At 42.8% G+C, this 123,186-nt stretch overlaps 1 protein-coding gene across 1 annotated transcript; it reads right to left on the reverse strand.

Annotated features, from left to right (window-relative positions):
• Positions 1-31,078: 31,078 nt before the first annotated feature.
• Positions 31,079-108,588, reverse strand: LOC115476756 (phospholipase A2 inhibitor and Ly6/PLAUR domain-containing protein-like). The gene is made up of 5 exons (XM_030213331.1): positions 108,461-108,588; positions 79,192-79,308; positions 78,828-78,980; positions 33,428-33,574; positions 31,079-31,456 (listed from the first exon to the last, which is right to left on the reverse strand). Exons 1-5 carry the CDS (start codon positions 108,510-108,512, stop codon positions 31,338-31,340), a joined length of 588 nt encoding a protein of 195 aa, XP_030069191.1. The 5' UTR covers positions 108,513-108,588; the 3' UTR covers positions 31,079-31,337.
• Between the last annotated feature and the right edge of the window lie 14,598 nt (positions 108,589-123,186).

Below are 123,186 nucleotides of genomic sequence, written 5' to 3' on the forward strand. Positions count from 1 at the left end.
TTTGAATAAAGTACTTCTCTGCTGTGAATAAAGCTTAGTACCTAGTTGTTTCACTAGTGTGAAGTCCAGCTGAACTATTTTGCTGGAGAGCGTCCCTCTGCTCAGTCTCCCTTTGCATTTACTGACCTGCTGTAGAGCACCTCCTCTCTGACCCCACAGGGAACTAAGCTCCAAGAGAAGATCATTCAGCACACACAGATAAGGCAGCAGAGAGACTCCACCTAACTTCCTCTCTCTCTCTGCAAGAAGAGCTTTATATTTTAGTGGAAGTGGCACACCATTCACAATGGCAAAAAGAATGTCAGGAAACATGACAAAGTCTGCTGTTTATGAACACTTTACAATATCAACAGATGGGAAACATTATGTATGTCAATGTATTATAGAAGATGATGATGGTGAAAAAGCATGTGATGCAAAAATTAGCAGTTTCAGTGGTTATGAAAAAAATGCACCTACAAGAGCATCAAATTTAAAAAGACACTTGCAGTGTTTCCATCCTAAAGTGTTAGAAGCTGTGAATGAGAAAGATATCAATGAAAACATTCCATCTACAGTGGGGGAAATAAGTATTTGATCCCTTGCTGATTTTGTAAGTTTGCCCACTGACAAAGACATGAGCAGCCCATAATTGAAGGGTAGGTTATTGGTAACAGTGAGAGATAGCACATCACAAATTAAATCCGGAAAATCACATTGTGGAAAGTATATGAATTTATTTGCATTCTGCAGAGGGAAATAAGTATTTGATCCCCCACCAACCAGTAAGAGATCTGGCCCCTACAGACCAGGTAGATGCTCCAAATCAACTCGTTACCTGCATGACAGACAGCTGTCGGCAATGGTCACCTGTATGAAAGACACCTGTCCACAGACTCAGTGAATCAGTCAGACTCTAACCTCTACAAAATGGCCAAGAGCAAGGAGCTGTCTAAGGATGTCAGGGACAAGATCATACACCTGCACAAGGCTGGAATGGGCTACAAAACCATCAGTAAGATGCTGGGCGAGAAGGAGACAACTGTTGGTGCCATAGTAAGAAAATGGAAGAAGTACAAAATGACTGTCAATCGACAAAGATCTGGGGCTCCACGCAAAATCTCACCTCGTGGGGTATCCTTGATCATGAGGAAGGTTAGAAATCAGCCTACAACTACAAGGGGGGAACTTGTCAATGATCTCAAGGCAGCTGGGACCACTGTCACCACGAAAACCATTGGTAACACATTACGACATAACGGATTGCAATCCTGCAGTGCCCGCAAGGTCCCCCTGCTCCGGAAGGCACATGTGACGGCCCATCTGAAGTTTGCCAGTGAACACCTGGATGATGCCGAGAGTGATTGGGAGAAGGTGCTGTGGTCAGATGAGACAAAAATTGAGCTCTTTGGCATGAACTCAACTCGCCGTGTTTGGAGGAAGAGAAATGCTGCCTATGACCCAAAGAACACCGTCCCCACTGTCAAGCATGGAGGTGGAAATGTTATGTTTTGGGGGTGTTTCTCTGCTAAGGGCACAGGACTACTTCACCGCATCAATGGGAGAATGGATGGGGCCATGTACCGTACAATTCTGAGTGACAACCTCCTTCCCTCCGCCAGGGCCTTAAAAATGGGTCGTGGCTGGGTCTTCCAGCACGACAATGACCCAAAACATACAGCCAAGGCAACAAAGGAGTGGCTCAGGAAGAAGCACATTAGGGTCATGGAGTGGCCTAGCCAGTCACCAGACCTTAATCCCATTGAAAACTTATGGAGGGAGCTGAAGCTGTGAGTTGCCAAGCGACAGCCCAGAACTCTTAATGATTTAGAGATGATCTGCAAAGAGGAGTGGACCAAAATTCCTCCTGACATGTGTGCAAACCTCATCATCAACTACAGAAGACGTCTGACCGCTGTGCTTGCCAACAAGGGTTTTGCCACCAAGTATTAGGTCTTGTTTGCCAGAGGGATTAAATACTTATTTCCCTCTGCAGAATGCAAATAAATTCATATACTTTCCACAATGTGATTTTCCGGATTTAATTTGTGATGTGCTATCTCTCACTGTTACCAATAACCTACCCTTCAATTATGGGCTGCTCATGTCTTTGTCAGTGGGCAAACTTACAAAATCAGCAAGGGATCAAATACTTATTTCCCCCACTGTACTTCAGGGTCAATAAAAGATCAGAAATCTACTGGAGGCCAGACACAACTATCAAGATTTTTTACAGCTGACAAAGTTACTATAACAATGACACCAGAAAAATTCAAAAACCACATCATTGAAATGGCAGTAAAGAATAGTATACCACTATCTTTTTTTTTTCACAACCAGCCTTTTTAGGCTTAAATGGAGAAATGGCTAAAAAGCTTGGAGTTTCTCTGGAACGAGAAAGTATAAGGAAACTTATACTTGAAGAGGCCAAATGTAAGAAGGAAGAACTAAGAAAAAGTCTGAAGGGACGTTTTGTCTTTATTAAAATGGATGCATGCACATGTCACAGAGTCAATTATTTTGCAATTAATGTTAGATTTGCTGATGAAAACAAAAAACAATAACCTGGACATTAGGAGTAAAGGACACTCAGGCACATCATACCAGTGAGTATCTGCAGAAGTTAGTGGAAGGTGTTTTAGAAGATTTTGAAATTAAAAAGGAACACATTCTATGTATTGTAACTGACAATGCTTCAAATATGTTAAGCACAATTGAAAAAATGAAGGAAGTTGATGAAGAAAGCAGCATACAAATATCAGAAGATGACAGTTCTGCAATTCAAGAAAGCTGTGAAAGTTTGGATGATATTGCTGAAGAAGCATCTAAGCTTATTACCATTCAACATATGCGTTGTGCTGTTCATACTCTGCAACTAGCAATAAGAGATGGATTGAAGGATCGTCATGTGGCTACACTAATTAGCAAGTTGAGGCAAGTAGCTGTTGCAGCCAGGATCCCTAAAACAGATGCTATTCTGAAGAGACGTGCTGGAAAAGGAGCCATTTTGGATCAAGCAACGCGCTGGGAAAGCACTTACTTGATGATAAAGCGTTTGCTTGAACTAAAAGACTTTCTTGAAAAACTGGACAATGTAAATGTTTCATTAAAAGAAAACCAGTGGGCTCAAGTTACAGAATTAGAAAGGCTACTTTCTTACCCTTTTGCTGTTACCAAGAAGCTGCAATATAAGATTTAACACAGGTAAATTCTTCTTGGAATGGAAGGGCTTGATATATAACCTTAACAAAAGTGGGGGGTTAATTGCTGATGGCATTGTATCTTCAATGAGGAAAAGAGAGGAGCTCTTGCTGGATAATCAAATTCTCTTAGCTGCTATTTATGTTGATCCAATGAGCCGAATTTTGTTGAGCAGTGACCAAATTGCTACAGGAAAACAGGCACTCTATGACATAGCAGTTCGCATGAAAGGGTTGCTACCTGAAACTCATAACCCACTGGATGAAGCTAAAGCTATAAATACTGGTGGTAATGGTAACTCAGGTTCATCCTCCTCAAATGAAGAAGAGAATTTTCAAGCCTATTTGGACAAAATGGAAGCTTCAAAAGCAAAGCGATGTCGGTTAAGCATGGAAAAGCAACCTGTAAATGTCCATATAAAGAAATTCATGCAAGAGTTTTTTAAAGGATTAAAAGAAGTGGAAAAGTTTGACCGCTCATCAAAACTGACTATAGAAGAAGCCATCATTGTTTATCCAGAGATTGTCAGTGATGCAGCTAGAACCGTAACAGCAATGCCACCCACCCAAGTCAGTGTTGAAAGACTGTTTTCAGCACTGAAAATAATCAAATTAGATTTAAGGGCTTCTATGAAGGAGGATCTGGCAGAAGCAATTCTGTTTCTAAGAACAATATATTAGTTAAATTTGGATTATGTTTAACAGCTATTCTACAGCTATATATGCCAAGTTTAAATAATATATAAGTTGTTTTAGGTTTTCCAAATGTTTTTGGTTTATGTAGGTTAACTTTTATTTTGTTCTAATTTCCAAAGGATGTTCTAGAATTTCCAAAGGATGTGGTTGTTCCAGATTTTTATACTTGCTAATGCTATGATGACTTTATACTTGATAAAAAAAAACAATAAACATAACCTTGTTTTTTATGTGTGTTTTTTTGTTTAAACTTTAGGATTAATGAATATTTATAGTTTCTTTAATAAATAAAATAAAAAGTCACAATGACATAGATTTTAAACCCAAACATTAACATGCAGCCTTGCATGCTGCACTCTTTCAGTCAACATGCAAAAAAAATACATATTAAAAACTGAGGAGTCAGAGTTGGAGGTACCATAAACTGAGGAGTCAGAGTCGGAGTCGAAGGATTTTTGTACCGACTCCACAGCCCTGGAAAAAATGCACTGTATACAAGTAAAACAGAACAAGTGGTACTACTACAGATCTCAACACAGAAACTATATGTAAGCAAATATCACACCTCAGACACATTCAAAACAGAGGCAGACCTGTAGGAATATGTGAAAGACAAGTGCTGCATGCATTAACTGTCAACAATTCTATGAGCTATGATGTCATTGGATATAGTGTAATGTCTTGTGGGTGTGTCTGAGTCACTCTAGTTGCTCTGTGAGTGAGTCAGTCTGTGTCAGCATAAGATGGTGTTAGCAATCTCTCTTCAAGCTGTATGATAACCAACTGACAGAATTTTGTATTCAGTAGTTTTACCATGTCTACTGCAAGTATGATGTAAATAGTTATCTGAAGAAACTGTAAGTAAACATCATTTTTGTTTGGAAGTTAAAGAAGAGAGAGTAATTGAATTTTTTTTTTATTCAAGAGTCTGTGAGAGAGAGAGAGAGAGAGAGAGAGAGAGAGAAAAAATGGGAGTTAACACTTCTAAAGCTCTGCTGCGTATGGGCTAAATCTGCTGAAGTAAAAGTCTATTTTTTCATTTCTTCCCATCATATTGGGTTATGGGCCCAGACCACTAAAATAAAAAAAAAACATTAAGAATTTTTTTTTATCTCTCCACACAAAAGACAAGATGGCAGCTGCACCATTACTATGTTCTCTCAAAGTGCCCCAACTGAATGAATATAACTATATTCAGTGGGAGATGAGATTTAAATGTATTATTGAAGCAAAGAAGCTAAATATATGTTTGGATCAAGTAAGAAATGCTGACAATTTTGAAGAATGGAATACTGCAGACTGTTATGTCAGAAGTATGCTATATGAAGCTCTGACAGAGAAACAGGCAATATTGATTGATGGAACAGACACCTCAAAAGAAATATTGCAAAAATTGAAAACCATGTATGGTACTTCATATACAAAACAACAGCCTATATGGTTATCAGAAATGATTCAATTGAAGTTGAATGACAAGAAAAAATGTAATGATCATATAACACATTTAATGTCATTATTTAAGAAGCTAGAATTATCGGGTATACCTATCTGCGATGCTTTAAAGAGAGCTTTTATGTTTACATCTCTGTCTAAAAGTTTTGAAGTATTCAGGACAGTGAATGAAGCAATTGAGGGACAATCTTTTGAACAAGCTGTCTCTAAGCTTAGATAAGAATGTATTATAACAGGAGATCTGTTCACCAAGAGAGATTAACCAGAATGAAACATTTTTCTCAGCAATGCATAGTAGGAGGCGGAGCTATAATGAAAAAAGCCTGCCCAGAAACAAGCTGATTTGCTATTCATGTGGTAAAGAGGGACATGTATCAAAATACTGTAACAAGAAAAACCACACCCCTTCTAGCTCATTTAAGCCAATGGAGAATAAGCATGGTCAAAGAAAAAATTATGACCATGACAACAATAAGAATAAGATCTGTATAATGACAGAAAAATCTTTTAATATAATGAAGAACACTTCAGATAAAAATAGCTGGATATTAGATTCTGGCAGCACAAAACATATAACCAATAATAAAGAATTTTTCACAGATATGAGACCAGAAGATGGTAGTCTTCACACAGCAAATGCTGGCTCAACAATGATCAAAGCAAAAGGAAATGGACTTTTAAAATGCATAGTATCAGATGGAGTCAAAAAACCAAAGATTCTACAGACTGACAACGGTGGTGAGTTTACTTCACATACCATACAAACATTTCTAGAACAAGAAGGTATTCAGTACATAAAGACAGTTGCATATACACCAGAACAAAATTCTGTAGCTGAAAGAAAGTTCAGATCGCTTGTAGAAATGACAAGATGTATGCTATCTGATAGTAATCTTCCAAAGAGATTATGGGGAGAAGCAATTCTCACAGCAGTATACCTACAGAACAGACTACCTACAAAAGGGACTGATCGCACCCCACATGAAATGTGGCATAGTAAAAAGCCAAATCTGTCACATATAAGAATATTTGGAAGTACAGCATATGCTCATGTGCCGAAACAGAAGAGACATAAGCTGGATTCCACAACAGAAAAAGGAATGCTAGTGGGCTATGATTCAGGTCACAAAGGTTATAGAATTCTGAATCTAAACACTGGATTTGTTGGTGTAAAACACATCACATATTTTGATGAAAATAAAAAAATTGATAAAGACTGGAAAATTCCAAATGAACCTTATCATCCAGAATATGAAAAGAAACCAATAATCAATATCCCGGTGATTATAAACACTAACATACCAGAATTGTCTGATAATAATTTTTCTGATTCTAATGAGGAACAGGAAAATGAAATAGATACAGAAAGTGTTTATACTGAAGACAGTACCACTGATGAAGGGGAAATGATTGGAGATAAAATCTCGATCTCAGATGACACGGAGAGGTCAGACCAACAAAATGTCAGACGCTCATCCAGAGAAAATCGAGGTAATCCACCCCAAAGACTATCTTATTTAACAACTTCTGATGATGCACAAGAACCTTTAACTTGGGATGAAATTGATCAAATGTCTGAAAAAGAAGCAGAAGAATGGAAAAAAGCTGCACAAGATGAAATCGACGCGTTGCATAAAAACAAAACATGGAACTTAACTGAATTACCCCATGGCAAAAAGGCCATAGGATGCAAGTGGGTATTTAAGTTGAAAAGAAATGCACAAGGACAAGTAGAAAGATATAAAGCCAGACTGGTAGCAAAAGGTTATCTTCAAAAATATGGTGAAGTTTATGATGAAGTATTTGCACCAGTAGTGAAACACACAACAATCAGAACTCTCCTAAGCATAGCTGCATCAAAGAAAATGCAAGTGAAACACATAGATGTTAAAACAGCATTTCTTCATGGAGATATATCTGAAGACTTGTATATGAAACAACCAGAAGGTTTCATAGATACAAATAACAGTCATTTAGTGTGTAAACTGAACAAAGGTTTATATGGTTTAAAGCAAAGTGCAAAATGCTGGAATGAGAAAATGCATGAAATGTTAACTGATTTAGATTTTAAGCAAGGAGAAGCAGATAAATGCTTGTATACTAGACAAAAAGAAGGTCATTGTGTGTACATTTTAGCATTTGTAGATGATTTGCTTATAGCAAGTGAAAGTGAAAAAGAGTATAAAGACATTGTAAAGTGTTTAAATCAGAATGTTGAAATAACTGAACTTGGAAATGTGTCATACTATTTAGGTATGAATATTGAAAAACAGAAAGATGGTTCTTATTTAATAAGTCAGAAACAAAAGATTAATGATCTTATTGAAAGTATGGGTATGCAGGAAGCACACTCAGTAGGTTCACCTATGACCACAGATTTTCAGAGGGATGAAACTGAAAGGGAACCATTACCAGATAACATTCTATACAGATCTGCAATAGGAAAACTTTTGTATCTAACTACCACTTACAGAGTTGATATGGCTAATGCTGTAGGAATTTTAAGTAGAAGAGTGAACAAGCCTACTAAGACTGACTGGACTGCTGTAAAAAGAGTGGTAAGATATTTGAAAGGTACAATTGACTGTAAATTGGTGATTCCGGTAAATAGTAATCAGAAATTGATTTGTTACTGTGATTCTGATTGGGCTGGAGATCATTCAGATTACAAATCCACAAGTGGGTATGTGTTTATGTATGGAAAAACATCTATTTCATGGGCAAGTCATAAACAAACCATTGTAAGTTTATCATCCACAGAAGCAGAATATGTTGCTGTGTCTGAAGCATGTCGTGAACTAATGTGGATAGAAAAACTGTGTATAGATTTTGGTATAGAACAGCAGAGACCGATACAGATTTTTGAAGACAATCAAAGCTGTATAAGGTTGTCAATAAATGACAGGGTACAGTTTAGAACAAAACATATTGCAACAAAATTCCATAATGTCAGAGAATTGTCAAGGCAAGGAGTAATAAGTTTGCAATATAAACAAACTGACCAAATGATTGCTGATATCTTGACGAAACCGCTAGCTGTAAGAAATTTTGAAAATCTACGAGAAAAGCTAGGACTGTATGTATATAAATAAATATATAAGAATTGAATTGTTGGACAATAATGCATGTGAAGGGGTATGTAGGAATATGTGAAAGACAAGTGCTGCATGCATTAACTGTCAACAATTCTATGAGCTATGATGTCATTGGATATAGTGTAATGTCTTGTGGTGTGTCTGAGTCACTCTAGTTGCTCTGTGAGTGAGTCAGTCTGTGTCAGCATAAGATGGTGTTAGCAAACTCTCTTCAAGCTTTATGATAACCAACTGACAGAATTTTGTATTCAGTAGTTTTACCATGTCTACTGCAAGTATGATGTAAATAGTTATCTGAAGAAACTAAGTAAACATCATTTTTGTTTGGAAGTTAAAGAAGAGAGAGTAATTGAATTTTTTTTATTCAAGAGTCTGTGAGAGAGAGAGAGAGAGAGAAAAAATGGGAGTTAACACTTCTAAAGCTCTGCTGCGTATGGGCTAAATCTGCTGAAGTAAAAGTCTATTTTTTCATTTCTCCCCATCAAGACCTTCACCAAATACAGAACAAGGGATCCCAAATTAGAAATAGAAATATGAAGACAAAAATTGAACTTGGAACCCCAAGAAGTTAAGCCCAGCATATACTGCAACACTGGAGAAACAAAAACAAATACATTTCCTCTTGTACTGAACAAATATATAAACATCCGCGATGCACATTTCCCAAAGCTAACATATTCCAGTCTGACATTTCCCTCTTCCTTCCACCCTGCTGACATCTCTCCTTCCCTCCGTTCTGTCTCCCTGAGTCTGACATGTCTTCTTTTCTTCCCTTCCCTGAAATCTCATTCCCCCCCCCCTTCTGCCCCCTGACTGACATCTTTCTCTCTCGATCTCTATTTATTTCCCCCTTCCACTCCGTCCATACCCCTCTACCTTCCCCTGTCCATCTCTTTTTCCCCTCCTCTGTTCTCCCTGAGTCCATCTCTCCCTTTGCCCCTCCCTCTGCTCTTCCTATCTTTCACTCTGCCCCTCCTGTTCTCTCCCTGAGTCCATTTCTCCCTCTGCCCCAACCTATCTTTCCCTTTCCCATTTTGCCCCACCCCGTCTATCTCTTCCTCTCCCCATTTTGATCCCTTCCCCCTCTTCCCATTTTGTCCTTTGCCCTGAGTCCATCTCTCCCTCTTCTCATTTTGCCCCTCAACCCTCCCCTGAGTCCAACCTCTCTCCCTTCCACCCCAGCATCACTCACACTCTCTCTCCACCCAGCAGGCTGACATCTACTCCCTCCTTCCTCAAACCCCATTACCTAAGTCTACCTTACATTAGTTCCAAAAGTTGCTGGGCGGCGGCAGCAATTTTCACACGGTGCCCTGCCACTGGCTCATCTTCTCTGTATTGCAGCCTGCCCCAGCAGAAACAGGAAGTTGCATCACAGAGGGTGGGTTGCAGTACAAAGAAGATGTTGGGCTGGCAGCAGGACAGTGTGTGTGACAACCTTTGGAATAAATTAGAGGTAGACTTGGGGAAAGGGGGTTGCGGCATGAAGGGGGGAGAGGCCGGCCTGGGGAAGGGGAACATTGGCACAGAATGGAAGGAAAGATGCTGGGGAAGAAGTGTGACAGAGATAGCTAACCAGCAGGTAGACTGGCTAGGGTCAAGATGCAGCTCCCTGTACAGTGCTGCCTGAGTCTGCCACCTCAGTTCACTTCATTATGGAACTGCCCCTGACAGAAGTATTCCAAGTGAAAATTCAGTGTGTGATATCCTTCCTGTCTATAGATTATTGCTTCCTCCAATAGCATGAAAACAGACTGCCTGTAGCCAGCCCCAGGATCTTCCCGCTGCCATGTCCCACCTCCACTGAATGCAATTTACTCTTCTCGGGATGTGGCAGAGGGAAGATCCAAGGGCTAGCTAGAGGTTGTCTGTTTCCAATTCTGTTGCCAGCAACCCACAGCAAGTTTGTAGGACTGCAGGATGTGGGTAAGGATGAGGGGGAGAGGGAGTGATGCTGGACCCATGGGGAGAGAGGGAAGCGGACGGGAAAGAGAGATGGGCTAGAGCAACTGGGAGGGAAGAAAAGAGAGATGATGGACCTGAAAGGAGGGGGAGGGGAGAAAACACTTAACGTACTAGTACTTTGGAAGGGAAGCATCACCAGACTAAAAGAATTTCACTCGTGGCTAAATAGCCTTAATCAACATCTGAAATTTTCTATGAACTTCGATAAAGATGAAATACCTTTTCTTGACATTCTTATAAGAAAGGATACATACCATTTCACAACCACAATATATAGAAAGCCAACTGATAAGAATCACTTTCTGCACTTTCAAAGTTTTCACAACAGAAGTCTGAAACAAAACTTACCATACTCACAATTTCTTCGGTTGAGGAAACTTTGTAGTAATTACACTGATTTTGAGGACCAAGCAATACCAATGGCAGCAAGGTTTCTATCAAGAGGCTAGCCCAAAGAGAATGTCACTAATGGACTCAACAAGGCAAGAATGGCAAATAGAGATGCAGTGCTACAAGGCCAAATGCAAAGAAAGAAACCTGACATAGTATGCAGCCTCAGATTTTCTAACTTATCATCTGATATACAAAAAATACTAAGAAGACATTGGTACATTTTGGAGAATCTTGACTGCTTTAAAAATAAACATCTTACTGTTGCTCACATGAGGAATAGAAACATTAAGGAAATAGTTGCTTCATCTGCTTTACCCCCAATAAGACCATCACTACAGTCTCCAACTGGACACAGGCCTTGTGGGTCATGCTCGGTGTTTGCATCCTCTATGTGCACCAGTACCTTTATACACCCAATTACAATGAAACACCATCCATTGAATCACTCATCAGACTGTAATACAGAGGGTGTCCTTTACTTGATTATATGTCCTTGCCATCTAATTTATATAGGAAAGACCATTCACAAAGTCAAAACTAGAATGATAGAACATAGAAGCAGCATTAGACGCGAGGACTTTTCTGCACCATTGGTAAACCATTGTATAGAGCATTCTCATAGCTTCGGAGAACTTCGCTTCTGTGTGTTCAAAAGTCTCGAGACCATGGAGAGGTGGAAATCTGGACTCAATTTTATTAAAACATGAACAAAGAACAATTTTAGAGCTTAATACATTTCATCCAGCAGGACTCAATGCAGAATTGGACCTAGCTGTTTTTTCTTCATTTTTAATTTTTCATATTCAAGTAAGGAGTATTTTAACCACTTTTTATTTTTTGTTTTTTTAATTATTTATTTTTTGCCTTTTTAATACATTTTTCTCCAGGAAGCACTTTTTTGAATCAAAAATATAGTATTTATTAGGATTTAATGTAAGATTTTCAGTCAACTCTTATATATAATTATCATTTTATTAATTTACTACTATATTAAGAAGTTCTAATTTTATTTATTATTTTTATGATGGAGTTATCTCTCATTAAATCATGCAGTAATTAATTTCAAATATGCAACAACACATCTAATAACAGTTGGATTTAATAACCTTTTTTTTTTTTTTTTAAATGTCTGATTTTAAAATGTGTCATATTATAACACAGCATTATGAAAGAATCAACGTTTATTTTAAATTTATTTTGAAACACCTACATTATATTACATATTATTATGATGCAAATTATCAGTGTGTGCTATGTTTAAACGAGCAAATTAATATACCACCCAAAACATTTTACATCATCACGTGTCTGTGTTCATACGTCGTCCCCCCAATTTTTTTTTTAAATTATTCAAGATAGTAAGTATAAATGAGCGAGCAATTCATTAATTTTAGAAGTTATTATATACATATACATCAATGTGATTAACTTAAATTATTAAAAGATTCTGTCAAAGTATTTAAATATGACCACGTCATTACGTTAGTGCTTCCTTTTCTACATCACCGCCGTTTGGCGCCTTTTCTCATGCTGTAAAAGAAACCGGCTTGGATGCCCGATCGCTTTAACTGGCTATCTGTGTACAGGAGGAGGCTTCTGCTACAGCCCGTTTTTTTTCACGTTGCAGTGCATATCTTGAACAATAACACTTTAATGTGTTGAGGTAAGAAGATTTACTTCACTACGGCCTTTAATTTGGGCTCGTTTTATACTATCGTTGTAGGATCATGGCTCACATAGCTTGTCTATATAATTAAACGTTGGAGTGGTTAATGACTGAGTGAGCTCGCTACTAGTAATCTAAAACCTTTGTTAATGTTCTACATAAAAGCTATTTATAATAATATTATGGAACAACATAATCGCTGTTTTCTTTAGGCTACTTCGATGTAATGCCCCCCCTTTTTTAGTCTTTTTTCTCTTAGCTTCCGTTTTTCTTCCTCTTTCACTTTATAGGCATTTGACCTACATAATTTATACATTGCAGAATCAAATTCTGGTGAGAATCCTATTCTTCTTTATTATAGAAATTAATGATATTTCAAAACCTATTTTTCCAAATAAAGCTAACTATTGTATAAAAATGCTACAGCTATGAGCCTTGGTCCCCTGCCTAGACTTTGGTTCAGGCTTTAAAATGAGGGAAAAGCTTACAGGCCTGAGTGACTCTTGCTTGAACTCCCAATGTTGGAGCTCTAAAGAGAACAACAGGAAACACAAAGGTGGGGGTCCAAAGGACAGAGTGACATTGTGGTCAGCCATGGTGTGAGAAAGGAAAGGTGTAGCTGGATGCAGGGTCTTGCTTAAGATTTGTGGTCAAGCGAGCTAAAGACAAAACCATGTTAGCAAGATAGAAGCTACTCATTAGCATGAGCCAATCAGTGGTAACCATGACATTAGCATAGATCCAATCAGGTATATCTACTGTCATATTATCCATATCCTGAGGGCACCTATAAAAATCAGGGTATTTCCTGGTTTAAGCTAGAGAGAAGGGTTGGCACTCTCTCTCTCCAAGGGAAACCAATGTGACCAGCAGAATTGACAAATTACCTAATTGCTTTCCCTTGTAAAACCTTTAATTGGTAAAAGAAATGATAAAAGATTAGGAACTAATTAATACCTGTTTGCAGCTGGATTATTATATTCCTATAATTAATTGATTGTACATGCCTGTTGTCAATCACTGATTTGACTTGTATCTTGGCAAATAAACTCCTCATCCCAAATGATGATCTGTGGGCTTCACTTAATGATGAAAGGCTGTAAGTATAGATGCTTCTGCTCTATCAGGCTCTCTCACTGCATTGTATAACCTGTAACCTAAATCCAGTTTGTCATAAGGCTGGTATCTTTTCCTTAGACCTAACGTCTCTCTTAGTGGCAATTCCTTTTAGAACTTCACAACTTCTTGATTACCCCAGTACTAGTGCTATTTAGAGATGGAGTCAGATTTGAGGTCTCTGAACCCTATATTAAAACAGATTCTGTCTAAGATAGAAATTTGAACTAGTCTCTGCTAATAGGAGATGAGTTCAATTTTTCTTTTTCATTTTTCCTCTGTTTTAAACTATATTTGATTTGCCTGTGTCTGTAATCTCCTGATTATAGGGGTTTTTAAGATATATTATTGTATAGAATTTCAGCATTTTTTGTTCTCAAGCCCCAAATGGCGCAGTTAAATTTCATTTCCGGATTCCATAATACTACAGTGCCTGCCTTATTACTTCTGCAATAGGGTTTAGAATTTGAATGTGTTAAGTTAAAGGACCAGGACCCTCCGGTCTGGCAAATAGAGATTAACCCTTGCATAACATAACTAAGTGATACACCAGAACTAAAGAAATTCAGGTTGCTATTATTTCAGAGCAATGTTCAGATAAGATTTTTTGCATTACATAAGCTGCAGTACTAGCTACAATTGCCAACTTCCTTTTTATTGAGAACCGTACCTCTGGGAAACAGATAAAGTAATAACCTTCTCCTCTTTTTCTCTCCTGAAGTATTAATTCTATGAAGACTAATTACACCAGCATGAAGTTTTAATACGAAAAATTAAACTTACAGTTTTTATTTGATATATAGTCCTATTTTCAGTCACCATAATATCCAATGCTTGCAGTGAGCAGTAAACTCAAAATAAGCACAGGCAGGGCCGTGCCAATGCAGTAAGCGGGGTAAGCAAGGCAGGGGGGCGCCTGCCTTCGAGGGGCGCTGCTGCCCTGCGGTCCCTGCCTTCCACTCACTTGCAAAATCTTTTACCTGAAGTTGCGATCGTCCCTGCCCTCCTTTTCATGGCAAACCGTGAGTGAAAGCAACGCAGCAGTATTTACTGAGGCAGGCAGGCTCTTCAAGTTATTTGAGAGGATGTAACCAAATTGCTATATATGCTGTGGTTTGGGGCTAACTCCTCACTCAGGGTAAGCTTCAGAGCTTGAATAGCATTCAAATTAAAGAGAACCTGAAATTTTAAAAGTGCTAAAAATAAGTTTTAAAAGTATTTGTATTAAATCTAATTGCAGAATTCAGGTGCTGAGAGTCTGTACTTGGTTGTCATATGCTCAGATTTGTTTAAATCATATGCAAATTAGTCCGTTTTTGGGAGGTTCTCATTTGCATATTTATGAATAAAAAATGATGGAAGTGTTTACAGCCTTAATGTTAGGGCATGGCTCTGATCAAAAGCGTGAAGTTTGGTCCAAAAACGAAGGGTTTATCTAGTGTTTTTCACTAAAAATTCCCATTACAGTGTCTGTATGTTAATCTGCATTCAAATACAGCTCTCTGATTGGATGATGAGCTTCTGTTAGAAATCTGCCAGGGAAGGGAATAGAGTGAGACAGCAACTGACTGTGGGTTTGGCCAAGAGAGACATGCAGCTGTGAGTTCCTGTGTTTGTTGACTGAAATTATAAAGACTGCCAGATTATGTGGTAAATGAGAAAATATGAATGAAAAGAGGTTGATGGAGATTGAAGTTTGAGGTTTCTCTAGTGAAAAAGGATCTGAATATTTCAGGATTACTTGAAGTTTATGAAGAATAGAAAAGGGTAAATTTCAGTTTAAGAGTGTTTAAATCCTATAAGCTATATAAAGGCTAGGTAGATTTAAGTGACTGTAAGCAAGGAAACCTTAATATTTGATCTGAAATAAATATTTGATCTGAGATAGTTGATCAGAGACAAATGTTTGATCTGAATTATATCCTTTGGTGCAAAGGAGATTAGAAAAAGAATCTTTGGAAACTAAGAGGACTTTGCTCACATTTTGAATTAGCATTCCTATTTTGAGTTGGAAATCTTTGAAGTGTTATGAAAATACATTTTGCTTTAATGAAATTGCTAAACTTTACAGTCAGAGACTTATCAATGAGGGATACATACAGTGCTATTTTTTCCTGAGGTCCGGCTTACTTGCCTGCTCCCTTCTGTTCCTGCTCTGCTAGATGGAGGGAGGGGGGGGGGGGCGCCAACTCTTAGTCTGCAGGGGGGCACCAGAGACCCTAGGCACGGCCCTGAGCACAGGAAGCACGGTTATTTCGTGATTTCCTTAGGAATGAATGTCAGAGATTAACCCTTATAGTTCTTATTTTCTCTAAAGTTCATTTTTACAAAAGCTTTGAACTCAGTATATGATACAGGAATTCATTACGTGTTTCAGATTTTTAATAACTATATGGGTTTTTCTATGATTCTGTGTTATCCTTGCTACTCTTTGTTTAGAATTCAATTTACAATGTAGGCTTACAAGCTGTTCCATTTATCATACTGGTCTATATGAACATATCCTACTGGTCAATTTATGCATTGATCGCCTTAATAAGATTTGTTATTATATCCTTGATTTTTGGATTTTACTGTAATGTTTTAAGAAATGTTTCTGCTTATAAAGCTGCTCCTCCTCCGTAATTTAAAATATACTCTAAATTGTAAATTTATTCCTGGGAATATATAAACTTATTTTTAACAATCCCTCTGGATCTTGATATGCTCTCATAATTTAGGGCCCAAATTGTGAAAGCATAGAAATGATCAGTTTAGAATTTAGTATAATTTTCATTTTCCAAATTGGCTCTGAACTATTACAGAGGACTATAGGTTATTGCCCTTCTCATCTGACCTATTTAAACCTTGTAAAGGTCACGTGAGGAGGCCTTATATAAATAGGGTTACCATATGGCTCCAGAAAAAGGAGGACGGATTGAGCCAGCCGGGTTTTACTTCCATTGCTTGAAAGCAATGGAAGTAAAACCCGGCTGGCTCAATTACTTCCATTGAAAGCAATGGAAGTAAAACCCGGCTGGCTCAATCCGTCCTCCTTTTTCTGGAGCCATGTGGTAACCCTACGATATAAATATATAGTTTTTTTCAAATTGTTTTCTACTTGTAACTTGTGATTTTATATATATTGAGACTATGCTCTACCTACTGGTGCCCCAAGGAACTAACAATGCATTCTGTAACTTTTCTTTCTAATGATCCTGTGTTGAGATTTGACTACTAGGCATTACTTGTATATCAGCTCTATTTATTAAGTACTGTAGGTTGACTGAAGACTGCTAATCCCATTCCTGATCTACCGCCTCCATTCCAGTTTGGTACTTCTGCTACACCCGACCTCTTGCAAGAGAAAGCAGCGCCACCTTCTCCAATGAGAATTTTTTTTGTCCAAATGATGTCATTAATTTAGGCCCTCTTGGTTATGCTCTTAAATATTCTATTGTATTAAATATTTTTGCAGGCTCATCTTTTCCAGAACCTGCATGGCACTTCACGTATGAACTCTCTATTACAACAGACAGTGACCGTGATTTCAGAAGAAACTTCCATCACCTGGACTAGTTATGAGTTTTCATTTTCTGCACATTAGTCTTCTATTTTGACTATGACTTTTTCCTGAGCTCTCTTATCCCCACAGGTCTAGGTCCATTGATGATCAATAATTACATTTCTGTCTTGTTTATCAGACTTCACAAGCCAGAAGGGGGGATATACGATAAAAACAAAGATCTGGGTACTGATGATTTTGCAACATGAGAGACTTAGCCCATAGAAAGTATACCCAGATAGAGTTGAAGCTGTGACCTCTACTACAGCCAAGCCTGAGAACTATACATCTTGATTTCACCTGAAAAATATTACAGCCTTCAGTAGAGTCCAGAACTCAGAATCACAACAGGAGACATTTCAGAACCAGGACCTCCTGCATAATACAGCCAAGCCAATCAGGAGATAATTAATTTGAGATTCATAGTTGCTATTTATGGACATTATGGACTCATATTTTGATTTATTCTTAGTCTAGCATTAACCCTGTCTATTGGAAAGGTTCTATTTTATTTTCCTATTACTCCTTTTTTTGGCTAATTTATGTTGCTAGAGACACAGTTTCCATTGTAGAAGGACATTTGTAATTCAACTCTTATTGTCTTTAGATTTAATTTCCTGTGTACTTTCATTTAGGCATAATTAACTTTTGACATGTACTTTAACGCTTACCTACCCAATGCACCTTTAGCTCACAACAGTCTGTACTGTCACATGTGGTATCCAACCCTGCTTTCATATTGACAAGGCCAGTTTGCCTTAGTCCAAGCAGTTATTCCCATCACCTCTAGCCCTCTCCAAGGAGAAACTCTATTAGAGTTCCTAGGGGGGATGCCAGATGATTTTAAAATGCTCAATTAGGTTGCAGCTGACTTTAAATCCACAATGATCTATTGGCTGGATTAATTATACCATGTATGCATATATGCAACCTATTCTACTAAATATAGGTATCCTATATGTTAGCATACACCTTTCCCTCATTGTTCCCCATTAGGTAAATACAGAAGATTCTTTTTGGATTCTTTAATTCAACATGCTGTTGTTTAAATTTTAACACTGATTGCTATGGTACCATAGGAGTGATTGAGCTACTCTGGAATGATAGCAATAATGGAAATTTTGCACTCTCAAATTTGCCCGAGGGAGCTAGCATGCTTTCGAACTTGCTAGGTACTTAGACAGGTATTACAAATCCCAGTTTCTTCCTTTGAAGATTCATATACTTATAGAAAATGTTACTACCATGTTACTCTGTGCTAGAAGCCCTAACTGTTGCCCTCAGCCTATTCTTAGCTACATCATTGGCAATCTTGAACATAAAGACTCCCCTTAATAATGTCTCGTATACTTATACTTACTGTCCACCTCCCTGGTGCTCAGAAAGATTGTTTGGCCATGACGGGTAAGGAGGACGAAGTATCCCAACCTAAGACAGCCTTCGATCAGGGTACTAGTCATATTGTTCTGAGGTGTGAACATAAGGCCTAGATGATTGACTTGGCCTACTATAAGTTGTCAAACCATATATTGTTGAAGCCTTTTCCTAAAGGCCTTCAAAGGGGGGAGATGTATAAAAATGCTACAGCTATGAGCCTTGGTCCCCTGCCTAGACTTTGGTTCAGGCTTTAAAATGAGGGAAAAGCTTACAGGCCTGAGTGACTCTTGCTTGAACTCCCAGTGTTGGAGCTCTAAAGAGAACAACAGGAAACACAAAGGTGGGGGTCCAAAGGACAGAGTGACATTGTGGTCAGCCATGGTGTGAGAAAGGAAAGGTGTAGCTGGATGCAGGGTCTTGCTTAAGATTTGTGGTCAAGCGAGCTAAAGACAAAACCATGTTAGCAAGATAGAAGCTACTCATTAGCATGAGCCAATCAGTGGTAACCATGACATTAGCATAGATCCAATCAGGTATATCTACTGTCATATTATCCATATCCTGAGGGCACCTATAAAAATCAGGGTATTTCCTGGTTTAAGCTAGAGAGAAGGGTTGGCACTCTCTCTCTCCAAGGGAAACCAATGTGACCAGCAGAATTGACAAATTACCTAATTGCTTTCCCTTGTAAAACCTTTAATTGGTAAAAGAAATGATAAAAGATTAGGAACTAATTAATACCTGTTTGCAGCTGGATTATTATATTCCTATAATTAATTGATTGTACATGCCTGTTGTCAATCACTGATTTGACTTGTATCTTGGCAAATAAACTCCTCATCCCAAATGATGATCTGTGGGCTTCACTTAATGATGAAAGGCTGTAAGTATAGATGCTTCTGCTCTATCAGGCTCTCTCACTGCATTGTATAACCTGTAACCTAAATCCAGTTTGTCATAAGGCTGGTATCTTTTCCTTAGACCTAACGTCTCTCTTAGTGGCAATTCCTTTTAGAACTTCACAACTTCTTGATTACCCCAGTACTAGTGCTATTTAGAGATGGAGTCAGATTTGAGGTCTCTGAACCCTATATTAAAACAGATTCTGTCTAAGATAGAAATTTGAACTAGTCTCTGCTAATAGGAGATGAGTTCAATTTTTCTTTTTCATTTTTCCTCTGTTTTAAACTATATTTGATTTGCCTGTGTCTGTAATCTCCTGATTATAGGGGTTTTTAAGATATATTATTGTATAGAATTTCAGCATTTTTTGTTCTCAAGCCCCAAATGGCGCAGTTAAATTTCATTTCCGGATTCCATAATACTACAGTGCCTGCCTTATTACTTCTGCAATAGGGTTTAGAATTTGAATGTGTTAAGTTAAAGGACCAGGACCCTCCGGTCTGGCAAATAGAGATTAACCCTTGCATAACATAACTAAGTGATACACCAGAACTAAAGAAATTCAGGTTGCTATTATTTCAGAGCAATGTTCAGATAAGATTTTTTGCATTACATAAGCTGCAGTACTAGCTACAATTGCCAACTTCCTTTTTATTGAGAACCGTACCTCTGGGAAACAGATAAAGTAATAACCTTCTCCTCTTTTTCTCTCCTGAAGTATTAATTCTATGAAGACTAATTACACCAGCATGAAGTTTTAATACGAAAAATTAAACTTACAGTTTTTATTTGATATATAGTCCTATTTTCAGTCACCATAATATCCAATGCTTGCAGTGAGCAGTAAACTCAAAATAAGCACAGGCAGGGCCGTGCCAATGCAGTAAGCGGGGTAAGCAAGGCAGGGGGGCGCCTGCCTTCGAGGGGCGCTGCTGCCCTGCGGTCCCTGCCTTCCACTCACTTGCAAAATCTTTTACCTGAAGTTGCGATCGTCCCTGCCCTCCTTTTCATGGCAAACCGTGAGTGAAAGCAACGCAGCAGTATTTACTGAGGCAGGCAGGCTCTTCAAGTTATTTGAGAGGATGTAACCAAATTGCTATATATGCTGTGGTTTGGGGCTAACTCCTCACTCAGGGTAAGCTTCAGAGCTTGAATAGCATTCAAATTAAAGAGAACCTGAAATTTTAAAAGTGCTAAAAATAAGTTTTAAAAGTATTTGTATTAAATCTAATTGCAGAATTCAGGTGCTGAGAGTCTGTACTTGGTTGTCATATGCTCAGATTTGTTTAAATCATATGCAAATTAGTCCGTTTTTGGGAGGTTCTCATTTGCATATTTATGAATAAAAAATGATGGAAGTGTTTACAGCCTTAATGTTAGGGCATGGCTCTGATCAAAAGCGTGAAGTTTGGTCCAAAAACGAAGGGTTTATCTAGTGTTTTTCACTAAAAATTCCCATTACAGTGTCTGTATGTTAATCTGCATTCAAATACAGCTCTCTGATTGGATGATGAGCTTCTGTTAGAAATCTGCCAGGGAAGGGAATAGAGTGAGACAGCAACTGACTGTGGGTTTGGCCAAGAGAGACATGCAGCTGTGAGTTCCTGTGTTTGTTGACTGAAATTATAAAAGACTGCCAGATTATGTGGTAAATGAGAAAATATGAATGAAAAGAGGTTGATGGAGATTGAAGTTTGAGGTTTCTCTAGTGAAAAAGGATCTGAATATTTCAGGATTACTTGAAGTTTATGAAGAATAGAAAAGGGTAAATTTCAGTTTAAGAGTGTTTAAATCCTATAAGCTATATAAAGGCTAGGTAGATTTAAGTGACTGTAAGCAAGGAAACCTTAATATTTGATCTGAAATAAATATTTGATCTGAGATAGTTGATCAGAGACAAATGTTTGATCTGAATTATATCCTTTGGTGCAAAGGAGATTAGAAAAAGAATCTTTGGAAACTAAGAGGACTTTGCTCACATTTTGAATTAGCATTCCTATTTGAGTTGGAAATCTTTGAAGTGTTATGAAAATACATTTTGCTTTAATGAAATTGCTAAACTTTACAGTCAGAGACTTATCAATGAGGGATACATACAGTGCTATTTTTTCCTGAGGTCCGGCTTACTTGCCTGCTCCCTTCTGTTCCTGCTCTGCTAGATGGAGGGAGGGGGGGGGGGGGCGCCAACTCTTAGTCTGCAGGGGGGCACCAGAGACCCTAGGCACGGCCCTGAGCACAGGAAGCACGGTTATTTCGTGATTTCCTTAGGAATGAATGTCAGAGATTAACCCTTATAGTTCTTATTTTCTCTAAAGTTCATTTTTACAAAAGCTTTGAACTCAGTATATGATACAGGAATTCATTACGTGTTTCAGATTTTTAATAACTATATGGGTTTTTCTATGATTCTGTGTTATCCTTGCTACTCTTTGTTTAGAATTCAATTTACAATGTAGGCTTACAAGCTGTTCCATTTATCATACTGGTCTATATGAACATATCCTACTGGTCAATTTATGCATTGATCGCCTTAATAAGATTTGTTATTATATCCTTGATTTTTGGATTTTACTGTAATGTTTTAAGAAATGTTTCTGCTTATAAAGCTGCTCCTCCTCCGTAATTTAAAATATACTCTAAATTGTAAATTTATTCCTGGGAATATATAAACTTATTTTAACAATCCCTCTGGATCTTGATATGCTCTCATAATTTAGGGCCCAAATTGTGAAAGCATAGAAATGATCAGTTTAGAATTTAGTATAATTTTCATTTTCCAAATTGGCTCTGAACTATTACAGAGGACTATAGGTTATTGCCCTTCTCATCTGACCTATTTAAACCTTGTAAAGGTCACGTGAGGAGGCCTTATATAAATAGGGTTACCATATGGCTCCAGAAAAAGGAGGACGGATTGAGCCAGCCGGGTTTTACTTCCATTGCTTGAAAGCAATGGAAGTAAAACCCGGCTGGCTCAATTACTTCCATTGAAAGCAATGGAAGTAAAACCCGGCTGGCTCAATCCGTCCTCCTTTTTCTGGAGCCATGTGGTAACCCTACGATATAAATATATAGTTTTTTTCAAATTGTTTTCTACTTGTAACTTGTGATTTTATATATATTGAGACTATGCTCTACCTACTGGTGCCCCAAGGAACTAACAATGCATTCTGTAACTTTTCTTTCTAATGATCCTGTGTTGAGATTTGACTACTAGGCATTACTTGTATATCAGCTCTATTTATTAAGTACTGTAGGTTGACTGAAGACTGCTAATCCCATTCCTGATCTACCGCCTCCATTCCAGTTGGTACTTCTGCTACACCCGACCTCTTGCAAGAGAAAGCAGCGCCACCTTCTCCAATGAGAATTTTTTTTGTCCAAATGATGTCATTAATTTAGGCCCTCTTGGTTATGCTCTTAAATATTCTATTGTATTAAATATTTTTGCAGGCTCATCTTTTCCAGAACCTGCATGGCACTTCACGTATGAACTCTCTATTACAACAGACAGTGACCGTGATTTCAGAAGAAACTTCCATCACCTGGACTAGTTATGAGTTTTCATTTTCTGCACATTAGTCTTCTATTTTGACTATGACTTTTTCCTGAGCTCTCTTATCCCCACAGGTCTAGGTCCATTGATGATCAATAATTACATTTCTGTCTTGTTTATCAGACTTCACAAGCCAGAAGGGGGGATATACGATAAAAACAAAGATCTGGGTACTGATGATTTTGCAACATGAGAGACTTAGCCCATAGAAAGTATACCCAGATAGAGTTGAAGCTGTGACCTCTACTACAGCCAAGCCTGAGAACTATACATCTTGATTTCACCTGAAAAATATTACAGCCTTCAGTAGAGTCCAGAACTCAGAATCACAACAGGAGACATTTCAGAACCAGGACCTCCTGCATAATACAGCCAAGCCAATCAGGAGATAATTAATTTGAGATTCATAGTTGCTATTTATGGACATTATGGACTCATATTTTGATTTATTCTTAGTCTAGCATTAACCCTGTCTATTGGAAAGGTTCTATTTTATTTTCCTATTACTCCTTTTTTTGGCTAATTTATGTTGCTAGAGACACAGTTTCCATTGTAGAAGGACATTTGTAATTCAACTCTTATTGTCTTTAGATTTAATTTCCTGTGTACTTTCATTTAGGCATAATTAACTTTTGACATGTACTTTAACGCTTACCTACCCAATGCACCTTTAGCTCACAACAGTCTGTACTGTCACATGTGGTATCCAACCCTGCTTTCATATTGACAAGGCCAGTTTGCCTTAGTCCAAGCAGTTATTCCCATCACCTCTAGCCCTCTCCAAGGAGAAACTCTATTAGAGTTCCTAGGGGGGATGCCAGATGATTTTAAAATGCTCAATTAGGTTGCAGCTGACTTTAAATCCACAATGATCTATTGGCTGGATTAATTATACCATGTATGCATATATGCAACCTATTCTACTAAATATAGGTATCCTATATGTTAGCATACACCTTTCCCTCATTGTTCCCCATTAGGTAAATACAGAAGATTCTTTTTGGATTCTTTAATTCAACATGCTGTTGTTTAAATTTTAACACTGATTGCTATGGTACCATAGGAGTGATTGAGCTACTCTGGAATGATAGCAATAATGGAAATTTTGCACTCTCAAATTTGCCCGAGGGAGCTAGCATGCTTTCGAACTTGCTAGGTACTTAGACAGGTATTACAAATCCCAGTTTCTTCCTTTGAAGATTCATATACTTATAGAAAATGTTACTACCATGTTACTCTGTGCTAGAAGCCCTAACTGTTGCCCTCAGCCTATTCTTAGCTACATCATTGGCAATCTTGAACATAAAGACTCCCCTTAATAATGTCTCGTATACTTATACTTACTGTCCACCTCCCTGGTGCTCAGAAAGATTGTTTGGCCATGACGGGTAAGGAGGACGAAGTATCCCAACCTAAGACAGCCTTCGATCAGGGTACTAGTCATATTGTTCTGAGGTGTGAACATAAGGCCTAGATGATTGACTTGGCCTACTATAAGTTGTCAAACCATATATTGTTGAAGCCTTTTCCTAAAGGCCTTCAAAGGGGGGAGATGTATAAAAATGCTACAGCTATGAGCCTTGGTCCCCTGCCTAGACTTTGGTTCAGGCTTTAAAATGAGGGAAAAGCTTACAGGCCTGAGTGACTCTTGCTTGAACTCCCAGTGTTGGAGCTCTAAAGAGAACAACAGGAAACACAAAGGTGGGGGTCCAAAGGACAGAGTGACATTGTGGTCAGCCATGGTGTGAGAAAGGAAAGGTGTAGCTGGATGCAGGGTCTTGCTTAAGATTTGTGGTCAAGCGAGCTAAAGACAAAACCATGTTAGCAAGATAGAAGCTACTCATTAGCATGAGCCAATCAGTGGTAACCATGACATTAGCATAGATCCAATCAGGTATATCTACTGTCATATTATCCATATCCTGAGGGCACCTATAAAAATCAGGGTATTTCCTGGTTTAAGCTAGAGAGAAGGGTTGGCACTCTCTCTCTCCAAGGGAAACCAATGTGACCAGCAGAATTGACAAATTACCTAATTGCTTTCCCTTGTAAAACCTTTAATTGGTAAAAGAAATTATAAAAGATTAGGAACTAATTAACACCTGTTTGCAGCTGGATTATTATATTCCTATAATTAATTGATTGTACGTGCCTGTTGTCAATCACTGATTTGACTTGTATCTTGGCAAATAAACTCCTCATCCCAAATGATGATCTGTGGGCTTCACTTAATGATGAAAGGCTGTAAGTATAGATGCTTCTGCTCTATCAGGCTCTCTCGCTGCATTGTATAACCTGTAACCTAAATCCAGTTTGTCATAAGGCTGGTATCTTTTCCTTAGACCTAACGTCTCTCTTAGTGGCAATTCCTTTTAGAACTTCACAACTTCTTGATTACCCCAGTACTAGTGCTATTTAGAGATGGAGTCAGATTTGAGGTCTCTGAACCCTATATTAAAACACTATTATGACACATCATATATATATTCGCTTTTTTATTGCATTTTTATCGCAGTTTTGAATACCCAAATGATCTCATCACCAATAATCACTATCTTTAGATTATAATACTAATATATTAAGAATAATTTTATTCTCACCATTTGCTGTAACAACTATGCTTTGCTTTCTTAAAATTGATAAACATTTTATGCTGCTTATCAAATATTTTTATGATTGTAATTCACATGCATATACTATGGATTTTAGTGTTATTTATAATGAAATTAATATTTATGATGATAATTTATATGTAAGCATCAAGATTTGAATGGATATCTATGTTTTTTATATGTGTTTTATCTGTATATTTATAAATTATTTTGCATTAAGGAATATTTATGTGGATTTCTTCAAAAGTAAATGTTTATGATGTTTTCAGTGATGCTATACTTTCATAACACCTTATGTTTCAATTTTTGTAGTTTTTAAAGTACTAATATTATTAAGATTGTGATTATTTAATTGTTTGAACAATTGTCCTATATTTATATTTGTCTTTATGTGTTTTGTCGTCAGACCCCTGAGGCAGGCGTCACTTGATGCCGAAACACGGCCCGTGTCGGGTCACCTGTTAATAAAGTACTCCTGTTGTCCTAGTCTTGAAGGCTCAGTGTTGCTTTTTTGTCTGTCACCTACAGGATGGACATCTTGGAGAGGATGCCACTGTTCTGTGGGGCCAATCCCAGGGTATTCATCCCACAAACGAACAGTGTAGCGTGATCATCAAGCAGTGCCCTATGTGTCAGCTCATTGAGCATCTTGATATGCCTGCTATTGCCCATGGTAAGTTGAAACATGGTACTTTTCCTGCACAAATTTGGCAGATTGATTTTGTAGGTCCTCTTCCTCATTCCCAAGATTCTAGATACATTTGTACTGCTGTAGACATTTTCAGTGGTTTCCTTGTTCACCATTCGAGAGCTCCCACTGCTGCTGCTATGATTGCCCTTCTACAGGATATTGCTTATCATTATGGTTATTCTGTAGAGGTTCAATCAGACAATGGTTCTCACTTTAAAAATCGTACAATTTCACAATGGGCAACAGAGAACCATGGCTGTTGGGTTTAGCGTAACCCATACTACCCACAGCCAGCTGGTCTCATTGAACAGCTAAGTGGATTGTTGAAAACACAGTTGCACAAACACACCTCTGATTATTCTAAATGGTCTCAACACCTCTTTGTTGCATGTATGGAACTTCACAATAGCCCTGCTACTGCTACTCCTCTGTTACGCATTATGCCTTTAGTAAATCATTCTCTCACTGAGTTTCATATCTTTAGTGTTCAGTATTGTATGGTACTGCCAAACTGCTTTTGCGTGCCACTCCTGATGCAGCAGGGCTGGATATTTTCAGCCTCGAGGATTGCATGCTGTACACTATGCAACCCCCCCCCCCCATATGCTGCCTCTTGGGTTTGCTCTTTCCCCCTGGTTATTATGCCCAATTACAAAAATCTTAAATTTTGACATTCCCACCACTAAGAAAGTGGTTGGAACGCTATGAGGGCATCACTTTACTAGGTGGCATGATTGATGCTGATTTTCATGGACAGTTGCAGACAATTTTTCTGTCCTCAAATGTCCCTTTCTCCTCCGCTGGAGACCGAGTGGTATGGCTGATTTTTCATTGCATTGCCATGCCCCTGCCGTGCTCTGCTCCTTCCTTGTCTCCTACAGTATGGGGCGAGTCTGGCATTGGATATGTGGGTGGCCAACAGGTGGCCAATGGAGCAGAAGTGTGGGTGAAATATCTGAGGCCTGACTCCCCACCTTTGGAGGGTGGTTGCGGCCAGAGGAGGCAACACTGTTTTCATAGCCATTACGTGTCAGGATGGGCTGGCTACACTGAACAATGAAGTAGTGTATTTAAAAGAGTGATGCCTGTTGTTTTTCTTTCATTTGTAGCGAATGAATGCATGGGTCCTTTTTCCTGGGTAATCCCTATACTTCCTCCATTTGTTTATGTAGATTCAACATGTACTGTCGTAATTATACTGATGGAAAATACACAGGTTCAAACACCTCCTGGGAAAACACCACCAACCCAATACTACGCCTGAACCCTGGCTCCCCGGTGTTCTGGATGCGAGAGGACTATACTTGGGGGTGGCTGGGTTGATTGGGACAGAGAACTGGGTATTGGTGGGCGGGAGAGACTGATATGAATGTTACTTTTGTAAATATGACAAATTTTACTTACATATGTACCATGATACCATATGTTGTGCTATCAGAGCCGCAAGCGATGCACCATGTCATAGAACAGAGGAGTGAATTACTTCTGCATTACAATTGTACTGGTATTTTTTTTCTTACTAAGTTTCACACCTTGGTGTGTACAAATAGTACCTCTATAGTAGGCTTTAGATGAATTAGTCACATCCTTGTTGCATTGGCTCGGTTGCAAGGGGTCATTTAGTCTTCATTATCTTCTTTTTTTAGTGCCCTTACCCTCTACCTGTATCAAGACCTGAATTAACCCCCAGATGGCTGTGGTACAATACACCATTACTTTTCCTGATTTGCCGAATGTATCATGGTGCCATCTCAAGAGAGCATGGTATGACACTTTGTTGGGAGGAGCAGGTACAGGGATGGTTCTAAAGAATTCTATAGCCTTAGAAACTTTAATTGAATGCAGAAATTGGGGAGCAATCTGGACACTGCCCTAAAGTTGCAGACAGATTGGAACCCCAAGATATGGGAAGCTAAAAAACAGTTGATGTCCATTGACAAACATTGGACCCATGCATGGCAGGAAAATATTAAGGTTTTGGAAAATATGATCCAAGTTGTTAACTGGACTGCTTGTTCAGTAAATAAATAAATAAATAATGCAGAGAGACAATTTTAAAACGTAGTTGTATATACATAATCCAGAACTTTGGCGACAAATGTTTAATATTTCCCAGGATATCTGGGTGTTGACTAAAGAAGAAGAAATACTCAATGGACCCAGAATCAGTGCATGGTACATTTTGTCTTTTATAATAGGACTGTACCAGATGTCACATTGTGTAAATATTATACTATGCCTTTAATGGTACGATACACATTTTTGCAACCCCAGTTGGGAAGCTTATTCAGTGGAATACTAGCAAGACTTCTGATGATGTACACAAGTGGGGAGTAACCAGGTATGTGTATGAACACTGCTTACTGCAGATCATTAACATATGTGCCTGGAAAACTACCTATCTGATTAATTACACAGAAATGATTCAAACTGCCACCCATACAGTTTGCATACTATCCTCACAATCTGTACAAATCAATATTGTTACATATCACCCACTTATTAGTCATGGCTTTCACAATGTATCCATGCTAGCTTTTGGAAATCAAATGTACATACTTTACAATTTTACTCACCGAAAGCATGAGCAGATGTATGATTATTTGGAATTGACAAAGAATTCCTTCCCACTTATTCATTTAATCCCACTGAAGAAAGCATTAAATGTTCCCCCTGATGCTACAGTATTTAGACACTGTTAATCGACCAATGCTGCAGTTTGAGCTAAACACTTTGATAATGTCTGTTCAACTCATGATCATCATTGGTATGACATATTCACTGGGTCTCCCTCTGTCACAGCAGTATTGAACAATAGTTTTCATCCTATCTTGGTTGTAATCATTGTGCTACTTCTTCTTACTATATGGAATTGTGTACTCACATATTGTATTGTACAGATTCTCTACTGATCTACTAGTGGAATGTGAGGAGTCTGAAGGTAGGATCAGTATGGAATCTGACCTGTAGGTGACCTCTATCTAAATGCAGAAATTATATAGCTTGGCCCAGCTCTTGCAGAGACTCTGGAGGTCAGCACCTTTACAAAAGACAGAGAAAAACAGAATGCAGCTTCTATTGTGGCTAATGACAGAAGGGGACTGGAAAGTTACAAAGAAGGAGCATCACATGAGTCAAGGACCCTGACTATGAGTGATGTGCTGTTTAGCCTTATACAGTTTAGTGTTTAGAAATGGACTATAAAAATACCTGAGAGACCCTTATTCAGTAGAGTCATCCGTGGACACGCATGAGTTTTGTACCCAAGCAAAATCTTCTAGGAAATAGCTGAAAAGCACTGCCCAGCTGAAGATAGCCTAGAATGAAGCCAGGCTTGTTGATGTATATTTAATCTGCTAATAAATGTCTGTATTACTTTTATAATTGCTGTGTGTGTGTCATATGTGAGTCTGTGTGTCTGTCATTTCTGAGTCTGTGAATTTTCTTGTTTTTATACATTCGTGATCCAAAACAGACCAAGTACAGCATGGTTTGCTGACATAGAGGGGCATTTTCAAAAGGGATGTCCAAGTTGCGATTTGGATGTCCTTGCAAAACGGCTTAATCCAGGGGCGGGGAAACCCTTATTTTCAAAACAAGATGGACATCAATCTTTCAGTTCAAAAATACCGTCAGGGACGTCCAAATCCTTAAATTTGGACATCTCTAGATTTGGATGTCCCTAGATATGGACGTTTCTGACTTTCGGACATTTTCGAAACAAAGACGTCTATGTCAAAAACGTCCTAATGCAAGCCAATTGGTCATGGGACAAGCCAACATTTGTAGTACACTGGTCCCCCTCACATGCCAGGACACCAACCGGGCACCCTAGGGGCCACTGCAGTGGTCTTCAGAAATTGCTCCCAGGTACATAGCTCACTTACCTTGTGTGCTGAGCCCCCCCAAAACACACTACCTGCAACTGTACACCACTACCATAGCCCTTATGGGTGAAGGGGGGCACCTAGATGTGGGTACAGTGGGTTGTGGAGAGCTTGCTGTGTCCTCCACAAATGTAACAGGTAGGGAGGATATGGGCCTGGGTCCACCTGTCTGAAGTGCACTGCAGTACCCACTAAAACTGCTCCCAGGATCTGCATGCACTTTCATGGACCTGAGTATGACATCTGAGACTGGCATAGAGGCTGGCATGAAATATTTTTAAAGATGTTTTTTGAGGGTGGGAGGGGGTTAGTGACCACTGGGGGAGTAACAGGAGGTCATCCCTGATTCTCTCATCTGGTCATTTCGGGCACCTTTTTGTGCCTTAGTCGTAATAAAAACACGTCCGGGTGAAAACATCCAAATGTTCGTCAGGGATGTCCTTGATTTTTTCGATTATGGGTCAAAGATGTCAAAGTGTTAGGCACGCTGAAGTCCCACCTTTGCTATGCCTCTGACATGCCCCCTTGAACTTTGGCCATCCTTGTGATGGAGTGTAGTTGGAGATGTCCTAAATCGGGTTTCGATTATACTGATTTGGACATCCCTGGGAGAAGGACGTCCATCTTCCGATTTATGTCAAAAGATGGACATCCTTCTCTTTCAAAAATGAGTCCAATAGTAGCATTAGTGCTTAGATCATGCTTAGAATCTTCTTTATTAGCAGACTTTACAGTAACATAGAATGCTAAGGATAAATGATTACAATAAATCTTTTATTCTTTTCATTTCCTGTTTCTTGCACTTGGCTCACAGATTTAAGGTAAAGCTGTAGAAAGCACGTAACCCTTACCGTTCAGTGAATCCAGACTGCCCCAATTTGACTGCCCCTATCGGACCGACCGTTCACTTGTCTATTAGATTGTAATCTCTTTGAGCAGGGACTGTCTCTCTTTGTTAAATTTTACAGCGCTGCGTAACCCTAGTAGCGCTCTAGAAATGTTAAGTAGTAGTAAGTAGTAAAGCGCTATAATAGCACATTCTGTATTTGAAAGAAGTGGTCAGCGTTCAGGGACTGTGACTTTATCCATGGCTGGGAGCTGGACATAGTAGTGAACATGGCCTATAATATTCAAAGCAATTGCAAAGTGGAAGGAAACGCAGCCTCTGATCAAGACATGAGATTGCAGAAATGCTTCTTTCTGAGCTACATACAGGTGAATTTGAGTTTTTTAAGGAAGGAGAGCCCTCGTAACACTGATGGCGCAAAATCACAGGCTCCAGTTGTCACACATCCTTTATACTCATATTTTTCAAATGGAGCACCTGCATACAGAGAGAAATCACAGAAAAATCATTGCTGTACTGAGTCTGTCTGTAAAAAGAGGACATTTTTCAAAGTTTTCTACCTGAGTAAATAGGTATTAGTTTGATAAAATGACCTGGCCTATGCTGTACTTTGCTGTATTACCCTCTTTTTAAACCACTGACACGCTATCAAGATTTTACAAGTATAAAAGTATGTAAAACATCTCTTTCAACATATTGCTGAATTGCTCCCAGCTTATCTCTTGCATAGAAAGAGGGTTGATTGAGAACAGACTCCCAGTTTGCAAGGCAAAAACTATTGTCTAGCACATCTGAACTGTAAGTCATTTTTCCTTATTTGATTACTGCATTAAAGAAGATTTTGGTTCAAGAATATTGAGTCTTATAGTGATGTTCTGTACTCTGGTTTAGCTGAAAGCCATTCATGTCAGGCACTGAATGGGCAGAACACCTTTGAAGTCTATGAAAGTGATTGATATGAATAGATACAGATCAATATTTGGATCCAGGATTCAGTATATGTTTTAAAAATCTTAGACAGAGCACTTAAAATATGTATATTCAATGGCACTGAATATACATTTTCCAGTAGCTATATCTGTAGCAGTGATCTTCATCCACTATGGGGGTAACTTTATAAATGAATCATTAAAAACAAATCATGGTGACATGAAATATCTTTTTTTTTTCTGCAGTTATAATTACTTAGTATTTTCTTATTTTCAACATGCATGTTCCATTTTCTTAATATTTATTTTTTAAATTTATGTTTTATAAATTATATAATTCCTAATGTTTATCCATTTCTTAATTTTACATGTTATACAGAAAGTCCCTTATTACAGAAGCATCCCCACCTATAAATAGCAGGTTTTACAAGAACAATGCTGGGCAGACTTCTACGATCTGTGCCCTGAGAATGGCAAGGAAAAATCGAACTCGGGTATTGTCAGGATGCAGCAGAAGGAAGATCCAAGGGCAGGCTAGAGGTTGTCTGTTTCCATTTCTGTTGCCAGCAACCCACAGGAAGTAATGCTGGACCCATGGGGAGCGGAGGGGAGAGAGGTAGAGACAGACTAAGGCAATGGGGAGGGAAGAGGAGAGAGATGATGGACCTGAAAGGAGGGGGAGGGGAGAAAACACAACTTTTGGACCAGGTGAGGCACTGGCAGTGATGTCAAAGCTGGGGATTTAGGTGCCTTTTATCACCAGCATCTTGAGCCATTGCTCACCTAGTGCAATGGCTAAGTTGTCCCTGGGAGAGGGAGTGGTCACAGCACACCTACAATATCAACATGCACATCAACATTTAAACCTGCCTCTAAGCATGTGCCAAAACTGACATCCATCCCCTTCCCATCAACCTCCCCAATATTTTGTCCTCCTCAATTATGGTTTCTGGCTATCCAATATCACATCCATTCCTCCCCCAGTGGTCTACTCCTCCCAGTAAGTACATCCCCCCTCCCACTTGACACCTCCTAGCAACATTAAATCCCTATGAAGTCCCCTGGAAGATCACCCCAATCCATTCCCTGGATTTACTGGGGACCCTTGTTGTACTTATTCTGTTAGTGGATTGAATATCTCTGCTATCAATTAAATCCCAGCACTGCTTTGACTCCACCCCTGGGCCACTGTGGCACTAATTGGCCACAGTGGTCACACAGGACTTTCAGTGGTACTGTGCAATTAATTTACAGTGGCAATTGCACAGTACCACTGAAATCCTGTGTGACCACTGTGGTCCTTGTTTTGAGTTATTGGACCCATAAAACCTATCATCTCAATATCTTGCCCAATCTGAGAGGATTTAGGTGTAAAAAAAAAAAGTTGCATTTGTCCCACAAATGGAAATGGAAATGGTTGCATGTCAAACTATTTTTCAAACATGCGCTGATAGATGTGAAAATGTAGGGATTGAGTGACTGTTTCTTTATACCATAACCTGACAACTGTAATACATACCTGGCAACCTCAATTCGCCAGAATATTCAACGCATTGTTCCTGATTCCCAATACATTTGATATCTCCAACTTCAGTGCATTCATAAGATCCTTTAATATAGCAAGCTGGGCACTTCAAGCCATTCTCGGTCATGTTTATGGCTGGAACTGAGAACCAATAAAGGAAAAAATGCAGTAAGATTAATATGTTCTTGGATAAAGTTAGACATAAGACATAAGCATCGCCACACTGGGACAGACCAAAGGTTCATCTAGCCCAGCACCCTGTCTCCGACAGTGGCCCATCCAGGTCACAATCACCCGACAAGATCCACGGAGCAAAGCATTTTGTACTGCTTGTCCCAGGAATAGTGGATTTATCCCTATGTCCATTTATAACATTCAATGGCCTTTTCCTTCAGGAAGCCGTCCAAACCTTTCTTAAACTCTGCTAAGCTAACCGCTTTAACCACATTCTCCGGCAACGAATTCCAGAGTTGAATTACGCGCTGACTAAAGAAAAATTTCCTCTTATTTGTTTTAAACTTACTGCACTCCAGCTTCATTGCATGCCCCCTTGTCCTTGTACTTTTGGAAAGTGTAAACAGATGCTCCACTCATTATTTTATATACCTTTATCATATCACCCCTTAGCCGCCTTTTCTCCAAGCTGAAGAGCCCCAGCCACTTTAGCCTTTCCTCATAGGAAAGTCGTCCCATCCCCTTAATCATCTTCGTCACCCTTCTCTGCACCTTTTCTAATTCCATTATATATTTTTTGAGGTGCGGCGACCAGAATTAAACACAATACTCTAGGTGCGGTCGCACCATGGACCGATACAGTGACATTATAATATCCTCATTTTTGTTTTTCATCCCTTTCCTAATAATACCTAACATTCTATTTGCTTTCTTAGCTGCAGCAGCACACTGAGCAGAAGATTTCAACGTATCATCAATGATGACTCCCAGGTCCCTTTCTTGTTCCATGATGCCTAACGCTGAACCTTGCATGTCGTAGCTATAGTTTGGGCTTCTCTTTCCCACATGCATCACTTTGCACTTGCTCACATTGAACGCCATCTGCCATTTAGATGCCCAGTCTCCTAGTCTTGCAAGATCTTCCTGCAACTTTTCAAATCTTCCCACGATTTGATGACCTTGAACAACTTTGAGGGGCATAATCAAAAGGTCGTCCAAGTATGAATTAGGACGCCCTTGTGAATTCGTCCAAAATCAGGTAGGTATAATCGAAAAATAGTATGGTCGCCCTTAGACATTCGATTATCGCAGTTCAAAACGGCCAAATGAGGGCTGCACAAAGGTTAATAAAAAAGGCGCCCTTAGACATTCGATTATCACAGTTGAAAACGGCAAATCTGGTCTGCACAAAGTATAGTAAAAAGAATGCCCCTAATTGTTCCGCAAGTACAGTGCATGCAGTTCCGGACATCCGGGTACGGGAAATATGAGGAACATTCATAAGCGTAAAATACAGGAATCAAAGACGTGTTCCTCACAGAACTGTGGAAGGATCATGCTGGCCCACCGAATGTTCCTCATATTTCCCTTATCTGGATGTCCAGAATTACATGCACTGTACTATAAGTGGAAGGACAGTGGTCCAGACTGAAAGAAGCTATAAATAGGGCCACGAACCTTTATGTAAGGAAAGTAAATAAAAGCAAGAGAAAAAGGAAACCGATATGGTTCTCCAAGCAAGTGGCTGAGAAAATAAAGGCTAAAGAGTTGGCGTTCCAGAAATACAAAAAAACTCATGAAAAGGGACACGAGGAGGAATACCGGATGAAACTGAAAGAAGCCAAGAGAGAGATACGACTGGCGAAAGCGCAAACGGAAGAACAAATGGCTAGAAATGTAAGGAGGGGTGGCAAAATTTTCTTCAGGTATATTAGTGAAAGGAACATGACTAAAAAGGGAATTGTAGACTAAAAGATACTGCGAACCGCTATGTGGATAATGATGAAGAAAAAGCAAATTTGCTAAATAGATACTTCTGTTCTGTTTTCACAGAAGAAAATCCTGGAGAAGGACCGCGATAGACTGCAAAAAGTACAAATGAGATTGAAGTGGATAGAGCACCGTTCACGGAAGAGAGTGTGTATGAACAACTTGAAAAGCTAAAGGTGGACAAAGCCATGGGGCCGGATGGGATCCACCCTAGGATATTGAGGGAGCTCAGAGAGGTTCTGGCGGGTCCTCTTAAAGATTTGTTTAATAAATCCTTGGAGACGGGAGAGGTTCCGAGGGATTGGAGATCGGCGGATGTGGTCCCACTTCACAAAAGTGGTGATAGGGAAGAAGCTGGAAACTACAGGCCGGTAAGCCTCACTTCGGTTATTGGAAAAGTAATGGAAGCGATGCTGAAGGAAAGGATAGTGAATTTCCTGGAAGCCAATAAGTTGCAAGATCCGAGACAGCATGGATTTACCAAAGGGAAATCGTGCCAAACGAACCTCATTGAGTTCTTTGATTGGGTGACAGGAGAATTGAATCAGGGACGAGCTATGGACGTAATCTACTTAGATTTCAGCAAAGCTTTTGACACGGTTCCCCACAGGAGGCTCTTAAATAAACTGGAGGGGCTGAAGATAGGACCTGAAGTGGTGAACTGGATTAGGAACTGGTTGACGGACAGACGCCAGAGGGTGGTGGTGAATGGAATTCGCTCGGAGGAGTGAAAGGTAAGTAGTGGAGTGCCTCAAGGATCGGTGCTGGGGCCGATTCTGTTCAATATATTTGTGAGTGACATTGCCGAAGGGTTAGAAGGTAAAGTTTGCCTATTTGCGGATGATACTAAGATCTGTAACAGAGTGGACACCCCGGAGGGAGTGGAAAACATGAAAAAGGACAAACGGAAGCTAGAAGAATGGTCTAAGGTTTGGCAATTAAAATTCAATGCGAAGAAATGCAAAGTGATGCACTTAGGAAGTAGAAATCCACGGGAGACGTATGTGTTAGGCAGGGAGAGTCTGATAGGTACGGGCGGAGAGAGGGATCTTGGGGTGATAGTATCTGAGGATTTGAAGGCGATGAAACAGTGTGACAAGGCGGTGGCAGTAGCTAGAAGGTTGTTAGGCTGTATAAAGAGAGGTGTGACCAGCAGAAGAAAGGGGGTGTTGATGCCCCTGTATAAGTCGTTGGTGAGGCCCCACCTGGAGTATTGTGTTCAGTTTTGGAGGCCGTATCTTGTTAAGGATGTAAAAAGAATTGAAGCGGTGCAAAGAAAAGCTACGAGAATGGTATGGAATTTGCGTTACAAGACGTATGAGGAGAGACTTGCTGAACTAAACATGTATACTCTGGAGGAAAGGAGAAACAAGGGTGATATGATACAGACGTTCAAATATTTGAAAGGTATTAATCCACAAACGAATCTTTTCCGGAGATGGGAAGGTGGTAGAACGAGAGGACATGAAATGAGATTGAAGGGGGGCAGACTCAAGAAAAATGTCAGGAAGTATTTTTTCACGGAGAGAGTAGTGGATGCTTGGAATGCCCTCCCGCGGGAGGTGGTGGAAATGAAAACGGTAACGGAATTCAAACATGCGTGGGATAAGCATAAAGGAATCCTGTGCCGAAGGAATGGATCCTCAGGAGCTTAGTCAAGATTGGGAGGCGGGGCTGGTGGTTGGGAGGCGGGGATAGGGCTGGGCAGACTTATACGGTCAGTGCCAGAGCCGGGGTTGGGAGGCAGGGCTGGGGAGATGAGGATAGTGCTGGGCAGACTTATACGGTCTGTGCCTGTGCCAGAGCCGGTGGTTCGGAGGCGGGGATAGTGCGGGGCAGACTTATAAGGTCTGTGCCCTGAAGAGCATAGGTACAAATCAAAGTAGGGTATACACAAAAAGCAGCAAATATGAGTTATCTTGTTGGGCAGACTGGATGGACCGTGCAGGTCTTTTTCTGCCGTCATCTACTATGTTACTATGTTACTATGTATATATGCATATTGTGTATATCTGAAGAGGTTCGCATTCTTCATACTGATCTATATAAGGAAAGCTCCGCACGCATCATTCAAATAAGGGCCCGCTCCGCACGCATGACAACCATTCATGCACGTCAGGGACATCTATGCTTATGGCGTCCACGTGCTGACTCGTCCATATATGGGATAGTAATATATGGACCTGTGCACGAAAGCACGTCCGTCACGATGTTCGTACATATAAGGCGATGCCATGTTTTCCAACGGTTATTCACTGAGAAACATGGATCTCCTTAGGGAGCCTAATTATAGTGAGGCCGAGAGCCTGCTGCTCCTGCAGCTGTGCCTGAGGCACCGCCACAGGCTCTTCCTCCACCACCACCACCTGCCCTCCAGGATTTACTCTATTAGAGCCTGGTCTCACGTCAGGGACAGGCTGGAAAGGTACGTGTTTGCTCCGCCCCCCCCCCCCCCCACCTGCCTATCAGGTCCCCCTCCTGTAGCTACACATATTAGAGCTCCGTCATCAATGTAAGCACTAACTTGAGTCTGCATTCAAGGATAATGAGTAATATGTGTACATGCACAATCATTAATAAAATGTATGTACTAGAAAGGAAAACCATTCACACATCCCTACAATAATGCATACAAACGATACTCTCTGGCTCATGGCCACCTCAATGACCTGTACCAATGTAATGTCCCCTCCCCCCTGAATTCAGTGTTGTGCGTCTCTGCTATTTGATTTCCAAATCAATTTGTGTGCTGAAGGCAAGAAGGGACATCCCCTGACTCCTGCTGTACAAACTATCTTGCAGAAGGTTTGGCATTCACAGGGACCTGGAGTCCCTCTGGAGGAGGTTCCGGCGGCTAAGGCAGGAGAGCCCTGGCTTAATCAGGGCAGTGCGACAGCGCCTGAGGGCTCGACGTAAGTATTATAAACAGAGCACCTGTACTCATTTGTAAATGTATTTATTTAATAATGCAAATGTCCTGTACAATATCATTTCCCATGTGGCTAATAGGCAACTAGTAAGTCATAACACCTCTGTCCCAGATCAAGGCCTGAGGTTGCAGCTGCCCTCCCATGAATGTGGCTGCAAATTCCAACTAACCTCCTCTGAGATGAATGAGATGACATGCCTCACTTTTGTATCCCCCTTTCTGGGGTGGGTGGATACTGTTTCCTGGTATTCCTGCCTGAGGTCCTACTCTTAGTGGATGTAATTGCCTCATATTACAGTTATGTGCTAACCCCCCCCCCCCCAAAAAAAAAACAAACAATACAAAGAACACCGTTCCCCATCCCCCGCCTCAGGCCAGCCAGCTCCTGCACTATGCCAGCCATGTCGGATGTGCTGATCTCAAACACAATCGTTTTACATACACAGGGCGCCAGCAGCACCAGCAGGAGGAGGCCCAGGAGGAGGAGGAGGAGGAGGGCCAGGAGGCCATGGAGGAGGAGGCCCCACCACCTGCAGCCCTCGCAGCACCATCCCTTGCCCCATCCCCATCCCCTTCCCCAGCTCCATCCCCAGCACCATCCCCAGCCCCATCCCCTTCCCCAGCTCCATCCCCTGCCCCATCCCCCGCCCCAGCCCTGCGCCTCCTGCAGTAGCTGATAGATGGCTAGAACCAGGGCCGGTCTTAGCAACTCTGGGTCCCTGTGCAGACCAGTTTGGTGGGGCCCCCTGGCTCCTTCCCTAGCCCTGCCCCAATCAAGAGGTTTATTTAAAAAAAAAAAAAAAAAAAAAAAAAAAAAAAAAATATATATATATATATATATATATATATATATATATATATATATATATTATCTCTGGTGAGTCCTTCTTTCCTTAAAGCATGTTAAAACAACCAAAAACATAGTTCATCTGTTGAAACCAGTAGAGATAGTGTTTGCATATTGCGCTGCTATCTCCATGTACAACCCAGGAAAAGAGAGAAAAAGTGATTTTGCACAGTTCAGTTAAGGGAAGAGAGGAGCAACAAAGTTTTACAACTTTAAAAACTGCCTAAGAGCACAACAAAAGATGCACTTTTCTGTTTTCACTCCTGCTGCAGGGTTGCCAGGTGGAAAATTTTTTTCCAGCCCACTCGAGCCCAAAAAACAGCCCAAAACCCGCCCAAACACAAACCCCGCCCCTGACACCCCCGCCCCCGCGTCATCACCCCCGCCCCCGCCGTCATCAACCCCGCCCCCGCCGTCACCGGCCCCGCCTCCCACGTCACCGGCCCCGCCTCCCCGTCATCGGCCCCGCCTCCCACGTCATCGGCCCCGCCTCCCCGTCATCGGCCCCGCCTCCCCATCATCGGCCCCGCCTCCCACGTCATCGGCCCCACCTCCCACGTCACTAACCCCGCCCAAAACGTCATTAACCCCACCCAAAAACGTCACTAACCCCGCCCCCCCGCGGCCGAAAAAACCGCCCTGAAGGCCAAAAACAGCCCAAAAAACCGCAACCCGCCGCGGGCAAAAATTTCCCGCGGCGGGTCGCGGAAAACCGCCCAATTGGGCGGTAAAACCGCCCACCTGGCAACACTGTCCTGCTGGCAACAGGAACTTATCACAGTACAGCCAGGATCACACATTACCCCTCCCCCCTCCCCCCCCCTCCCCCCCACCTGATCGCCAGCCTGCTCCTTTTGTCAAGTCTCCCTCACCAACATCTCAGAGTGCAGACACCTCACACCAGACAGGATCATCCTTCGGAACCCTAACAGTTTAGCAAGGCGTTAAACTGCAATCTCACTCATCCTAGCACCATATCGCTAAACACAGAAAAACCATGATTTATTCCCCCTTTTTGTTTTCCCTCTCTTATAATGAATTGCTACAAACAAGTAGCTGGACCTGTAGTTTTAAGAACTTACCAAACAAGTGTGGAGCAGGAGCAGCAGTCAGTGTCCAAGCACAGCTAAGGTTGCAACAGGATCGCAGTCTTCACAGAGAGGAAGGAAGCAGCCGTTGACCCGACTTTATTTGTCTGAAGAGAGCAGCAACTGCCTGGGTTACTTGCTCTCAGCACTCAGGCTCGACATTTAATCACAGCTGCCTCCAGTGACCAGCCTCAGCCACAGTTTTTTCACGTCTCTGAGCTACAACTAGAAGTGCAGCTGTGATTGGTTTTGGGGAGCCTGTTGTTGGATTATTTGTAGTAAATAATTAGCAGATTTTAGTACACACAGCTTCAGCTTTAGAAATGTTAATTTCTTTCTTCATCTCTCTCTCATTCACCCCTGAATAATTCACTGCTGAGTCACTTTAAAGTTGAAGTAACAAAACATCTGTTTACTCACAGTTTGTAGTTAGATTATAATCAGACAGGCTTATATATACATATTACTATACATTTGTATTATCAGCTCCTTCCATGTGCTTAGATGGTAATGGATGCTCACACCACCATAGATCCTCTCAGGTTAGGAGAGATCATGAGCTCCATGTGCTCCATGTGCTGCATGTGCTGCATCTGCTGTATCTAACCCCCACAGGAAGTTGCATAGCTGTGTGACCTCTCTAAGTAATTCACATCAGAGGTCACAGAGTAATCACAGAGAAATAATATCTGACAGGCAATGCATGTAAAAATACAATACATTCCAACAAACCCCTTCTCATGCATAACTGTCATGCAATTATTTATTCATACAAAGTCCAAGCTTTATACGCAGATTCACAAAATGTTCTCTGGGTAACGGTTTGGTCATGATGTCAGCTGTCATCTCACTGGTGTGACAATAGTGTAGACTGATGACCCCTTCTTTTGCCAACTCTCGCACGTTGTGGTATTTCGTTGCGATGTGCTTGGTGCGTGACTGAACCTTGTCATTCTGTGACAGTCGGATGCAGCTCTGATTATCTTCCATTATCTGGATTGGTCTCTTTTCAGCTATTCCAAAATCCAGCAAAAGTTTTTCAATCCACATCAGTTCTCTGCACGCTTCCGATACAGCCACGTATTCAGCTTCTGTAGAAGACAGACTCACAATACTTTGTTTATGACTGGCCCATGAAATTTGTACATTTCCATACATAAACACATATCCACTTGTGGATTTATAATCAGAATGATCCCCTGCCCAATCTGAATCACAGTAACATATTAGTTTTGGATTACTATTGGCTGAAATCTTTAATTTACAATCAATGGTACCCTTTAAATACCTTACCATCCTTTTAACTGCAGTCCAATCTGATTTGGTAGGTGAGCTGACCCTTCTGCTCAAAATTCCTACTGCATTTGCTATATCAGCCCTGTATGTGGTAGCTAGATATAAAAGCTTACCTATGGCTGATCTATATTGGATGTTATCTGGTAAAGGTTCTCTTACTGTTTCATCCTTCAGAAAATCAGTGATCATGGGAGTGCTTACAACTTGGGCATCTTGCATACCTAAACTTTCAATAAGCTCATTTATTTTCTGCTTCTGGCTTAGAAGATAAGAACCATCATTTTGTTTCTCAATTTCTATACCAAGATAGTATGACACATTACCCAGTTCTTTTATCTCAACATTGAGGTTTAAACACTTTACAATGTCCTTGTACTCTTGCTCACTTTTGCTTGCAATGAGCAGATCATCAACAAAAGCTAAAATGTATGCATATTGTCCATTTCTGCACCTAGTGTACAAGCATTTATCTGCTTCACCTTGCTTAAATCCTAAATTTGTCAATATTTCATGCAATTTATCATTCCAACATTTTGCACTTTGCTTTAATCCATAAAGACCTTTGTTTAATTTACACACTAGCTGTCTTTGTTTTGTATTTATGAAACCTGTTGGCTGTTCCATGTACAAGTCTTCAGTTATATCTCCGTGAAGAAACGCTGTTTTCACATCAATGTGGTTGACTTGCATGCCTTTTGAGACTGCAATGCTCAGAAGTGTTCTGATTGTCGTGTGTTTCACTACAGGTGCAAACACTTCATCAAAATCTTCTCCATATTTTTGAAGATATCCCTTTGCCACTAATCTGGCTTTATACCTTTCCACTTTTCCTTGTGCATTCCTTTTTAACTTGAATACCCATTTGCATCCTATAGCTTTCTTGCCAGGAGGTAATTTTGTAAGAATCCAAGTATTATTTTTATCCAATGCATCAATTTCTTCTTGTGCAGCTTTATGCCATTCAGCAGCTTCTTCTGCTGGCATTTTCTCAATCTCATCCCATGTTAAGGGCTCTTGAGCTTCTGCTGACTTTGTTAGGTAAGACAGTCTTGGGGGTGGAACACCTTTGTTTTCCCTGGATGAGCGTCTGACAACAGGTTGGTCTGACCTTTCCGCATCCTCTAAATCTGAGAGTTCTTCTCCAATTGATTCCCCTTCTCCAACTGTACTGTCTTCTTCAATGATCCTTTCTGTGTCTGTTTCCTCTGCCTGTTCCTCGTTAGATACAGATGAGTTGCTTTCAGACATCTGCCTTGGTATGGCATTTATATACACTGGCATGTCTATTATGGTTCTAGTTTCATATTCTGGATGATAAGGCTCATCTGGGATAATCCAGCCTTTATCAACCCTCTTGTTTTCATCAAAATATGTAACATGTCTTATGCCAACAATGCCAGTTTTCAGATTCAAAATTCTATATCCTTTGTGTCCTGGAGCATAGCCAACTAAAATGCCCCTTTCTGTTGTGGAATCCAGCTTATGCCTTCTTTGCTTTGGTATATGAGCATATGCTGTACTTCCAAATGTTCTTATGTGTGACAGGTTTGGCTTCCTACCATGCCATGTCTCATGTGGTGTGCGCTCAGCGCCTTTAGTTGGCATTCTGTTTTGTAGGTACACTGCTGTGAGAATGGCTTCCCCCCATAGTCTTTTAGGGAGATTGCTATCTGACAGCATACATCTGGTCATTTCCACAAGTGACCTAAATTTTCTCTCTGCAACAGAATTTTGCTCTGGTGTATAAGCTACTGTTGTGATATGCTGAATGCCTCCTTGTTCTAGAAATGTGCGCATGCTTTGTGAAATGAACTCACCACCATTGTCGGTCTGAAGAACCTTTGGTTTTCTTTCAAATTTATTGCTCACCATGGCTACGTATTTCTTCAGCATGTCTGTGACTTGACTTTTCTCTTTCAGCAAATAGGCCACACAATATCTAGAGAAATCATCCAAGAATATTAGCACAAATCTGTTATTTCCCAATGATGGGATATTAAACGGTCCACATAAGTCACTGTGTATTAAGTCCAGCACTTTATTACTCCTATTTCCTGTGTATGCAGGAAATGAGGGTCTCACACCTTTTTGAGTAACACAGTCTATGCATTTCTCCATTTTACCAGCATCTGCACTTATCTGAATGCCGGTGGCCAGTTGCTTACTGTAAAGATCCTGGATCACCTTAGAATCACGATGTCCCAGGCGGCGGTGCCAGATTTCCAGACTACATTTACCATCATTCTTCCTTACTTGCGCCATATGTGAGGCTTCACCTGAAATGTTCAGCTTATAAACATCATTATGCATAAAAGCTTCAGCATACACTTCATCATTTTTAGAGATTGTGCACTTACTGTTTTCAAAATGAATCACAAATCCCTTCTTATCTAATGTAGATACACTAAGCATATTGCAAACTGCTTGGGGAATATACAAGACATCACTTACAGGAATTTCTTTAACTTCATTAGACACTTTGCATTTTAAGAATCCAATACCTTTTGCTTGGATCTTAGCAGTCCCTGCGTTTGCAGTCTTAAGAATACCTTCCTCTGGACACATTTCCTGAAAGAAATCCTTACAATTGGTTAAATGGCATGTGCTCCCTGAATCCAAAATCCAAGTACTTTCATTTGAATTATTATTTACCATAGTCAAAGATTTTTCTGCCATTAGAAAGCCCTTGTGTTTATCTTTGTCCTTCATACATTTCCTGGTTTGAAAATTCTTTAGTTCCATTGGCTTAGGTGAGCTAGAGGGAGTGTTTTGTGTTTCCTTACACCATTTAGATACATGTCCCTCCTTTCCACATGAGTAGCAAATCAGCTTGCCCTTGGGTGGAGTTTTCCCATAGCTCCGCCTTCCTCTGTTCTTTGCCAAGAAATTTGTTTCATTTCTCTCTGACTGACTTTGAGAACACATCTCCTCAGAATCATTTATTATGCATTCCTGCCTTAGTTTTGATGTTGTCTGTTCAAAAGATTGCCCTTCAATGGCCTCATTTACAGACCTAAAAACATCAAACTTCTTTGATAGTGAGGTAAAAAGAAATGCTCTTTTCAATGCATCACACATGGGAATTCCAGAAAGTTCTAACTTTTGAAATGAAGACATAAGATGCATAATGTGATCATTACATTTACTTTTATCCCTTAATTTGGTTTCATTCAACTCTGCCAACCAAATTGGTTGCTGCTTTGCATATGTAGTTGCATACATAGTTCTCAGTTTATATAAAATGTCCTTTGGTGTATCTTTTCCCTCCACTAATATGGCTTGTTTTTCAGAGAGAGCTTCCAAAAACATGCACTTCACATAATAGTTTGCATTGTCCCATTCAGCCATATTTTCAGCTGTTCTGTCTTGGTCTAAGCATATATTTAATCTTTTTGCTCGAAGGAGACATATGAATCTTAGTTCCCATTGCTGATAATTAAACTCAGTTAATTTAGGCACCTTGAGAGAATAGAACAATGGTGAATTTCTTCCCTCAGCCATTTTCTTAGCCTTCTGTCTGCTGTGTGGGGGGAGAGAGAGACAGACTGAATCTTTCCTTTAAAACTTAAGAGAAAAATGTGGCCTTTTTTCTGCCTGGTAATATTTCTCTTCTTTTTCAATTCCTGGCCCTGGGCCCATAACCCTTTTGTTGGATTATTTGTAGTAAATAATTAGCAGATTTTAGTACACACAGCTTCAGCTTTAGAAATGTTAATTTCTTTCTTCATCTCTCTCTCATTCACCCCTGAATAATTCACTGCTGAGTCACTTTAAAGTTGAAGTAACAAAACATCTGTTTACTCACAGTTTGTAGTTAGATTATAATCAGACAGGCTTATATATACATATTACTATACATTTGTATTATCAGCTCCTTCCATGTGCTTAGATGGTAATGGATGCTCACACCACCATAGATCCTCTCAGGTTAGGAGAGATCATGAGCTCCATGTGCTCCATGTGCTGCATGTGCTGCATCTGCTGTATCTAACCCCCACAGGAAGTTGCATAGCTGTGTGACCTCTCTAAGTAATTCACATCAGAGGTCACAGAGTAATCACAGAGAAATAATATCTGACAGGCAATGCATGTAAAAATACAATACATTCCAACACCTGTCTGGTGCCTAAGAGAGAGCTCCTAATTGGATGATTCTGACGAAGAGGACTGCTGGGTGTTTACGAAGGGTTACCAATTCAGAGCACCCTTTTAGGTAACGTGAAGGCTGCGGGGTGGGGAGGGGCAGGGAGTTCCGACTCGGAGGGGAGTTCTGAAGCTGTGATAATCACCATGAATGATGCAGAGTTGCAGACAGTCGTCCGAGGCGAGCGAAGGTCAGAGCGGAGGCAGAGATGAGGCGTGCCATGCGGGGCCCCCTTAGGCGCGGAGCCCTATGCGGTCACCTCTACCTAAGACCGGCCCTGGCTAGAACCAGTTGCTGTAGGAGGTCGCAGCCATAAGGCAGGGTAATGAGCAGCTCCACAGGCCACTGAGGGTGGTTGTGGTGCTTCATTACCCTGCTACAAAGGGTTTTGCAAAGAGGGTGTGGCCGCCCTTGAAAGACTTTGGGGGGGTGGTTGGAGGGTGTTGGGGGGGGAAATTTGTACACAGTTTTGTTAAATATAGGTTTCATATATTTGATATAACAGGGTGTGTGTGTCTGTACCTTGTGCACTACATATTATCAAATGCTGGTGTTGATGTGAGAGGAGGCAGCAATATGGATTGCATGACATGTGAACTGTGAAAGAGAAAATTTGGTACATATCTGTGATAACTGTGGCCATATGATCAGTTTTGATATTGGCTACGAAGTAAGTGAACTCAGGAAATCAAATACACTAGCGTTTAACTTTAGAAAAGGAGACTACAATAAAATGAGAACGGTATAAAAAAGACTGAAGGGAGCAGCTGAAAGGGTAAAAAACTTGAATCAGGCGTGGATGCTGTTCAAAAACACCATCCTAGAAGTACAGGACAAATATATTCTGCGTATTAGAAAAAGAGGAAAAAAGACCAAACATCTGCCGGCGTGGCTAAACAGTAAGGTAAAGGAAACTATTAGAGCCAAAAAACAATCCTTCAGAAAATGGAGAAGGGAACCGACTGAAAACAATAAGATAAAATGCAAGAAATGTCAAGCTAAATGCAAAAAGGAGAAAAGGAGGGCTAAGAAGGACTTTGAAAAAAAGTTAGCGTTAGAAGCAAAAACACATAGCAAAAGTTTTTTTAGGTATATTAAAACCAGGAAGCCGGCTAAAGAGTCGGTAGGACCGCTGGACGACTGAGGTGTTAAAGGGGCGATTAGGGAAGACAAAGCCGTAGCGGAGAAATTAAATTAATTCTTTGCATCGGTCTTCACTTGAGGAGAATTTAGGAGGGATACCGGTGCCGGAAAAGGTATTTGCAGCAGACAAGTCAGAAAGACTAAATGATTTCTCTGTAAACTTGGAGGATGTAATGGGGCAGTTTTGCAAACTGAAAAGTAGTAAATCACCGGGACAGGATGGTATTCATCCCAGAGTATTAATAGAGCTGAAAAATGAACTTGTGGAGCTACTGGTAGTAATAGGCAATTTATCCCTAAAATCAGGTGTGGTACCGGAAGATTGGAGGGTGGCCAATGTAACGCCGATTTTTAAAAAGGGTTCCAGAGGAGATCCGGGAAATTATAGACCGGTGAGTCTGACGTCGGTGCCGGGAAAAATGGTGGCGGCTATTATTAAGAATAAAATTACAGAGCACATACAAAAGCATGGGCTACTGAGACAAAGTCGGCACGGATTTAGTGAAGGGAAGTCTTGCCTCACAAATCTACTGTATTTTTTCGAGGGGGTGAACAAACATGTGGACAAAGGGGAGCTGGTGGATATTGTATAGCTAGATTTTCAGAAGGCGTTTGACAAAGTGCCTCATGAAAGACTACAAAGGAAACTGGAGAGTCATGGGATCGGAGGCAGTGTACTATTATGGATTAAGAGCTGGTTAAAAGATAGGAAGCAGAGAGTAGGGTTGAATGGTCATTATTCTCGATGGAGAAGGGTAGTTAGTGGGGTCCCTCAGGGGTCTTTGCTGGGACCGCTGCTTTTTAACTTATTTATGCGCCCCTCTCCGTATTTTCGAATCGCATTGGTACAATGGCACCAAGGAAGCCCCCGACACGCAAGGGTAATTTTAGTGATGCAGAAATTGAGCTACTGGTCCAGGAGATTGAGAGAAGACACAGCAATCTCTTCGCTCCCACGGGCCAGAGGCTGGCTGCTGCTACTTCAAAGCAGCGAGAATGGGAGGCGGTAAGAACCTGGGTGAATGCAGTCTTCCATTGTGGCAGAGACGTGGAAAACTGCAAGTGCAAGTGGCGCAGGCTGAGGCGTGATGTGAGGAGGAAGGCTGGTGCCAACCCCCCCCCCCCAAGCAGATGACACCGCTAACCTCACCCCCTTGGAGCGCCTCATTCACGGCCTCTTACCCCAGGAGGGGATCCATGGGATCGGGTCCCTTGACACCTCAACACAGCCTGAGGGCTCAGGTAGATTGACCATTATGAAGCTGGGGTATCTGTTGTGCTGCACTACACTCTGTTACACAAGTGGGGGACAGGAGAAGGGAGGTGGGGGAAGGAGTTCCAGCAATGTGTGTCTCTGACTGTCTTCAAATCTAGACTAAAAGCCCACCTTTATGATGCTGCCTTTAACTCCTAACCACTACTCACTTGCTCAGGACCCTTACTCACTATCCCCACCTTAGGAATTCCCTCACCTCTTACTTGTCCTGTCCGTCTGTCTTAATTAGATTGTAAGCTCTATTTGATTAGTAGTAGTAGTGTGTGTAGGTTACAAGTGTTTCACAGCATTGGGGCCCTTCCCCACTCCCTCCTCTTTTCCCATCACCAAACTCTGCATATTTCCTTCCCACACCTCTGTGCTGTAGCCACTGTGGGCCACATGGATTAAACTTAAGGAGCCAGCAACCTGGTTCATAAAGTAGTTCTAGGCAGTCTAGCAAGTCAGTAGTAAAACAAGACATACTCAAATGTCCTTCACTTAAACAAAAATACAACAAAAAGCTTCTCCAGAATTTGTCAGCGGTGTCCTTCTCTTGGCTCTCCGTCCACCACCTCTACCCAGCTGCCTGTGTGGCTCTCTTTCACATCGGTGCCAATCCCATTCCTCCTCACCATCTCTTTGCTGGGTCTTCAAGTGTGGGGCAATGTATATGAATGCTAAAAAACACACATCCTCCCCTTTTGCTATACAGGTGATGACTCTGAGGCTGGCCCTAGTGGGCTCCAGTCCCAGCAAAGCAGTACAGCAGCAGTAGAGGTTCTACCTCCACCACCTGCAGAAGCAGCAGCAGCAGCAGTAGAGGCTGTACCTGTACCACCTGTAGCCAGTGCTGATGAAGAAGATCCAGAAAGGGGAGCACCTCCTCGCCAGAGGTCATCTAGCCAGAGAAGGCAACTACTGCGCATGGCCACTCAATTGCTGCGCCAGAATGTGCAGATGGAGGAGTATCGGCGCCAGAAATTACAGCTGCAGCGGGAAGCGCTCCAGGCGCAAAGGGAAGCACACCAGGAAGCTGTACAGGCGCAGAGGGAAGCACACCACGAAGCGGTACAGGCCCAACATGCTATGGTCCAGCAACTCCAATGGCTGGAGCATAGCATCGAGGGCCTGCGCCATGACCTCACACCGCCTGCTCCAGCCCTGCTGCAGCACCAAGAACTGGCGTCCACTTCCTCCAGTGCCCAGCAACAACCGGCTAAGAGGAGGACCTTGAGATCGTCCGCCTCCCCAGCCACTGGTGCAGCACCCACCACACCAGCTCCCCTTCTGGGTCCTGTGCCCAGGTTGCAGCCCACAAGATGGGCAGAATTCCACAGGGCAGCCGAGGCAGCAGGCTGCCGTGTGGATACAGAGGAGGACAGTGGGAGCAGCCCATCAGAGGAGTCTGACCAGACTTCCCCTGCAGCACTAGCTGCAAAGGAACACGGTGGGAGGGGTAGGAGGGGACAGGGAAAGTAATGGGACATGCTAGAGGGTGAGGGTTGGTGGGAGGGGGGTGGGGTGGTGGTGGTGGTGTTATGTAAATACTTATGTGATTGATAGAAATAAATAAATGTCAACTTACTCTCACAGAAAACTTGTCTCGGTGAGTCTTTGTCTGGCTCTGACCCCCAGCTGGTGAGCACTGAGCTCTGCTCTGTGGGTGGGAGGTGGAGGGGGCTCCTCATCCTGGTCATCTGGGGCCTGCTCCATCTGTGGCTCTTCTGGGAGGGCCTGTCCTCTGCGCACGGCCAAATTGTGTAACATGCAGCAGGCCAAGAATATCTTGGCCACCTTTTGGGGGCTGTACAGGAGCTCCCCTCCAGAACGGTCCAGACAGCAGAACCTGTTCTTCAGTAGTCCAAAGGTGCGCTCAATGATCCCACGGGTGCTCCGATGTCTGGTGTTGTAGGTCTCTTCTGACCCTGGTTGTGGGTGCACCATGGGGGTCATCAGCCAAGTCCTCTGTGGGTAGCCTCTATCACCTTTGGGGAGAAGCAGAATGAGAAAGATGAGTGTGTATTGTTTGGAACAGGTACCTTGTGGTGGTGGTGGTGGTGGTGGGGTTATAGTGGGTTGTGCAGGAGTTATAGTTTGGCCACATCCATGCTGCACTTACCTAGTAGCCATCCACCGGTGATCTCCCCTCGCTCAAACCTCCGGAAGATGCCTGAGTGCTGCAGTACATAGGCATCATGGGTGGAACCTGGGTAGCGGGCACATACGTCTATGATCTCCCCCTGGGCGTCACACACAACTTGCATATTCATTGAGTGAAATGCTTTTTGGTTTCTGTAAGTGGCCTCTCGTGCCGCGGGGGGGGGGGGGGGGGGGTCTCAGTTCGACATGTGTGCAGTCAATCACACAGGGGAAGTGAGCTACAGCGTAGAAGGCAGCCATGTTGTTATGCAGGTCCTGGGGGGTGCTGGGGAAGGTGATGTATTGAGAGGTGTGGGTAAGGAAGGCAGCAAGGAACTGGGTGAGACAGTTTGAAATTGAAGCCTGGGTGAGACCTGTGTTAACAGCTAGTACAGACTGGAAACTCCCAGTGGCCAGAGAGATGCAGTGATTTTGAGGTGGACAGGGATGGGGTTATTCCTACGGGTCCTGGGCTGAAGGAGGGGTTGGAGCTGCTCACAAAGCTACTGAATGGTAGCCCTATCGAAACGGTACCTTGTCAGACACTGCTGGTCAGTGAGGTCTAGGAAAGTGGTGCGGGCCCTGAACACTCTTGGCCGTGAGTACCTCCTGCGGTGTGTGGCCTCTTCCTCCAGCATGCAAGCCACCAGTACATTTAGTGCCTCCATTTCCCCACTAGTGCTCACCTCTCCCTACCGACCTGAAACAACAGCAATAAACAGAAATGCACTCCCACCACCAACACACACGTGCAAATTTGCAAGCACTCTCACTGACCCCTTATAACCTCTCCGCCCCACCCACTGGCCACTCACTCGCCAAACAGGAAATGACTGTGTTCACACACACAGCTGCAGCAGTACAGAGGAGAAAGAGACAAACAGAGGTAAGGGAATGTAATATGAACTTGGGAACAGTGAATGGTGAGGGGAAGGGGCCGATAGAGGAAGGAGTAGTGGTATCTGGGTTTGGGGGCTAGAAGGGGTAGGGACAGGTGAAAAGGTAAAACACTAAAGAGGCAGGTGAGGGTGAAAAGGTTCCGACTACGGCACATAGACAATGCTAATAGGCACTGAACAAACTCTGAGCTTTGTCTCCCGAGACCGCTGTCGCCACTCTCCAACTGCAGAACATTGCTAATGGGTCTAAGGACACCTTCCCCCTTACCCTGTTCGCTCTTATTTCAGGTCTACCTCAGAATGGCCCTGTTCCGACCCATACGAAACCATTTCGCAAGCCATTATATGCTAAGGGCACCTATCTCGTAACACCGCCCCTAACACGCCCCCGACACGCCCTTGTGAGGGCACCCATAGATGGGCATACGCGCGCTGAGAGCGCCTTTACAGTCCTGTTTCGATTATTAGGTTTGTGCGCTGTTTGTTCACAATGATGCCCATGTGCCTTTCATGTTGCTTTTTGGACGCCCTTGTCTTTCGAAAATAAGCTGGTTTGTGTCATCAACAAATTTGATAACATTGCTAGTTACCCCCACCTCCAGGTCATTTATGAAAATGTTAAAAAGCAACGGTCCCAGCACAGATCCCTGAGGGACCCCACTAACTACCCTTCTCCATTGCGAATAGTGACCATTTAACCCTACTCTCTGTTTCCTATCTTTCAACCAGTTTTTAATCCATAACAATACACTTCCTCCGATCCCATGACTCTCTAATTTCTTCTGGAGCCTATCATGAGGGACTTTGTCAAACCAATCTACTGCATTTCTTTGAAGGGGTAACAAACATGTCGACAAAGGTGAGCCGGTGGATATTGAGTATCTGGATTTTCAGAAAGCGAGGCAAGACTTCCCTTCACTAAATCCATGCTGGCTTTGTCTCATCAGTCCATGCTTTAGAATGTGCTCTGTTAGTTTGTTCTTAATGATAGTCTCTACCATTTTGCCCGGCACCGACGTCAGACTCACCGGTCTATAATTCCCCAGATCTCCCCTGGAGCCTTTCTTAAAAATTGGTGTTACATTAGCGACCCTCCAATCTTCCGGTACCACGCTCGATTTTAAGGATAAATTACATATTTCTAACAATAGCTCCTCAAGCTCATTTTTCAGTTCTATCAGTACTCTGGGATAAATACCATCCGGTCCAGGAGATTTGCTACTCTTCAGTTTGTAGAACTGTCCCATTACATCCTCCAGGTTTACAGAGATTTCATTAAGTTTATCCGACTCGTCAGCCTCGAATACCCTGTCCGGCACCAGTATCCCAACCAAATCTTCCTCGGTGAAGTTATAAGTACTCCATGTTTCATAAAGTGAGAACTAGAGCCTTTATTCTACAGTGCAGTGTTTGATAAGCATGCATAGCACACGTTTTAAAAGGTCATACTATGGCCTTCATTTTTAGATGATCGTCCCAGTAATTCAAAACTGCTTAACTGCTACCTGGATAAATGGTGCTGACTAGGGCCATCCTTTGATTTTCAGTGCTGGAGTGGTTTGTGGGAAGAGCGAGGGTGGTCCCAGGCCAGAACCAAAACTCTTGTCTGAACGGTTTCAGCCAAAATCAAAACTGCAGTTGAATCTTATTACCTGGTTTTAACCAAAGCCAAATCTGAAACCAAAAACTAAAGTTTGGTTGTGTCAATGTGAACCATTGTGGCCCACTGGGGATTGTCAGAACTTACAGTTGTCAGGCTTCTGCTAAACCCACAGGAGATTATTACCATCCAGTCCCAGGAACTGAAAGCTGTTGGGGGTGCAAGTATGAAAGTCCAGTGTTGATAGTGTACAGACCTACAGACGGTGATCTACTTCTCTTACTGTGGGTTAAAGCAATCGGAAAGCATTTGCAGCACAGGCCAGCACAGATACCCCCGCCTCCCCTATTCTGAAGAGCGACGTTTCATACAATACAATACTGTCTATGCAGCTCTGTGATCAAGAAGGCTGTATGCATAGGCGCCGACTCCGTGGGTGCTGTGGGTGCTCAAGCACCCCCAATAATTTGGCAGTGGCACGTGACGACGGTGACGTGACCGCTCCCTCCCTGCACTGTCCGTTCTGACTCCTGACTCCTTGCCCTGCTGGCTGCACCGCTGTCTGTGCTGTCCGTCCACCCACTCGCTCCGCCTCCTACCTGGCTTCTTCCTTCAATGCTCCAGACTGACTCTCCATGTGCAGACACTGCCTTCGTTCGCCATCGGAAGCTTTCCCTCTGGCTCTGCTCTTTCCGGTTCTGCATAGGCGGGATGATCAATCAATCATCACCATGCTGCAACAGAGAAGCAGAGCACAGAGGAGCTTTCGGTCCCGAAGCGAAGCCACCGTCGCGAAGCCGAAGAAGCCCGAACTTAGGCAGTGGTGGGGTGGGCCGGTGGCACCGCACGTGACGGCGTGATCATGTCCTCGGTCCTCCTGTCCTGTCTCTCCCGAGTCCCGGGCCGGCTCCCGCTCCAGTCCCTGATGCTCCCTGCCATGGCCCGCCCTGCACAGCTTCATTGTTCAACTTCCTGTCCCGCATAGGCGGGAATCGCGGGATGCTGCAGCCTGCAGACAGCAGAGGGAGAGCTCGGGAGCACGAAGGCAGCTGCTGTGTGGTCAGTGGTGTGCTTACTAGCGGTCCGGATTGAAGGGCAGAGACTGAGAGTGAGCCAGAGAGGACGAGGTACAGGGAAAGGTGCCAGCCCAGCCCCAGATGACGTAGGTAAGGTTATTTATTTAGATGTGTAGACATATAAATCTGCATTACAGTGTGTTAAGCCTAAAGCTTAATGTAGTTCAGTAGAAGGGCCCCCTAGTCTAATTAGCTTGTACGAAGGTGGTTATTGGTGAATTTATTATAAAAGAATAATAGTATGTTTGCTGATTCATAATCCAGTGTGAGCATTTGAACCCAATAATTTCACAGAACCCATATCCCTGTGGTGCTGGTGAGGCTGGAAATCGCAGTGCTTTCTCAGGAGGGAGCCTGGAACTGGGGGGGATGGGGGGGCTGGAGAATGCACCACCTGTAAAAAAAAAATTTCAGCACCCCTAATCATTTTGAAAAGTTGGCTCCTATGGCTGTATGAATGTGGGGGTTGCAGGTGTTCCCATAAGCAGTATACTAATGGCTCTTGACGGAATGAAAGGAGGGTAGATGTGGTGACGGGGTGAAGAGATGGGAACTTGATTGCCTGAGGTTAGGCAGAAAAGCATGTTCTTTCTTGTGGGAATGTGACCTTTTCTTTAGGACCCTGGCCTTTGTCTTTGTATGAACAAGATAAGGAGTTTTAACAAGAATGGGTGTAATTAGGAAAACAGGCAATGTAATTTTTCAGTCATGCAAAAAATAACATAGGATAGGAGGCTTGTGTCAGAGTCCTGAGTCTGCTGGAAAGCTGGTGACTTAGTAGCCTATCCTATTTTTGTATCCCAATTATCTTTTGCTTACTTTAAAGATTACTTGATTGTTGGCTAGGATTTTTGGTGTTGTTTTTACGGTAACGCCCCAAGAGATATAATAGGTGTAGGGTGTGTGGGTTGCGGACCAGATGGTCCTGGTCCAGTTGTGACCCACACAACTTTGTGCTGAAACCCGAGAAAAAGTGTCGGACAGTTCCCAATCAGGTGCACATGTCATGAGCGGCAAATCCTACATTTCCTGACTTATCTTTGTGACTGAACATGGACAATGGTCTTGGGACACGGTGAGAAGATGGCATTGGTAAGTGAATTGAATTTATTTACTTGTATTCTCTTTTCTGTTGTTAAAGAATTTTTGTAGTAGAATAATATCTATCAGAATGCAAACTCTTCTAGGTCAGGTATCTGAGGCAGTCCCTTCTTGCAAAAAGGAAGTTTTGACTTCTCACAAAAAATGAGTTAAAGGTGCTAGGGACTTAAGTGTTATGTGGTCAGAGCAGAGAAGTTTTGATAAGTAGGCTCTGACTGACAGCTTTGAAGTTGTGGATAGAAAGAACTAAAACAAAGAAACATAATACAGAGAAACATTTAAATATGTGGAAATTATGGGACACAATAGCGAAGCCCATTTATGACCAGGTTGTCTAGTCCTCTCTGCCTTAAGTGGCACCCTCCAAGCAATGTATGTTTAAGGAGGAGACTTCATCCTCTCCAGTTTGTCCTAAGGAAATCCGGAGGAGGAGAAAGTATATAAGCCAGTGGAGAAGGCACCGCACCATGCTTACCTCGCCCTCCCGCTCCAATGTCCCAACTGCCCGCCCTCTTCTCCCCCCCAACAAGATCCCTTTTAAATTTACCTCCATCCGGCAGTGAAGGCGCAGCGTCAGTGAAGGAGGCGGCGCTCCCGACGTCTCTACTAGTCTTTCTTTCGCTCAGTGTTCCGCCTTCTTCTGATGTCAAGGAAATGACGTCAGAAGAAGATGGGACATTGAGCGAAGGGAAGACTAGTAGAGACGTCGGGAGTGCCGCCTCATTCACTGACGCTGCGCCTTTGCTGCCGGACGGAGGTAAATTTAAAAGGGATCTTGGGGGTGGGGGGTGGGAGAAGAGGGCGGGCAGTTGGGACATGGGAGCGGGAGGGCAGGATAGAGGAGCGTGGATGGGAGGGCAGCGATCATTTTCACAGGGGGGAGGGGGCGCGCGCGCCATCTGTTCGTCTGCGGGGGGCGCTGGGGGCGCCAACTAATCTTCTGCAGGGGGGCGCCACAGACCTCATCCATTTGTGGATAGAACACGCTTCCTCGATACCTAGCACAGCAGAGCAGGCAGGTGCCCTCCTAATTCTCCGATTTTCAGCTGGTGACATTGTCTAAAGAACTACCACCCTGAGCCATGGGCGGAGCCAAGATACAAAGGTCCTTTTCAGATCACAGCCTTCACACCTTTGGCTGTCCAGATTCAGAACTTTGATGCATGGCATCACATTTCCACAGTGAAGCCAGCACCTTATGATTCATCTTAAGATTTAGATATATACATGAAATACATTATCACATTAATGCTCAAGATGTCATTTGAATTAATGAACTTATCCAAATTTTCATTGTACTTTTCTTTCTTCTCAGTACTATTTTTCTGATTTGTATTTCTTAGGGTATAGTATCCTGTGAGTAAGTTGAATTACTACTTTCCATTAACTGAGTTAATTTTTTTGAATGTCCCTGTCCTGTGCCTAACCTTTTCTGTCCCCTTTCCCACCTGCACATGATGCGTCTTGATTTCTAGACTCTCACTGTTATTGCAATCTTCTTTTTGATTACTTTTATTTTGGGTATCATATTACTTCTGCTGGAGAAATTTCACATTATTTTCTAAACAGTTATGTATTCTCACTTTTGTTTTTATTTTCTTGCGATTCTCTCTTCTCTCTTGTTTCTTGTCTTTTCTACACTCTCTCTTTTCTCCCATCTTTTTGAGGACAATTTGTATGTCCGATACCTTTCTTTATTTGCTAAGCTTGCTAATCTTTCTAATTGTGTGGTATGTATCCCCATGCCACATAGAAAATAGCAAGGCAAATGATCTGCAAAATCCAACGTGGAGAATGAGGAAGCAGATCAGTATAACATCAAAAATTGTCTTATATACGGTATCTTCAATAAAATATTTTTGATGTTATACTGATCTGCTTCCTCATTCTCCCCATGCCACACACCAGTGCATCTGCTCCTTTGCGCATAGGCTACCCTCTCCCAGCTGTTAATGTCACAGGCAACCTTTCCTGTATTTTTCCAGGCCTTTGCTCTCCACAGTCACAGCTTTGGTCCTCTTACAATCTGTCTTCCAGCTCTTAATAAAAGAGGGTAAAGGAGTCCAAACACTGGCCTACAGCGAAGACATTATAACAGCCTAACCCACAGTCCAGAAAAAAAAAGCACATTGATGTTATTGAATGTGAGGATTATATACTCTGAAAAATTACAATCATGAGTAATACATTTCTCAAATTATTTTCTAATATACAAACTTCATTTCATTGTAATATCATTTCCCAGATCATTGAATGAATATTAAAATCATATGGAATTTCCATTAGTTTGTCTAATTGTAAAAGACAAGTAAAGGAAGCAGAGATTATGATATTACCCTTCAGGGTATCTAATAAACTAAAAGGTATATGGTGATGGAGACAAAATGGTTTCCAAAGTTCCTTTTCAATTTGTAACTCTATTGGAATATGTTTGGTGTCACTCAGTAGCCATCGGGATACTTGTTGTAAAATAAAAGACATGATTTGTAAAAAAGTCAGGAAAAGATATTCCTGCTTTATCTTTCAAATTTTTGAGTGTAGTAAGCGCTATTTTCTGAGTCTTATTTGCCCATAGAAATTAACATAGTAACATAGTAGATGATGGCAGAAAAAGACCTTCACGGTCCATCCAGTCTGCCCAACAAGATAAACTCATATGTGCTACTTTTTGTGTATACCTTACCTTGATTTGTATCTGCCATTTTCAGGGCACAGACTGTAGAAGTCTTGCCCAGCACTAGCCCCGCCTCCTAACCACCAGCCCCGCCTCCCACCACCGGCTCTGCCACCCAATCTCGGCTAAGCTTCTGAGGATCCATTCCTTCTGAACAGGATTCCTTTATGTTTATCCCACACATGTTTGAATTCTGTTACTGTTTTCATCTCCACCACCTCCCGCGGGAGGGCATTCCAAGCATCCACCACTCTCTCACCACTGACTGAGAAGTTTGTCCAATTGTTTATAAATGGTTTTGGTGAATAAAACAGGGATCATGCTTAGAATAAAATTAATTTTTGGTGCAATTATCATCTTGATGGAGTCTAGACAATCCCACCAAGAAAAATGAAGTGTCGACCAAGATTTGAGATGAGATTGTATTACAGCAAGAATGATTTAGCGTTACTTTTTATCGTTTCTTCAAGAGATGAATTTAATTGTATACCTAGGTATTTTAGACCTTTGGATGACCAAACCAGCCCAAAAGGAACTGCTAACTTTGGAGTAGCATAAATGTTATGTGGTAAAATTTCAGTTTTCTGAATATTAATTTTGTAACCAGAAAAGGCAGAGTATGTCTCTACAAGATTGAAGAAGTGAACTAGAGATTGTTCAGGATTCTTGAGAAAAAGCATGATATCATCCGCATTTGCAGAAGCTTTAATCTCTTGTGATCCTATTTTAGCTCCAGTTATCGAACATGAGAATCGAAGGCTAACAAAAAAGTCTCTAAAGCAATATTAAAAAGCATTAGTGAAAGTGGCCATCCTTGTCGAGTTCCTCTTTCGAGTATAACTGGTTCAGAAAGAAAATTATTAGCTATGATTTGCACTGAGGGAGAGTTTTATTGGATCTTAATTTTGTTCACAAAATCATCAGGAATTCCAATCCATTGTAAGACATGAAAAAAGTACCACCATTCGACTATGTCAAATGCTTTTTCAACATCTAATGATAGAGCAGCTATGGGGTTTGGATCCAATTTAGCATGAATAGAAATAGTGGAAAAGGCGAGCATTATCGGTTATTAATTGTTGTGGTATAAAATCAACTTGATCGGGGTGAATAATTTTAGATATTATTTTAATTAGTCTATTTGCTAAAAGTTTTGCATAAATTTTATAGTCTACAACACAACAAAACCAAAGGACGTAATGGGCATAACATAACTCTTCTACTCTACAATTCCCAATGTGTCTGTTCACATGAACCTTATCCTACCACAACATCACTTTGTATTTGTTCATACCGGAGTTGGCGAGTGCCCCTCCAGTACTATGTAAGCCACATTCAACCTGCAAATAGGTGGGAAAATGTGGGATACAAATGTAACAAATAAATAAATAAATAGTCTGAATTAAGTAAAGGTATGAGTCTAAAATTCGAAACCAGCGCAGATCTTTATTTGGCTTAGGTAACACAGTAATTATGGCCTCACTAAAACTGTTACAATTAGCTGGGCAATTTTCCAATGCTTCAAAAAAAAGTGTTAGATGAGGTAACAGATCTGCAGAAAAGATTTTTAAAAACTCACTTGGAAGTCCATCTGGGCCTGGTGCTTTACCTACATTGTTTTATTGCCTCTTGAATTTCAGTTGTTGAGAGTGGGGCTTTAAGAATGTTATTATGTCTGAAAAAGACAGGTTTCTTAATGAATTTAAAAATTGTTGTAATCCATTTATATTGAAAGGAGTTTCAGTTGAGTACAATTTGGAGTAGAAGAATGAAAAGCTTTTAGTATATCTTTGGGTTTTTTAATTTTATTTATAAGTTTTAAATAACAATCAAGCATAATACTTCTACAGAAATGTTACGTCTATGCTCACCTCGCCCTCTGGTGGCCAGAACCGGGGGCTGCTATGGACCATCACCCATTCCCGACTTCAGCCCAGTCCGGTCCGGATCTTCCAGGCTGCCAGACTTGTCTGTCTTGTTTGACCCTGCACAGCTCCCGTAGTTGCCTGGTGATTGCTGCAGTGAGCCTCAGTTGCTGCTGGGCTTATTAGCCATTTTGAAACCTTTCTGCTTTGCCTTTGCATCATCTAAGGTCCCTGGTATGTTGGTGCTTGTTGCACTTCTGCCTAGTCTGGTTTCTAGCCTGAGATTCTTGTCTGTTTCTAGTTAGTTTGTGTGTGGTTTAGAGTAGGTTCTTGCTTGTTTTCTAGTTTTGTTTCTTAGTTATATTTCTGTGTCTAGTTCTTGTTCAGTGGCTGCTTGTCAGCTTTCAGTTTTGTGTTTTGTTAATCTGCATTTGTTCCCTGTTTCTGTGGCTGCTTGCAGCTTTCAGTCCTGATCCTTATACCTGTCCTTTGCCTGCCTTGCTGCCCCTGCATATCCCTTTTCCCCCTGACCCACAGTCCCTGTTCAGCCTAGGGGGGATTCAGTCCTGCTCTGCCCTGCAAGTCCTGCCGGCCGCCTAGAACCAGGGGCTCAACTCCTGGGGAAGGGTGGCCAAGTGCAGGTGAAGTCTAGCTGTTTGTCAGAGTTCTGCCTTGCCTCTGGTGTGGAGTGGTTTTGCCTGCCACTGTCGCTCCACGGCAGTGGTACAAGGGCTCACAACCCAGAGTTTCTGTGAGAAATGTGACAAGAAAGGATTACCAGGTTTTGTTATACAATTAAATAAAAATTTAACATTAGGAAAAACATAAGGAAAATATTTCACCAGGTTGTTCTCAAGTCCTCAATTTGGAGATTCAAAATGTTACATATATGGATATTTAATTCTAATATATAGGAAACAAAAACAGGAATTTGCAGAATCTGATTCCCAAAAGGTTTCAGTTTATATTACACAGAACTATCCTCACCCCTCCCAATAGGCCCCTTAGATGTTAAAAATGCAGTAAATTGAGGTGGATCAAAGAAGACATATTTGTTCATCTGGTACTTAACAATGCACTTACAAGGGTATCTTAGAAAAAATGTCACCCCTAAATGAAGAACCCTAGGCTTCATCAGAAGAAACTGTTGTCTGCGTTTTTGAGTGCCCTTAGTCACATCGGGGAAAACACGAATTTTCAGTCCAAGAAAACTTTTTTCCCTATTCTGAAAGAATAGTTTCATTAACCAGTTTTTATCTGGTGTTAATGCCACAGTTGCAAGTAAAGTCGACGGGGTAACCATTTTACTGTCAGATGCTTCTATGAGACATCAAGTTCTTGAATCTGGCTCTCTCTCATTTTTGTTGGCAAGTAATATATTTGAGAGAACGGTGGAATGGCCTCCTTGGCTACTCCCAGTATATCTTTTATATATTTCCTTAGCACATCCCTAGGGGAAACCGCAAATTGTTTGGGGAAATTCAAAAAGCGAAGGTTGTTAATTCTTACCGCGTTTTCCAGGGATTAGTATATCTTTGTGATTAGTTAATAGTTCTTTCTTGTTACCATAAATTAAAGGTATTTGAATTTTTGTACTTTTTCTTTTTAAGTAATTAGCTAAAAGATGACTACTTTTATTCATTTCCACAAACTGTGTTCTTTTTTTAATATTTGAATGCCATTGTACCAATTTATTTTGGACCATATATCATTCTCAGTAGCAATCATACTTGATCGCAAATAATTTTTTATGATTTTTAACCGTGAAAATGATCGTTCACCACTTGCCACACTGACAGGAATTGTCAGCAATATTCTTAGAAACAAATTGCTATACATTGCAAAATAAGATAGCAGATGTAAATTCTCAAATTGGACATATTCCAAACACTAAAATGATTTTTTTTCTACCTTTGTTGTCTGGTAACTTTCTTTTTCTGATCATGCTGGCCCAGTATCTGATTCTGCTGCTATCTGTCCTCTTAACTCCGTTTCCAGGGCTTCCTTTCCATTTATTTCTTTACTTTCCTCCTTTCTTCTTCATTTCTTGCTCTATATCCATAAGTAAAAGCTGGGTCCTCCGCAGACTTGACTGTCCAGTGGATCTAGCTTCTGCCTATTTTCTCCATCCATGTGCAGTTTTTCTCATCTCTTCCGTTTCCCTCATCTCATCTCCTTCCTCTCTCTTGTCTCCCCTCCATCCATGCCCAGCATTTCTTCTCTCTCCCTTCCCCTCCATCCATGTGCATCTCCTTCCTCTGTCTTCCCTTCCCTCCCCTCCATCCATGTCCAACAATTCTCCTCTCTCCCCTCCCCTTCATGTCCAGCAATTTCTGCTCTCTCCCTGGGCCCTGCCCGCCCATCCATGTCCCTCCTTGTCCCTCTCTGCCCTTCCCTCCTCCATCCATATCCAGCAATTCTCCTCTCTCCCCTCCCTCCATTTCCAGCAATTTCTCCTCTCCCTGGGCCCTGCCCTCCCATCCATGTACATCCATGTCCCTCTCTGCCCTTCCCTCCTCCATCCATATCCAACAATTCTCCTCTCTCCCCTCCCCTCCATTTCTAGCAATTTCTCCTCTCTCCCTGGGCCCTGCCCTCCCATCCATGTCCCTCTCTGCCCTTACCTCCTCCATCCATATCCAGTAATTCTCCAAACTCCCCTCCCCTCCATTTTCAGCAATTTCTCCTCTCCCTGGGTCCTGCTCTCCCATCCATGTCCCTCTCTGCCCTTCCCTTACCTCAGCTGTCAGCTCCGTGCCGCCCCGGGGGCTTTAAATCTTTTACCTCCGACGGTCGCAACAGCTGAGCAGCGTCAGTGAAAGCGCTGCCAACGTCTCCAGCCTTCCCTTCGCGCTCGCTCGTTCATTCCCTCAGTGTCTTGCCTTCTTCTGATGTCATTTCCTTGTGAGGGCGGGACACTGAGGGAATGAACGAGCGAGCACGAAGGGAAGGCTGGAGACGTCAGCAGCATTTTCACTGACGCTGCTCAGCTGCTGCGACCATCGGAGGTAAAAGATTTAAAGCCCCCAGGGCGGCGCGGAGCTGAGGTAAGCGGCGGGGGTAAGCACCGCGGCGGCGCCCTCCAGTGGTCGGCGCCCCCCCTTCAGTGCTTACCTCGCTTACCGTGTTGGCACAGCCCTGTCTTTGGTTCATTGACATTAGATCAATCTTTAGATGTTTACCAATCTATACTTTTTGGCACATTGATATCAATTACCCTTAAATATGTACTATTCAATTGGAAGGATAATTCATAACTTAATATACATTTTTGGTGGAATAATGTCTTACAAATTCATAGATATTGTACAGCCAATACTGGTAATTTTCAGATATCTACTCATAAAATTCGGTCGGCTGTACAACAATTTTTGTAGTCAAATCCATCTAAATAGCCACCTGAGCATAATATCTAAATCTCATCCCCCCCTTTTCCTCCCTCTCCTCCTTGTTTTTTAAATTACTATTCATATTCATATAACTTCCATTAAAGTGCCTATCAGCGTCATTTATCTGTATACTTGTGTATTCACTTAATTCAAGCTTTTGAACTACTACAACATTATTCAATTTTTATCCAGTTACATGTCTTATAGTTCTATATTATTGATATAATTATAAGTACTGTCTGTTATCATATAGTTTCTCTTATGGAATGGAAGTTATAAAACATTGTTATTTTGTATTGAATTTGGATGTTTATTACCCTAAAAAAATCTAATAAAAATTTACTTCTAGTAATATCATTTCCCTACTTACACTATAAACTGACCAGTACTTGCAGTTGAAAACAATCACTACAGGTGTTTTCTCATAGAATCTAGCTTCTGCACTTCACAAGTTTGATTAAAATGCTGCATTCTCATCATACCAATGGAAAATCCTTAGAACCACCCAAATAGTATCCAGGGCAGAACATATATAATAACTTAAATAATGAAAGACCATATTTTACCTCCAAATGAAATAGCCTTTGCATACATGGACTTCAACTACAGTGCTTTTACAATGACTGACTTTGTGCCATTTGGAGTGACAGCTGATTTCGTATGTCCATAGAAAGGCTAATTCCTTATTTTTTTTTAATTTTATTTATAAGAATTTAATTTTACAAGCACTAAAATAACTTGCCAGAAATACAGACAGAATAATACAAGAATTATTTCAATCAGGTAATTATAAACTCTTCCTTAGACCACAAAATAGGGAGAGTGAAACAAGACAAGGAGATCAATTAAACATCAGTAAACAAAGAAAATGTGGTAGTAACCTGATTATTTCCAGTTATTTATTATCTGAATCATTATTCCACATTGATCGTCTGGTTGGCTTCTTCAAACCCAAAACGATGTATAGTCAATTTATTTCGTTGGAAACATACTTATTGTCCAATATTAGTGGAAATAATACAACTGATTTCATTTTTTCTCTTTTAAAACCAGAAATTATTTAACAATAGAAACACTTGAGTCTCTAATCCAATTCCCACTGATTAAGGTAATCCCAGTTTCACAGACTACACTCCTTTTGAATAAATATACTAAGAGGAATCATTTCAGAGGAAAAAACTTTAGGAGTCATACCCGGAACTCTGGGAAAACAATCTCGATATTAATCATCTGTAATAATATTCATTTTGTTCAAATTTTTCTGGTCTATTATCATCTTCAAAATCTTAACCATTTCCTATTACTGTAGAACTTAATTTGCCGTATCAATTTTTCATTCTCAAAGGATTCAATTAGAATATCCATGTGGCTCATTAATAAGATTATATCGGAAGCAAACTTATTTACTACCACCGTTAGGTCCTGGAGCGCCTTCCAGATGATATTCAATGTAACCTCCACGGGAGCAAAAAACTCCAAGCTGATAGCTCTTGCGGGTTTAGGAGTGGCACCGCTGACACAAGTTCAGCTGTAAACGACTTCCATTTCAGAATACACTCCTAACTTACTCCTCCACTCCTTTGGACATGGTGGTTAAATGATTCGGGAGCGATGAAGTTGTTTCCAGGTCCAAGAGCGTCGACACTCCTTCGCCGGCGCTAATCAAAGGACTCACCAACCCAGTCATCTGTGGGTAGCTCGTCACGCAGCGGTCCCACACTTGCTGCACAGGGGACAAAACGCTGACCATCAGTGGCTGACCCCCCGATTGTCCCCTTTCTCTGTTAAGGTAACTGCAATTGCAGAGAGGAAATTTCAAGTAAACAAAGACAAAACTTCAGAGGTCAGCTGGGCTGTTTAGTGTACGAGCTTCAGGTCGCCATCTTTTCACTCTCCCTAATTGGGACACTCTTTGTTTGGTTTCTCCTCAGAGGCCTGTCTGATATGGGTAACCCTTCTGCATAGCCCTCTGAGTCATTGAAACACGGAAGCCCCTCCACCACTACAAGGTGTTGTCCCTTCGGAGGGGAGGCTAATTCCTAAAGCACTTATCATCCCAAGGATCATAACTGCATTACAGGAAGGCCAGCGAGCAGCTGTACATAACATGGCGGCTGCCATGCGGTAGCTCCCCGGCCCACGCTGCTGTCCCCTTCCCGGTTCCCCATCTGGGTAGGAGTGACATCACTGGAAACTCCCACATGGATTGGCTGGGAGGCTGGAAGGGGATGGGCTTACAGTCATTGGTGCAAATTGAGATAAAGGGTTGCCGAGGAGGCAGGGGTGCCTCTTCGGAGGCAAGCAGCAGATTGTTTCAGCAGCAGCAGATCGTTCCAGCAGATCTTTCACACAGCAGGTCTTCCTCAGCTTTGTTAATGTTAATTCTGAACTTGTCTCTTGGTTAGTTTCAGATCAGCCACACACAGCAGGTCTTCCTCAGCTTTGTTAACGTTAATTCTGAACTTGTCTCTCGGTTAGTTTCAGATCAGCCACGTTGCTCTGGCAAAATGCTTATGCTGCAGTTTTACCAACCTTAGGTGGAGGCAGTTTGGCCTGCTCTGTAGCAGTTCCAGGTGGCTCTGTAGAACCTGACCATGTCCTGTGTTCCTAACTTTGCGGGTTTCAATCTCTCAAGAGGTGATCTGATCTGTGGCTGTTTAAAAGCTACTCTCATGGGTTGTAGTGCTGGTGTCCCACATGGTGGGTATCAAGAATTTTATTTCAATTCTGGAACGAAAAATTACGCTAGGTCCGGTTCTCTCCAAGGCTGGGAGGTAAGGACACATAGAAGTATTGATTGTGATTCACATAGTGTTCCCCTGTAGCTGGTGGTTGGGAGGCGGGGCTGGTGGTTGGGAGGCGGGAATAGTGCTGGGCAGACTTGTACGGTCTGTGACCTGAAGAGGACAGGTACAAATCAAGGTAGGGTATACACAAAAAGTAACACATATGAGTTTATCTTGTTGGGCAGACTGGATGGACCGTGCAGGTCTTTTTCTGCCGTCATCTACTATGTTAATTTCCAGATTATAATCGAAAGTGCTCGCCGGCTATCTTCCAACACAAATCGGGAGATGGCCGGCAATTTCTTAAAAGCGGCAAAATCGGTATAATCGAAAGCGGCATTTTAGACAGCATCGCCGCTTTCCCGTTGCTTCGCCGGCGAAAGTTCAAGGGGGCGTGTCGGTAGATTAGCGAAGGCGGGACATGGGTGGGCATGGGCGTGGCTACCAGATGGCCGGCTTTCGCCGATAATGGAAAAAAAAAAGCAGCGTTAAGCAGTATTTCACCGGGTTTACTTGGTCCTTTTATTTTCACGACCAAGCCTCAAAAAGGTGCCCCAACTGACCAGATGACCACTGGAGGGAATGGGGGATGACCTCCCTATACTCCCCCAGTGGTCACCAACCCCATTCCATACTAAAAAAATAAAACTAAAAACCTTTTTTGCCAGCCTGTATGCCAGCCTCAAATGCCGTACCCACCTCCATGACAGCAGAATGTGTTGTATCCTCCGACAGCCTTTCCCTGGTTGCGATGTGGCTCTCGGGTGAGTGTGACACCTTTTCTGTTAGGTGCCCTGCAGAGTCACATTAGCAATGCATTGTGGTGGGTGTACTGGGTACTGGGTACTGGGTACTGGGTTGTAATCCCATGGTGCTTTTCCCCCCTGCTAACTGGATCAGAGTATGCCCTGTTTTGTTTCCTGTTGTAGTCCATGTGGTAGTGGCCATTTTTGTAAGCCAGTTTTAGTTCCCTTTCCTCTGTTACCCACCTTAGAGAATGTAGTTCTTACCTTGAATGGTGCTGAAAGAGGGCATTGTACACCATTCTGCCAGCTCTGACCTACTGCTAATCTTAGTACCAGGGGACTCTTTGCCAGTGGGGCACAACCTCTGATCTGCAGTTAACTGTGAGTAAACGTGCTTATTTCAAGAAAGGACTTTTTCAGAGAGATTAGGCTTCAGGTGTGAACTGGTGTGCCAAAGTTATACAGCAGCAATAAGTCCTAGAGGCTGTATGCAGGTCCCTGGAGCAATTTTAGTGGGTGCAGTACATTTGTGGGTAGTGGGTTTGGGGGGCTCAGCTCCCAAAGTAAGGGAGCTATGCACGTGGGAGCTTTTCTGAAGTCCACCGCAGTGACCCCTAGGGTGGCTGGTTGGTGTCCTGGCATGTCAGGGGGGCCAGTGCACTAAAAATGCTGGCTCCTCCCACGGCCAAATGCCTTGAATTTGGCCGGGGTTTGAGATGGCCGACATAACTTTCCATTATCGCTGAAAAACAAACCCGGCCATCTCAAACCCGGCAAACTCCAAAGCATTTGGCCAGGCTAAACCGTATTATCGGAAAAAAAAGATGGCCGGCCATCTTTTTCGATAATACAGTTCCAGCCAGCTGTAGCGCCGCCGCCAACATAGATCGCCGGCGATCTATTTGGCCGGCGACGTTCGATTATGCCCCTCTTTGTTACTATGTTTATATAGCAGCATATTCATTTAAGTTAACTTTAAACAAGCCATAATTCAGGATGGCAAACATCATGGCACATATCCATTATTTGTTTTTAACAAACCTTACATAAGTACATAAATATTGCCATACTGGGACAGACCAAAGGTCCATCAAGCCTAGCATCCTGTTTCCAACAGTGCCCAATCCAGGTCACAAATACCTGGAAAGATCCCGAAAAAGTTCAGTACATTTTATGCTGCTTATCCCAGAAATAGCAGTGGATTTTCACCAAGTCAGTTTAATAATGGTCTATGGACTTTTCCTTTAGGAAGTCATCTAAACCCTTTTTAAACCTCGCTAACCTCCCCCTGTATATTAAGGTGAGTGGGATGACACGAAACCCTTACTATCAGAAGATATGTCTTGTGTTCAAAGCTGAGAGAGCTTGGTTAGCACCAGAGATAAGAGAAAATGCTGATGAAGCAGTAAAACTTTGTGAACAGTATTTAGAGTTCTCTCACCCTGTTAAGTTTTATGATTTGTGGCACTCCATAAATATAAAGCCTAACATAGTGATCATGGAGATAGTGACCTGTAAGCCCCACCTAGATATTTCATGTGTCGGACTAATAAGAGATGACCCTAGGGCTACTGTGATGGTGATTGTGTAGCTGTCAACTAAGGTTCCTGGGCAAGAAAAGAAATATAAGTACATAAGTAATGCCACACTGGGAAAAGACCAAAGGTCCATCGAGCCCAGCATCCTGTCCACGACAGTGGCCAATCCAGGCCAAGGGCACCTGGCAAGCTTCCCAAACATACAAACATTCTATACATGTTATTCCTGGAATTGTGGATTTTTCCCAAGTCCATTTAGTAGTGGTTTATGGACTTGTCCTTTAGGAAACCGTCTAACCCCTTTTTAGTTCCAATATTTTTATTGTGTTTTATAAATGATAACAAATGGCTAAAATACCGCTTTTTAAACTCTGCTAAGCTAACCGCCTTCACCATGTTCTCCGGCAATGAATTCTAGAGTTTAATTATGCGTTGGGTGAAGAAACATTTTCTCCAATTTGTTTTAAATTTACTACATGCCCTCTAGTCCTAGTATTTTTGGAAAGCGTGAACAGACGCTTCACATCCACCTGTTTCACTCCACTCATTATTTTATATACCTCTATCATGTCTCCCCTCAGCTGTCTCTTCTCCAAGCTGAAAAGCCCTAGCCTCCTTAGTCTTTCTTCATAGGAAGTCGTCCCAGCCCCGCCATCATTTTAGTCGCCCTTTGCTGCACCTTTTCCAATTCTACTATATCTTTCTTAAGATGCGGCGACCAGAACTGAACACAATACTCAAGGTGCGGTCGCACCATGGAGCGATACAACGGCATTATAACATCCTCACACCTGTTTTCCATACCTTTCCTAATAATACCTAACATTCTATTCGCTTTCCTAGGAAGCAGCAGCACACTGAGCAGAAGGTTTCAGTGTATTATCGATGACGACACCCAGATCCCTTTCTCGGTCCGTAACTCCTAACGCGGAACCTTGCATGACGTAGCTATAATTCGGGTTCTTTTTTCCCCACATGCATCACCTTGCACTTGCTCACATTAAACGTCATCTGCCATTTAGCCGCCCAGTCTCCCAGTCTCGTAAGGTTCTTCTGTAATTTTTCACAATCCTGTCGCGAGTTAACAACTTTGAATAACTTTGTGTCATCAGCAAATTTAATTACTTCGCTAGTTACTCCCATCTCTAAATCATTTATAAATATGTTAAAGAGCAGCGGTCCTAGCACAGACCCCTGAGGAACCCCACTAACTACCCTTCTCCATTGTGAATACTGCCCATTTAACCCCACTCTCTGTTTCCTATCCTTCAGCCAGTTTTTAATCCACAATAGGACATTTCCTCCTATCCCATGACCCTCCAATTTCCTCTGTAGCCTTTCATGAGGTACCTTGTCAAACGCCTTTTGAAAATCCAGATACACAATATCAACCGGCTCCCTTTTGTCCACATGTTTGTTTACTCCTTCAAAGAATTGAAGTAAATTGGTCAGGCAAGATTTCCCCACACAAAAGCCGTGCTGACTTGGTCTCAGTAATCCATGTCCTTGGATGTGCTCTGTAATTTTGTTTTTAATAATAGCCTCTACCATTTTCCCCGGCACTGACGTCAGACTCACCGGTCTATAATTTCCCGGATCTCCCCTTGAACCTCTTTTAAAAATTGGCGTTACATTGGCCATCCTCCAATCTTCCGGTACCACGCTCGATTTTAAGGATAAATTGCATATCACTAACAGTAGCTCCTTAAGCTCATTTTTCAGTTCTATCAGTACTCTAGGATGAATACCATCCGGTCCAGGAGATTTGCTACTCTTCAGTTTGCTGAACTGCCCCATTACGTCCTCCAGGTTTACCATGAAGTCAGTAAGTTTCTCCGACTCATCCGCTTGAAATACCATTTCCGACACCGGTATCCCACCCAAATCTTCCTCGGTGAAGACCGAAGCAAAGAATTCATTCAATCTCTCCGCTACGTCTTTATCTTCCTTGATCGCCCCTTTTATCCCTCGGTCATCCAGCAGCCCAACCAATTCTTTTGATGGCTTCCTGCTTTTAATATACCGAAAAAAATTTTGCTATGTTTTTTTGCCTCTAATGCTATCTTTTTTTTCGTAATCCCTCTTGGCCTTCTTTATCTTCGCCTTGCATTTGCTTTGACACTCCTTATGCTGCTTCTTGTTATTTTCAGACGGTTCCTTCTTCCATTTTCTGAAGGCATTTCTTTTAGCCCTAGTAGCTTCCTTCACCTCACTTTTCAACCACGCCAGCTGTCTTTTGGACTTCCGTCTTTCTTTTCTAATTCGCGGAATATGTTTAGCCCGGGTCTCCAGGATGGTATTTTTGAACAGCGTCCATGCCTGTTGTACAGTTTTTACCCCCTCAGTTGCCCCCCTAAGTTTTTTTTAACCGTTCTTCTCATTTTATCATAGTCTCCTTTTTTAAAGTTAAACGCTAATGTATTTGACTTCCTGTGTATAGATACTTCAAGGTTGATATCAAAACTGATCAAATTATGATCACTGTTATCAAGCGGCCCCAGTACCATAACATCCCTCACCAGATCATGCGCTCCACTAAGGACCAAGTCTAGAATTTTTCCTTCTCTCGTCGGCTCCTGCACCAGCTGCTCCATAAAGCTGTCCTTGATTTCATCAAGGAATTGTACCTCTCTAGCGTGTCCCGATGTTACATTTATCCAGTCTATATTTGGATAATTGAAGTTACCCATTATTATCACATATCCATTATTCATAATGTACTGTAAGCCACATTGAGCCTGTAAAGAGGTGGGAAAATGTGGGATACAAATGCAATAAATAAATAAATAAATAACCCTTCAGAATATCTAATAAATTAAAAGGTATATGGTGATGGAGACAAAATGCTACCCCTCCACCAGTCCTGTCCACCCTATCACTACGATATACTTTGTACCCAGGTATAACAGTGTCCCACTGGTTATCCTCCTTCCACCAGGTCTCAGTAATGCCTATTATATCCAATTTTTCATTTAGTGCAATATATTCCAACTGTTCCATCTTATTTCTTATACTCCTAGCATTTGCATATAGACATTTCAGAGTATGTTTGTTGTTCCTATTTGCACGATGCTTAGTACTTGACACTATTGATTTGCCAACTTTTGTCTGATCTTTAGTTGTATTTAAGGGCACCTGGCCTACCACGGTCTGTTGTGCAACCTCACTATCCAGAAACCCTATCTTCCCTGTTTGTGAGGTATCCTTGCAAGATACCGTATCCCGAACCATGCGCTTTTGAGCGACTGTCGGCCTTCCCCCCATTTCTAGTTTAAAAGCTGCTCTATCTCTTTTTTACATGCCGATGCCAGCAGCCTGGTCCCACCCTGGTTAAGGTGGAGCCCATCCTTTCGGAATAGGCTCCCCCATCCCCAGAATGTTGCCCAGTTCCTAACAAATCTAAAACCATCCTCCCTGCACCATCGTCTCATCCACGCATTGAGACTCCAGAGCTCTGCCTTTGGCCCTGCGCGTGGAACAGGTAGCATTTCAGAAAATACTACCCTAGAGGATCTGGATTTGAGCTTTCTACCTAAGAGCCTGAATTTGGCTTCCAGAACCTCTCTCCCACATTTTCCTATGTCATTAGTACCCACATGTACCAAGACAGCCGACTCCTCCCCAGCACTATCTAAAATCCTATCTAGGTGACGCGTGAGGTCCGCCACCTTCGCACCAAGCAGGCAAGTCACCAGGCAATCCTCATGTCCCCCAGCCACCCAGATATCTATATGCCTAATGATTGAATCACCAACTACAACGGCTGTCCTAACCTTTCCCTCCCGGGCAGCACTTGGAGACATATCCTCGGTGCGAGAGAATAGTACATCCCTGGTGGGCAGGTCCTGACTACAGGAGTACTTCCTACTTCACCAGGGTGATGCTCTCCTTCTAGGAGACCTCCCTCCTCCAAGGTAGCACAAGGGCTACCAGACTGGAGGTGGGACTTCTCTACAACATCCCTGTAGGTCTCCTCTATGTACCTCTCTGTCTCCCTCAGCGCCACCAAGTCTGCTACTCTAGCCTCAAGAGAACGGACATGTTCTCTAAGAGCTAGGAGCTCTTTGCATCAGGCACACACATATGACATCTCACCAACTGGCAGATAATCATACATGTGACACTCAATGCAAAAGACTGGATAGCACCTCTCTTGCTGTTGGACTGCTGACTCCATCTTAGTGTTTTTGAGTTTTTCAATAATTTAAAACTTGCTACAGTATTAAGGATATTAGCCTAATATAAAAGTGTATTTTAGTTTATATAGAGGGGCATAATCGAACGTGAACGCCCATCTCCATGGGCGTCTATGTCCGAAAACGGGTACATGAAGAAGCGGGACAGACCGTATTTTCGAAAAAAATGGGCGTCCATCTTTTGTTTCGAAAATACGGTATGAATGGACCAAATGCCCATGGATTTGGTCCTTTCTGAGCTGGGCGGTTTGTTTTTTTAGCGATAATGGAAACTAAAAACGCCCAGCTCAAAAACATCCCAATCCAAGCCATTTGGTTGTAGGAGGGGCCAGGATTCATAGTACACTCGCCCCCCTGACATGCCAGGACACCAACTGGACACCCTAGAGGTCAGTGCGGTGGACTTCAGACAACGCTCCCACATGCATAGGTCCCTTACCATGGGTGCTGCGCCCCCAACCCCCCTCCCCCAAAACCCACTACCCACAAATGTACAACACTACCATAGCTCTTAGGGGTGAAGGGGGCACCTACATGTGGGTACAGTGGATCTTAGAGGCCTCCCATTTACCAGCACAAGTGTTACAGGTAGGGGGGATGGGCCTGGGTCCGCCTGCCTGAAGTGCACTGTGATACCCACTAAAAGTGCTCCAGGGACCTGCATACACGCAGGCCTCTAGGACTTGTTGCTGCTGTAGAACCTTGGCACACCAGTTGACACCTGAAGACTAATGTCTCCAAAAACGTCCTTTATTGGAATAAGCATGTTTACTCACAGTTAACTGCAGATCAGAGGTTGTGCCCCACTGGCAAAGAGTCTCTCTGCTACTGAGATTAGCAGTAGGTCCCAGCTGGCAGTATGATGTACAATGCCCTCTTTCAGCAACTTTCAAGGTAAGAACTAAGTGCTGTAACGTGGCTAACACATGACCGGGATCTAAAACTGGCTTACAAAAATGGCCACTACCTCATGGACTACCGGAAACACAACAAGCCACACTCTGACCCAGTAAGCAGAGGGAAAAGCACCATGGGAATAGAGCCTACCAACTACCAAAATCGTTAGCATGTAACACAAGCTAGTGGAATCACGGAGCCCAATACCCTACACCCACCACAATGCATTGCTGATGTGATTCTGCAGTGCCCTTAACAGAAAAGGTGTAACATTCACCCGAGAGCCACATCAGAACCAGGGAAAGGCTGTCAGAGGATAGAACACATTCTGCTGTCATGGAGGTGGGTACGGAATTTGAGGCTGGCATACAGGCTGGCAAAAAAAGTTTGTAAAGTGGGTTTCTTTTGGTGGGAGGGGTTAGTGACCACTGGGGGAGTCAGGGCAGGTGATCCCCAATTCCCTCCAGTGGTCATCTGGTCAGTTGGGGCACTTTTTTGGGACTTGTTTGTGAAAAAAAAGGGTCCAAAAAATGATGCAAAATCGCGGTAAAAACGCCTTTTTTTTCGATTATCACCTAAAGACACCCATCTCTGCTCGGCCGATAACCACGCCCCAGTCCCGCCTCCACCACGCCTCTGGCACGCCCCCATCAACTTTATTCGTTCCCGCGACGGTGCAGTTGAAGACGCCCAAAATCGGCTTTCGATTATATCGATTTGGGCACCCGCGAGAGAAAGATGTCCATCTCCCGATTTAGGTCGGAATATAGGCGTTTTTCTCTTTCGATTATAAGCAGGATAGTGTATTGTATGATTTATTTAGTGTTTCCTTCTTAGATGGCAATGAAATGTATTTACAACTCTGTAAGAGCACTCCTTGCTTGTTATCCTAATTACAATAACTGACTATAAATGAAGAGTTGTCCTAGGGGTGGGTAGGAAGACTAAAACTAGATCCTGCAGTGCCTGTTAGATTCTATCTGTTAATGCTGTGGTACAAAACTTTTAAAATTATGTGGGAAAGACTATGGAGATTAGCTGTTTAAAATTTGCTTTTTATATTTTTATTTTGCCTAACACTAACCTACAATTCCTCCTTTAAACCCCAATCTTTCCCAAAACACAAAGCAAAGTAGCTTTCACTTACCAGAGAAATGTCCTCTTCTCTCAGAACTTCTCAGAAAGGTCCACTGATATGACCATTACTGTCTAAATACATTCCTTGTAGGATTATAACTAAATGCTTTATATATGACCATTCTAAAGTAGCAAAAGAGTTGTAATTCTTGCCAGATGATATGACTGGTCCCACTCCTCCTATGAACTACCTAGAAGAGAACTCCTGTCTAGCAATAGAGATGCTTCATGTTCCCACAGGAGAGATAACTGGGACACAAACATTTGAGCCAGTCTCTAGTCAGCAAGCAGAATCAGACTCCTTGATAAAGACATGGAAGTCTCTCTCTGGGTCAGATGTCTTTAACAAGGAGACAGACCAAGATTAAAATTTAGCCTTTTTCCTGTGAAAAGGAAGACCATGTGTGTGAATCCATAAGAGATGCAGAGCTAGAGAAGTGTGAACCAGGGCAGCATGCTCTGTAAGCTTCTGTTCTCCAGCCAGGAAACAGGCCCCCAAGCCTGGCTCTCTTTTAGTGTGCACAGAGAAAACTTCTGGTGTAATAACTGAACCACTCCAAGACTCTGCTTGTGATAACAGCAGAGTTAATTTACTTCCCTTGCAGACTGGGAGCATTCTGGAACAGGAAAGTTCTAATATAATGTTAAAACAAACTTTGTTGTTATCTGAAACTGATAGGGAGAAATCTGATAGGGAGAAATCCAGTGTTAAGAGAGAAAGCCCAATTCACAACCCCCCTGCTTTTAATGTTATGAGGGCCAGATGCACTAAACTAAACGAGCCTTTAATGAGCCAATAACAAACCATTAACGAGCAAGTAGTAAACCCTAGCATGCACCAAACGCCAGTTTCCGATCACGGTAACAGTTAACGAAAACGGAATGCAAATCATTATAATGAGCTGCACTACCGTTGCAAGGCTATTATAATGAGATGCACTAACGTTTACCGATTCCTCTTACCGTGGAAACCCTAACGTGAGGTCTGCACCTCTCGTTAGGCTGGGGCTGCTATGGAAAAGCGATCTAAAAAAAAAAACTGGGTGTCCCAAGTGCTCGTCAGGGACGTCCTCCTAAAGTGCCTAACATTGACATTCTTCAAGGACGTCCCTGACGAGCACTGCCTTCTTTTTTTCCCTTCTGACACCACCCCCCCGCCCGAGGTCGCCGCCACTCCCCCTCCCCCCTGCATTGAATTCAGAACTTTCTGCAGCCCCGGCCCCCTCCCCCCCTTACTTCCGGTCCTTCCTTCCTTCCTTCCTTGAAATGACAGCTTCCCCGCCATCCTCCACACCCCCCACCCCCGCCGCCCCCTCAGGTCGTAGCCGCCGCTGCTCCCCCCCTCCACCCGCCCCCCTCCATCTGCCACCGGGCCCTCACAGCACCTCTCACCTCTGTGTGAAGGCGCTGCACCGGCAACAACAGCTGATCGCCTCTTCAGACTTCCCTCCTTTCCTCCCTGGCCCACCCTCGTCTGACGTAGGTAACTTACATCAGACGAGGGCGGGCCAGGGAGGAAAGGAGGGAACTCTGAAGAGGCGATCAGCTGTTGTTGCTGGTGCGCCTTCACACGGAGGTGAGAGGAGCTGAGAGGGCCCATTGGCAGACGGAGGGGGGCGGGTGGAGGGGGTAGCAGCGGCGGCGATGACCTCAGTGGGGGCGGGGCCATGGGGGGTGCGGATGATGGTGGAGAAGCTACCATTTCAAGGGAGGGAGGGAGGGAGGGAGAGGGGCCGAGGCTGGGGTAAGTTCTGATTTCAATGCAGGGGGGAAGGGGAGCAGCGGCGGCAACCTCGGGTGGGAGGGGCCAAGGATGTCCATAATGGACGTGTATTTTTTTACATCCTTGGCATGCGCAGAGCAGCCAACATAACGCTTGGCTGCTCTGCGCATGCTCTACCGGCCGATTCTCCGACATTTTTTCCAAAGGAATAGAGAAGGCAAGTGAGCTAAACGAGCAGATCATTTGCATTCCTATTCCTTGATGCATGCCCTTCCCTTACTGAATCTGTAAGGGAAGGGCTCTAATGTATCTTTAGTGCATCTGCCCCTCAGTCAGCAAATTGGTGCTGCTTCTGTGCCCTTATCAGAATGTGATTTAATTGTGCCAGTCTCTTCATCAATTAAGAACAGTGAGGAAATGTCAACTGCTGTTCTCCCTCTCACAGGAAATGCTCTTATCAGTCTGGCCAAACCCAGCCATAAAGAAATTATAAATTAGAGGGAGGAGGGGCTGTGCAATCACCTTTTTTGCCCAGTGAGTTAGGGAAGGATATCCAGCATAATAGTAATTCTGACTTTAACGGACAGCAACATAGATTCTGAGCAAAAGAATTCTGTTGTTAATTCAGATTCTTTGTTAAATAATAACAAATCTCTCTGTTAAACGTTTCCATTTCACAGAGAAATTATCGTGTTATTCCTTTGGGGAATGATAAGTACCTGTTTGTTGTAAGTAGCCACAGACTCCTGAAGCAGAAAACATTGCTTGACCCTGTATCCCTTACTTCTAAGGTAAAAGTACAAGACATTCAGAGAGAGTAATCCCACTGATCATACATAACAGCTTAAACGTTCTCCAGAAGAATGGGTGAGTAAGGTTAACAGAGCAGGCTTAAAAGGGGAAAAAAAGAAACACATATATCAAAAGTACTGATGAAAGGACACAGACCTGCAGAGATTCAGAACCTGGGCATAGTGCAGCCAGGAAAAAGAACAGAACAAACACTCTAGACAGGGGTGGGTGGATTAGAAGTCCAGTGCCACAGACTGCAATATGGATTCAAACAGACATGAGAAAGTCAAAAGCCTTATTTCTCATGCTTCTACTGTTTGTCATCTATGTTTCTGAATTAGTGAAACCAGGTCTACATCAGGTGTGGTGTTACCCAAAACATCTCAGGTGGTTACACAAAAAGGGTTAGATTCTATATATCATGCCTAAAACATTTGTGCCAAAAAAATATGCCTAGGTGTATTCTATAAACCATGCCTAAATGTAAGCATGGTTTATAGAATATGTCTAAATCTAGACCTACTTTATAAACTATGCCCAACACATATTTTCTGTGACTATATTTAGTCATGGCCATTTGTGCCAATGAAAACCTGGTAGAAATGCTGACACCTAAATAACATACAGAAGAGGCATATTCTAGAATACTGCACATAAATTCAAGGAATGCTCATAACTCAACCATGCCCTTCCTAGAAGCATACCCCGTTTTCAGATCTGCATCTTAGAATTTGTGCACATTACTTTATAGAATACGATTAGGCAGTTCTACTAAGGCCAATCCTTTTAGCAATGATGAGAGAAGTTTGTAAATTCAAATTAATGCCAATTAGTGTCAATAATTGCTTGTTAAGTTTGTTAAGATAATTAAGTTGTGTGCACAAATCCAGAATACGACTGGATTTGTGTGCGCAACTCATGTCGCACTATATAGAATCTGGGAGAAAGTGTACATGTCACTACACCCACAGTATGTGATTCTGAAACATTTTACTTTTACTGACAGACTGTCCTCTAATACACATGCTCAAAATATTCTCAGCGAGTTGGAGCAGGTCCTGATGCTGCTTCCCTATCATTTGAAAATAGTAGTCCCATCATATGTCAATCTAGAATGAATTGAACTTGCCTTTGTGTTAAGCTTGCCTTTTATTCTACCTGATACGGTTAACCAGCTGAAGCAGATGCTTAATTTGGGATCTTGGGATAAGGTTCATACCAAGGTTAAAACACCTGAGCATGTGGCATATCACCAGGATAACCCAGAGCCATATCTGGTACCTGTCACTGAAGCTTTTTGTGGTATATCCTCTGTTTAGGCCAATGAGAAATGTAAGATTACTGGAACAAAGCTCACAGGCACCATGTGAATGTATGACACTGACAACACCTATTACTTGGCAATAGTATCTGATTATGTCTCTGAGACAAATCATTCTGTTATTAATATAGAGGCAGCCCTACTGCCTCATTTGATCTGGTCCACACTGAGGTGGAAATGTGGGATGTACCTTGCAGTCACTCCTTGAACTCCATTCAAGAGTTATACAACCTCTTGAATCATGACTGCCAAGTCACAAGCTGTGGGAAGTTTGTTCCCCAAATGTGGTGCCACTACCAAAGTCCTCTAGATCTCAGAAATTGCAAACAAACTTTTCTCATCATTGTTAAAAGGATTGGCCTTAGTAGAACGAAGATCACAGCAAGGCACAAAAGTCACAAGCAAGCCTTCAAGGTTCTGGGGACCCATACCTTTCCTGTCCTTAAACATATCCACCTGCTGAAAGATAAACCAGATCACAGCAGTCAGCAAAGGCCTGAGAGCCTAAGTAGTTATGTAGTGGAGCTGGTAGGAGGAAGAAAGCAAAGGCAGAAGCAGCCTGTGCAGCTGAGGAAAGGGCAGTTCAGATATATGCAAAGACAGAATGGTTGACAGTGTTTATCCAATGAGAATCTAATTCTTTTTTGCACTGGTATGTTTTTCTTTTATCTATCAGTTAAAATCTAAAAAGAGAAACCCAAATATAAATTGTGGAAAACAGTCCCCATACTGCACTAATTCTTTCTTTGCAGCACTGGTTATCCTTCTGTAAACAGCTGTAAAAAAAAAAACCCACTAGTAAGAGTCATAATATCCCTCTGATCTGCAGTATCCTGCATTGTAATAAACAGAGACAGAGCTCCTACCTGTGACTGTTCCGCTGTTACAGTTGTCTTCTTTGCAATATTCAGTGTAGCCAATAAAGAATACTGGACCACCACTGTACAATATAATACCTTCAGGAATCCTGGGGTCATACTTTTCACATCCCTTGAAAACTGACAATCGCTTGTCATTTCCTAGAGAAGCAAATTTGTAAGAGTTATACTTGCAGAAATTTAGAAGACTGATAAAAATAAATTGGTCAGTGTTTCACTTTTGGGCATCTTTAGATCAGTGTATACAAGTTACATTTTGGAGGATCTTTGTCCAAGGCAAGGATCTGAAGCCCAGTCAAGAATGAAACAGCCTCTGACATAACCAGCCTCTCCTTGGAAGGCTGGAACTTACCCACTGTGGAATTTTCTAGCATTGTAACACACATTTCTTCCTCTTTACAGGGAGAAGACATGGTTTCACACGAATGACCATGAAGGTTCACACAATGATCACAAATCAGGCAGAGTCCTGAGGAAAAAGATAAACCATAATAGACAAACAGTGTCAAATTTTTTCAAACATCCTCTACTCTCTTTCTCCACTATCCCTTCTATAGCTCTACATTCTCTCTTCTTCATCCATCTTTCCTTTCCTCCTCCTCTGTTCTCTTGCTTTCATCCCTCTCTTCCTCATTGCTCCTCATTTCTTGTCTCCTTCTTCCCCTTTCTCTCCTTTCCACTGCCTTAAAAAGAAGTGAAAGGTTGTATCTAAAAATAGGAACAGATGGGAACATCCACTTTATTGGTCCTCCTGAAGGAAATATATTTGAAGTTGATTTAATGGAGTGTCAGATTAGGGACAAGGCACATGTATTCAGCGTTGTTTCAAGGGAGTTAATTTTATAACCTACAAAAATTCTCCAAAATGTGCCTATTTCTGTTTATGAAACATGGTCCCAGAATTGTCCCCAGTAATACACAAATGTTTTCACACACACTTACACCTTCTCCAAATCAGGTGCAAATATGTGTGTGTTCTCTATGTGTGTGCGCATATTTTTTCAACAGAGGGCTTCTGATTTTAAGTTTTTACCAATGAACACGGATAAAACATTTCTTAGACAAAAAAGCTAAAACCAGTTTTTATCGAATTAAAAGCTAAAAAACCACATTTTCCCTTATACTCACTCACTCCTTCCTCCCCTGTCTCCCTTGTATCCTCCACTCAGTTTTGTGCCTTTTTTATGATGATTAAGTGACACAAATGTATATATGTGATACCACTGGAAAAGATACTGTGACATGAAATCTCAAATAAACACAAACTGTTTTTGCACCGAGTCCCTAATTAGCTGAAAAGTAAACATTTAAATCTACACTAGTAAATATTCAGAAGCAATCACCGACATCACATATTTGCTATCCAGAAAATATCCTTACAGATCATCTAACCTCTCTATCCTGATAGTGCTTGAGTGAAACGTGGATGGAGTCAGGACTCCCTATAACCCAGGCTGACTGTTGGGATGATGAGGAGTTAAAAGTATTAATTACTCATAAAGGAATGTTTCAGATCCATAACGAAATCGTCATACGAATGAAAAGTGTTGGAATTCAGCAATGGGTCGTGCCTCAGTTCTATCATGGTTATGTTACAGCATGCACATGACGAACCTTGCGTCGGACATTGGCAGACTTTACTTGGTCCATTTTTTTTCATGACCAAGCATCAAAAAGGTGCCCGAACTGACCAGATGATCACCGGAGGGAATCAGGGATGACCTCCCCTGACTTCCCCAGTGATCACTAACCACCTCCCACCCCGAAAAAAACAACTTCAAAAACTTTTGTCTTTTTTTTTTTTTAGAGTTTGTCCTTTGCTATGCCTCTGTCCCTGCGATGGCAGTTGAGGATGGCCTTCCTTGTGACAGCAGTTGAGGATATCCAAAATGTGGATGTTTCTGTGAGAAGGGCATCCATGGCTTTACTATGCCTCTGACACCCTCTTTATTTATTAATTTGGATTTGGATCACAAGTAGCAGCAGTGGGATTTAAACTGGTTATCTCTGGATTGCAAGACCAGTGCTCTAACCACTAGGCCACTCTGCCATGCCCTTGAAATTTTGCCAACCCTGAAGGGGGGGCAGTATGCAGGTCCTTGTGGGGGGGGGGAGGTATGTGTGTGTCAGCGGAGGCATAACAAAGACGTGGACGTCCTTCTTTCAAACATTTTGGGCGTCCTCAACTGCCCCCCCACAGGGATGGCCAAATTTCAAGGGAGTGGAGAGGAGAGGAGAAGAGAAGAGTAGAGATGAGATGAGATGAGATGAGAAGAAAAGTGGCCTAGTGGTTAGAACATTGGTTTTGAAATCTAGAGATGGCTGGTTCAAATCCCACTGCTGCTACTTGTGATCCAAAATCCACATAAATAGATAAAGATGGTGTCAGAGGCATAACAAAGGCATGGATGTCCTTCTCACAGAAACATCCACATTTTGGAGGTCCTCAACTGCTGTCACAGGGAAGGATGTCCTCAACTGCCGTCACTTCCCCTCCTTAGGAAGGAAATTGTGTGCAAATGAGCTAACAGCGAGCGGCTCATTTACATGCAATTTCCTATTGGTGATAAATATCATCTCTAGAATTATTTTATGTTGGAGATTTTTGATGTCCTCTTGATGTGCTGAAATTGAAAAATATGTTAGTCCATCCATATAGTGTTGTTTAGCACTATATAATATTGGGCACAGTTTTCTATTTTTCTGAGCACATCTTATAAAATTTTACCAAGTGTATGTTGAATGAACTAATATTGGAACTTGTTTTTTTTAAATATTTTTTGTCCTGTAGATTTTTTGCTGGAATCACTAGGCTTTTACCCAGACTTATATGCTACGTATTCAGTAACTATGCCCTGATGGACTGAGTAATGTATAGCCTGCAGTTACTATGCAATGGACAGTTAAATATACTGGGAGCAGTGTGTTGTGCACCATCACCAATGTGATTTACTTCATCATTTCATTACTTCATTGCTCCTTGGAAGCTGCCATGTGTACTGTGCTGAAATGTGAATTGTCCTCCATGAATTAGCTGGAACTGGTCTACCTAGCTGATGTCATTTGCATAAACTATTCCCTGTACTTTTTGTACAGATACCAGATTGACCCCCACCATTCTGTTGCCTGGGTTCAGGGACTTTCATGAATTCTATGAACTGCATCATCAATTATGTAAATACTAGTAAAAAAGCCCCGTTTCTGATGCAAATGAAACGGGGGCTAGCAATGTTTTCTATTGTGTGCATGTGGGAGTGTGTGTGTCCCTGCCCTTTGGCCTCTCTCCCCTCCCCCCTCTGAGTCCTTCACTGTTACAGAGCCAGCGATTTGATTTCGTGCTCTGCTGTTTTCCTTCACTGACTGTGTTACAGAGAGGGCGGGACAGACACTCATAGGGAAACCGGATATCTCGCCCCCTTCACACTTCCGGCTGGAGGCTTCATAGAACGTTGGTGTTGCTTTTTATATAGAGAGAAGGTTTTTGAGGAACAAATGTTCAGAACATAGGGAGGAGTTCAAACATGCGTGGGATATGCATAGAGGAATCCTGTGCAGAAGGAATGGATCCTCAGAAGCTTAGCTGAAATTGGGTGGCGGAGCAGTTGGGGGGAAGAGGGGGTGGTGGTTGGGAGGCGAGGATAGGGGAGGGCAGACTTATACGGTCTGTACCAGAGCCGGTGATGGGAGGCGGGACTGGTGGTTGGGAGGCGGAAAATACTGCTGGGCAGACTTATATGGTCTGTGCCCTGAAAAGGACAGGTACAAATTCAAGGTAAGGTATACACATATGAGTTTGTCTTGGGCAGACTGGATGGACCATGCAGGTCTTTTTCTGCCGTCATCTACTATGTTACTATGAGGAGTTTCCTTACTTCCTTCTTTTCAAGGATAAATCTTCCCCCAGAACCATATATGCAGCGCTGGAAAAGAAGAAAGCTAGCTGTTTTTGCCATTTGACCTGAATTACCATCTTGTGAATGTCTTCAATTAAAGCTCTGTGTATTTCTTCTGACTATGAAGGAGGTATTTACTTCCATTGCTTTCAATGGAAAGCAATGGAAGTAAAACCCGGCTGGCTCAATCTGTCCTCCTTTTTCTGGAGCCATATGGTAATCCTACCAGTATATCACACCAATATAAATACATTTTCCATTCCCTTTTTCCACATTAAATCACGGTGCTTCTTCCTTATCACACATGTCCTGTAATTCTGCCACTTTAATATTATTCTTAACATATTTTGCCACTTTTGCCCCCTTTTTCCTACCCTTCCTGAATAGATTATAGTCAGGTATAACTATATCCCAGTCATGGTTCTCCATGAACCATGTCTCTGTGGCTGACACTAAATCCAAGCTGGCTTCTACCATTACAGCCTCCAGATCTAGAAATGTGTTTCCCATACTACGGGCATTGCAGTGGCATAGCTAGGGGGGGGGGGGGGGGGGGGCGCAGGGGAACAGATTTTTGAAAAAATGGCACCTATGTGCCATGTGCCAGTAACTTTCCCTGCCGCCTTCCACACAGTTTTGCATCTTTCTCCGTGTTTCTTCTGCTGCCCGAAGTCTCCTGTCTGCATTGTCATTTTTACTGCCCTGAAGCATTCTCCCTCGGCACTAGCGATTCACAGTCAGCCTTCTGCCAGCGTCCGGGGCTTTCTCTTCAGGCACATCTCACTCCCACCTCTGCAGAAAAGAGGAAGTTGTGTTAGAGTAGGTGGGAGTCTGAGACGCACCTGAGGAGAAGCCCCGATGCTGGCAGAAGGTTGACTGTGAATCGCTGGTGCCGAGGGAGAACTCTTCAGGGCAGTAAAAATGATGATGCAGGCGGGAGACAGCGGGTAGCAGAAGAAACGCAGGGAGAAAGATGCAAGACTCCGGGGGGAGAGCTGCCCAAGGAGGTTTAATAGACGACTGGAAGTGAGCCTTTCTAGTCCAGTAAGTAAGCAAGGAAGCCAATTTGGTTAATCTGTTTCCACTCCCCCGCGTAGCCGTCATCGTCAATGCCTTCACCCCAAACAAAACAAGCAAACTTATGAGCTGCTGCATCCACATTGTCGTTCTTTATTGTTGATCCATCTGTAACAAAGCTAAAGCTGTTTCTGTTGGATAGGCAGTGCCTTAAAAGCTGGAGGAGAAAAGAAATACAACAGCTTCAAAAATTATTGTAGCTGGTAGAAAAAGCAGTTATAAACTCTGTAGTTTGTGCTCATTTTTCTTCACTATTCTTCTATAGAATACATATGATTTCAGTGAGGATATCCTGTTTCCTGATAAGTTCATCTTAACTGTTGTTGTACTGTGCCTTGGGAAGCTGGTGTTATAAAGGTGATAGAACATATTGAAATTAAATGGAAGTAGAATTAAACTCACCTTTGATTGGGGCACATGGAATCACATTGTCATGTCATCTCATTTGTAGGTATTTACATTTTAGATACACAAATGGATTATTCTGTTTTTAGGCATGTTTCAGGGACAAGTGGTTTTATAGGTAAAAATAAATATTTTTTTAATGCAGATCTCTTTTGTTTAAACATAACTAAATGGGCTATAAGCCCCTAATGCAGTCCATTGGCTTTCTTATATTCTGTTTTAGTGGCCTTTACCAGGAGAAAATTTTTTTTTGCATGAATATAACACATGCCCCCACATTCTAGAGTGCCTCTATAACTAGCCCCTCCAAATGACACACTGATTACGATTTACAACTAATTACTACTCTACCTATATTCTGTTCCGTTATTATACTTTTTCTGTGTACATCCGTATACTGCACAAATTGGCATGTTTGAAAATATAAGTGAGATTAAATACAAATGCTACCAACAATAAAGAGTGACAACATGGATGCACCAGCTCATAGGTTTGCTTGCTTTGTTTTGAGAGTATGGCGATGACGGCTTCACTGGGAAGGGAAAATAGAGATTGGATAGGGACACAGAGGGGCACTACTGGAAAGGGGGAGGAGACAGGGACACAGAGAGGGCACTATTGGAAAGGGGAGGAGGAGATAGGGACAGAGAAGGCCACTACTGGAAGGGGAAATGGGGATATGGGGACAACGGTGAAAAAGGGATGAGATAGGGACAAAGAGGTAATTTTGGAAAAGGGGAAAGATGGTAACACAGGGTAATGCTGGAAAAAGGGGGAAGATGGGGACACGGCAATGTTAGAAAAAGGGAGAGATGGGGACACCAGGAGGACTGATGCTAGAAAAGGGGGAGATGAGGAGACCAGGAAGGCTTGTGCTAAAAAAGGGGGGAGATAGGGACACAGAAGGGAGATGCTGGACAGGACAAATAGTGGTGCAGAGGAAAGAAGGATGGTGTACTTGAAGACAGAAGAAATGTCAGATGGGCAGGAAACCCTGTAAAGGCAGAAGAAACAGAGAAAAACAGAAAGTGGGACCAAAGCAATTGAAAAAATAAATTGTTCTAACAGTAGAAAATGGTATTTTATTTTGAATTTGATATTAGGAATATGACAGTACTTGAAAATGCACATCTCTGATATCTTCAGATTAGCAACCCTGCAGGGGTCCGAGTGCATTTTCTTAAGACATTTTGGATGTACTGCAGCACAGATTTTGATGGGTAGAATCAGGGACTGCAAATCCCACATGAATGTGGGATAAGAGTTCACACTTGGACTGGTTGAAAAATCTACCTTCTGTAACTGGATCACTTGAGAGCTCTATACATAGCTATTTGATAGTGGGGGCATAACACGAAAGATCAGTGCCAAATAGATGTAGAGAAGGAAAGGAAGAAGACAAGAGGAGAGAGAAGAAATGGAAAGGCCAGCCTAGAAAAGAATTTGTAAGGCTGACTCATGGAACATGGAAAAAAAGACTGGGACCAGCCAAATTCCCAAACAACAAAGGTAGAAAAAACATTATTTTTATTTAATACTTTTGTAAGGACTGAGATGTACCTGTTTTGTAAAATGTATATTTTTTCTGTTTATTTTGCAAAGTACAGGAGAAAATGCTTTTCTGTTTCTTTTTACCAGTATTGCACTGTTTATAGAGTCTGGTTTTCTTGGGCTGAGAGGAGGGGGTCTCTACTTCAACTTGTTTTTTTTTTTTTTGTGTGGCTCCGTATTCTGTATTAGATTGGTAGGATGCAGTGGCGTAGCCAGACAGCCAATTTTGGATGGGCCTGAGCCCAAAGTGGGTGGGCACAATATTTTCTCTGCCCTGCCCTACCGCAAAATATAAATACATTAGCTAATAAGGATCCTCAAGCTCTGTCAGCTGAAGACTTTCTCTGAAGTTGGCCAGGACTCCCTTTTACCAAACTTGGCAGGCAGCAGCAACATCCCATCCATAAGCCACTGATGCCAGCACCCTATGCGTGCTTAGGTGTCGGTGACTCAAGCATGCTGTCACCGACTGCAGAGCTTGGTAGAAGGAAGTTCTGGCCGTCTTTGGAGGAAGTCCTCAGCTGGGGAGGCTTAGAATCCCTACCAGCTATACCAGCTATAAAATGGGTTGTTTAAGAGAGACCTGTAGGATCTTCAACATACTTCCTTATTTTTGTGTTTGTTTAGGAACCCGACTCCTGATGACGCTTTAGCAGTGAAACAGGCTGTGTAGAGTCTGGGTTAGAAGCATGGCGAACTGAATATATGTGTTTGGCTGTAAGCTATTTTGGTTTAACTACTGCTAACCATCTGAATTAAAGATGTGCAAGGACTTGGACATTATCATGAAGTTAAGGATTTGAAAGACACCCTCTGCATGAAAGACGCTGTTGCATAATGAAAGTGGATGACAAACTTGGATCACAAAGGACTTGTAAAGATTTAGATCACAGGAGGGAAGTGTCCTGACTCTTAAGGGGGTCACTTATAAATAAAGAGTTCTGCTTTCCACAGTATAGCTGAGGGTGGTAAGCTGTTCAAATGTGTTTTTTGGCAGTTAGTTATTGATGTATTAGTGAGAATAGGTTTATGGAAGAGTGTTTGTGTGAATGCGGTTGAATGATCTGGGGTATTTAAATATATGTTAAAACGGATTAAAATATTTGAAAATAAAGTAGAAGTTGTACTATAACTGTTAAGTACCAGCTATACAGCAAGGGTCAGAACTGGTGTTAGACATGCTAGAGCTCCCTCCCTGATCCCCTCTCCTCCCTGCCTTCCCTCCATTTCCCCACCTGCCATTACTGTCACACCAACAGTCCCTCACCAAATACAGAACAGGGGATCACATATCAGAAATAAAAATATTTAGACAAAAATTGAACTCAGAACCCCAAAAAGTTAAACTTAGTATGTACTGCAACACTGGAGAAATAAAAATAGAAATGGATTTCCTTTCTCCTCAACACGATACAAACACATTTGCTATGTAGGTTTCCCCAAAGCCAACATATTCCATTTAAAACATTCTAAATACATTGCTTTTTTCTACCTTTGTGGTCTGGACATTGTATTTTCCATCATGTTGGTTGCAGTTTCTTTTCTGCTTTCCTGTCTGTCGTCTTCTAATTCTCTTTCAAGCAGCTGCTGTCCATTTGTTTTCCTTTACCTTCACTACACCTGCTTCTGACATATTGACTGTTCTTATTTTTAGCTCTTTCATCTCTTTTTTCTTCTTTCTGCCTTGCTGTCAACTCAAATTTTACCCTCTCACTGTTCTCCTCCTTTTTAGTTTACAGCTACCTATCAGATTTTCATCTTTTTCTCTCACCCATTAGCTTTTCCATTTCCCTATCTCACTCCTTCCTCAGCCCTCCATTCCCTTTCATCACCATATTTCTATCCTCTGTAATCACTATCTTATTTATTTATTCATGTCCTTGCCACTCTCTTCCTTTCCCTCCTGGCTTCTCCCACATGGTTCCACCATCTTCCTTCTCTCCACCCTTCTAGCCCAGCATCTGCTCCCTCTTTCTCCCCACCCCACTCTTGCAGCCTTACATCTCTCTGCCTCTTCTCTCTTCCCTCCTGCCCTCTCCCCCATGTTCCAACATTTCTCCCTCTCTCTTCCCTCACTCCCACTGTCCAGCATCTCTCCATCACCCTTCTGCTCCTGAATCCAACATCTCCTCCTTTCTCCCGTCTCCACCTCCTGTGTTTCTCTCTTCCTCTCATTCACCCTAGGTCCAGTATATCTCCCTCTCTCCCACTTTCTACCATTTCTTCCTCTCTTGTGCCATGGGTCCAACACTTCTCTTTCCCCCTCCCCCATGCATCATTTTCTCTCTTCCACTGCCATGTCCAACATTTCTGCCTCTCCCCCTCCCTTGTGCCCCATCCAACATCTTTCGCGTCCCCCTACAGCATCTCTTCCTGCCCTCCACCATCATGTCCAATTTTTCACCATCTTCCCCTCCTCACCACCCCCTGTCCAACATTTACCATCTCTCCCTCCCCACTACCCCTATGTCCAACATTTCTCCCTCTCTCGTCCCTCTCCCCTCCCCATGCAAGATTTTTTCCTTTCTTACCCCTCTCTACCCTATGTCCCACAATTCTCTCTCTCTCTTGCCCCTCTCCACCTCATGCCCCCCAATGCAGCATTTATCTTTTGGAAGGAGACCTCCCCCCAACTCTCCCTGTCGATTCAATGGGGCACCACCCTTAACAGCCCCGGTATTGGAGGAAGCAGGCTGAACTCTGATCCTGCATCTGCCTCCCTCTCTCACATGGCAGCGCTTCCCAAACGCTGCCCTCCGCCACCATGATCCTGCATCTACCTCCGTCTCAGCAGCAGCGGTAGCGATTCATACATGCTGCCTCCTGCTTCTAACCCGGAAGCATCTCCTCTGCCGCATTCCGCCCCCATTATTACAACTTCCTGTTTCTGCTGGGGCAGGACACGGCAGAGGAGACGCTTCCGGGTTAGAAGCAGGAGGCAGGCAGCATGTATGAATCGCTACCGCTGCTGCTGGGACAGAGGGAGGTAGATGCAGGATCGCGGCAGCGGTGGGCAGCGTCTGGGAAACGCTGCCGTGAGAGAGAGGGAGGCAGATGCAGGATCGGAGCCCAGCCTGCTCCCTCCGCTGCTGATGAAGGTGCTCCTGCTCCACTGCTGGGTGGGCCTGAACCCAAACTGGGTGGGCCTAGGCCCGTCCAGGCCCACCCGTGGCTACGCCCCTGGTAGGATGGAATGTTGTCACAGTTTGGGTTTCTGCCAGGTGCTTCTGACCTGGGTTGGCCACTGTTGGAAACAGGATACTGGGCTAAATGGACCTTTGGTCTGACCCAGTAAGGCTACTCATGTTATATAGATGAGGATCTGTCCATGTTCTGATTGTGTGACTGAGGTGAAGAATTCTGCTAGCATGTAGTGTCTGTGTAGGAATGTGTAACAATGCAGCTTGTTCCAGTTTCCCAATAGTAGGTATATTGGTGCTCGAGAACCCAGTGTAATATATATAGCACTGTCTTTTCATAGGTGGGTTAGGGCTGTTATGGGGTGGTAAGTTTTGTGTTCCAGGGCAGTGTTTCCCAAGTTGGTCCTGGAGTACCCCCTTGCCAGTCAGGAATTCAGGATATCCACATTAAATATGCATAAAATTGATTTGCATATACTGCAAATCTTTTTCATGCAGATTCATTGTGGATAGCCTGAAAACCTGAATGGCAAAGTGTCTAGCCCTATTTGAAGGTAGGCTCAGCCACTCTGGGGCAAGGGCTGCCTTTGGTGGTCCTTGTCAACCAAAATAAAAATCCTGAAGACTCGTGGTCTCCACATCCTGTAGAGTCACCACACAAACAAAAGCCCATCTGATTTAAACAAGGTGTATAGCAGTGGAAGGAATGTGTATGCTATTCCTGAGGTGATGGTCACAATTTGAATATTTTTACTTTGTAGTTAAGAAGACAGGTTGCCTGCTCTGGCCAGTCCAGGGACCTCTTCTGCGTCCTGCCTCCTGATGTAACTTACTGTTTCCTTGTAGGCAGGACGCAACAGAGACAGCCTGTATTAATCAGTGCCTGCCACAGTCCTTGAGCAACAACACAGACACTGCTGTCTAGCTGACATCAACCGGCGCCTATTTTATAAAAGTCTGCTCCCCCTGAGATCAAAACCTGGCTACGCCTCTGGGGCATTGGTATATAAATCTCTCCAGATATTACCCTGGTATCTCGGTCCATTTCATGTCTGTTAGTATAAAGGTTTGATCTAAAGAAAATTTGTGTGTGAAGAGGTCAAGTGTATGTCCTTTAGTATACGTTGCTTGGGTATTAGTCCAATTAAATTTCCATAGTTGGAGAAAGCCCTTGCATTCAGGCGGAGAATAAATCTGGTCCAAAAACAAGAACGTAAAACCTACACCACAAGAGGCCAAATTGATCCAGTATTATTCTGGCAACAATTCTACATGAACGAATGGTTAGTACAATTAGATACCAATTAATACCTCCTAAACTGGGACAATAGATGCAAGAACATACTTGACAAAATAGCACCATTACAATCAAGAACATCGCGAAGACATAGTTCAGTACCTTGGTTCAACAATGACCTGAGAAAACTAAAAACACAAGTAAGAAGACTTGAACGAGCATGGAACAAAATGAAAGATGAGTGCACATTTAAAGCATGGAAACAAATGCTAAGAAAATACAAATATACAATCAGACTACATAAAAGGTCATATTACAAATCCAAAATCGGACCACAATAAAAGGATACACATAAGCTATTCCAATTCGTACATAATCTTTTTTTTTTTAATTTTTTTATTTATGAATTTTCATTTTTCATTCATGCATATACATAAATTTGGAAAATAAGAAAACAGTCATATGATTACAATATTAATAAAGAAACGGTTATACAATTCTAAGTCCACAACAATTTTGTCCAAGATCAAGGAAATTAAACAAAATTTAAAAAATGGAAATTAAGAAATATCAGCGGCTGAAGGCTTTTTCTTAGAACGCAGCCGATGCATAGCACAGTATACAGGGACTAATTCACTCTTCCTTACTAGTAACAAACTCAAGAAGTTTCTCAGGTTCAAAGAACACATAGTTTTGAGAATTAAAGGCCACAACACATCGACAGGGATATTTAAGCAGAAAAGTTCCTCCTATAGCTAACAGTCTAGATTTAAGCTGTAAAAATGCTTTTCTCCGCTTTTGCGTATCCCTGGATAAGTCCGGAAAAATTTGTACCTTTGCTCCTAAGAAGTCTTCATTTATATGACGGAAGTATAACTTGAACACATTATTTCGGTCCATCTCGAACGCAAATGACACTAGCATGGTGGTTCTCTCTGTAATTATCTCAAGGGAATCTTGAAGAAATTCGTACATAATCTTTTTGACACCACTTCAATTACTACTACCAATACAGATACCCCATCAGCAAATGGGCATCTGAGGATATGGTGGCCATCTTGGATTTGGGCATCTCCAGGTTAGGGCGGCCATCTCAGAGGTGGGTGCCTTAGGTTGGGGTGGCCATCTTGGAGCTGGGCAGCCTCAGGAAGGAAGCCCATATTTGGGCTTGAGGGCATCTCCGTTGGGGGCAACCATATTGAAGACAGCTGTGCATGTTTGGGCTTAATTCCTGTCCTATTTAAAGCCCTGCCTCCAGTCCTTCCACGCTTCGGCTTCTATTCAGTTTCCTGGGTAGTTGCAGTGCTTCTGGTTTTGCTACTATTTGCTGCCTGGTATTGACCTCTGCCTGGTCCTGGACTTGCTACTGTTTGCTGCCTGGTATTGACCTCTGCCTGATCCTGGACTTGCTACTGTTTGTGGCCTGATATTGACCTCTGCCTGATCCTGGACTTGCTACTGTCTGCTGCCTGGTACTGACCTCTGCCCGTTCCTGTCTCCTCTGCTGTCTGCTTCTGGTCCTTGTTTCTCCCGTGGCTAGGCCAGACCCTGTGGACTTTGTTCTGGACTCAGTTCTTTCTGCTGTTGGCTTCCTGCACCTGGGGGCTCAACCCCTGGGGAACGGAGGGTGACACAGGGGGAACTTGGGGTTGGCCGACAGCTCAGGGAAGAACTCTCCTTCATCGAGCACAAGGGCTCACATTCCTTCTCAGCGGGCGTGACATAGCCACTTACTTCCACGAGAAAATTACCAAGTTATGATCCACCCTACCACTTAAGTCAACTGACTTTGAAAAATTCATTAACTGTTTGGACCCTTCCATTGATGAATATCCAGCTGATCGAATCTGGATAAATTTCGATTTATTGAAGGAAGAAATAATCACCCAAGCATAGGCGGTCGGTGGCCCAACTGTTCGAGAAGGCTAAAGGGGGTGGGGTTAGGGGTGGGGCCAGGGGTGGAGCTTAAATCCATAATTGTCTGATAGCACACAGAAAAAATAAATAAATAAAAATAAAAGTCACAATTAATACCTTTTATTAAATTTAGATATTAGATATGTATCATATGCCAAAGAATAAAGTGGTTGCTCAAAGCATATACTAACCACAATCGCTCAACTACAAAACACTATGCACAACTTTGTGCAAAAACACACTCAGAACCTTACTGTACCATAAATATTACACTGGGCAGAACCTAATACACCAATATACCACCCATACGGAAAATGCAGACCGTCAACAATATGAAACAAGGATCATAATATCACAATTCTCATGTAGAGCCACAAAACATCCTAATTCATGTTTAATGTGGGATAAAATGCCATACATAAGTAAATAAATATAAACATTTAATTCTGAGCACCTGATTCTCAAAGTGGACATATTCCAAACACTATAATGAAAATAAAATGATCTTTTCTACCTTTGTTGTCTGGTGACTTTGTTTTTCTGATCATGCTGGCCCAGTATCCGATTCTGCTGCTATCTGTCCTCTTAACTCCGTTTCCAGGGCTTCCTTTCCATTTATTTCTTTACTTTCTGCCTTTCTTCTTCATTTCTTGTCCTCGCTCCCCTGCCCCCCCTCCAGCCATCCATACCCCCCCATTGATTCTCTCCTCTCCCCTGCCCCCCTCCAGTCATCCACACCCACCCACCCATTGATTCTCTCCTCTCCTCTCTGTTCCCGGGCAGATTTTCTAACAGGAGCTGCTCATCCAATCAGAGAGCTCTATTTGAATGCAGATGAACATACAGACACTCTAATGGGAATTTTTAGTCAAAAACACTAGCTAAACCCTTCGTTTTTGGATCAAAGTTCACATTTTTGATCAGAGCCATGCCCTAACATTAAGGCTGTAAACATTTCCAACAATTTTTACCCATAAATATGCAAATGAGAACCTCCCAAAAACAGACTAATTTGCATATGGCTTGAGCAAATTTGAGTACATAGCATACCAATCCCACTTCCTTGCACCTAAATTCTGCAATTAGATTTAATGCAAATACTTTTAAAACTTATTTTTAGCACTTTTAAAATGTCAGTGGTCAGTGCAAGTCTCTTTGGTGTGAACTGCTCATGTGCAGGAATTCATGATCCTAGTTAAATATCTCCCTGGCAACCCAGGACACCTCCAGCCAACCCCCCTGCTCTGCTCTCCCAGCAGTAAGATAATCAAATTACAACTGGTTATACACAAGGCTAGAGACAGCTTTCACTTAAGCTGCTGCTATTTAAACCCCCCAGAGCAGCAGGACTCGCAGGAGAACTACTACTAATACTATTTAGCATTTCTATAGAAACAGCTGATCCATCCTGCTGTGGCTGGGGAGGCATAGCCTCCCCAAGCCTCTTATACCGGGCACCTATGTACCCAAGTGATCAACAAATTTACCAAGTCCCATTGCAAACTCGACACATGCCCTAGTTACTTAATAAAAACTGCACCTCAACGTTTTATAAAAGACTTCACCTCCTACTTAAATTACATGCTTCAACATGGATTTTTTCCTATGGACAAAGGTAATATTCTACTCACACCTATCCCCAAAGACCTGAAGAAAAAACTAAATGATATAACTAATTTCCAACCAGTTGCTTCTATCCCTCTTGTAGTCAAGTTAATGGAAAGTCTAGTTACTAAACATCTTACCGATTATTTGAACAATTTCTCAGCCTTACATGCATCTCAATCTGGATTCCGTACTAATCACAGTACCGAAACAGTACTTATAACACTCCTAACTAAATTCAAACAAACAATTGCAGCTGGCAGTAATGTTCTCCTCCTACAATTTGACATGTCCAGCGCGTTTGATATGGTTAGCCATGGCATTCTATTAAACATTCTGGAATATTTTGGAATTGGAGGAAATGTTTTAAATTGGTTCTGTAGCTTCCTAACTGCAAGAACTTACCAAGTACTATCAAAATTGATTATATCATCACTATGGAGACCTGAATGTGGAGTGCCTCAAGGATCGCCGCTTTCACCAATTCTCTTTAGCTTGATGCAGTGGCGTAGCCAGACCTGACATTTTGGGTGGGCCCAGAGCTAATATGGGTGGGCACTATGTATATAGGTATGAGTAGTATTTCTTGGGATAATACTAAATAATAACCTCCCTCTAGCCCAGCATCAGCCCTGCCCTGCCCTTCCCTCCACCCTCCATCTCTCCCTCTAGTCTGGCATCAGCCCTTCCTTACCTCCACATCCTTCCCTCTGCCCAATCCTAACCCCCACATACCTCCTTTTAGCAATCCCCCATCCCCACCCAGGTGCCCAACAAAAGGTTTTTTTTTGCCTGAGCACTGCAGAGCCCACCCCCACCCAGAAGCCCACTACCATTTTATAATATATATAATTTTACCTGGGCACTGCAGAGAAAGTTTCCTGCCCCCGAAGGCATCCGGGGAGAGCCTCTTGGCCCTCGGGCACTGCCCAGTTGTCTGAATGGTCAGTCCGCCCCTGGCTTAGCTGTAGATTACCATAGGTTGAACATACATTACACATTCTGGACAAGGCAGAGAGGAGTTATGCAGGGGTGTTAAGTCCCGTGGAAAACACAGCCACAGGTTATACTAAAACATATGCTGATGAGCTGAGTTAAGTATTCCATTCAATGCGGAGAGTGTGCTGCTCACGTTTGCCACGGGCACGACATGAGACTTTTCCGCTAGAGTCCAGGGTGGCATAGAAGGTTTTGTTGAGAGGATTTCTTGTCACTCTTTCAAATTCAAAATCATAAACAGCACAAATACATTCACACATGTAAAATAAATCAATACTGCTCCTTCTTCCCCAGATCCAAACATAGTCATTCAACTTTAAAAAAAAAAGATGTTAGAAAAAGCTGTCTCTTGAAAAGCTGCTTAAACTGAGGCCCACTAGCACACAGACATATCTGACCTAGAAGTGCATTCCACATCAAAGCTCCTGCCAGTGAGAAAGTTCAGGCTGTCCTTTCAGCATGATGTGTCCTTGCCACTAAATTCAATGATAGCTGCATGGCATTCTCTGATCTTTTGTGGTAAGCTAATCAAAACCTGGCTGATGAATATAAGTTTTGTCATGTTTTGCAAGCGAGAGGAAACCCCGAGGTTTAATCATGCTGTCCGCGCTGCTGTTGCACCTCACGGTCTCCTACCCCCGCGGCGGCGCTTATACTTCGCAATGGCGCTGCCTGACAGCAACTCTACAGATGCGGCACCGACGGACGTCCTGCTCCGGGGCCTTCCCTCTGATGCGCTGATGTAACTTCCTGTTTACGGAGGTGGGACGCGGAAGGCCCCGAAGCAGGACGTCCGTCGGTGCTGCATCTGTAGAGTTGCTGTCAGGCAGCGCCATAGCGAAGTGTAAGCGCCGCCGCGGGGTGGGAGACTGTGGGGTGCAACAGCAGCGCCGACACCATTAAATGAAGCGCTGCGGGCTGCGGCACGGGTGGGAGAGGATAGACACGGACTCTGCTTCTGGGTGGGTGGGCCTGAGGCTAAACTGGGTGGGCCTGGGCCCATCCAGGCCCACCCGTAGCTATGCCCCTGGCTTGATGATGTTATCATTGGCTAAGTCACTATTCGACCAAGGCTTAAACCCATACATCTATGCTGATGATGTTACGATATATATCCCGTTTAAAAGTGACTTATCAGAAATCACAAATAAAATTAACCATAGCTTCCAAATAATGAATTCCTGGGCGAATGCATTCCAATTAACACTTAATGCAGAGAAGACACAATGCCTTATCCTATCATCACAATACAATAGAACCAATTATACTAATATAAACATTTCAAATCACACTCTTCCTGTTGCGGACACCCTGAAACTTTTGGGAGTCACAATTGACCGATACCTTACTTTAGATAGTCATGTGAAAAATGTTACAAAGAAGATGTTCTATGCAATTTGGAAGTTAAAAAGAGTGAAGCCTTTCTTCCCAAGGGAGGTATTCCGGAACTTGGTGCAATCACTTGTATTGAGTCATTTGGACTACTGTAACTCCATCTATGCCAGATGCAAAGCCCATATCATAAAGAGACTCCAGACTGCCCAAACCACTGCAGCCAGACTCATATTCGGAAAGGCGAAATATGAAAGTGCCAAACCCCTTAGAGAAAAACTACACTGGCTCCCATTAACAGACCAAATTACATTCAAAATCTGCACCCTGGCTCATAAAATCATCCACGGAGAGGCCCCGATATACATGTCAGACCTTACAGACCTACCAGCAAGAAACACAAAAAGTTCTTCACGCACTTTCTTGAACCTCCATTACCCCAACTGTAAGGGACTAAAATACAAATCATTATATGCATCCAGCTTCTCCTACATCTGCACGCAACGTTGGAATGCACTACTGAATGCCTTAAAATCAACATATGATCTGACAGCCTTCCGAAAGTCACTGAAAACCAACTTATTCAGCGAGACATATAAAAAGAATCCTTCATAAAAGACTTACCATCAAATTTGTATTAGAACAAATCAACATTGAACCTCCTAATTTGATTACTCTAATTTTTATTGTTATGATTTAATGCTATACTTTATCCTCATCTTAAATATTTGACATGCATTAATTATCTCTTTATTTCTAATTTTCTTGATATCTTATATACCTTAATGTAATAACACTTTGTTCTTCTGATTCCATCAATGGTGATTACCACTGCGGCATAATGTAAGCCACATTGAGCCTGCAAAGAGGTGGGAAAATGTGGGATACAAATGCAGCAAATATATAAAATAAATAAATAATAGGTAACTAATATGTGACTTAGTTACTTCTTTGATTATCCTTCCAAACAATACTAATGCTGCTAACAGTTTCAGAAGGGCCAGATCTCATAAACCCCCACTATTCAAAGCTATTTAACCAGCCAGACACGACCGCTGACTGGTTAAATTGCACATCTAACCATGATATTCAGCAGGAGATAACTGGTTATCTTCCGCTAAATATTCATGATTAGCGGCTAGCAGGGCCGCCGAGAGGAGGGGGGGGGGACAAAATTCCCGGGGCCCGGGCCTCCAAGGGCGACTGGTGCCACAGTCCCACCCGCCACCGTCACTGGGCCCCTTCCACCCGAACCCCCGCCAGCAGAAGTGCTGTCTTCTGTTCTGACTCTGGCGTGCGCGGCCCACACAGACGCGCTCCTCTCAGCTGATCTTCGCTGTACTCTGCAGGGCGTCTGTGCATCTGGTGGGGGTTTGGGTGGAAGGGGCCCAGCCCGGTGGCGGAGGCGGGTGGGACTGTGGCGCCAGGCCCCCCTCAGGGGGGCGACGACAACCTGGAGGGTGGCAGTGGGGGCGGGGCCCAGGGGCCGGGGCCCGGGGGCGGCCTTGTCCCGGGCCCGGCCCAGTCTCTTGGCGGCCCTGGCGGCCCTGGCGGCTAGCCACTAATTCCTGGAGTCTATACAGCGCAAATGAAATTGCACATGCAAATTCGAGTGTATTCTGGATTTGCGTGCACAATTTAAATACCTAATAAGCCAATCAGTGCTGTTAGTTGGCAATTAACAAATAATTATTGACTTTGATTGGAATTAATTAGAATTAACACATGCAACTGGCTAAGTGAATTCTGTATTGTGATGCACGTAAATTCTAAGTTGCATAGTTGAAAAGGGAGTGTGGCCATGGGTGTGGAATGGGCAGGTCATGGGCATTTCTAAAATCTATACGCGTTGTTATAGAATACACATGATCCCCACTTAATTTAGCTGTCTATATTAACACCAAGTATTACTTTGCGTCAGTGGCGTAGCTACGGTAGTTGACACCCGGGGCTGGTCATTTTTTAACACCCCCCCCCCCCCCCCAAATCCAGTACTAGGCATACTGAGAATACAAAACACTCAGGACCTATATATAGAGCAATTATACCATACCATAAGCAGTAATTTGTACGAGTCACACAAGGAAAAGGAAAGCATCTTAAACACTAGAACATCAATTCACCTATTGTAAAACGAAAACAGATTAGTACAGATCGTCGATCCTGCACAGTCAATACCAACTGAAAGCCATGTCTTTTTCACAAACACAGATACACCCTAATCCACTATAGAATAAGTAATAATAAACTTTCTATTTAGACAAAAATTAAACTGAACCCCCGATGCCAGCCTCTGCATACAATGCAACACCACAGAAACGGAAAATGTCCCCTAGTACTGTGCAAAATATAAAGACAGCAGCTGTAAATTTGAAAAAACTAACAAATACCAATCACCACTTTACAAATTAACAAATAGAAATAAAACAAATACAGAAAATAAAATAATACCATTTTATTAGACTAATACATTTAGCTTCCAGAGGCCAAAATCTCCTTCCTCAGGTCAATACAGTATAGTGCTGTTAAAGTATCCTATCCTGACCTGAGGAAGGGGGTTTTGTTCTCTGAAAGTTAAGTCAAAATGTATTAAAATTAGTCCAATAAAAAGATTACCTTATTTACATGTTAAAGCAAAAAAATAAAAATATGTATTTTATTTACAGTTTGTTGTCTCTGGTTTCTGCTTTCCTCATCTTCTTTTCACAGTCTTCCTTCCATCCAGCATTTGTCTTCGCTCTCTCTCTCTGCCATCCAGTGTCTGCCCTCTCTAATGTCCCTTCCATCCACTGTCTGCCCTCTCTCTCTCTGCCCCTTCCATCCACTGTCTGCCCTCTCTCTCCCTTCCATCCACATCTGCCCTCTATTTCTGCTCCTTCCATCCACCATCTGCCACAGTCTGCCATCTCTCTCTTCCCCTTCCATCAACATCTGCCCTCTCTCTCCCTTCCATCCACATCTGCCCTCTATCTCTGCCCCTTCCATCCACCATTTGCCCCAGTATGCCCTCTTTCTCTCTCCCCCTTCCACCCACCATCTGCCCTTTCTCTCTGCCCCTTCAATCCGTCTGCCCTCCCTCTCCCATCTATCCAGGGTCTCCCATCCATCCAGGGTCTGCCCTCCTTCACACTCCCCTCTTCCATCCAGGGTCTGTCCTCTCTCTCTCTGCCCCCTCTTTTCAGCCCCCAGTTCCAGCTCCCTTATTCCACCTGCCCCTAGTTCCAGCCCCAGCCCACATCTCCCACCTGCCCCCATTTTCAGCCCCACTATCCCACCAGTCCCCAGCCCTTTTCTTCCATTAGTCCCGAGCTTCAGCCCCCAGCCACTTCTCTCTGTCCCCTTTTCAGCCCCCAGTTCCAGCCCCCTTCATCCACTACATGCCTTGCATCCCCCCCCTTTTCAGCCCCAGACCCATTCTCCCACCTGCCCCAGGCATGGACCCATTTTCCCTCCTGCCCCTTGTCAGACCCCAGTTCCAGCTTCAGACCCCTTCTCCCATCTGAGCACTCCCCTCTGAGCACCCCCACCCCTCCCCAATCCCCTTCTTCCCTCTGAGCACCCCTCTGAGCTCCCCCACCCCTTCCCAATCCCCTTCTCCCCTCCGAGCACCCATCTGGGCTCCCCCACCCTCCCTCCCCAATCCCCTTCTCCCCTCTGAGCTCCCCTCTGGGCTCCCCCACCCTCCCCAATCCCCTTCTCCCCTCTGAACACCCCTCTGGGCTCCCCCCCCCCTCCTCAATCCCCTTCTCCCCTCTGAGCACCCATCTGGGCTCCCCCACCCTCCCCAATCCCCTTCTCCCCTCTGAACACCCCCACCCTTTCTCCCATCTGAGCACTCCCCTTCTCCCCTCTGAGCTCCCCCTCTCCCATCTGACCCCCCCCCCCCGACCCGGTCCCGTCCCCTCCCCGTCCCCCCTCGTGGAGAGCCGACAGAGCCCTCGTCTCCTGCCATCACCCTTCGTTATTTTTTTAAATCCATTGCAGCGACGCAGGCAGAGCTTCGCGTCTGCCCTGTGTGTGCTGTGAAGAGAGAAAATCACCTCGCTGGCGTCGGGTCTTCCCTCGCTGTGTCCCGCCCTCGAGGAAATAGGAAGTTACCTCAGAAGAGGGCGGGATACAACGAGGGAAGGCCTGATGCCAGCGAGGTGATTTTCTCTCTTCACAGCACATGCAGGGCAGACGCGAAGCGCTGCCTGCGTCGCTGCAATGGATTTAAAAAAAATGAAGGGTGAAGGCAGGAGACGAGGGCTGTCTGGAGCACCCCCCCCCCCACCCGCTGACACCAGGGCGGACCGTCCCCACCGCCCCGCCCTTCCTACGCCACTGCTTTGTGTAACTATCCATGACTAAATTTAGTCATGTGGATAGGTGCTCAGCATATTCTATAAACCGTGTAGAAATTTAGGCCTATTCTATAAAGTATACCTACATTATGACATATTTTATGTAATGTGCCTAAGTGAGGATTTTTTAGGCATGATATATAGAATCTAGTTCTAACTGGATATTTTACATGACATTGCTGGTAGGCACAGGTATTCAGCGCTTAACTGGCTATGTTTAGTGGTTAAAATAGGCTGCATAAATAGCAGGCCTATCTTTAACTGCTGAAAAGTTAACCGATTAGCACTGAATTTCAGCTTAACCAGTTAAGTTTTTAGTGGTTAAAAAATCCCTGGATATTCAATGCTGGTTCCTGGAAATGGCCCAGCATTGTATATGTGGGTTTAACCCTAGCGTTGGACATCAAAGCGCTATTAGTGATTAGTGCATAGGACCCAATTCTATATATGGCTGTTTCGTGCTGAATATTAGCATGTAGCTGGCTAAGTGCTATATCATCGGCCAGGAGCCTTTCCTGGCTGGTTAGAAAGCAATGAATATATCATGCCAGAAAGAGTCTTTATTACAGATGGTTATTTGGGGCAACACACTTAAAAGGAGGGGGTTAGAAAACAAGATTCATAAAAACCTCCCAAAGGAACTGCCTATCCTGCCAGAGAGAATAAAACCTTTAGTTTGTGGTAGGATCCCTACCTGAAACTACTGTAAATGAATGTCCAAGGAAGAAATTAGAAAAATTCCCCATTTCTGAAGGGAGAAGGGATAGCCAATGGTTATCTGATTTTTACATAAAAGAGATCACAAAGCAGGCAAGACATGCACTCTGAGGAATGTATTGAGAAGGCAGGGCAGGGAGCCAATGGGAAGCAGGGTTGCCATATAAAAAAAAAAATTCCCACACAAAACCGCTTGAAACCCGCCCAAAAACCGCACACACCCCACCCCCGACGTCATCACCCCGCCCCTTCCGTCATCACCCCCGCCCCTGCCGTCATCAGCCCGCCCCCACCATCATCGCTCCGCCCAATACGTCACCAAACCCTGCCCAAAACGTCACAAACCCCGCCTCTGTCGCCATTAGCCCCACCTCCCGCCGGCCGAAAAACCGCCCAAAACCCCCACAGAAAAAAAAACAAGCCCAAAACACCGCAACCCGCCGCGGGCAAAAGTTTCCCGCGGCGGTTTACGGAAAACCGCCCAATTGGGCGGGAAAATCGCCCATCTGGCAACCCTGATGGGAAGTAGGAATCCCTGTGATGTCTTCCTAGTGGAGAGGAAAAGGGAGGAGCTCTAGGTTCACATGTCTCTGGGCACAGCCCAAAACACTCTCAGACAGAGACAGAGAGAAGAGCAGTTCAGCCCCTGGATTTAGAATTTGTCCTTTACCCAGAGTTTCTGGAAACTACTTTCTGATTGCCTACAAGTGATTCTGAAGCTATGGACATTGTTGTATAAAGTATTGGCACTTGGAAAGGGGAGCTGGATTTTTGGTGCAGCTGTTTTGTTTTTTTTGGGTGGGTTTTTTTCAAGCCAAAGAAGTTTATAGTTTGAAGGTATTTCCTAAAACGTTTCTCTGGCAAGTTTGGACATTAGTTACTGAGGAAGATGAACTGAGAGAGTGCAGTCTGTAGTTTGAATTGGATGTTGGCAGATGACGTTTAATGTGAGCAAGTGCAAGGTGATGCATGTGGGGAAAAAGAACCCGAATTATAGCTACGTCATGCAAGGTTCCACGTTAGGAGTTACGGATCAAGAAAGGGATCTGGGTGTCGTCGTCGATAATACACTGAAATCTTCTGCTCAGTGTGCTGCTGCGGCTAGGAAAGCGAATAGAATGTTGGGTATTATTAGGAAAGGTATGGAAAACAGGTGTGAGGATGTTATAATGCCGTTGTATTGCTCCATGGTGCGACCACACCTTGAGTATTGTGTTCAATTCTGGTCGCCGCATCTCAAGAAAGATATAGTAGAATTGGAACAGGTGCAGCGAAGGGCGACTAAAATGATAGCGGGGATGGGACGACTTACCTATGAAGAAAGATTAAGGAGGCTAGGGCTATTCAGCTTGGAGAAGAGACGGCTGAGGGGAGACATGATAGAGGTATATAAAATAATGAGTGGAGTGGAACAGGTGGATGTGAAGCATCTGTTCACGCTTTCCAAAAATACTAGGACTAGGGGGCATGCGATGAAACTACAGTGTAGTAAATTTTAAAACAAATCGGAGAAAATCTTTCTTCACCCAACGTATAATTAAACTCTGGAATTCGTTGCCGGAGAAAGTGGTGAAGGCGATTAGCTTAGCAGAGTTTAAAAAGGGGTTGGACGGTTTCCTAAAGGACAAGTCCATAAACCGCTACTAAATGGACTTGGGAAAAATCCACAATTCCAGGAATAACATGTATAGAATGTTTGTACGTTTGGGAAGCTTGCCAGGTGCCCTTGGCCTGGATTGACCGCTGTCGTGGACAGGATGCTGGGCTCGATGGACCCTTGGTCTTTTCCCAGTATGGCATTACTTATGTACTTATGAATGTAAATGGAACATTTTGTAATTGTTTTGTTTTGTTGCTGTCCACCCAAGGAAGGTGTGGGACTGTTCCCTGAAGTAAAAGGGATTGGGTGGAGTGCATAGGCGGTTGGTGGCCCAACTGTTTGAGGAGGCTAAAGGGGGCGGGGATAGTGGTGCAGCCAGGGGCGGAGCTTATATCCACAATTAACACAGAAAAAAATAAGTAAAAATAAAATAGTCACAATACCTTTTATTAAATTTAGATATTAGATATGTATCATATGTCAAAGAATAAAGTGGTTGCTCAAAGCATATACTAACCACAATTGCTCAACTGCAAAACACTATGCACAAATTTGTGCAAAAACACACTCAGAACCTTACTGTACCATAACACTAGGCAGACCCTAATACACCAATATACCACCCATATAGAAAATGCAGACCGTCAACAATATGAAACAAGGGATCATAATATCACAATTCTCATGTAGAGCCACAAAACACCCTTTTAGGGTGGATAGTGTTCACAATGAGCTCCTTTTATTAACAACTATATGTAGATCCTTCAAGAGGTAGTGTGTCATGATTTAGGCTCTAAAACCCTTTCCGATGTTTTGGTGCCACCTCAGTAATGCCAATACACAATCTCTCCACTGCAAAACACTATACACAAACTTGTGCAAAAACACACTCATAACCTTAGCAAACCATAACAGCACTAATTCCAAGGACAGGATGAGCTACAACCTTATGCGTGGAAAAGCAGCACTGTAATTACACCGGGCTCTAAAACACCAGTACATAACCTATTGAAACAAAAAACAAAAAAACAAAAAGGGCTGTAAATACTACACACTAGTAGAATACTGCACCTTGATTACACATGAAAAACACATGACACAACAGATATGAAGGCAAAACTGGAAAGTTACCTCAAGAAGTCAGACTCAGCATGCAGCAATACTAGAAAAATTGAAACTTACATGCAAAATATCACAGATGCACATTTCCAAAAGCTGACATATTCCAGTTAATAAATTCTGAATAAAATACTTTTTTCTACCTTTGTTGTCTGATCATTTAGTTTTGTCTATTCTTTGGTCCCAGTGTCTTCTTTCCATTTGATATTTTTTCTCTCAACATGTCCACCATCCTCCTGTGTCCTTATGCGTCCTGTCTACCATCTGTAGCCCTGTCCCTATCCTTTCTTCAGTTTCAGCATCTGTCCTCAAAGTGTTCCAATCCAGCCCTTAAATTCAGCAATTTCCCCTCCATCCAAATCCAGCATGTCTCCCCTCCATCCATGTGCATGAACTTCCTCTGTCTTTCCTCCCCTCCATCCATGTCCAGCATTTCTCCTCTCTCCCTTCCACTCCATCCGTGTGCATCTCCTTCCTTTGTCTTTCCTTCCCTCCATCCTTGTCCAACATTTCTCCTCTCTTCCCTCCCCTCCATCCATCCATGTCTTTCTCTTCTACCCTTCCATCCAGTGTCATCCCTCTTTCTCTCTCCATCCTTCTACCCATTAACCTCTCCCAATCCTTCCGTCTGTTGTCTCCCTCTCCTTCCATCCATTGTCTCCCTCTATCTCCCCTTCCTTCTAAACAGTTCTCTCTCTCGACCCTTTTCCATTCAGCATGTCTTCTCTATCCCCATCCTTCCAGTGTCTTTCCTCTTTCCCTCCCTACCCTTACGTCCAGTGTCTTCCCTCTTTCTGCCCCCTCCTTCCAGCATTTTCCCTCTTTCTCCCTCCTTTCATTCAGCATTTCTCCGTCTGACAGCTAGGGTCTCCCCCAGTTTCTCCCCAGCAGCTTCTCTCTCTCTCTCTCCCCATCTTTCCACTAATCTCTCTCTCTCTCTCTCTCCTCTTCCATCCAGCATCTTCTCTCTGGCTCTCCCATGCTCTCTTCCATGTCCCCTCTTTCTCTCCCCATCTCTCTCTGGCTCTCCCCTGCTCTCTTCCATGTCCCCTCTTTCGCTCCCCATCTCTCTCTGGCTCTCCCCTGCTCTCTTCCATGTCCCCTCTTTCGCTCCCCATCTCTCTCTGGCTCTCCCCTGCTCTCTTCCTTGTCCCCTCTTTCGCTCCCCATCTCTCTCTGGCTGTCCCCTGCTCTCTTCCATGTCCCTTCTTTCGCTCCCCATCTCTCTCTGGCTCTCCCATGCTCTCTTCCATGTCCCCTCTTTCTCTCCCCATCTCTCTCTGACTCTCTCCTGCTCTTTTGCATGTCCCTTGCTCTCCCCTGCACTTTTCCACTTTCTCTCTCTCTCCTCCAGCGTCCTCATGCATCCCACGGGAGAGAGGGAGATGTTCAAGGCAGCGGGAGCTGCACCCGGGGCGGTCCGCCCCGCCCTTGCTGCACTTCTGGCTGGGGAGGCTTAGCCTCCCCAAGCCTCTTATACCGGGCGCCTATGGTGGAGCATTCTAAATGCCCTGGAGGAGCAAAAGTTTGAAAGGGGAGGCAGCCATTAAGAAGCCCTGGAAATTGAAACTTGTTTGATATGGTGCAGGGCTGGGACACTCACATTTGAAATGCTGAAAAGCAGAAGCATTGAAAGCTTATATGATTGAAGTACCTGTTATTATATTTGGTAGGGCAAGTTTTAGTTTATTTATTTATTTAGTTTATTTATAGGTGCATGATATACTGCAAGGGCCATAACTGGCTTTGATGCAGTATACAATAAACATATAGAGAAAAGGAAAAAAGAGTACAGAAAATCAGTTTATGGGTGTAACCCATTATGTTGAGATTTTGTGTAAATTAGAATGATGTGGGTCTTGAGGGTGGTTTTGAACCTAAGGTAGGAGGATTCTAGCTGAAGTTGATGGGGGTTGGGGGTGGGAGAGTGTTGCAGAGTTTGGGGCCTGTGTAACTAAGGGCAGATGATCGAGCAGTATCAAGGCAGATTTTGTTTGGGGGGGTGGGGGGGGGGTTGTGCAAGTCAACCTGTATCGGTAGAGAGGAGGGTTCTGGGGGCGGGGTGCACATGAAATAAGCAATTGATTAATATATTCTAGGATCGACGGGAAATGACCCATAAAAACAAGGGTGAGAATTTTAAATTTAAAGCGAGCAGAGATGGGTAACCAGTGCTCATTCTGGAGAAGTGGGGTAAAATGGTTAAAAGGTTTAGAGTTGTGAAGTAGGCAAACAGCAGTAGATTGAATAAGTTAAAGGTGTTTTAGAAAGTAGAGTGGTAAACCAGCATATAGGGAGTTACAATAGTCAAGGTGAGTAATTACAAGACTGAGAAGGAGGGAACGGATTCCTCGAGTAGGGAGGAAAGGTTTGACAAAACGAATGCAATGGAGCACAAAAAAAGCTGCTCAAAGGACAGAATCAATTTGAGGCTTCAAAGTGAAGCTGTTATTGAAAATCACACCAAGAATTTTGATACAGTCTTTAAAGGGAAGAGGATAGTCATTCATAAGAGGAGGAGGGGGACAGGTGCACATGGATTAGGGAAGTGTCTTGCTTCACATTTATAGATGTTAAGGGAAAAGGAAATGATCTCTAAGCCAGTTGATTACTTATTGAAACAGAAATTGAGTTCATAAAGGTCAGAAGAGCTGGTAGATGGTAAAGAATCTAGATATCATCGGTATAACAGAATGTTGGATTTAATCATGATGAAGATGGGGGAAGAAGATATTAAAGAGGGCAGGGGCTAGAACTGAACCTTGAGGAACCCCTGATTATAAGGGAAAGGAAGTAGAATGAAACTGCTGGTGAGAAAGTTGAAAACTTTGATTGAAGAGGTACTTGTGATACCATTTGAAGACAATGCCAGCTATACCAGTTGAGCAAAGATGGGTAAGAAAAAGGCCAAAGAGAAGCCGATGAATACTCTCACAACAGAAAAGTGTTGATCTAAGGAGGTTCTAATAGTGTCATGGAAAGCAGCCAAAATGATTTCTGTGCTATGGTGGGATTGGTTGTACTAGTTGGGCAATAGTGCCTAAGTAACAGAGATGGGAGAATGGACTACCACATTAATGTCTGAAGTTTTTGAAGTCAGGGAAAGAATCCAAGCAACTTTCAAGAACTGCTTCTACTATTTGTGACAACTTCACTGCCTCTCTCCTTACATTGAGAAGATAAGTCTTGTCTCGGTTGTGAATGCCATGATAACATCAAGACTGGATTACTGTAATGTTCTCTACACTGGTCTGACTGCAAAGGGTCTATACAAGCTCCAATTGATTCAGAATGCTGCAGCAGGAAAAATAGAAGGTTACAAGCAACATGACCACATGACACCATTTTTTCAAAACTTTCAATGGCTACCAGTACAAAACAGGGCTTAATTTAAAACTCTATCTCTGATCTTCAAGGCCCTTAAAGGAATTGGCCCCAAGTACTTAAAGATAAGGATCACCCTCTATACTCCTCCAAGTACATTAAAGTCCTCCCAAGGAGTATTAACCACAACCTCTCCAAAAGATGAAAGCTTGGCTCTTCAACCAGGGCTTTAATGGAAGAGGTAAGTAAATTTGATAGTCTCTCTCACACACACAATGTGTGACACGGGCTGCACATACTATAGCAGAACATGTTTATCCACTCCTACACTAACTAATATTTAATCACCTCTATGACCTCATGTGCAACTTTCTTTAAAATAGTTCCCTTATTTTCTAACTTCTCTTACTCTCTTACTTATCTATATGCTCCGTCTTTGTTTTTAACTTACGATGCCTATTAAAATGTAATGGGTTGACATTGTAATGTTGCACACTATGTTATAATTTATATTGTTATTTGATTATTTTAACTGCTGTAATTTTCTATTGCTTATGTTTGACTTATTCTTACTGTACAGTGCCTTCAGTAAAAAGCCAGTAAATACTTCGTAATAATTATCTAATATTACTGCTCATTAATACCAATCATCATCTCATTACTAAATTAATCTACATGTTATTCTATAACTTGTGTGCACTAATTTGTGTCGTAGTTGATGTGCAACTTTATAAAACTAAGAGGTAAATGGGTTCAAATATGCTTTTTAATATTAGTCTTTTCAATGCCTATAGGTACCATTTACTTTAGCATTATTTGTGTCTCCTTACGTCCACTCCCCTGTTTTCAACTGTCCCCAACCCCTAAATTGCAGCTCCACCACTTCCAAGCAAGCCACACTTGAAAAAATGTCCCTATAAATGCTACAACTCTCCCAAATTAACCCCAAATTGCCCTACCCACACTTCAAGTGCTTCAACTCTCCCAAATTATCCCATCTCCAAAATAACCCCAAACTGCCCTACCTCTCAAACCTATAACCTTACAACCGTCCCCAAGCTCCCCAAATTACATCCCAAAACTACCTCTCCAGAACCACCCCTAAGCTCTTCAAACCTCCACCTGTAGCTACTCCCAATCTGCCAAACTACCTCCACCCTCCAAAAACAAAACTAGCCCCCCACAGTTGCCTCTGCCCCTAAACCTCTCCAGAACTACTCCAAAAGATCACTCTGCCCCTGAAACAGTGATATGACAAGTGGTATTGAATTCAGTAAGGTATGCAAGTGGAAGGAAGAAGCAGGATTGCTAATGGGGATCAACCTGTGAATGGTAACAGACATTTCAGGGAAGGAGTCTTACCTGTGACTATCAGAGCAGAGAAGATGCAGATGCTGCTGAGAAAAGCCCTCATGATGCTGGAGAGAGGATGGAGCTGAGTGCAGTGTATGACAAGGTCTGAACTCAGTCTCTGTTTCCTAGAACCCTTACTGTTCAGGGTGTAGTATTTATACCCTGGTGTGTAAAAAGATCTGTTTTGATCAGGATATTTTCTCATGAGAAATGTCTACTTTTAAATATTAAGTGACGGTGTGTCACTTCAGTGGCTCTAAGCCAAATATACGGGTCCCTGTGAAGAGCCTGTAGACATTAAGAAGAGTAAGTTCCCATATATGAGATGAGAAATTCTCTCTCATATTTATTCAGTACTTGTTTATTTATTCAAAAGCCAGGATATTCACACAGCACATATTTCAGTACTTAAATTCCCAAGTCCTCCAGAATCTAATAAACAAATGCTTGTATTTAATTATGAGATTATCAGGCTCATTTTTGAAAGTGAATGACGCCCATCTTTTGCCACAAATTTCAGGATTTTGACGTCCCCAACCGTAGTATTGAAACAAAATATGGATGTCCATCTTGTTTCGAAAATATGGGTTTCCCCGCCCCTGGATCGGGACGTTTTGCGAGGACGTCCTCATCAAAACTTGGATGTCCCTTTCGATTATGCCCCTCCATGTGTCCTTCTCATCCAACCACTATTCCATATTCAAGTGTTACCATTCTTGTGATAACAGTATCCCTTTCCAGTGCTTGAGCATAGACAGATTGTGATTCTCTAAAGGATACTGCCTTTATGGAGAGATTCATCCAAAATGGTGTACAACAGGTATAACGTGGCATAGATTAGTATATTATAACAACAACATATGAATAGCTCTAGTTTAGTGAAGATATCTTAGGAAAGAATAGATAATCACAGAACCTAGTCAGCCTAGCAATTCTCTGGACTCATGTGCCTAGGGGTTGGTACTACAGAAGACCAAACAGGATTTGTTTCCCACTGGTGGTACCTAATGAAGAAATATGCCAAAGTGGAAATATATATATATATATATATATACAGTGCACTCCATTTAAGTGCACGTCGGATAAGCGCATGCTTTGTTTAACTGGAAGGCATACTTTGGTCCTATTTTTGGCACCATCAATTTCTATGGGGACAAACTTCAGTTTAGCACACCACTGATAAGCTGATAAGTGCAAGATTCGCTTATATGCATGGTTTAAGACCGCTCCTCTGCATAAGCGCGCGCATGGAATATGGAAGCCAATTGATGCGTGACAACCGAGATTTCAAATTTACTGCCTCTTTAACTGCCCCAGGCAGAATAGGGGAAAGAATGTTGTTGAAGCGTGCACTGGGGTCGTCGTCATCGTGGTGGCGGAACTTTAAGACTTTAACACTGGCTGAACGAATAGAAGTTCTTAAAAAATTAAAAAACAAACAAAGTCAATCATCTATTGCTAAAGAATATGCTGTCAATCCCAGTCAAATATCACGTGTCTTGAAGCAGAAAGACAAGCTTCTGGAAGACTGGCAAAACAGTACAAATCCACAATGGAAACGAAAGCGGGAGGGAAAAGCTGAGGAGGTAGAAGATACTCTTCTTCGGTGGTTTTCTCGAGTCAGGAGCAGACAGTTTCCTGTCAGTGGTCCACTGCTTATGGAGAAAGCTAACCAGCTAGCTGAAAGTCTTGGACTAACTGAATTCAAAGCCACTGTTGAGAAACAAGACGCTGATGACTTTGGTGCTGAAAATTGGGTTGTTTCAGTTCTTCCTACCATCTTGAACGAGTTTGCACCTCGTGACATTTTCAATGCTGACGAAAATGGTCTCTACTGGCGAGCGATTCCTGATGGAACACTTGTATTCAAACATGCCAAAACTACTGGAGGTAAAACATCGAAGGACCAACTGATGATCCTCCTTTGCGGCAATATGGATGGTAGTGAGAAGTTGGAACCCCTCGTCACTGGAAAGTGCAAGCAGCCCCGTTGCTTCAAGAAAGTTAAGCGACTTCCTGTGTTATACGAGGCTAACGCAAATTCGTGGATGACTGGGGAAATTTGGAAACAGTGGCTAAAGAAGTTAGACACTAGAATGCGGGCACAAAAGCATCAGATTTTGCTGCTTTGTGATCATTGTGCTGCACACAGGGATGCTGTCAGGCTGTCTAATGTCAAGGTGGTCTTCTTTCCACCAAACACCACCTCTCTTATCCAACCTCTGGATCAGGGCATAATAGCCAATTTCAAACAACAGTATTGGGCTCTTGTGCTACGTCGTCTGATGAGCGCTATGGATGACCAGGCTGGGAAGGATAAACGTGCTGTTGAACTGGCTCGTAATCTATCACTGTTGGATTCCCTACATATGCAGAAAGAAGCCTGGAATCATGTTACACAGGCAACCATTGTGAACTGCTACAAAGCAGGCAAGCTTTGTTAAGGATGTGGAGAGGGACGAAACAGGTGCAGCTTTTGCAAATGAGTCAGATGAAGAGGTTATTGACATCCCAGTCAGTTTTACTGAAGAGGAGTTCCATCGCTACGTAGCTGTTGATTACGATCTACAAACAGCTGAAAACAGCACTGATGTCGAGATATGCTCCTACACGTAGGCAACAACGACTGATGATGGAACAGATGAAGAAATGAGCAGCGAGGCACATGCTGATGAAATTCAACATCCTCCTCCTGTCACTTTTGCAAGAGCGCTGGAGAGTCTCAACACCCTGCGGACCTATCCAGAGGCCAGTGGATGTCAGTGCTATGACAGTTTTTAACATCTGGCAGACCTAGTCTATGGGACTCACAGGCCCAAGAGTGTACAGCGGACTATAACTGATTACTTCAAGTAAGCCTAATGTCAGTTAACTGAGACTGTATACTGTACGTATAATAATAAATAGTACTGTACATATGTTTATAAGATGTCAAGCTTCTTTGGGTCACAATGGTTAAGTGCATGCTCTGGTTAACTGCATGCATTTCTTTGGTCCCAGACCCTTGCATTTAAGTGGATTGCACTGTATGTATGTATGTATGTATATATATATATATATATATATATATATATATATATATACTGTATATATATATATATATATATATATATATATATATATATATATATATATATATTAGCAAAATGGAAAACAAGTATATAAAATAAATATTGCTAGGATTACACTAAAGATCTGAATAAGTATTACACAAAAGTGCCTAAGAATTACACAAAAATGGAAATCTACATATATATTCTGTTATAGGACTAAGAATTATTCTGTAGAAGAGAATACTAAAAGCCAAAAATATTCATCTCATTAACCATGTCCATGAAAGCTAACACAGCCTTTGGCAGATTAGAAATAGTAACTAACTTACCCAAATCTATAAGAGTGAACCCCAATTTCTTACCATCACAAGTCATTTGATTTGTAACAGGATCTCTGGATGAAAGGCTGGATTCTTTCCATCGTTTCCAGCTGCATACATAGGGAACCTACCAATAAATATCTGGTTAGTGTAAAGATATCAGCTACAGACTTCAGCCAGCACCCAGTGGCTAGTCTAGCACAAGAACAGAAGCCATAATTATCAGCTTATACTTCTCTTTATTGTTGTTATACAGAGAAGTTCAGTACTTAGATAGCACAGAGAGATAGTATTTCTCCAGAGCTATCAGCTGTGTATCCGCTGTATAATTATGGTACAGCCAGAGACCCCCCCCCCCCCCCCCCCCACTGGAATGGTGGCGGGCCCAGTCATAGAGCTCAGGCTATTACAGATATTGGCCAAGTCAGAAAATCTGATGGCTGACATAACTGGGAGCTTACTGGAAAAGTATAGCCTAGTTGTTAGCGCAGATAGAGGCCTGATGATAAAGCCAAGTGTAGTTATCAGGCTTAGGAAAAGGCCTGAATGACTTAAATTGAAAAGTTAGGTCAAGGAAAAAAATGAAACAAAATGGAAGATTAGAGAATTAAAATGGAAACTATCAGTTGCAAAGTGGACTTTTCTCTAATCTAAGTTAGAAAAACAAGTTGAGAAACGAATGCGTCATGCCAGGTGCAAGGAAATGATTGAGAAAAAGGGGTGTCAACTTTCCAATTAAGCAAGATTGTGGTCATCTAGCTCGGGATAAACAACTTAACAAGGTAGCTTATAGGCCCCATTACTTAGAATGGAGATATAAGAATATATAAGGTGGGTAGATTTTGGGCGTGCCAGAAGACCTTTTGACTTGCTACCCGAAGTGCTGTCCGACTGGACACCCATCTGCTTGTATTCCTGATCCTGCTGTATTGTTGTGGTAAGCTATAATAAAGGTAATTATCCTTATAGCCTCTCCTCTCACTCCTTTCTATAGAATGTCTAGAGAATTAAATAAACTTCTGGTTAAAATGCTTGGTAAGAATACACATATGTTAGTGGACATTAGAAATGAGTCAGATATGCGCTGGCACTTTATAGATGGCAGCCTTGTGAGGAACCTCTCCGGTGTATGGTTAGATTGCCAACCCACCACAGAGGGTCTTCGTGGGTCTAACAAACCCTAAATTAAAACAGTGGTGACACCGCTTTGGTCCCATGCCACCCATGCCCACCCTTGGCTATGCCACTGGCCACAAGGGGAGGGGGATCAGAAACTTGACAAAACTCTGCATTGCGCAGTGGTGCAGAATTACCCAAGAACTAACCTATGAATATGCAGCACTACAAATATTACACTGGACCCTAAAACACCAAAACATCTATACAAGTAAAACAGAACAAGTGGAACTGCTACAGATCTCAACACAGAAACTATATGCAACAAATATCACACCCAGACACATGCAAAACACAGACAGATCTTCACCAAATACAGAACAAAAGATTCCAAATTAGAGATAGAAATACGAAAACAAAATTTAATTGGGAACCCCAAGAAATTAAGCCCAGCATATACTGCAACACTGGAGAAACAAAAGCAAAAAACATTTCCTTTTATATTGAACAAATATATAAACATCTGCGATGCACATTTCCCAAAGCTAACATATGCCAGTTAATAAATTCAAAATAAAACATTTTTTCTATCTTTGTGTGTCTGGTCCTTTTATCTTTCCATCATGTTGTCCCAGTTTCTCTTTTCTGTTTTCCTGTTCTCTGCTAAACCTGTTTCCAGTGGCTGCTGTACATTTTGTTATTTTTCCTCTCTCCTCCTGTCTTGCTACACTCCCTCATGACACCTGTTTCTGACATATCAATCTTTCTCGTTATCTTTCCTTGGGTTTTTTTCTTTTCTGCTTCTGTCTGTTTAAATTTCACCCTCTTGTTCTATTCCTTTTCACTTTTCATCTATGTATCAACTTTCTATCTCCTTCACTCATCCCCTAGCTGTCACATTTCCCATTCTCTTATTCCCTTTTATGTTTCTTCTGCTCTCCGTTACCACATTTCTACCCTCTGTACTCACTATCCTCCTCTCACTCATCTTCCCATGGCCTCTTCCACATGATCCACCATTCCTAGCATCTCCTCCCTCCAAAGAAGGCTTGATGAACAGGAGACAACATGACATCACAAAGCTAAAGCTGGTCCATCCAAGGAGGTTTTCATTCTCCAAATGCAGTTGCCACCATCATGCTACACCCAAAACAATGTAATTGATAGGGCAACAAGCTACGCCTACTGGATTCAGGCTAGATAATGGGCCAAGCACACTCCAGTTCATCAAATCTCTTTGCTCCCTCCCTCACACCTGCCTCCCCTCCCCCAAGCCTGACATTTCTCCTTATCGCCCTTCTACCCCTCCTTCCAAGTCTGACATTTCTCTCTCCCTTCCCTCCACCATGATGACATCTGTTCTTCCCTTTCTTCTGCCTTCCTGTCTAACATCTCTCCTTTCCTCTTTGACATCTCATTCCCTCCCTTCTGCCCCATTACTGACGTCTCTCTCTCTTCCCCCCGCCACCCCCAACTGTGTTCCGAGTCCATCTCTCTCTCTCTTCCCATATTGACCCCTTCCCCGAGTTCATCTCTCTATCCCCATTTTGCCCCCTCCGCCCTCCCCAGAGTCCAAATTCTTCCTTCTCCTGAGTCCAATCTCTCTCCCTATACACCCCAGCATCACTCACACTCTCTCTCCCCACCCAGCAGGCTGGCTCCTTTCTTTCTCAAACCCCTTTCCCCAAGTCTACCTTTAATTTGTTCCAAACGTTGCTGGGCAGTGGCAGCAATTCTCACATCTGCCCTGCCACTGGCCTATCTTCTCCCTATTGCAGCCCGCCCCAGCAGAAACAGGAAGCTGCATCACATAGGGTGGGCCGCAGTAGAGAGAAGATGTCAAGCTGGCAGTAGGACAGTGTGTGTGATCACTACCACTGCCTGGCAACTTTTGGAATAAATTAGAGGTAAACTTGAGGAAAGGGGGTTGGTAAATGAAGGAGTAGATGCTAACTAGCAGGTAGGCTGGCTGGCTGGCAGTAAGATGCAGCTCCCTATACAGTGCTGCCTGAGGCTGCTGCCTCAGTTCGCCTCATTTTTGGGCTGCCCTGACAGAAGTATTCCAAGTGAAAATTCAACATGAGGTGGGAGCCCCATGTGATATCCTTCCTGTATGTAGATTTTTGCTTCCTCTTGATGAAGTCTTGTTGGTGAAACGCAATTCTGTGCTGAAGGACCTACCTCACTGTCATTTTACACTGAATTTTCACTTGGAATGCCTCTGTGGTACCAGCAATTGATTCTGCACTGTTTATGTGACAAATTTCTGTAGGTTCAAGATTAATGTGTTTGTGATTTATTATTGGTGTGATTTTTTGACAAAGTTCAAACATTAAAGTGCAATAATGGATAGATAAGTTGCCAGTACTTGATGTTGTGCACTGGTACTTGTTCTGAACACAGTTAAAAAATATTATTATTATTTAACTGTGATACTGGGTGGACTTATAACGTTCTTTGCAGTGGCCTAGCTATGTGGGGCCATAGGGGCCTGGGCCCCCCAAATTGGCTCTGGGGCCCCCGATTTGGCACATGCTTAGTTTCATTAAAATGAGCGTGCACAGCGACTGAAAATAGAACAGGGCGCCAGGCAATGTGAGATCAGCGCGGGAGAAACGCTTTAGCTGGCAGGGGTTGGGGGCCCCCGCCAGCCAAGTTATCTTCACAGTGGTGGTGATGGGGGAGAGGCACAGGGGGTGCAGAAGCGGCAGCAGGAGGGTGGCGGCAGGGAGGCAATAGCGGCGACAGGGGGAGAAGTGGTGGCGAGCCAAAATGTGCGCCCCACCTTGGGCTCTTGCCCCCCTCCCATCGAGGTCTGGCTATGCCCCTGGTTCTTGTTAAAATATTTCTGTATGATATGTTACCTCTGAACTAATACTTTGAATTTTAAACAACGTCCATATCTAATTTAAACTCCTAACATTTGTAGCTGCTCCTGTTAGCTATTTTTAAAATAATTTTCCTAATGTTATAATTGCCCTTTTGAAAGTTAAATGCAGACTCCATAGATTTTCTGAGTATTTTAATACCTGTTATTATCTTAAATTTTATCATGCTATGATTGCTATTGCCAAGTGGTCTCAACACTTTTCCACCTTGCACCATCCTGCATTTCATTAATGTCTAGATCTAAAATAGCTCCCTCTGCTTTTGTTTCCTGAACCAGCTGCTCCATGAAGAAGCCATTATTTGATCTAGGTACTTAACCTCCCTAGCACTTTGTGTGGTTTTCAGTTTCCTGACTGTTATTTCATTTTGATGATTTTGGGGAGAAGTTAAGAAGAGTAGTGAAGTTTACCAGTTTGATTAGGTGACTGCCTGACATCCTGTTGACATTAATGTTCTGAGGACTTTTTTCTCTGCTTCAGTTTTCTGGTGTATCTCTCTCCCTCTTCTCTCTCTCTCTCTCTCTCTCTCTCTCTCTCTCTCTCTCTGTATATATTGGAATAACAGGAGACCTAACAACTATGGCTGTAGCAAATATTCCTGTTTGATATGGCCCAAATAGTGCCCAAAATACATTACTCATATTTGGTAACATGGTGATTTAAATTTGAATATAAATAATCTGGTGCTCTATTCTGCTAAATCTAGTGGTGAAGCCATGGGTGTACACAGATCCATCTATTCTTGCCCCAGGCCCACCCAGTCTAGTGGCCCCCAAAGTACCTCATTGATGGTGCATCACTCCTCTCTCTCTCTCTCTCTCACTGCAGCTGCCTGTCTCTCTCTGAATCCCCCTCCCCGCTCCCCATAATCCTTTGAGCTGTCACCTGCAGCAATTCCTGTAGGCAACCTATGTAAGCCCTGAAGGCTTCCCTGTACCGTGTTCCGTCCTTTATGACATCACTTCCTGTTTCTTCACCAGCTGGGACACTGAAGATGAGGGAGGGACAAGGTAGAGGAAAGCCTGTAGGGCTGATGCAGGTTGCCTACAGGAATTGATGCCAGCGATGTTTTGGAAGTAGACTGTGGAGAGCAGGAGATGAGAGAGGGCAGATTCTGGGCAGGCGGGGGTGGGGGGGGAGAGATGATGATATGCGGGGCAGAGATGAAGGGAAAGATTTTTTTTAAAACTGTATATGTATGGGGATCGGGTTTGGAAAGGCCTACCCAGGTTAACTTGGGGCCCACCCAAAATGGCAGGTCTGGCTTCTCTCCTCCTACTGAAATAGTCATAACCTGTTATGTTAAAGCTCAATGCCCATTAATCGTATTCAGTATTCGTATTCGGCCAAATAATATTTTTCATTATTTGTATTCAGTCGCATAGTAAAATATGCGATTTGGTACAGCTCTAATTTGTAGAGGATTTCTAGTAATTGAAATAACCCTTTATTACAGCATTGTCAAATGTGTTAGGATCGTTGAAATTCCCCCGCCACTGAAGTTGTTACAGTGAAACAATTTCGCATTGCTGGGGATCACAAAGAAATCACAGCTACTATTGATGACCTTGTAAAAGCAGGCGTATTACGTGAAGCACAAACTGCCTATAATAATCCCATCTGGCCTGTCCGAAAAGGGGACAGCACCTGGAGAATGACGGCTGATTACCTAAGCTGAAAAAGATCACACCCCACACAGGCAGTGTGTGGTAACTCTGGTGGAGAATGTACCGAGACATAATGACAATTGGTATGCTGTAATACTTTTGGCATATGCGTTTTTTACCATATGCATTAAAAAAATTGGTATAGGACCAATTTGCATTCACCTGGGAAGGCAGACAATACACCTTTATAAAGAAAAAAAGGAGGAAGTGTCCCTCACACAGCTGTGAGCAGTGAAACAAAAGAGTGAGGTGAATCCAAGGAGGATATTAAAGTCTAAAAGGCTTTATTGTAAAAAGCAAAAAAAATTACCCAACACAGCACAAAGGCCTACCTCAGGGGTCAATTTGTATTTACTACGTCATTGGCTTTGCCGACAAGACGCCATTTACATTACAGAATGATTTTTCTTCTTGGGACTACACAGTGCTTTTAGCGGTCAGCATCTCGATATTCCTTTAAATCAAGTTTTATCATCACAAAACATAAGAATCAATTGACTCCTGAGGAAGACTTTGTGCTGTTTTATGCTTTTACAGTAAAGACTTTTAGACTTTGATATTCTCCTTGGATTCAGACAATACACCTTTACCAGGTTCCCACAGGGATATTTGCATAGTCCTACTATTTGTTACAGTGCTATTGCCAAACATTAAAATGAATTTGTGGTGCTCTTTGATGTTCAATTGTCGCATTACATTGATGATATTCTGATACAGGGACATTTTGTAAAATACCTAGGTATTGTGTGAAACAAAGGAAAGAGGGAGATTACAGAGAAAGCCAGGCAGAATATCTTAAATATTGAAATTCCCACCACTAAGAAATCGGTGCAAAAATGAGTTGGGTTGTTTGGGTTTTGGAGGCAGCACATCCCCCACTTATAACAGATTTTATCACCCAAAAGAAGTCCCAGTTTATTTGGATTGGGAAGCATACGGCTGCTTTTTGCGCGCACAAGAATTTATATAACAGGCTTTTAACCTCAGAGATGAACCAGTCGAATTACAAGTGACTGTCTCTCATACCCATGCAGACTGGAGGTTATGGCAGATGCAGCAGGGGAAGCATGCTCCATTGGGGTTCTGGATGAGACGCTTTCTTGATATGGCAGAGTGATACACCCCTTTTGAGTGACAAATACTCTCTTGTTACTGGACTCTGGTGAACACTGAAGCTATTACCACTGGGCATGAGGTGCAGATGTGCCTGGAGATCCATATCATGACTTGGGTTTCAAGTACCCCCAAAAGTCATCGCATAGGGCATACTCAAGAGAGTAGTATCATTAAATGGAAATGGTACATTCGGGAATGTGCAAAGAGTGGCATAGCCGGTATCAGTAAACTACATGAGCAGGTACAGCAGGCTTATATAAGAAACGCTCCCCGAGAAGAACACTGACACACTTTGGTCTCATTTGTGCACTGGGGGGTCCCATATGCTGATCTCACCCCACACACACTTAAGTATGCCTGATTCACTGATGGGTCAGTCAAATTCTTAAAGGTACTCGATTATGGAGATCTGTGGCCCTCGATCCCACAACTCAACAATTGCTGAGTCAATCCGGTAAGAGGAATAGAAGTCAGTATGCTGAGCTTTATGCAACTCACCTGGCCATTTTCAGTGATTCTCCCAAACTTCATTTGTACACAGATTTGTGGGCAGTAGCCAATGGTTTGGCAGTGTGGATGCTGCTCTGGCAGGCCCACAATTGGAATGTTAGAACTAAAAACGTGTTCAACAGCAAATTTGGGCTCAAATTTGGGAATTGGTGCATACAAAAACTGTTACTGTCTATCATGTTGATGCTCACACTCACCAAACTAATATGGAATCCTTGTTCAACTCCCATGCAGATGTAGCAACTAAATCTATCATCTGCTCCCTTACCAAACCTTGAAGCCATGGGCGTAGTTTGACTGTTTCATTGGTGGTGGGGGGGGGGGGGGGGGGGGGCAAAGGATGGGACGGAGCATATTAGCATATTCATTTGCATAAATAAATAAATGCAAATGAATATGCTAATATGGAGGAAGGAAGGAAAGGAAAAAGAGCTGGCTTTTTTTGGGAATAACCATAATGAATATGTATGGGATATCAAGCCAGCTCTTTCTCCCTTCCTTCCTTCTTTCCTCCTTACCCAGCACTCCCTCTTCCTCTCCAGTAGTATTTCCCCACCCCCTTTCCCATACCATGCCAGTGTTGACCTTAGAAATGCATAGGCTCTATATGTAGATCCTTCAAGAGGTAGTGTGTCATGATTTAGGCTCTACACCCTTGCTGATGTTTTGGTGCCACCTCAGTAAGGCCAACACACAATCTGTCCACTGCAAAACGTTATACACAAACTTGTGCAAAAACACACTCATAACCTTACTAAACCATAACAGCACTAATTCCAAGGACAGGACGAGCTACAACCTTATGCGTGAAAAGGCAGAACTGTAATTACACCAGGCTCTAAAACATCAATACACTACCTCGTGAAAAAAAAAAGCAAAACAAAAAGGGCTGCAAATACTACACGCTAGCAGAATACTGTACCTTGATCACACATGAAAAACACATGACATAACAGACATGACACAAGGATTTAGAAATCAAAAATTATGAAGGCAAAATACTGAACTGGAAAGTTAACTCAATAAGTCAGACTCAGCATGCAGCAATACCAGAAAAATTGAAACTTGCATGCAAAATATCACAGATGCACATTTCAAAAAGCTGACATATTCCAATTAATAAATTCTGAATAAAATACTTTTTCTACCTTTGTTGTCTGATCATTTAGTTTTTCTATTCGCTTTGGTCCAAGTGTCTTCTGTTTTATGCAGTGTCTTCTTTCCATTTGATATTTTTTCTCTCACCATGTCCACCATCCTCCTGTGTCCTTATGCGTGCTGTCTATCATCTGTAGCTGTCCCTATCCTTCCTCGAGTTTCAGTATCTGTCCTCAACGTGTTCCAAACCAGCCCTTAAACTCAGCAATTTCCCCTCTATCCATATCCAGCATTTCTCCTCACTCCCCTCCATCCATGTGCATTTACTTCCTGTCTTCCCTCCCCTCCATCCATGTCCAGCATTTCTCCTCTCTTCCTTCCCCTCCATCCATGTGCATCTCCTTCCTTTGTCTTTCCTTCCCTCCATCCTTATCCAACATTTCTCCTCACTCTCCTCCATCCATGTGCATTTACTTCCTGTCTTCCCTCCCCTCCATCCACGTCCAGCATTTCTTCTCTCTTCCCTCCCCTCCATCCATGTGTACCTCCTTCCTGACTTCTCTCCCCTCCATCCATCCATCCAGCAACTCTCCATTCTCCCCTGCCCTCTCTTCCATCCACCCATATCCAGCTAATGCCCTCTGTCCCCTGCCCTCTCCATTCATCCATCCATGTTCAGAAATTCTCCTCTCTCCCCTACCCTCCCCTCCATCCATCCATGTCCAGCAACTCTCCATTCTCCCCTGCCCTCTCCTCCATCCATCCATATCCAGCAAATTTCCTCTCTCCCCTTTCCCCTCCATCCATCCATGTCCAGCAATTCTCCTCCTTCCCCTGCCCTCCGCTCCATGTCCAGTGATTTCTATTCTCTCCCCTGCCCTCCTCTCCATCCATCCATGTCTAGCAACTCTCCATTCTCCCCTGCCTTCTCCTCCATCCATCTCCAGCAAATTTCCTCTCTCCCCTGTCCCCTCCATCAATCCCTGCTGTCCAGCAATTCTCCTCTCTCCCCTGCTCATCCTGTTTCTTTCCTTCCCCTTCCCCATTCTATCCAGAGTCTCCCCCCTCTCCCCCTTTGCAGCATCTCCCACCTCTCTCTCTCTCCTACTGGCAGCCTGGAGGAACCGTGAACTTACATGCTCTTCCCTTTCCTTCTCTGCCTCTTGTTCTCTCGCCCGCTCACTCCCTCCCCCTCCCTGGCAAAGCATAATACAAACATGCGCGGGGCCGTACTCCTGCTGCACGTGCCGCTGCCAGCTTCCCTCCTCTGTCTTCCCTCCCCTCCATCCATGTACAGCATTTTTCCTCTCCCCCTCCCCTCCATCCATGTTCATCTCACTTCGTTTCTCTTCCCTCCTCTCCATCCATGTCCAGCATTTCAACTTTCTCCCCTCCCACCATCCTTGTGCATCTCCTTCCTCTGTCTTCCCTCTCCTCCATTCAAGTCCAGCATTTCTCCTCTCTCCCTTCCCCTCCATCCATGTGTATCTCCTTCCTGTCTTTCCTTCCCTCCAATATTTCTCCTGCCCTCCCCTCCATCCATCCATGTCCAGCAATTCTCCTCCTCCCCCTGCCCTCCGCTCCATGTCCAGTGATTTCTATTCTCTCCCCTGCCCTCCTCTCCATCCATCCATGTCTAGCAACTCTCCATTCTCCCCTGCCTTCTCCTCCATCCATCTCCAGCAAATTTCCTCTCTCCCCTGTCCCCTCCATCAATCCCTGTTGTCCAGTAATTCTCCTCTCTCCCCTGCTCATCCTGTTTCTTTCCTTCCCCTTCCCCATTCTATCCAGAGTCTCCCCCCTCTCCCCCTTTGCAGCATCTCCCATCTCTCTCTCTCTCCTACTGGCAGCCTGGAGGAACCGTGAACTTACATGCTCTTCCCTTTCCTTCTCTGCCTCTTGTTTTCTTGCCCGCTCACTCCCTCCCTCCCCCTCCCTGGCAAAGCATAATACAAACATGCGTGGGGCCGTACTCCTGCTGCACGTGCCGCTGCCAGCTTCCCTCCTCTGTCTTCCCTCCCCTCCATCCATGTACAGCATTTTTCCTCTCCCCCTCCCCTCCATCCATGTTCATCTCACTTCGTTTCTCTTCCCTCCTCTCCATCCATGTCCAGCATTTCAACTTTCTCCCCTCCCACCATCCTTGTGCATCTCCTTCCTCTGTCTTCCCTCTCCTCCATTCAAGTCCAGCATTTCTCCTCTCTCCCTTCCCCTCCATCCGTGTGTATCTCCTTCCTGTCTTTCCTTCCCTCCAATATTTCTCCTGCCCTCCCCTCCATCCATCCATGTCCAGCAACTCTCCTCTCTCCCCTGCCCTCCCCTCCCATCCATGTCCAGGGTAAATCTACAAAACAGATGAGGATGTGGTTCCATGTGCCCCAATGAAAGGAGAGTTTAATTCTACTTCCATTTAATTTTAATATATTCCATCATCTTTATAAACACTAGGCTTCCCAAGGCAGATTACAACCAGACAGTTAAGATGAACCCATCAGGAAACAGAATATTCTCACTGAAATCTGGCCATCTGAATTGTATAGAATAACAGTGAACAAAAATGAGCACAAACTACAGAATTTATAATTGCTGTTTCTACTAGCTACAATAATTTTTGAAGTTGTTTTAGTGATATTCATTATTTATTTTCTCCTCCACCTTGTAAGGCACTGCCTACCCAACAAAAACAGTGTTAGGCTTGTTAAAGATGGACCAACAATAAAGAACGACAACGTGGATGCAGCAGCTCACAGGTTTGCTTGCTGTGTTTTGAGTTAACAGCGACAGCTGCGCAGGGGAGTGGAAACAGAGATTTTCCAAATGGCTTCCTTCCTTATAGTGGACTAGATAGGCTGGCTCACTTCCACTCCACGCTCTAGTACCGAAGTTGCAGTGGCGAACTGTTGGGCAGCGGTAGTAAAAGCAGCAAGCAGGCAGGCTCGACTCCGTCCTTCGCTTCCCTGCTCTTTC

The sequence above is a fragment of the Microcaecilia unicolor genome, chromosome 8 (genome assembly GCF_901765095.1).
Source record: "Microcaecilia unicolor chromosome 8, aMicUni1.1, whole genome shotgun sequence".
Classification (NCBI taxonomy): Eukaryota; Metazoa; Chordata; class Amphibia; order Gymnophiona; family Siphonopidae; genus Microcaecilia; species Microcaecilia unicolor.

Coding starts and splice junctions, on each gene's coding strand:
- LOC115476756 (XM_030213331.1), bottom strand. CDS start 108,512: ATGAGGGCTTTTCTCAGCAGCATCTGCATCTTCTCTGCTCTGATAGTC. Junction 78,981..79,191: donor GCTAGAAAATTCCACAGTGG/GTAAGTTCCAGC, acceptor TTGCTTCTCTAG/GAAATGACAAGCGATTGTCA. Junction 33,575..78,827: donor TAACAGCGGAACAGTCACAG/GTAGGAGCTCTG, acceptor ATTGGTTCTCAG/TTCCAGCCATAAACATGACC.